This window comes from Dendrobates tinctorius, unplaced genomic scaffold, assembly GCF_039654945.1.
Source record: "Dendrobates tinctorius isolate UK_male_01 unplaced genomic scaffold, ASM3965494v1 ptg000017l, whole genome shotgun sequence".
NCBI lineage: Eukaryota > Metazoa > Chordata > Amphibia > Anura > Dendrobatidae > Dendrobates > Dendrobates tinctorius.
Window position 1 is genome coordinate 3,327,928 of NW_027361685.1, and position 124,979 is coordinate 3,452,906.

Below are 124,979 nucleotides of genomic sequence, written 5' to 3' on the forward strand. Positions count from 1 at the left end.
CTATCCATACATGTTATCCGGGGATACGTTACCCTTTCTAACCTTTGTGCAATCACGTGCAATCCATACTGGGCCTGACACCGTCTGAGCCTGCCTCATGCTGTATAGACATATATTTTGAATGTGTACGCTATCCATACATGTTATCCAGGGATACGGTACCCTTTCTAACCTTTGTGCAATCACGTGCAATCCATACTGGGCCTAACACCGTCTGAGCCTGCCTCATGCTGTATAGACATATATTTTGAATGTGTACGCTATCCATACATGTTATCCAGGGATACGGTACCCTTTCTAACCTTTGTGCAATCACGTGCAATCCATACAGGGCCTAACACCGTCTGAGCCTGCCTCATGCTGTATAGACATATATTTTGAATGTGTACGCTATCCACACATGTTATCCAGGGATATGGTACCCTTTCTAACCTTTGTGCAATCACGTGCAATCCATACTGGGCCTAACACCGTCTGAGCCTGCCTCCTGAGACATATATTTTGAATGTGTACGCTATCCATACATGTTATCCAGGGATACGGTACCCTTTCTAACCTTTGTGCAATCACGTGCAATCCATACTGGGCCTAACACCGTCTGAGCCTGCCTCCTGAGACATATATTTTGAATGTGTATGCTATCCATACATGTTATCCAGGGATACGGTACCCTTTCTAACCTTTGTGCAATCACGTGCAATCCATACTGGGCCTAACAACGTCTGAGCCTGCCTCCTGAGACATATATTTTGAATGTGTACGCTATCCATACATGTTATCCAGGGATACGGTACCCTTTCTAACCTTTGTGCAATCACGTGCAATCCATACTGGGCCTAACACCGTCTGAGCCTGCCTCATGCTGTATAGACATATATTTTGAATGTGTACGCTATCCATACATGTTATCCAGGGATACGGTACCCTTTCTAACCTTTGTGCAATCACGTGCAATCCATACTGGGCCTAACACCGTCTGAGCCTGCCTCATGCTGTATAGACATATATTTTGAATGTGTACGCTATCCACACATGTTATCCAGGGATACGGTACCCTTTCTAACCTTTGTGCAATCACGTGCAATCCATACTGGGCCTAACACCGTCTGAGCCTGCCTCCTGAGACATATATTTTGAATGTGTACGCTATCCATACATGTTATCCAGGGATACGGTACCCTTTCTAACCTTTGTGCAATCACGTGCAATCCATACTGGTCCTAACACCGTCTGAGCCTGCCTCCTGAGACATATATTTTGAATGTGTATGCTATCCATACATGTTATCCAGGGATACGGTACCCTTTCTAACCTTTGTGCAATCACGTGCAATCCATACTGGGCCTAACACCGTCTGAGCCTGCCTCCTGAGACATATATTTTGAATGTGTACGCTATCCATACATGTTATCCAGGGATACGGTACCCTTTCTAACCTTTGTGCAATCACGTGCAATACATACTGGGCGTGAGAATGGCTGGCGAGCTGTTAAGCAAGCTACAGCACCTGTCCAGACAAGTACAGGGATTCCCTAGCGAGGAGACTTATTTGATTGTTTTCAATGTTGGGACAGCAATTTTTGGGGAGCACTATACTCTGGAGAATGATAGATGGGGCCCACCATACACTGGAACATTCCAAAGGTGGACATCAGACACTGGAGCAGCATTTACAGGGCCCATTATACACTAGAGCATTAGAAATGGGGCCCATTATGTTTGGAGCATTATTTGGGCCCATAAGACAGTGGAGCTTCATCCATGGGGACCAACATTTACTGTAGCATTATGTGGAGCTCATCATATACTGTTTCAAACATTATATGGGACCAATGATTCTGTATGGAGAAATAGATGGGCCTCGTCATGAGATGTAAAAAGTGAAGTATTTTTCATTGTACTATACCACTATTTCTCTGCCGTATCGGAGCATGATGAGTTGTGGTATGTGTTAAAGGGGCGCTCTTTCGCCCAGAGCACATGAAAACCTGGAGACAGCCCTCCCCCCCCCAGTTTGTAGCCAAATAACCCCCATTTTTCAGTGCCTAACTTGTATTATGAAGTTAATTAAGGTTGACAAGCTTAAGTAAGAAGAATTGATGCTTTTGGCATTCAAATGGGCACTGTAGGTGTGTTTCCTGTCCTCCTCTCACTGCCGACTTTTATTCCCCATTGACTTACATTGGGTTTCGTGTTTCGGGACGACCCCGACTTTTCCCTATAATCGGACGATCTTGCTCGACCCGACTTTTGGAAAAGTCGGGTTTCACGAAACGAAACGCGACCCTAAAAAACCAAAAGTCGCTCAACTCTAGTAATCAATCATGTATACATACAAATAATTACAGAAATACACAGCTTCTAATGGTAAATAGTATAGAGTTACCACAAGAAAATATAATTTGTGTAAATCATGTGTAGAGATAAAAATTCAGGCAAATGTCAAATGTAGCTCCATCTAGTGGCCATGTGCAGAAGTGCCATCATAGAGTAACATGTATCCTAAGAGAGCGTCACTATCAAGGTGGAGATGAGATAAGTGCACCGTATTTACTGAGTGTAAGATAAATCCATACATAGATATATGGAACCGGATTGTAGATCTATCACTGGATATCAGTGTATAAGGGGAATAGATCCTGTGCACTTATAGATGAATAGCTTATATAATGAGAGGACACAGAGCAAAGGGTATAAATAGTGAGAGAATAAAGAGCTGACAGCGCATTACATCCCTGGAGTACAAATAGGAGATATAAAGTGCAGCCAGTGCTATATGGGATATCCCAGGAATACAGCACAGCCCATATAGTGTAAAGGAGGAACCATCCTAACAAGAGATGGGGATTACAGATCCTACAGACGACATGCCGGGAGTGTACAGAGAAAGATGGCAGATTCTCCACTATTCCCTCTTACGGGCGTTTCGCCCCGTCAGCTTCCTCAGAGGGTACGGATAAGTGTTTCCAACACACCAAGGTCCTGCACTAATCCAGGCAAGGGGAGTAACTCTGGGGTAAAGTGGGGGTGTTCCTAAAGGAATTGGGGCTGTTCCCTGGTCACATCTTCCCCAGTGAAGCAGGAGGATCAGGATGAAAACCTGTTGGTAAGACCAAGATGAATAATGCTGCATAGAGCCATCTGGTAGCGATCAGTCAGGTAAAGTGATAGTGAGGGGGGTCCGGAAACAAAACAATGCAGGTGAAAAGAGCCAAATGTGACCCCACCAAGTGACCAGTGAGAGTGCAACTGTGCAACGGGTAAGAAAAGAGAATAAACAGTGATATGGTAAAGATATAAAGAGAAAAGCAGCTTAATAACAGTGATGGATAATAAAATCTATGGGAAGTGTTTGTGGTGAAGTGTATACACTCCTAGAAATGTTTCCTCTACAGTATAGAGATATAAATGATCAGTATTAGGACGTGTAACAAAGAGGAATCTGTTATTATATAGAGAGAATGTAACGAGCAATAAATGACGGGAATAATCGGGAATGAAATTGTTATTAATAATATAATGAGATCCCAGCACCTGACACTTCCCGGGATATATGGGCTTATATTAGAATCCCAATTACCAACTGGAAAGATAAAAACAAAGGGAAAAGGGTGGAACAAAAAACAAGCCCCAAACACCTCATAACCCACAATGTAAGGGCAGAAAAATACCGGAAATATAAGTTTCTCTTCACACTGCAATATTAGTCACCTGTGATCTGTGTCTCTCCCAGAAGAGAAGTCATCACAGCGTCATTCCCCGTAATAACCGTATAGAGGAGGAAATGATCGCGGAGAGAGCGTCCATTGTTAGAATAGTGGGGAGACACAGATGGGGTCCAATGCTCCTGACTGTCCGGATGTCTAGAGGATCGTCACCATCGGAGAGTAACGTGCAGATCGGCGATCTTGTGACCGGTGTATTATGGGGAAATAAGAAACAAATAAGACACATTGAGATCAGAGAAAACTGTTCTATGTAATAAAGAGTGTAGAGAACGAATTCCACCAAACCCCCTATAGGAAAGGGGAGAAGCTGAGAACTTCATCTACACCATTGGGATGTCAGGGATTTAATCGCCGGATCCATTTAGTTTCTATTTGTGACCAGTAGTGATGGGCGAATCCCCCGATGATCAGGATCGGTGGGTTCACCCGAGTTTTTTTGTAAACTTTGAGCTTGGGGCCAGAGATGACGCGAACTTGCATCCGAACCCCGAGCTTGGACTTTACAGATATGGAATGGGGCGGGGGGCTGTGAAACAAAGCATAAAATTAATAATAAACATTATAATTATAGTTACTGGTCCAGTGACGCGTCCTCCCGTCCCGCTGTATCCCGGCCGCATCTACTACCGGGGCCGCTCATTAACTTCCGGGTTATTTACTCCACCGTTCGGCAATTTTCAGCCGGCGTTGGCAGTGTTCATGCGGTTACATCAGGGTTCACCCCAGGTCATGGCCCGACCCATGAACTGGGATGAACCCTGACATCACCACACGAACACTGCAGGAAAAAGCCAAAGACTGCCGAGTGCCGTGGATACCGCCGGAAGGTAATGCGCGGCCCCGGAAGCAGATGTGGCCGGGAGTCAGCGGGATGGGAGGACACATCGCCGGACAGGTAAGTATAATATTTATTATTAATTTTATGCTATTACAGGCTCTGGACCTGAACTGTAACACGGGTTTCCCATGGAAAACCATGTTCAGGACCTTATGACCGAGCAGTATATGTTTGGTACAGGGTCGGAACTTTACAGTTCGGGATCGCCCATCGCTAGTGACCAGATCTTTTTCCAGTCGCCCCCTATTGGTAACCAGGACCCTATTGATGGCAGAGACACGGAGTAAGCTGGAATCACAGGTATGTTTCTTTATAGTCAACTCCTCTAAATCAGAAGCCATGAACATAACGCTGACCTGACACAACTAATTTCTAACTTTCCCTTTAAGTGGCAGAAAGACGCAATTAACCCCTTCATGCTGCGGCCCATTTTTGTTTTTTTGTTTCCATTTTTCCTTCCCTTCTTCCCAGAGCCATAACCCTTTATCTCTCTGGCCACATAGACATATGAGGGCTTGATGTTTGCGGGGCGAGTTGTACTTTTCAATGACTCCCTTAGTTTTACCACATAGTGCACTCAAAAACGAGGGAAAAATTCCAAGTGTGGTGAAATTCTGAAAAAAGCAATTCTGACATTGTTTTTTGTGAATTGTTTTTACGGTGTACATTTTGTGGTAAAACTGACCATGCAATATGAATCATAGAATCATAGAATCGTAGAGTTGGAAGGGACCTCCTGGGCCATCTGGTCCAACCCCCTGCTCAAAGCAGGATTCACTAAATCATCCCAGTCAGATGTCTGTCCAGCCTCTGTTTGAAGACTTCCATTGAAGGAGAACTCACCACTTCTCGTGGCAGCTTGTTCCACTCATTGATCACTCTAACTGTCAAAAAGTTTTTTCTAATATCTAATCTGTGTCTCCTCCCATTCAGTTTCATCCCATTGCTTCTAGTCTTTCCTTGTGCAAATGAGAATAAAGTTGATCCTTCTACAATGTGACAGCCCTTTAGATATTTGTAGACAGCTATTAAGTCTCCTCTCAGACTTCTCTTTTGCAAACTAAACATTCCCAAATCCTGCAACCTTTCCTCATAAGACAGGGTTTGCAGACCGGTCACCATTCTCGTCGCTCTTTTCTGAACTTGCTCCAGTTTGTTGATGTCTTTTTTAAAATGTGGTGCCCAAAAGTGGACACAATATTCCAGAAGAGGTCTGACCAAAGAGGAGTAGAGGGAAATAATGACTTCACGTGATCTAGACTGTATGCTTCTGTTAATACATCCTAGAATTACATTTGCCTCTTTTGCTGCTGCATCACACTGTTGACTCATATTCAGTCTGTGATCTATTAGTATACCCAAGTCTTTTTCACATGTGCTGTTGCTTAGCCCTATTCCTCCCATTCTATATATGCTTTTTTCATTTTTATTGCCCAGATGTAGCACTTTGCATTTTTCCCTGATAAAAACCATTCTGTTAGTTGCTGCCCACTTCTCCAGTTTATTTATATCTTTTTGAATCCTCTCTCTCTCTTCTCTAGTATTATCTATCCCTCCTAGCTTTGTGTCATCAGCAAATTTAATCAGTTTACCCTCAATTCCTTCATCTAAATCGTTGATAAAGATGTTGAACAATACAGGGCCCAGGACAGAGCCCTGTGGGACCCCACTTGAGACATTCTTCCAACTGGATGTGCAGCCATTTACGACCACTCTTGGGTCCGATCACTAAGCCAGTTATGAATCCACCTAACAGTTGCCTTTTCCATTCCATACCAAGTCATTTTTTTCAATAAGGATTGTATGAGATACTTTGTCAAATGCTTTGCTGAAGTCAAGATATACTATATCTACAGCATTTCCCTGATCCACCCAATCAGTGATTCTGTCATAGAAGGAAATTAAGTTAGTCTGACATGACTTATTAGTTACAAACCCATGCTGACTCTGTTTAATCATTTCATTCTTATCCAGGTACTTACATACATGTTGTTTAATAATTTATTCAAAGATCTTTCCTGGTATAGAAGTCAGACTCACCGGCCTATAGTTGCCTGGGTCCACCTTCTTCCCTTTTTGAAGATAGGAACATTTGCTCTTCTCCAGTCTTCTGGGACTTCTCCTTTACTCCAAGAATTTTCAAATATTATGGAGAGGGGTTCAAAAATTTCTTCTGCTATCTCCTTCAGTACTCTGTGGTGTAGTTCATCTTGACCTGGAGACTTGAATTCATTTAGGTTAGCTGTTTCCTCACCATCTTCCTGTTTATAGGTATCCTGGATTCCTCTATTCCCTTAATAGGACAGTGAAAAACAGTTGATGTTACATTTCCTTTCTGAGAGAAAACGAATACAAAATAGGAATTTAAAAGTTCGGCCTTCTCAACATCCTTTCTTACCATTTCATCATTTTCATCCGGTAAAAATCCTATAGCATCTTTGACTTTTCTTTTACTTTTGAGATGTCCCCAAAATCCTTTATTATTGCTTTTGACATCTCTTGCAAGCCTCAATTCATTGTCAGCTTTAGATAATCTGATTTGTGCCCTGCAAGTTCTGCAGACAGCATTATATTCTTCTTTAGATATGACTCCCTCTTTCCATTTTATAAACATTTCATTCTTCCTTTATAGCATGTGCTTAAGTTCTGTGTATATCCATCCTGACTTCCTTAAATGCTTCCTATTCTTCCCTCTTTTTGGAATTGTTAACAATTGTGCTTTGAGAATTTCATTTTTCAAGATTTCCCATCCTTCCTGGACAGTTTTGTCCTTAAGGATATCCAGCCAATGGATTCCTCCAATTCTCTTTCTGAATCCTTTAAAATCTGCCTTTCTGAAATCTAACCTTGACATCTGAGTCTTCACAGGTCTTCCTCCTCTAGTTATCCAAAATTCTAAAATAGCATGGTCGCTACCTCCTAGGGTCCCAGCCACTTTTACCTCCTCAACCATTTCCTCCCTGTTTATAAGGATTAGATCCAAGGTAGCAGTTCCCCTTGTTTTCTCCTTTACCTTTTGGAAGATAAAGTTGTCAGCAAGAGAGGATAAGAATTTCCTTGACCTGTTAGTTTTGCCTGAGAGAGATTCCCAACAAATGTCTGGATAGTTGAAATCTCCCATGACAACTATGTCATATTTTTGGAGAACTTGGCCATTTGATGCATAAAGAGGTCATCCATATCTTCAGCTTGCACAGGCGGCCTGTAGTAAATGCCTACAATGATGCCCTTTCCATTGTTCTGTCCTTGTATTCTTACCCAAACAGTAAGTAAGTCCTTGTATTCTTACTCTCAACAGGGAATCCCCCATGACCACCACTCTCCGTTTCTTCTTCACAACATTTTTCTTTCTCCATCCAGGAGGACTCTGAAGGCGTACAAGGTTGCTGTTTGTGGGCAAAGTCTTATCCTGATGTATTTCTTCATCATTCTCCTGCGTAAGAGCCTGGTACTGGTTCCTGAGCAGTATGGGTGCTGACTGCCTCCCGATCCTCCTGCTTCTATGGGTCACATGTTTCCATTCCTCTGTTTCTTCAGGTGCACTTTGAATTTCTTCTCTTTCTGTAACATGAAGAGATAATTCTGCTCTGTCTAAGAACTCTTCACCTTCCTTAATGATATTCATTGTAGCTATCCTCTCCTCGAGATTTTGCAACTTTTCCTCCAACAGGGACACAAGCTTGCATTTGTGGCGTGTGAAGTTTGGGTTTTCTACTGGTAAGTCTGTGAACATGTAGCAAGAAATGCAGCTCACCAAATGGCTCCTGGCCTCTTCCATATTGTTATTGTTAGAGATTTCAAAGCGATGAAAAATGAGCCAAAATTTACCGATTTCCTCCTTTCAGCTGCAACGGCCAAAATCCAGTGATCGTTGAGCTCGCGGAGACTCTTCACTTATGCTAAAATTTTGCCCGCTTTGCTTCCCTGACAGTAATATTTGGCATTACTTTTCCGTAGATTGTGCTCGTATTTGTGTTGGAGCAGGTGGTATAGTTCATACCTTAGTTTCTGTAATGTTTGGAGGATTGTGTTTGTGGGGCTACGTTTGTGTGCCTCTTCTAGTGCGGCTATGTTTTGATTAATTTCCTCTATTTGGTGTAGTGTTGGTTTTTTATTCTGGGACGCTATTTTACCCTGGATGTTGGCCTTGTGGGCGCACCATACTGTAGATACGGACACATCGAGTTTGTTATTAATTGTGAACTATTCTGATAATGATTCCTGCAATTGGGGCCTAATTTTATGGGATGTGATTACGTAGTTATTTACTCTCCATGGGGAATATGTTGGATAGTTGTGTCCCTCTGTAATTTGACTGGAGACCGGGGCGTGGTCCGACCAGGTTATGTTCCCTATCATGGCCTGTAATAACCATTTATCTGTGACCATTAGATCAGTTCTGGAGTCGCCTCTATGGGAGTGTGAGTAGATGGTGTAATCCTGCTCGGAGGCATGTAGTGCCCGCCAGACATCGTAGAGTTCTTCCGCTAGGAAGGTCTGAGAGAGTGATTGGGTGTTTTCTTTCTTCTGAGGGGGTACCGATTTATCAATGTTAGGACAGGGGGTGATGGTAAAGTCCCCACAGACTAACAAGGCGCCTTTTTTAACCTTTGCTACTACCGCCAGGGTACCTTTAAGAAATGAAATCTGCTTGGAGTTAGGGGCATAAATAGAGACAATTGTGTAGGTCTTGTTATTTATGGTGCAGACTAGGATGACATATCTGCCCTCGTCGTCCACTACGCTGGTGATTAGCTGGAAGGCGACGGTGTTCTTTATCGCGATTACTAGTCCTCTTTTTTTGTCAATTGCATGTGAATGAAAGACATTTGGGAAATTTCTATTCTGCAGTCTGGGGGCGTCAGTGCTATATTGGTGGGTGTCCTGAATGCACAATACATCTGCTTTTAGGGATTTGGCCTCTTTCCATAGAAGGGATCTTCTGAATTGACTATTCAGTCCCTTTACATTAATGCTAGAAATGTGAAGAACCATGTACAGATTACAGATACAATCTATGTGTCACCACTAGACAATTAGGAAAAATGTGGGAATAACAAAAAACAAACTTTAATTTTGTGAAAAAACTGTAACAGCTTCAAAAATAGAGTTTGGTTCTAAGTGAACCTCCTGGATATGCTCCGCTATCCAGTATATAGTGGGGGGTATTGGGGGCTGATATACTCCTCTATCCAGTATATAGTGGGGGGTATTGGGGGCTGATATGCTCCTCTATCCAGTATATAGTGGGGGCATTGGGGGCTAATATGCTCCTCTATCCAGTATATAGTGGGGGGTGAAGAGAAAGAAAAAACTCTCCTCTCGTGCCTCCGCAGACCATGGTGAAAAGTAGTCTTGTATTCTCTTCTCTTGTTCATGTCCACACCTTCATCAGGGTGGGCGGCATCTTCTTCAGCGGGGAGCTGGTATCCTCGTCCACTGACGCCAGCGACCATTTCTGCAGAAGAGGAATGGCCTCTCGGGGGGAAGTCAGGAGCTGCGTGGCTCCATTCTTGGTGACGATCACCGGGTAGCCCCACTTGTATGTGATCCCGTTGTCCTGTAGGATCTTGGTGGTTGTGGAGAACTCCCGCCTTCTGTTCAGGGTCACGGCAGATAGGTCGGTGAACACCATGATGCTCTTGAACCTCTGGGAGCTCCGGTCCACTCGCTGCAGCTTTGCTAATGGCTTCTTTAAAATGATAAAAATAAAGCCTGGCAATTACATCCCTGGGCGCAGAGGCGGGGCACTTTTGGGTTTGGGGATCCTGTGCGCTCTATTATGAGGTCTCGCTGCTCCGCCTCAGGGACTAGTGCGGTAAAGAAATCTGTTAGGAACTCCTACAACGCACCCACAGCAACGCTTTCTGGTATCCCCTAAAGCGCAGATTGTTGCGCCTGGAGCGGTCCTCCAAATCCGCCAGCTTTAGTTTTAGGGTGGTGATCTGCTCATCTGCCTCATAATGAGAGTCCACTAAGTCGTTGTGGGCTGTGGTGAATTCCTCCAGCTTCTCCTCAGTACGGACTGTTCTGTCCCCTATGTGCCCGATGTCTTTCTGTAGTGCAGTGAGGGCTGAGGTAATGTCACTATGTATAGCCTGCTTTAGATCTCCTAGCAGGGACTTCAGTGTGGCCTCAGTGATGGGGTGGAGGGGTGCCGTGTCAGGTGCATATATTGCATATATTGCATATATTGTGCATATATTGCATATATTGTGCATATAGTGCATATATTGCAATTTGTTGCTCTGCTTCTCCAGGCTCCTGGATGAAGAGCTGCCCGATCTATCCTGTGTCTGCTCCACTGCACTCATGCCCCTTGTGACGAACGGGAGACCCGCTGCCACCAAAGCGTGACGGACAGCGGACCCTGTTTCACCAATATGTCACAATCCCACTGCTTCCACGAATATGTGACGAACGAGAGACCCGCTGCCACCAAAGCGTGACGGACAGCGGACCCTGTGTCACCGATATGTCACAATCTCACCACTGACACGGGTGTATCAGCGGACGGAGGGACGCGGCACACAGCTATCACAGGCACAGTGGGGGCTTATCTTAGTTATCCCACCACTGGCACCATGTGACAAAAATGCAGCAAGCTAACCTTGCTCTAACAATTTGCCGCAGGGGGGTTTATTTTGGGTGCCCCACCACTGCTAACAACCTTCCAAGAACTGCGGGGATTTATGTATGTCCCACTTTCTCAGTTCCACTTTGGAACTCGCAGCTCTCCGGCGTCACCTTACCCTCAGGACAGTCAGGGAACTGCACCTAGGATAATTAGTCACCGGACGGGCTGCTTGTTGTGCACGGGCAATTAGGCTACCGCAGTAAGGGAATTATCAATGCTGTGGCCGCAGGCCCCCTTTAGCAATATAAGACCCTTCTGTCCTGCCAACTAGCCTAATCAATCACACACACCACGCTGCCACCATCCACGGTTTATTTAATCAAAGAGTTCATTAAGAGGGTCCGCGGCAAACCCCTTGAATTAGTAGCGATTATCTAAACAAGGCGTATAGATCGTTTCTTAGAGCATGAAGACAGACTGAATTATTATATCATTTATTCCCCAAAATGAGGGCAGTGATTATATAGATAAAAGTTGTTATAAAATTGAGACATAAAATATGTACAATACAAGTATAAAACAAAAATGGATGAAAACAGAAAGTACACTCACAGTTGCTTATGACTCTTTAGGCATCCCATGTGGCTTGGGGGAGGGGCGGCAACCAAACATCCCAAGACATGGGGGTTAGGTCTGTTCAGCATCAAAACTCAGCTCCAACTGGCCTGGGATATGGTAGGGAATGCATATAGACTAGGGTTTGTGACCTCATGAAAGGGGCGGTCTGGAGAGGACCAACCTCCCTCTCTTCAAGTTATGATTTGGCTACAAAACTTATGAGGATCATATCTTAGCGAGGGGAGCCTGCACAAACACATATATGGTATCATTGGTTGTAGCTCATCGAATAGAGTGAAACAACTCCAAGCATGCAATAATTACAACATTCCATTTGGGAGCAATCCATATCTCGGTTTCTGGAGGTCCGAGAACTTCACCAGAGGCACCGTAGCGAAGCCGGGTCCACTCAGATAACAGAAATATCACTATTATATCTCTGTCATGAGCGGAGTACGAGCTAGGCTTCTTTTAATATTTCCTATACGTGTAACCAGCCTTTGGTTTTAAACAAAGGACCATCTTTTCACTTAGCTAATTAACATTCCTAGCTCACAGGAAATGGACGGTTTCAGGTTTCACAGAGCTGTGCACATGAAGACACTGGTGTGTGTGGGGGGGAAGAGAAGGGGGGTTTGCAGCTACACAGCAGGCTGCAATGTCCTGATAAGAAAAGGGGAGACTTCTAGAAGTTTCTAGAAACATCTTTACAGTACATTACACCCCTCTCCGGTGAGGTCTGACCCAGTGTCAGGAGATCAGACCCCTCAGAGTGCTCCACACAGCCGCTGGCCGCATGGTGACTGCTGCGGTGGCCATCTTGGATTTTCTTGGGCGCTGGCACAAAGACCGGTATCCTGACCAGCACTGCTCCCCTGCTCCTCATTGCATGCCCCATCAGTGCCCGGACCCCGTCTGAGGTCGTGGTGAGTGGAATTGCAGGTTTCCCTGACCGTTTGTTGCTACTGGGGCATGCAGCTAGTGTTGCCTGCGCCCGCTCAGCTCCTCATCCAGACACGCCCCCTGTGTCCTCATTATATAAGCTATTCATTTATAAGTGCACAGTATCTATTCACCTTTTAAACTGATACCAAGTGATATATCTACAATCCGTTTACATATATCTATGCATGGATTTATCTTATACTCAATAAATACGGTGCACTTAATCTCATTTCCACTTTGATAGTGACGCTCTCTTAGGATACATTTGACTCTATGGTGGCACTTTTGCACATAGCCACTAGATGGAGCTACAACATTTGACATTTAAAAACATATGTGACATGCACAAGTGTGAACAAGTCGGTCAGACAGTGTTCACGCCACCCACTGGCTGAAACATAAGAAAACACAAAATGACAAATTTGCAAAAATACTCTGCAGTAAAAAATATCACAGTAATCAGCAAGTGCTGGATAACAAATACAGGGTATTTAGTCGATACATGTCTTGCAAAAAGTGTATAGCAAGCTGCTCCACCATGTCACGGTAACCCTTCACGGAGTAGTCCCTATCTAATGTATTTAAAACCTGAACATGTAAACAGTGTCTAAATGAACAGGATACAGACAGGCGCCCCCCAGTATGGGCTCATGGTGCAAGGCAGCTCATTTATGTGCATGTTACACAAGAGAGGGGTGGGGTCTCCCAAACCATGCTAAGCAAGGAAAAAATCGGATTAAAAACATATGTGACATGCACAAGTGTGAACAAATCGGTCAGACAGTGTTCACGCCACCCACTGGCTGAAACACAACAAGAAAACACAAAATGACAAATTTTTTTGCAAAAAATGTATCGACTAAATACCCTGTATTTGTTATCCAGCACTTGCTGATTACGGTCATATTTTTTACTGCAGAGTATTTTTGCAAATTTGTCATTTTGTGTTTTCTTGTGTTTAAGCCAGTGGGTGGCGTGAACACTGTCTGACCGACTTGTTCACACTTGTGCATGTCACATATGTTTTCTATCCGTTTTTTCCTTGCTTAGCATGGTTTGGGAGACCCCACCCCTCTCTTGTGTGACATGCACATAAATGAGCTGCCTTGCACCACGAGCCCATACTGGGGGGCGCCTGTCTGTATCCTGTTCATTTAGACACTGTTAACATGTTCAGGTTTTAAATACATTAGATAGGGACTGCTCCATGAAGGGTTACCGTGACGTGGTGGAGCAGCTTGCTATACACTTTTTACAATAAATGTATCGACTAAATACCCTGTATTTGTTATCCAGCACTTGTTGATTACTGTCATATTTTTTACTGCAGAGTATTTTTGCAAATTTGTCATTTTGTATTTTCTTGTGTTTCAGCCAGTGAGTGGCGTGAACACTGTCTGACCGACTTGTTCACACTTGTGCATGTCACATATGTTTTTAATCCGTTTTCTCCTTGCTTAGCATGGTTTGGGAGACCCCACCCCTCTCTTGTGTGACATGTACATAAATGAGCTGCCTTGCACCATGAGCCCATACCGGGGGGTGCCTGTCTGTATCCTGTTCATTTAGACACTGTTAACATGTTCAGGTTTTAAATACATTAGATAGGTACTGCTCCATGAAGGGTTACCGTGACGTGGTGGAGCAGCTTGCTATACACTTTTTGCAAAAAATGTATTGACTGAATACCCTGTATTTGTTATCCAGCACTTGCTGATTACTGTCATATTTTTTACTGCAGAGTATTTTTGCAAATTTGTCTTTTTGTGTTTTCTTGTTGTGTTTCAACATTTGACATTTGGCTGAATTTTTATATCTACACATGGTTTACACAAATTATATTTTCTTGTCTTACCTCTATACTATTTAACATTATAAGTTGTATACATGATTGATTACCACTTCTTTCTCTGTAAAAACAATCCCCTTTAACCCCTTTCCGACATCAGGCGTAAATGTACTTCCTCTCTTTGATGTGGGCTCCGGCGGTGAGCTTACATCTTTTCCGGTACGTCAGCTGTCTTGAACAGTTGCCATTTGCCCCTAACAGCCTCTGACAGCAGCATTTAATGTGCACTTCCAGCAAGCGCGCCGGAAATCCACCCATCGGTGACCCCGTCACATTATCATAGGTCACGGATGGGTTGGCATGACAACCAGAGGTTTCCAGCAGACCTCTATGCTTGTCACTGCCGGAATGCTATGAGCACCGTCCGCTAGCCAAAAACACATGAACTAGGGATCATCCTGCCGAACTCCAGCTCTTCTATTAGCATGGGCAAAATGCTACTCACTCAGACAACACAGGGTGAGGGTAAAACAGTGTGGCAATGCTTTATTGTACCACAAAACAGGCAGATAACACATAGAACAGTTTCAGAAAAATACCCAAGATGGGGCACATTACAGAGTCTCACCCTTCCATTGACCCACCAGGAAAATAGCTTCTGTGACTTCAGATCTTCCAGGGTCACTACCCCATTTGTGGCACGCACACACAGAGAGGAGGTAACAACAAGTGTAGGAAGATGACAGTCCATACAAGGCCAGCTGAACCGAGGATCATAACTTGGCTTCATATTCCAGGGTCGGATACTCCACCTGTGGCATGCACACAGAGAGGAGGTAACAACAAGTGTAGGAAGATGACAGTCCATTGAGTCCATACAAGGTACAAGGCCGGTTGATCCAAAGATCACAATCTGGCATCTGCAAACGTATCCATGGTTCAGTGATAGTCAATGGAGCAGATCTGTATTCTTCCAACCGAGGCCGAAAACCCCTAGGTTGTTTCCTATAGAATGATAGATCCATGTCCCTTGTGATGATGTTGTGGCTGCTGTCCTGTCTCTTGTCCTTAGGATGAATAGATGTCTTGGCAGAATCTCTCTGGCTATTTCTCTCTCTCAGTCTCTTTATACAGAGGCATGTAACCTATTTTTAGACTTAACAAGTGTCCCTCATTCAGTATTTATATAAAGGGTAAGAATGGAGATGAGATTATTATAGCATTACTTGATTATTTAAACTATTTGCATAGTTTTTCCCTCTCTGCTTTAGAAGTAAACAAACTGGCTCCATAACACAATGTATAATTAGCATATCAGCAAACATCACCAGTGATCAAGGATAATCGCACAATAAAAGTCAATATTCCAGGCTCACACAAACAAAAGTCTATTTTCTTGACCAACTAGAAATCAACACTTAAATTTAAAGCCAACATACAGATAACATTCTATTATTCTTTGTTTGCTAAAAAATAGTCATCTGGTTAATTAAGATACAATGCTGTATGTCTTTACAATGCCAAAAGTAAAAAAAGAAATGTTTTTAAAAATATAAAAAAAAATAAAAGTTCAAATTACCCCCTTTCGCCCCTTTCAAAATAAAATAAAAAATCAAACATACACATATTTGTTATAGCGGCGTTCATAATCGCCTGATCTATCAATATAAAAAAGAATTAACCCGATCGCTAAATGGCGTAACGAGAAAAAAAGTAAAAACGCCAGAATTACTTTTTTTTGGTCACCACAACATTGCATTGAAATGCAATAAAGGATGACCAAAAGATCGTATCTGCACCAAAATGGTATTCATTAAAATCATCAGCTCGGCACACAAAAAATAAGTCTTCACTAGAGTTGAGCGATACCGTCCGATACGTCAAAGTATCGGATCGGAATGGATCGGCCGATCTTTAAAAAAAGTATCGGTATCGCCGATTCCGATACCGGAAGTCCCATTCAAGTCTATGGGACTTCCGGTATCGGAATAAGAAAAACCCTGTTTTTGCCTTGTACAGCCTCTCTGGGGTCTGTACGGGCCTTTCGGGGGGCTGTGCCGGCCTGCCAGGGGGTCTGTGCAGGCTCCGGTGGTCTGTGCCGGCCTGCCGGGGGGCTGTGCAGGCTCCGGTGGGCTGTGCCGGCCTGCCAGGGGGCTGTGCCGGCCTGCCGGGGGGCTGTGCAGGCTCCGGGGGGCTGTGCCGGCCTGCCGGGGGGATGTGCAGGCTCCGGGGGGCTGTGCCGGCCTGCCGGTGGTCTGTGCAGGCTTCGGGGGTCTGTGCAGGCATCGTCCGATGGGACTACAAGTCCCATCGGGCGATGCCTGCTACCATGACAGTGATTGACACATTAGCCAATGATGGGACAGTAGTAGTCCCATCATCCGGCTAATGTGTTGAATGTAAAAAAAAAATAAAAAAAAAAATAAAAAATAAAAAATTACATGCTACATACATACAACATGCATACTACATACATGCTACATTCATACTACATATATACTACATGCAACATACATACTACATATATACTACATACATACTACATATATACTACATGCATGCTACATACATACTGCATGCTACATACATACTACATGCTACATACATACCACATATATACTACATACATACTACATGCATGCTACATACATACCACATACATACTACATACATACTACATGCATGCTACATGCATGCTACATGCTACATACATAACACATATATACTACATGCATGCTACATACATACTACATGCTACATACATACCACATACATACTACATGCATGCTACATACATACTACATGCATGCTACATACATACTACATGCTACATACATACTACATATATACTACATGCATGCTACATACATACTACATGCTACATACATACTACATGCATGCTACATACATACTACATGCTACATACATACTACATATATACTACATGCATGCTACATACATACTATATGCTACATACATACTACATATATACTACATGCATGCTACATACATGCTACATACATACTACATATATACTACATGCATGCTACATACATACTACATGCTACATACATACTACATATATACTACATGCATGCTACATACATACTACATGCTACATACATACTACATATATACTACATGCATGCTACATACATACTACATACATACTACATGCATGCTACATACATACTACATGCTACATACATACCACATACATACTACATATATACTACATGCATGCTACATACATACTGCATGCTACATGCATGCTACATACATACTACATACATACTACATGCTACATACATACCACATATATACTACATACATACAATACATTCATACAATACATACATAGACATACAGTACATATAACATAGAGTAACATACTTACCAATACTTGTCACATTGTTCCCCGAAGCCATTGTCTTTTCCGGAATAAATATTAACATAACAAACCACAAAAATACTCACCCATGATCCGAAGCAGTCCACGAGTGTGTCCCACGACGATCTTGGGTAGAGAACTGCAGCATCAGCTGATGCTGCCGTTCTCTACGGGATGCAGGAATCCAATGACGGAAGGTAGGTATCCTTCCGCACTGTATTCCTCCGCCACTTAAAAAAAAAAAAAGTCCCTAGTCTCACTTTATGCCATTGCTGTGTGGGAATTTCCCACGCAGCAATGGCATAAAGTGAGACTAGGGACTTTTTTTTTAAGTGGCGGAGGAATACAGTGCGGAAGGATACCTACCTTCCGTCATTGGATTCCTGCAGCCCGTAGAGAACGGCAGCATCATCTGATGCTGCAGTTCTCTACCCAAGATCGTCGTGGGACACACTCGTGGACTGCTTCGGATCGTGGGTGAGTATTTTTGTGGTTTGTTACGTTAATATTTATTCCGGAAAAGACAATGGCTTCGGGGAACAATGTGACAAGTATTGGTAAGTATGTTACTCTATGTTATATGTACTGTATGTCTATGTATGTATTGTATGAATGTATTGTATGTATGTAGTATATATGTGGTATGTATGTAGCATGTAGTATGTATGTAGTATGTATGTAGCATGCATGTAGCATGCAATATGTATGTAGCATGCATGTAGTATATATGTAGTATGTATGTAGCATGCATGTAGTATATATGTAGTATGTATGTAGCATGTATGTAGTATGTATGTGGTATGTATGTAGCATGTAGTATGTATGTAGCATGCATGTAGTATATATGTAGTATGTATGTAGCATGTAGTATGTATGTAGTATGTATGTAGTATGTATGTGGTATGTATGTAGCATGTAGTATGTATGTAGCATGCATGTAGCATGCATGTAGTATGTATGTAGCATGCATGTAGTATGTATGTAGTATGTATGTAGTATGTATGTAGCATGCATGTATTATGTATGTAGTATGTATGTAGTATGTATGTAGTATGTATGTAGCATGCAGTATGTATGTAGCATGTATGTAGCATGTATGTAGTATATATGTAGTATGTATGTAGTATATATGTAGTATGTATGTAGCATGTAGTATGTATGTAGCATGCATGTAGTATATATGTAGTATGTATGTAGCATGTAGTATGTATGTAGCATGCATGTAGTATATATGTAGTATGTAGCATGTAGTATGTATGTAGCATGCATGTAGTATGTATGTAGTATGTATGTAGTATGTAGCATGCAGTATGTATGTAGCATGTATGTAGTATGTATGTAGTATATATGTAGTATGTATGTAGCATGTAGTATGTATGTAGCATGTAGTATGTATGTAGCATGCATGTAGTATATATGTAGTATGTATGTAGCATGTAGTATGTATGTAGCATGCATGTAGTATATATGTAGTATGTATGTAGCATGTAGTATGTATGTAGCATGTAGTATGTATGTAGCATGCATGTAGTATGTATGTAGTATGTATGTAGTATTTTTTTTTTTTTTTTAACATTTAACACATTAGCCGGATGATGGGACTACTACTGTCCCATCATTGGCTAATGTGTCAATCACTGTCATGGTAGCAGGCATCGCCAGATGGGACTTGTAGTCCCATCGGACGATGCTTGCACAGACCCCCGGACATCAGCACAGCCCCCCGGCAGGCCGGCACAGCCCCCCGGCAGGCCGGTACAGACCCCCACAGGGTGCACAGACCACCGGCAGGCCGGCACAGCCCCCCGGCAGGCCGGTACAGACCCCCACAGGGTGCACAGACCACCGGCAGGCCGGCACAGCCCCCCGGCAGGCCGGTACAGACCCCCACAGGGTGCACAGATTACCGGCAGGCCGGTACAGACCCCGGGCAGTCCACACAGCCCCCCGGCAGGCCGGCAGAGACCCCCGGAAGGCCCGAAATGACGGCGCATCATGATGCGCACACACCGCGCATCATGATGACGTCAGGCTGTCAATCAACTTTGAACTTCCGATTCCGATGCCGACTTCCGATATTGAAAAAATATTGGAAGTCGGTATCGGAATTCCGATACAGCAAGTATCGGCCGATACCCGATACTTGCGGTATCGGAATGCTCAACACTAGTCTTCACCCAACCCGAGATCACAAAAAATGGAGACGTGACGGGTATCAGAAAATGGTGCAATTCTTTTATACTTAACCTAATAAAGAGGAGTTATTTTTACTGATACAGTGGGATGGAAAGTATTCAGACCCCTTTAAATTTTTCACTCTTTGTTTCATTGCAGCCATTTGGTAAATTCAAATTCATACCATCTATTCCTGACACTGGAGGGGCTTATAAACTTCAGAAGTATATAGTTTGAGGTCTGCGATCTGCCAATATGTGGCTAGTTTTCTGACTGTTTCGAATAACATGATACATGATTTTAGTTTTTTCCTTTTTTCGTTTAGTCTTGCTTGAATATAGGTCAATGTTAAATAGTCTCCTGATGAGTCGCCTTTGGTGAGGACGATGAAACCCGTAGAAATGAGAGGCTTGGAGAGTGAGTGTGTAAACATCACCTCACCCTATATACTGAGATGTGGGGTACATGTTTTTTCTATTAGTCACTTTCCAACTAACCTTCAGGGGGCGAATTATGGGTATAGTTTTACATTTGCAATTAATAAGGTTTAGTTTTTTCCTTTCGTCAGCAAACATGAGGAATGACAAGAGACAACCCATTTAAGAAGGTGCAATTTTCGTTAAAACTATTCCAACACTATGAACATAAAAAAGGCTTCTCCCCTATGTGATATCTCTGATGTTTATTAAGAGTTGATTTCCAAGTAAAATATTTCCCATATTAAGAAAATGAAAATGGCTTCTCCTCTGTGTGACTACTCTGATGGCGTTCAAGATGCGCTTTATGGTTAAAATATTTCCCACATTCTGAACTGGAAGAAGGCTTCTCCCTTGTGTGAGTTCTCTGGTGGGTAAGAAAACATGATTTCTGTGCAAAATATTTCCCACATTTTAAACATGAAAAAGGCTTCTCTCCTGTGTGAGTTCTCTGGTGCTTAACACAATTTGATATAGTGCTAAAACATTTCCCACATTCTGAACATGAAAAAGGCTTCTCCCCTGTGTGAGTTCTCTTGTGGGAAAGAAAACTTGATTTCTGTCCAAAACATTTCCCACATTCTGAACATGAAAAAGGCTTCTCCCCTGTGTGAGTTCTCTTGTGGGAAAGAAAACTTGATTTCTGTCCAAAACATTTCCCACATTCTGAACATGAAAAAGGCTTCTCCCCTGTGTGAGTTCTCTTGTGGGAAAGAAAACTTGATTTCTGTCCAAAACATTTCCCACATTCTGAACATGAAAAAGGCTTCTCCCCTGTGTGAGTTCTCTTGTGGGAAAGAAAACTTGATTTCTGTCCAAAACATTTCCCACATTCTGAACATGAAAAAGGCTTCTCCCCTGTGTGAGTTCTCTTGTGGGAAAGAAAACTTGATTTCTGTCCAAAACATTTCCCACATTCTGAACATTAAAAAGGCTTCTCCCCTGTGTGAGTTCTCTTGTGGGAAAGAAAACTTGATTTCTGTCCAAAACATTTCCCACATTCTGAACATGAAAAAGGCTTCTCTCCTGTGTGGATTCTCTGGTGCTTAACACAATCTGATTTATTGTTAAAACATTTCCCACATTCTGAACAGGAAAAAGGCTTTTCCCCCGTGTGATTTCTCTGGTGTCTAACAAAATGTGATTTCTGTGCAAAATATTTCCCACATTCTGAACAGCAAAAAGGCTTCTCCCCTGTGTGAATTCTCTGGTGTCTAACAAAATGTGATTTCTGTGCAAAATTTTTCCCACATTCTGAACAGTAAAAAGGTTTCGCTCCTGTGTGAATTCTCTGGTGAGTAACAAAATGTGATTTCCATGTAAAACATTTCCCACATTCTGAACATGAAAATGACTTCTTTGCTTTAGGAGCAGTTTGGTTTTTATTGCCTCTTTTGTGACTTTGATTTTCCTTAGTAGTCAGTAATGAATCAGAAGATGGGACCTGTTTCATAGGATCAGATGACAGATCTTTGCTGTGAATGGATGATGGTATATCTGGAGTAATAGCAATCACTTCAGTTGTATCTTGTAGGATCTCAAGATCATCAGATTTAAAAATTGAAGATGTCAGCTGTCCCTCTGATCTCCTGATACAGTCATCTCCTAAGATAAAAACAATTATTTTTTAATAAAATATCCTTGAGTTTTATATTTTTGAGCATTTCTACTTAAACTGTCCATAAAAATGGCAAGCTATGTAAAAGCTTAAATTATTTACCAAGACAATGACAGTTCACAGTCTAATAGAAACCTTGTTGGATGAGCCAGTAGTGTGCGGTGTTCAACTGTTTGTTTATTCTGCCTCCCAAATATCAAATAAAAAGAAACCAATCAATGTTATGTAGGTGAAAATAATACCAATTCTCATCTCACAAAAAACAAGACCCCACTCAGGTCCATCATCTGTCAATGGAAAAACAGAGGTTCCCGCACTATTAGTGGCTCAAAGGCTGTTGAAAAGCAACAAGGTTTCCATAAACCAATCCAGCAAAATCCGCTCTCACTTCGGAGTCTTGCAGTGTGCGCAAACAACATTTAGGATCCCTGTATTTAGCAATATTATAATGAGAAGAATCCACGTAATTTGCGGTGTCTCCTGGAGCACAATGTGGGCACTATGTGCTGGGTAAGAAAATGGCAAATGTGTAATTTTCACTCTCCAACATCCACTGTGTGTTAATTTCCGGAAAGTGGCTGTGGAGTCAAAATATTCACTCCTCCTAAGGATTATAACCCTCAGTGAATTCATTTATAAAATGGGATCACTTTATGGGGATTTCTACTATTCTGGTTTTCTGTCATTTAGTTATATTAGGGCTTCTGCATATGGTGTGTCCAATCTCATCTGGGATCTGTTCCTGCTGTCCAGCTGGAGTAATCTGCTCCCTACTTCAGCCAATTGGAAAGTACCACACCCTAATAAAGCACAAAGCACATGGCCGGAATCTGCCAGATACAGCGTTGTTCTCCTCTGGTTCAGTCCTCTGTGCTCAGCTTGCGGCTTGTGTATTTGTGTCCTGTTGTGACCGTGGCCAGTTTACTGACTACTCTTGTGTCTTCTGATTCTGTCCTTCTGGTTCTGACCCAGCTACCTGACTATTCTTCTTGCCATCTAATACCACAGAATAGCAGGTAACACCATGGTCCAAGCCTAGGGGTCCCTGTGTAAGTCCAGATTCCATGTAATGGTGTTAAAGGGCGATGAGCAAGGCAATCCTTGGGATATGGAAAGCAGAGAAGATAGAGCCAAGCATGTTCATGGTGGACTTCATTTGAGCTGCCAGGTGACCATGAACAGTGCTCCCGATACATTGTGTCTGCAAACTATTCCACCTAGATCTGCATTCAAATAGCTAAATGGCGCTCCTTCCCTTCTGAACACTGCCATGTGCCCAGACAGTAGAGTACAAACGTATATAGGGTATAGTGCGAAGCTGGAAAATAATTTGTAAGATCCATTTGTTTCCTATTATCCTTTGTGAATAATTCCAAACTTACCACCACATAAAGTGACACACGTCAGATATTAATAATGGGGCCTGATTAGGAACTACTGAAATGATCAAACTCCACAGTCTCCATCAGTAATAAATGAGCAGCTAGTGGTGAAACCTCTCTGGTGTAATTAGAGTATGGGGCTCGGAGACTTCACAATCTATACTATCGTAAGGTCCAATATTTTCTGTCAGTTGAGTTTCAAGAAGAAATATTAGGCATTTAAAGAGAACTGTGTATAAGGCCGGTTTCACACGTCCTGATATTTCCGGTACCGGAGATGTCCGTGTGTGTAATACTTGTGGCACACGTGTGACAACTATGTCAGCATCCGTACCACATGGACGGCCGGCAGGGAAGAAGCGCTACATTAATCGCTGTTCCCCGGTGGCGGGTGCTGAAGACGCTCTCATCATTCTCCTCTGCTCTGCCGGCGTGGAGAATGATGAGAGTTATATTAAAGTGAGAATGATGATAGTAGGTGCGGGCGTTTGGGACTATTACTCCCATCAACCTACACCTGCTGCTGCCAAGAACAGTGACAGCAGGAGCGGATGATTGGAGTATTCCTCAGCCACTGCCTGCGTTATAACTAAATAAATGAATGAAAAAATGGTGTGGTTTCCCCTGCATTTTCTATAACCAGTCTGGCAAAACTCACAACTGGGGGCTGCAACCCTCATCTGTCAGCTTCAGCAAGGCTGGTTATCAAGAATACAGGGGTCCTCACACTGTTTTTTTTAATTATATAAAGATATAATTTAAAAACATGGCATGGAGTCCCCCCCATTTCTGACAACCAGCCTTGCTAAGGCTGACAGTTGGGGGCTGGTATTCTCAGGCTTGTAAAGGGCCATGGATATTGACCCCCCAGCCTAAAAACAGCAGCCTGCAGCTGCCCAGAAAAGGCACATCTATTAGATGCGCCAATTCTGGTGCTTTGCCCGGCTCTTCCCACTTGCCCTGTGTTTTGCTTTATTTCTAATAAAAGACTTTATTCTTGCTGCATCTTTATTTATCATATAACTATAGGATTAGTTATGGATAGGTGTCTTACTTTGATACCTGGTGATGAAATCTTTATTTGTAGCTTTCCGTTAATGAGATTCTCATGCTCTGGGGCGGGGCTGTGGTGGCATGTGGGCGGGGCTTTATGTGGTCTGATTACATATTCATCTGTACTGGCTTATGACAGGTTGCTGATCCCTCACTGACCTGCCCCCATTATTACATAATGCATATAATAGCATTGATATTATTGGTGATAATGCCTATAATATTGTGGCTATTGTGAGGCTTAGAAAAAAAATTACATCCAGTAAAATGTCACCAGCGGCGCCTGCACAGTAGCCTCTGTCTCTTACTTATAGATGCTACTGTGCAGGCGTCGCCATCACCGGTGACATTTTGCTGGATGTAATTTTTTTCTAAGCCTCACAATAGCCACAATATTATAGGCATTATCACCAATAATACCAACACTATTATATGCATTATGTAATAATGGGGGCAGGTCAGTGAGGGATCAGCGACCTGTCATAAGCCAATACAGAGGAATATGTAATCAGAGCACCACATAAAGCCCCGCCCAGAGCCCCGCCCCAGAGCACGAGAATCTCATTAACTGAAAACTACAAATACAGATTAAACAACAACCACAAGACGGATTTCATCACCAGGTATCATTGTAATCAGTATAACGGTGCTGACCTGACAGTGTCTGTAGGTTACTGAGCACAATCCTGCTGACAGGGGCACTTTAAATTTAGCTCTTAGGCATTTGGAAGAGGCAATGGAGAGATTTTTTGAAGATCATCAGGGAGATACTGACTCACATTAGGCAGGAAGGCCGATCCCACCACAATCAAACCATCATACAGAATGAACAGGTTAAAAAAAGACAGAATAAAAAAATATGTTACATCCCCAACAACAACGTATGTACGAGGGGAGAACGCTAAACTGGAGTTGCACTCATTTATGGTGGACCATTGGAGCTACTATGGATCCTGAGCAGAAGAGTAGAGAAAGTATTAGCGCCCCCATTTCAGGAGAGATTGTGCAGTAATCTGAATTCCTTAGGCTGGAAAACTGTCAGAGACACCGCACTGCACTCGCTCATAGAGCCAGTGCGCGTGTCCTGAGAACAGAAGCAGTGCTAAAAGATACCTGTGGAGTGTGCAGCAGAGGTGACCATGCGTGCTTCAGGATAATAGTGTCAGGGTCCAGTCAGCGCTGGAAGGTAAAGAGGCAAAAGACCTGCGGACACTAAAACTGAATAATGTGCACGGGACCTATGGTCATGTGACTGGAAGGGGGCGGGGCTTAGTGTCCTGTATTCAGAGAGGACAGGACACCACACAACAACTCAGAGTCAGGCAAAACAGAGGTCACACACAGTACGGGCAAACGAGGTACAGGAGAGACGAACAGACGGGTAGTCAGACAGAGCCAAGGGTCATACACAAGAGGGCGACGTGGTACCAAGGGGACGAGCAGAGAGAAGTCGGGTCACAAGCAGAGAGTCATACACGAGAGGTAGCGCAGTACAAGAGGGTCAGGCAGAACTCGTAACAGGGACAGAACCAGATCACAACCGAACAAACAAGCAAGATATCAGGCACAAGGCACACGTATACAAGAGGTCACTTAACTCAGCCGAGGGCAGGAGTATAACTGACACCAGACCCAGGTCCAGTGAACACTAAATAGCCTCCTGCTGCCAGAGAGAGGCAGCACAATTAACCCATAGTCTAACCAGGCGGGTCAAAGCGAAATCCCGTCCTGGATCATGACAGTACCCTCCTCTCAATGGGGGGCCACCGGACCCCCAGGTCTCTCAGGGTACTTGGCGTGAAAGGCTCGGATCAACCGATCCGCATGAACTGATCGAGCAGGAACCCACGAGCGTTCCTCAGGACCGTAGCCCTTCCAATGTATCAAATACTGAAGGGCGCGACGGACCAACCTGGAGTCGACAATTCGTTCCACCTCGTACTCAGCCTGCCCATCTACCAGAACCGGTGTCGGGGAAGATGATGATCCCTCCCCACTGGACCTCACAGGTTTCAAAAGGGCCTTATGGAAAACATTAGGGATCCTTAGAGATGGCGGAAGACTCAACCGAAAAGCCACCGGGTTAACTGCTTCGGTAATTACATAGGGACCTATAAACTTGGGTCCAAGCTTCGCAGAGGGGACCTTGAGCCTTATATTTTTGGTGGATAACCATACCTTATCTCCGACCTGAAACACTGGACCCACGGATCGTTTTTTGTCCGCAAAAAATTTAAATTTGTCCTGGGCCTTCGTAATGTTATTCTGGACCTCCCGCCATACCTCCCCCAACCGCTGGATCGACTCGTCCGCCCCAGGACACCCAGAATTCAAGCGGGAAAATTCTCCAAAATGAGGATAAAACCCATAATTGCAAAAAAAGGAGATGGACCCGTAGACTGGTTAGTGCGGTTGTTAAAAGCAAACTCAGCCAATGGTAACACAGAACACCAATCATCCTGTCGGGCTGAGGTCAAACAACGCAGAATTTGCTCCAGAGACTGATTGGTCCGCTCAGTCTGCCCATTAGTCTCTGGATGGTAGGCGGATGAAAAGGACAGACCAATACCCAACCTCCTACAAAAAGCTCTCCAAAATCTGGACACAAATTGCACTCCCCTATCAGACACCACATTCAGGGGTACCCCATGCAACCGCACCACATGCTCCACAAACAATCTGGACAATGTTTCCGCATTAGGTAGAGCTGCCAAAGGTACAAAATGTGCCTGCTTACTAAACCTGTCCACTACGACCCAGACCACGGTATTACCCTTGGAAGCAGGAAGGTTGGTGATGAAATCCATGGACAGATGAGTCCATGGTCTCTCAGGAATTGGCAATGGTACCAATTCCCCGGCCGGCCGGTTATGGGGAGTTTTCGCACGGGCACAAACCTCACACGCAGACACATACTCCCCAACATCAGAGGCTAAAGAAGACCACCAGAACATTCTAGCAATGGCCTTCCGGGTCGCTGAGATCCCTGGATGTCCACCCAGAACTGAGTCATGGAACTCCTGGAGGACCTTGAGACGAAACTGAGCTGGCACATAAAGTTTATCCACCGGCTTAGCTGGAGGTGCAAGAGCCTGGGCTTCTCTCGTTCCAACACATTAGAAACGTCTGCCACCACCACCCCAGGCTGAAGAATGGAGGATGGAGGTTCCGGGGGGGACACCGGATCTAGACTGCGTGACAACGCATCCGCTCTGATATTCTTGGATCCTGGTCGGAAAGTGATCGAGAAGTTAAATCGAGAAAAAAAAAAGTGACCATCTAGCCTGTCTGGGAGTCAACCTTTTAGCAGACTCAATGTAAGCTAGGTTTTTGTGGTCCGTGATTACCGTTATAGGATGGACAGCCCCCTCCAAAAAATGCCTCCATTCTGCAAAAGCCAATTTTACGGCCAGAAGTTCCCGATTCCCCACATCATAGTTTCTCTCTGCCGGAGAGAACTTCTTTGAGAAAAAGGCGCAAGGTCTTAAATTGGTCAAAGTGGCGGGTCCCTGGGACAATACCGCCCCCACCCTCACCTCTGAGGCGTCTACCTCAACAATAAATGGTTCAGAGGGGTCCGGTTGGATAAGAACCGGGGCCGACATGAAACATTTTTTCAAAAACTGAAATGCCGCTACCGCTGCGGTAGACCAATTCTTGATATCGGCCCCCTTTTGAGTCATGTCTGTGAGGGGTTTAACCACCTGTGAGAACCCCCTTATAAATTTCCGATAATAATTAGCGAACCCAAGGAAACGTTGCAGACCCTTCAAATCACACGGTTGAACCCACTCGAGAATGGCCTGCACCTTATTAGGATCCATGCGATACTCTTCAGCAGACACGATGAACCCCAGAAAGGACAGTTCCTGAACAAAAAATAAACATTTTTCAAGTTTAGCAAACAGACAGTTCTCCCTGAGCCTTTGGAGAACTGCCCGAACATGACCAATGTGAGTCTGTTTATCAGGTGAGTAGATTAAAATGTCATCCAAATACACCACCATAAAACGTCCAATCAAATCGGAGAACACATGATTTATGAAATTTTGGAAGACCGCTGGAGCGTTGGTCAGGCCGAAGGGCATGACCAAATTTTCAAACAACCCTTCAGTAGTGAGAAAGGCGGTCTTCCATTCATCTCCATCCCGGACTCGGATAAGGTTATACGCTCCCCGTAGGTCTAATTTCGAAAACCACTTAGCTCCGGACAGCTGATTGTATAAATCAGGAATAAGTGGAAGGGGATAAGTATTCCTCACAGTTATTTTATTTAACTCACGAAAATCGAGGCATGGGCGCAAACCACCGTCTTTTTTTTTTACAAAAAAGAACCCTTCCGCCACAGGAGAAACAGAAGGACGAATATGTCCCTTACGGAGGCTCTCAGAAATATATTCCTTCATCGCAGCCCGTTCCGGACCCGAGAGGTTATACAGGCGGGCTTTGGGCAATTTGGCACCTGGAACCAGGTCAATGGCACAATCAAATGGGCGGTGTGGTGGTAAAACCTCAGCCTCTTTTTCGGAGAAAACGTCAGTATAATCTATCAGGCACTCCGGAATGCCTTCTAGACCCATGGACGACACAGACACAGAAACAAGACATTTCTCAGAGCAATAGGGACCCCATTTAACAATGTCCCGAGATTCCCAATTAATCACAGGATTATGCAGCTGTAACCAGGGGAACCCCAACACCAGTCCCGCAGGCAGGTTGTTCATTACAAAACACGAAATACGTTCCTGGTGTAAGGAACTCACTTTAAGGAGAAACTCTTCAGTACAAAACACAATGTCATTCTTAACCAGTGGTGTTTTGTCAATAGCAACAAGGTGAATCGGAGTCTCCAACCTAACTGTCCCTAACTTACACCTGGCCACCAAGTCAGAGTCAATAAAGTTCAATGATGAACCGCAATCCACGAAGGCAGTTGTGGATGTGGAGACACCCCCACAACAAAGTTCCACTTGAAATGACATTTTAGAAAATGCAGAAAAGGGTAACTGAGAGCCTGGGTGACCTCCACGATAATCACCCGGGCTCAGTCGCTTGCTGGTTAGTGGCCGGGAGGGGCAATCCTTTTTCCAATGTCCAGACTCGCCACTGTGAACACAGCATTTTCTCACGTGCCGTTGCCTCCTTTCTTCCTCCTTATGGTTGATGGTTCCCATCGCCGTGATTTTCAGTGAAGAACTGGCTCCCCTTCCTTGGGAGAATAATGTTGTCTCGGTTTGTATCACTCCCCTTGCCCGTAACCTGCGATCCATTCGGACGGCCTGTGTCATAGCTTCCTCCAGGGCATCAGGTGGGGGGTGGAGAGCCAAGGCGTCTTTCAGATGCTCAGACAGGCCTCTACGGAACAACCCCCGGAGAGCAGCGTCGTTCCAGCAGACCTCAGCAGCCCAGCGTCTGAACTCTGAGCAAAACCACTCGGCTGAGTGTTTCCCCTGGCAAACATTCATCAGCCTGTCCTCAGCCATACGCACCCGATCAGGCTCATCATAAATATGCCCCAGGGCCTCAAAAAATGCATCCACAGTCATACGCTCAGGGGCCGTGGTAGGAAGGGAGAAAGCCCAAGCTTGGGGGGCTCCCCTTAACAGAGACATAATGACCCCACTCTCTGACTTTCATCCCCAGAAGAGTGTGGTCTTAAGGAAAAAAAAAGCTTACAGCCCTCCTTAAAAACTCTGAAGTCATTTTTATCTCCAGAAAAGGTATCTGGTAACTTCACTGGAGACTCAGGGGAAATTAATGTAACATCCCGAGCCCCCCATGAAAGAACCCCCTGCACAGTGTCAGCGATCAGCTGCTGAGACTGAGCCAGGACTCTTTGTTCTCCAAAGAGTTTCTGAGACATCTGCGTCAGATGCTTAAACTGCTCAGAAAGAGTGTGCACAGGATCCATCACACACACAGGTGAATGGGAGCAGAGAGAAAAAAAAAATGGTATGGGTCAGTTATAATGTCAGAGACACCGCACTGCACTTGCTCATAGAGCCAGTGCGCGTGTCCTGAGAACAGAAGCAGTGCTAAAAGATACCTGTGGAGTGTGCAGCAAAGGTGACCATGCGTGCTTCAGGATAATAGAGTCAGGGTCCAGTCAGCGCTGGAAGGTAAAGAGGCAAAAGACCTGCGGACACTAAAACTGAATAATGTGCATGGGACCTATGGTCATGTGACTGCAAGGGGGCGGGGCTTAGCGTCCTGTATTCAGAGAGGACAGGACACCACACAACAACTCAGAGTCAGGCAAAACAGAGGTCACAACAGTACGGGCAAACGAGGTATAGGAGGGACAAACAGACGGGTAGTCAGACAGAGCCAAAGGTCATACACAAGAGGACGACGTGGTACCAAGGGGACGAGCAGAGAGGAGTCGGGTCACAAGCAGAGAGTCATACACGAGAGGTAGCGCAGTACAAGAGGGTCAGGCAGAACTCGTAACAGGGACAGAACCAGATCACAACCGAACAAACAAGCAAGATATCAGGCACAAGGCACACATATACAAGAGGTCACTTAACTCAGCCGAGGGCAGGAGTATAACTGACACAAGACCCAGGTCCAGTGAACACTAAATAGCCTCCTGCTGCCAGAGAGAGGCAGCACAATTAACCCATAGTCTAACCAGGACGGGTCAAAGCGAAATCCCGTCCTGGATCATGACAAAAACATAATGGAATTCATGACGTTTAGTAAATCTATGAAACCAGGGCTGGAGCCAACACATCTCCTGCAGGCGGGAATAAATGTATATTACAGCCCTCAGCCACGCACAGCTTAGAGATCTATCATGGCACAGGCGTAATGTTTGTCCTGGAGATTATCACAATCCTCCTTGAAATTACTGTATTTTTTGGACTATAAGACGCACCTAGGTTTTAGAGAATGAAATTAGGAAAAAAATTGAAGCAAAAAATGTGGTCAATTCTGTACTTAATATCCCCTATCCTGGTATATATGGCCCCCTCATCCTCATTCTGAAACACATGGCCCCCTCATCCCTATCCTGGTATGCATGGCCTCATCCCTACCCTGGTATATATGGCCCCCTCCTCCCCATTCTGATACACATGGCCCCCTCATAATAATAATAATGATACATTTTATTTCTATAGCGCCGACATATTCAACAGCACTTTACATTTCAGAGGGGACCTGTACAGACGATAGACATTACAGCATAACAATAATCACATAGATCATAACAGATACCAAGAGGAATGAGGGCCCTGCTCGCAAGCTTACAATCTATGAGGAAAAAAAAGGGTAGACACGAAAGGTGGGTGGTAACAATTGCCCTGATTGTATGGACCAGCCATAATGTTAAGTGTGTAACAGTACAGACACAGAGGGCTAATGGATGCATAAAGCATGTGGGAACATGATGCGGGGAACCTGGTTATGGTAAAAAACTTTTGGCTGTGCCACACAGGGATTAGGTTAATGTGTTGAGGCGGTAGGCCAGTCTGAATAAATGCGTTTTCAGGGCACGCTTAAAATTGTGGCCTCATCCCCCCCCCTCATCCCTATCCTGGTATGCATGGCCACCTCATCCTTATCCTGGTATGCATGGCCCATCCCTACCCTGGTATGCAGGGTCCCTATCTCATCCTAGTATGGATGGTCTCATCTCTATCCTGGTATGCATGGTCCTATCCCTATCCTGGTATTCAGGGCCCCATCTCGTCCTGGTATGCATGGCCCCATCTCGTCCTGGTATGCAGGGCCCCATCTCATCCTGGTATGCAGGGCCCCATCCTTATAAGTGGCCCCCACCCACATTCCTATCCTGGTATGCATGGCCACAACAGAAAACATAAAAAAAACAAAAAACATTACACTTACCTACCCGGGGCTCCCTTGCAGCGTCCTGCTCCGGTGCCAGCAACTGCTTTATGCTTGTAAGTAGCACTGATAACAGTGAGTATTCACAAATATTCATTTCTCTTAAGTAGCGGCACACGTGACCGCAGGTAGCAGCAGGAAGCCGGTGGCTGACACTGCGCGCTACTGAAGGGCAAAGAATACTCACTGCCCTTTGCGTGCACAGTCCTGGCAGCTGTGCTCTGCTTGTGAGCAGCACATGACGTTCCTGCCATGCACTGCTTACAAGCATATAGCAGTGCTGGCACCAGAGCAGGACGCTGCGAGGGAGCGCGGGGTAGGTAAGTGTAATGGTTTGTTTTTAATGTTTTCTGAAGGGGCCATGCATACCAGGATAGGGATGGGGATGGTGGTGTGGGCCAATTATAAGGATGGGGCCATGCATACCAGGACCGGGGTTGGGGGCCAATCATATCAAGATACTATTATTAAAGAGAAATGAATATTCATTGCCCTCCAAGCCCATTGGCGTAGAATGCAGTGAATATTCATTTCTCTTTAGCAGCGGGAACAGGAGTTAGCCGCAGCCATCGGCTCCAGCCTCGTGTGACCCGCTGCTCCGCCGATGCCGTTCCCCCAACTCAGCCAGAGCCGGTACATCTGGACTATAAGACACCCCCCCATTTTCCTCCACATTTTTGAAGGAAAAAAGTGTGTCTTATAGTCCAAAAAATATGGTCGTTTTAACACAAATTGAAAAGTCAGGAAAAAGGGAAACTCTGCTGTTATTGTACAGAAATCCACACTTGGCCTCACTGCACATTTACTGTTGTCGCTCATAAAAGGGAAGTTTGGCCCGAAAGACTGGACCTGGTCTTGTAGGGACCATGAGACATTCAGCAGCACAGAAGGGAGAGAAGATTTATCCGATAAGATCTCAGGGATCTAGGAAGCCACCAGCATCATTACCCTCCGCTTTCTCTTACAGGCCCAGCATAATATTTTTCTTCAAGTGATTTTCTAACTTTTCAGCACATTCTGCGTACGCTGTCATTTGATTGTAGTTTACAGAACTGGGCAGGTAACGGTCAGCGTCTCCTAATCCCAGGGGGTAGGTGGATCCTCCAGGTCGTAAGGTCTATAGAAAAGGGCTTTCAATGCCCAAAGTCATTTGAACAGTTTTAGGTGGAGGAGAATGTTGTGGTCTAGAGGCAAAATGGTGATCATGGTAATACAGCCGGACTACACCACCGATAAAGCAGCCACAGCCGGTGACTGAGAGGAATCTGTGACTTCTCTGCATTCAGTGGTTACTACTCACCTGGGTAGTCATATGTGGGAATCTCCTCTTTACACCACTCATCACCCCTCACATATGTCTCTGTAGTATTAATATGGGTCAGATCTTCACCCTGAAACAAATATTGTAAAAGTCACAGACAGATGGAGAAGTCCCATCTATGATCAGCTCTAATCCTTCCATCTCCACCGTTCTCATTACACAAGTATAAAACATATAATACTGGTGGATAAAACAAGACTGAGCACAAGACCTTCACAGCCGTCTACACATCATCGGGGAGATCTCCTGACACCTTCTCTCCATCTACCTGATGATCCTGAGGAACACTGGGATCTTCTTGGTTACAGTCCTGTGGAAGAAGAGGACGGGGACATCTCTCTGGTGTTGTCCTCTTACTGGATAGATCTGGAGGAAACACATACAGGGCTGAATTCATTCTCTACATACAGATAATTATAGGCCGTGTGTATTTAGTCCTGTCTATTACCTGGAGATGTGAGGGGCTGGGGAACCTCCATTATGACGTCCTTGTACAGATCTCTGTGTCCTTCTAAATACTCCCACTCCTCCATGGAGAAATAGACAGCGACATCCTGACACCTTATAGGAACCTGACACATACAATGATACCGTCATCCCCCGATCCCTTCATAGTGTTACTGTATAATGTCCCAGCATTGTCACCTCTCCAGTCAGCAGCTCAATCATCTTGTAGATGAGTTCTAGGATCTTCTGGTCATTGATGTCCTCATGGATCAGGGGGTGAGGTGGAGGCCCCGTGATTGGGCTCAGGGGTCTTCCCCATCCCTCAGACACAGGGTCCTGACAGCGATCACTAGAGGTCTTCTTCACCACTGTGTAATCCTGGTTATGGAGAGACACATTAATAAATCTCACTACAGACATTTCCAGAGTCCTCACCTCTCCAGTTCTGTCCATCTGTTATTCCCATAGATAAGAATGATGTAATGTGACGTCATCAGAATCTCTCACCTCTCCAGTGAGACGGAAGAGGATCTCTAGGGTGAGGTGTAACATCCTCTCCGCCATCTTGTCTCTGTCCATATCCATCCTTGATGGGTAAATCAGGAAAATTCTCTTCTGTAGAAGATCTTCACTGAGAGGATCCGATATTGTAGAGACCTGAATGAGAAGAAGATGATGCGATGTAACACTGTGCTTGAGAGCGGGCCCACCTGGAGCTACTGTCAGGGCTGGCGTTTGTACTTCACATGTATCAGAGTGCAGGGAGTGAGTCATGTGACCGCTCTTCAGTCTGTGGAGGAGAGGGGGAAGGAAGGTCACTCACCCAATCCAGGATGAGCGCGCTCTCCTTCAAAGCTCCCTGATGCAGAGAAGTCATCAGCCCCAAACGCCTGGACGCAGCGGGGCTTGCTCTGCCTCTGACTGTGAGCTGAGCTCACTGTCTGCACTCTTCTGCCTGGAAGGAGCCTGACAGCCAAGGAGGCTAGGAGCAGCACTGAGGACCAGGGACACACTGGACACAGCATGAGGACTGATGAGTATCTTGGCACATGTCATTTACTATTTGATATGTCTAATCTGTTGGTCGAATATATACATACAGATATATAAAGCAATGAAGGTTCTTAAAGGGGTTGTTCACTACTTTAAATTAACCCCCCAATGTATCCCCCTGGCGCCCCTAATGAATTTTGTAAATACCTCATGTTGCCTATTCTGCCTGTGAGCGCCGCCATCGCTGGCCGCTCACAGGCAGCACATGACCCCTGGCTGCAGCCGGCTCTTGCTTCCACTGACGTCCCGACTAGTGCTGGCAGCAGCCGGGGGTCCATCTTCCTCCTTCCGTGCTGGCTGCCAGGCTGTGGGCGGGGATATCCCCCCGCGTCACACCCGGCATCCACCAAGCGCCCATTCATTGATAAAGCGTGCAGTGGATGCTGGGTGTGACCCCGGGGGTAACCCCGCCCACAACCCAGCAGCCACTGCGGGACCCAGCGCTGAGTCACGCCTCACTTGTGACGTCAGCGCTGGGTTACGTGCTGCCTGTGAGCGGCCAGCGATAACACCACTCACAGGCAGTATAGGCAACATGAGGTATTTACAAAATTCATTAGGGGCGCCAGGGGGATACATTGGGGGTTAATTTAAAGTAGTGCACACGTTGCTTATTCCATTGTGGATTTTTCTGCACGGACTCTGCAGAATCCGCAGGTAAAGAGACCTGTGTTTTACCTGCGGGTTTCCTGCGGATTTAGTGCGGATTTGCTCTGCGTTTTTAAACACCTGCGGATTCCTATAATGGAATAGGTGTAAAAACGCTGCGGAATCCGCACAAAGAATTGACATGCTGCAGAAAATAAACCGCTGTGCTTCCGCGCTGAATTTTCCGCAGCATGTGCACAGCGGTTTTTGTTGCTCACTATGGGCCTGATTCACCGTCTCTCCTGCCTTGATTGACATGGCTGACGTCTCCTGTGTCATCCACTGTCTGTCCAGCTCTCGCACCTGCACAGGAGGGAACAGGAGCTGCGCAGCGCAACAGACCGGATGACATAGGAGGCGTCAGCCACGTCAGTAAAGGCAGGAGGATGGCAATTGTGGGGTCAGAGGAGGCGCTGAGCAGGGACCATAGACACTCATCCGACTGGACGCTGCCGATTAGCTTACGAGAAGGAGAATGATTATTTTCTTAAGTTTGTGAGCGGCTGGAATCTTGCAGGATGGCTTTTTAAATGTGGCTAAAAGGCGGTGGCTACAGGTCTTACAGATTAAAGGGAGCCTTTCAGCATGCTGTCCCCATATAAGGTCCGGCCAGCATCGCCCTCACATACAGTGTTCTAGAATGCCCTCTATACGTCCCCAATCCTCTATGCAAGGCACAAAAAAGAGCTTTCATTATACTCACAGACGGCGCGGTCTGGGCGTCTCTAGTCTTGATCCGGTGCCTACCCTCTTCTTGTGATCGCTGTCCCGCTTCGTGTGGAAGATGCGTCCTACATCATGCATTCAGTGTCCTCTAGCGCACTCCTGTGCAGGCGCACTTATCTTTGCCCTACTGAAGTCAGAGCACAGTATTGTAGTGCGCATGCGCCGGCTTTACTTCCAAGTCATCAGCGCCCTTTAGCCTTTCCCAGCACATACGCACTACAGTACTTAGCTTTGCTTTCAGCAGCCCAGAGAAAAGTGCGCCTGCACAGGAGCACAATGGGTGACACTGTGTGGATGACTAAGGACGTGTCATCCAGATGATGCAGTTATGGAGAATGGCGATCATAAGTCAAGACCAGCTATGCCTTGGTGAGCGCCATTGGTGAGTATAATGAGAGGTCATTTTTATGCCATGCAGAGGCAATTGGGGACAGATTTACAGCTTTCCATATAGACTCTGCCTATGGGGGTGCATTACACTATATAGGCTGCCTATGGGGGTGCATTATACTATAGAGGCTGCCTATGGGGGTGCATTATACTATAGAGGCTGCCTATGGGGGTGCATTATACTATAGAGCCTGCCTATGGGGAAGCATTACACTATAGAGTCTGCCTATGGGGGTGCATTATACTATAGAGGCTGCCTATGGGGATGCATTACACTATAGAGTCTGCCTATGGGGATGCATTACATTATAGAGGCTGCCTATGAGGGTGCATTACACTATAGAGGCTGCCTATGGGGATGCATTACACTATAGAGGCTGCCTATGGGGATGCATTATACTATAGAGGCTGCCTATGGGGATGCATTACATTATAGAGGCTGCCTATGGGGATGCATTACACTATAGAGGCTGCCTATGGGGGTGCATTATACTATAGAGGCTGCCTATGGGGATGCATTATACTATAGAGGCTGCCTATGGGGATGCATTACAATATAGAGGCTGCCTATGAGGGTGCATTACACTATAGAGGCTGCCTATGAGGGTGCATTACACTATAGAGGCTGCCTATGGGGAGTGCATTACACTATAGACTCTGCCTATGGGGATACATTACACTATAGAGGCTGCCTATGGGGAAGCATTACACTATAGAGGCAGCCTATGGAGATGCATTACGCTATAGAGGCTGCCTATGGGGATGCATTATACTATAGAGGCTGCCTATGGGGATGCATTACACTATAGAGGCTGCGTATGGGGAAGCATTACGCTATAGAGGCTGCCTATGGGGATGCATTAAATTATAGAGGCTGCCTATGGGGATGCATTACGCTATACAGGCTGCCTATGGGAAGTATTACACTATAGACTCTGCCTATGGGGATGCATTACACTATAGAGGCTGCCTATGGGGAAGCATTACATTATAGAGGCTGCCTATGGGGAAGCATTACACTATAGAGGCTGCCTATGGGGATGCATTACACTATAGAGGCTGCCTATGGGGATGCATTACTCTATAGAGTCTGCCTATGGGGGTGCATTACACTATAGAGGCTGCCTATGGGGATGCATTATACTATAGAGGCTGCCTATGGGGATGCATTACTCTATAGAGTCTGCCTATGGGGGTGCATTACACTATAGAGGCTGCCTATGGGGATGCATTACACTATAGAGGCTGCCTATGGGGATGCATTACTCTATAGAGTCTGCCTATGGGGGTGCATTACATTATAGAGGCTGCCTATGGGGATGCATTACACTATAGAGGCTGCCTATGGGGAGTGCATTACATTATAGAGGCTGCCTATGGGGGTGCATTACACTATAGAGGCTGCCTATGGGGGTGCATTACACTATAGAGGCTGCCTATGGGGATGCATTACACTATAGAGGCTGCCTATGGGGGTGCATTACACTATAGACTCTGCCTATGGGGGTGCATTACACTATAGAGGCTGCCTATGGGGATGCATTACTCTATAGAGTCTGCCTATGGGGAGTGCATTACATTATAGAGGCTGCCTATGGGGGTGCATTACACTATAGAGTCTGCCTATGGGGATGCATTACACTATAGAGGCTGCCTATGGGGATGCATTATACTATAGAGTCTGCCTATGGGGATGCATTACACTATAGAGGCTGCCTATGGGGATGCATTACACTATAGAGTCTGCCTATGGGGGTGCATTACACTATAGAGGCTGCCTATGGGGATGCATTACACTATAGAGGCTGCCTATGGGGAAGCATTACATTATAGAGGCTGCCTATGGGGAAGCATTACACTATAGAGGCTGCCTATGGGGATGCATTACACTATAGAGGCTGCCTATGGGGATGCATTACTCTATAGAGTCTGCCTATGGGGGTGCATTACACTATAGAGGCTGCCTATGGGGATGCATTATACTATAGAGGCTGCCTATGGGGATGCATTACTCTATAGAGTCTGCCTATGGGGGTGCATTACACTATAGAGGCTGCCTATGGGGATGCATTACACTATAGAGGCTGCCTATGGGGATGCATTACTCTATAGAGTCTGCCTATGGGGGTGCATTACATTATAGAGGCTGCCTATGGGGATGCATTACACTATAGAGGCTGCCTATGGGGAGTGCATTACATTATAGAGGCTGCCTATGGGGGTGCATTACACTATAGAGGCTGCCTATGGGGGTGCATTACACTATAGAGGCTGCCTATGGGGATGCATTACACTATAGAGGCTGCCTATGGGGATGCATTACTCTATAGAGTCTGCCTATGGGGAGTGCATTACATTATAGAGGCTGCCTATGGGGGTGCATTACACTATAGAGTCTGCCTATGGGGATGCATTACACTATAGAGGCTGCCTATGGGGATGCATTATACTATAGAGTCTGCCTATGGGGATGCATTACACTATAGAGGCTGCCTATGGGGATGCATTACACTATAGAGTCTGCCTATGGGGGTGCATTACACTATAGAGGCTGCCTATGGGGATGCATTACACTATAGAGGCTGCCTATGGGGAAGCATTACATTATAGAGGCTGCCTATGGGGAAGCATTACACTATAGAGGCTGCCTATGGGGATGCATTACACTATAGAGGCTGCCTATGGGGATGCATTACTCTATAGAGTCTGCCTATGGGGGTGCATTACACTATAGAGGCTGCCTATGGGGATGCATTATACTATAGAGGCTGCCTATGGGGATGCATTACTCTATAGAGTCTGCCTATGGGGGTGCATTACACTATAGAGGCTGCCTATGGGGATGCATTACACTATAGAGGCTGCCTATGGGGATGCATTACTCTATAGAGTCTGCCTATGGGGGTGCATTACATTATAGAGGCTGCCTATGGGGATGCATTACACTATAGAGGCTGCCTATGGGGAGTGCATTACATTATAGAGGCTGCCTATGGGGGTGCATTACACTATAGAGGCTGCCTATGGGGGTGCATTACACTATAGAGGCTGCCTATGGGGATGCATTACACTATAGAGGCTGCCTATGGGGATGCATTACTCTATAGAGTCTGCCTATGGGGAGTGCATTACATTATAGAGGCTGCCTATGGGGGTGCATTACACTATAGAGTCTGCCTATGGGGATGCATTACACTATAGAGGCTGCCTATGGGGAGTGCATTATACTATAGAGTCTGCCTATGGGGATGCATTACGCTATAGAGGCTGCCTATGCGGGTGCATTACACTATAGAGGCTGCCTATGAGGAGTGCATTACACTATAGACTCTGCCTATGGGGAGTGTATTATACTATAAAGAGAGGTGTTACAGGGAGAGGCGGCAGCATGACACAGATTTGGTGCCAAGCAAAGAAAAGGGGTGCGGGGAGGAATCTGAGGTACCGGCCATGGTAAAGTGCCCGAGGCAGCTGGTTGTGGGGCAGAACTCTGCTTACAGGGGCATAATGGGGGCGGCATTACACTGTGTGGGGCCAAGAAAGGGGCCCTGTACTATGGGAACACTCCATCTCCTCACTGCCTGTCCTCCATAGTGGGGTCGTATGTATCTATTACAGGAAACAGAAATGTGATGATTCTTATAAAGAGTCTCAGTGCAGAAGGGGTTAATGTCCCCCGCGCTCAGTAATGGGGAATCTCCACATACCTCCACCTGCAGAGCCGCACTCCACATATATGACTGCTCTGTGCACAGGACCTGTGATGAGGTCACAGGAGGGGAGGAGTCAGGGGTCACATGATCTCCGGAGTGCAGACCTCCATGGAGCCTTCTCCTCAGTGACATTCCCGCCATTATTCGCCCCTCACTACAGGCACAATTACCCCGCGCCGCCTTCTCTACACAGTGTTATGTGTGGAATGTAACGTGTGATTTCTCTGGAGGAAAATAGACCCCACACATGAGGGGATTCTCACCAGTTACCGGCCGTCTACTATATGGCGGCATATGATTGTGCTATCGACTCCACACCAGGAGCTAAAATGCCCAAATCTCGGTTATTTCCTCCTTCCAGAGTCCGGCTGAGGCCGGGGTCACACATAATGTATACAACAATCGGTCGGTGTTTCAGGACCGAGAATCACAGAAATGTTCCCTGATCAGTGATCCGTGTGTCCTCCGTGTGCAGAGCGAGGATGCGATCTCCTCACATCAAAGTGTCCGTGTGGAGAGATTTTACTGCAGAATGGACATTTCACTGATCCATGGCCTGAAATATTATAGGTCTTTATAGTTCATACAGATATAGATGGCAGAATCGCCGATAATTCTGTAAAATCATGACAGAACCCGACAGGAGAGGAGACATAGTTCACATACAATAAACCATTGCAGAACCATTAGATTTATAGATGTCAGTGACTAATAGTGTCAGTACTATGTGTACTATGGCTAGAGGAGCGCTAGGGTGAGGGCAAAGGACACTGCTTCCGAGACACGAGGAGCCTGCCCCTCTAGACCCATTACCCCGGAACCGCTACTGCGGAGCCAGGGAAGGTTCCCCCTGGAACGCTGTGCCCTGTTAACCGTCACAGGGCGCAGCACACATTAGACTGCCGCTCTGAGCATGTACTGCCTCTGCACTTACAGTCGCCACTAACCAGCCTGAGCTTGGTGCTGGAAAGCACACTATCTATGCACGGCGCCGTACGGACGGACGCTGCTACACATGCGGTACTGTGATGCCTGTGCTGACTGGCGCTAACGGATGAGAGAGCTGAATGCACTGTGGCGCTAGGCAGTACCAGTACTAGGTGCTGACTCTAACTCTGTGACCCTAACTCATACACAACCGAGGGAGGGGAGTCATAATGAGTCATTCACCTGTCTCATACAGCCATCATCACACACACCACTATAACAATAAGAATTAATCTCTATCATAGCACATAGCGGGGCAGCCATGCGAGGCTTTTATAGCCACGACCTTCCGGGACCTTCCTGATGGTCGAATCAGAGCAGGAGCTGGACCTAAGCATGTGACCTCCTATCTCCAATGAGAGATCATCCAACGGGCATGCTCAGTGGACCGAAAGGAGGACTTAGTCCCTGGAGTAGCTCGCTGCTGACCAGCATACTAAGTCGCCAGGAGCAAAGGTCGGAGCAGGACGCCGGTGCATGTCGGCGGAGACCCTCATTCTCTCCTTGGAGGCCCGGATGGCATCCTGAGTGCAATCCCAAATGTCACGAGCCTCCACCACCCAGTCTGCCACCCTGGAATTGGTGGACAACATGGGCATAGGGGCAGGGATGCGCGGAAGCTGTCCATAATTAAGTAGGAATAGGGTCTAGCCGGTGGAATCGGCCACAGTATTGCTCAAAGCAAACTCTGCCCATGGTAGCAGGGATGCCCAGTCATCTTGCCTGACCGAGACAAAATTTCGTAGGTATGTGACCATGGTCTGGTTGGTTCTCTCTACCAACCCGTTCATCTCGGGATGACAGGCCGAGGAGAGATTTAGCTCAATGCTGAGCAGACTACAGAGCTCTCTCCAAAATCGAGACGCAAACTGGGGACCCCAGTCACTGACTATCTTGTCTGGCATTCCATGCAAGCGAAAGACAAGTTTAATGAACAATGCTGCCAGGCCTTGTGCAGAAGGTAGCCGCGAGAGTGGCACCAGGTGCACCATCTTGAAGAAATCATAGAATCGTAGAGTAGGAAGAGACCTCCTGGGCCATCTGGTCCAACCCCCTGCTCAAAGCAGGATTCGCTAAATCATGCCAGACAGATGTCTGTCCAGCCTCTGTTTGAAGACTTCTGTTGAAAGAGAACTCACCACCTCTCGTGGGAGCTTGTGCCACTCATTGATCACTCTGTCAAAAAGTTTTTTCTAATATCTAATCTGTGTCTCCTCCCATTCAGTTTCATCCCATTGCTTCTAGTCTTTCCTTGTACAAATGAGAATAAAGATGATCCTTCTACAATGTGACAGCCCTTGAGATATTTGTAGACAGCTATTAAGTCTCCTCTCAGTCTTCTCTTTTGCAAGCTAAACATTCCCAAATCCTGCAACCTTTCCTCATAAGACAGGTTTTGCAGACCGGTCATCATTCTGGTCGCTCTTTTCTGAACTTGCTCCAGTTTGTTGATGCCTTTTTTAAAATGTGGCACCCAAACCTGGACACAGTATTCCAGATGAGGTCTGACCAAAGAGGAGTAGAGGACAATAATGACTTTACGTGATCTAGACTGTATGCTTCTGTTAATACATCCTAGAATTGCGTTTGCCTTTTTTGCTGCTGCATCACACTGTTGACTCATATTCAGTCTGTGATCTATTAGTATACCCAAGTCTTTTTCACATGTGCTGTTGCTTAGCCCTATTCCTCCCATTCTGTATATGCTTTTTTCATTTTTATTGCCCAGATGTAGTACTTTGCATTTTTCCCTGTTAAAAACCATTCTGTTAGTTGCTGCCCACTTCTCCAGTTTATTTATATCATTTTGAATCCTTTCTCTCTCTTCTCTAGTATTAGCTATCCCTCCTAGCTTTGTGTCATCAGCAAATTTAATCAGTTTACCCTCAATTCTTTCATCTAAATCATTGATAAAGATGTTGAACAATACAGGGCCCAGGACAGAGCCCTGTGGTACCCCACTTGAGACATTCTTCCAACTGGATGTGCAGCCATTTACGACCACTCTTTGGGTCCAATCACTAAGCCAGTTTTAAATCCACCTTACAGTTGCCTTGTCCATTTCATACCAAGTCATTTTTGTTCGATAAGGATTGTGTGAGATACTTTGTCAAATGCTTTGCTGAAGTCAAGATATACTATATCTACAGCATTTCCCTGATTCACCCAATCAGTGATTCTGTCATAGACGGAAATTAAGTTAGTCTGGCATGATTTATTAGTTACAAACCCATGCTGACTCTGTTTAATCACTTCATTCTTATCCAGGTACTGACATACATGTTGTTTAATAATTTGTTCAAAGATCTTTCCTGGTATAGAAGTCAGACTCACCGGCCTATAGTTGCCTGGGTCCACCTTCTTCCCCTTTTTGAAGATTGGAACATTTGCTCTTCTCCAGTCTTCTGGGACTTCTCCTGTACTCCAAGAATTTTCAAATATTATGGAGAGGAGTTCAAAAATTTCTTCTGCTATCTCCTTCAGTACTCTGGGGTATAGTTCATCTAGACCTGGAGACTTGAATTCATTTAGGTTAGCTAAGTGTTTCCTCACTATCTTTCTGTTTATAGATATCCTGGATTCCTCTATTCCCTTTCTGAGAGAAAACAGATGCAAAATAGGAATTTAAAAGTTTGGCCTTCTCAACATCCTTTCTTACCATTTCATCATTTTCATCTGGTAAAAATCCTATAGCATCTTTGACTTTTCTTTTACTTTTGACATATCCCCAAAATCCTTTATTATTGCTTTTGACGTCTCTTGCAAGCCTCAGTTCATTGTCAGCTTTAGTTAATCTGATTTGTGCCCTGCAAGTTCTGCAAACAGCATTATATTATTCTTTAGCTGTGCCTCCCTCTTTCCATTTTATAAACATTTCATTCCTCCTTTTTAGCATGTGCTTAAGTTCTGTGTTCATCCATCCTGGTTTCCTTAAATGCTTCCTATTCTTCCCTCTTTTTGGAATTGTTAACAATTGTGCTTGAGAATTTCATTTTTAAAGATTTCCCATCCTTCCTGGACAGTTTTGTCCTTAAGGATATCCAGCCATTGGATCCCTCCAATTCTCTTTCTGAATCCCTTAAAATCTGCCTTTCTGAAATCTAACCTTGACATCTGAGTCTTCACAGGTCTTACTCCTCTAGTTATCCAAAATTCTAAAATAGCACGGTCGCTACCTCCTAGGGTACCAGACACTTTTACCTCCTCAACCATTTCCTCCCTGTTTATAAGGATTAGATCCAAGGTAGCAGATCCCCTTGTTTTCTCCCCTACCTTTTGGAAGATAAAGTTGTCAGCAAGAGAGGATAAGAATTTCCTTGACCTGTTAGTTTTGCCTGAGAGAGATTCCCAACAAATGTCAGGATAGTTGAAATCTCCCATGACAACTATGTCATATGTTTTGGAGAACTTGACCATTTGATGCATAAAGAGTTCATCCATATCTTCAGCTTGCACAGGCGGCCTGTAGTAAATGCCTACAATGGTGTCCTTTCCATTGTTCTGTCCTTGTATTCTTACCCAAACAGTAAGTAAGTCCTTGTATTCTTACTCTCAACAGGGAATCCCCCATGACCACCACTCTCCGTTTTTTCTTCACAACATTTTTCTTTCTCCATCCAGGAGGATTCTGAAGGCGTACAAGGTTGCTGTTTGTGGGCAGAGTCTTATCCTGATGTATTTCTTCATCATTCTCCTGCGTAAGAGCCTGGTACTGGTTCCTGAGCAGTATGGGCGCTGACTGCCTCCTGATCCTCCTGCTTCTCTGGGTCACATGTTTCCAATTCCTCTTGGTATAGTTCATACCTTAGTTTCTGTAATGTTTGGAGGATTGTGTTTGTGTGACTACGTTTGTGTGCCTCTTCTAGTGCGCTTTGTTTTGATTAATTTCCTCTATTTGGTGTAGTGTTGGTTTTTTATTCTGGGACACTATTTTACCCTGGATGTTGGCCTTGTGGGCGCACCATACTGTAGATACGGACACATCAGGTGTGATATTAATTGTGAAATATTCTGATAATGCTTCCTGCAATTGGGGCCTAATTTTATGGGATGTGATTCGGTGGTTATTTACTCTCCATGGGGAATATGTCGGATAGTTGTGTCCCTCTGTAATTTGACCGGAGACTGGGGCGTGGTCCGACCAGGTTATGTTCCCTATCATGGCCTTTTGGATGTCCTGTAATAACTAGAGTTGAGCGACTTTTGGTTTTTTAGGGTCGCGTTTCGTTTCGTGAAACCCGACTTTTCCAAAAGTCGGGTCAAGCAAGATCGTCCGATTATAGGGAAAAGTCGGGGTCGTCCCGAAAAACGAAACCCAATGTAAGTCAATGGGTAATAAAAGTCGGCAGTGAGAGGAGGACAGGAAACACACCTACAGTGCCCATTTGAATGCCAAAAGCATCAATTCTTCTTTCTTAAGCTTGTCAACCTTAATTAACTTCATAATACAAGTTACGCACTGAAAAATGGGGGTTATTTGGCTACAAACTGTGGGGGGGGAGGGCTGGCTCCAGGTTTTAATGTGCCCTGGGCAAAAGAGCGCCCCTTTAACACATACCACAACTCATCATGCTCCGATACGGCAGAGAAATAGCGGTATAGTACAATGAAAAATACCTCACTTTTTACATCTCATGACGAGGCCCATCTATTTCTCCATACAGAATCATTGGTCCCATATAATGTTTGAAACAGTATATGATGAGCTCCACATAATGCTACAGTAAATGTTGGTCCCCATGGATGAAGCTCCACTGTCTTATGGGCCCAAATAATGCTCCAAACATAATGGGCCCCATTTCTAATGCTCTAGTGTATAATGGGCCCTGTAAATGCTGCTCCAGTGTCTGATGTCCACCTTTGGAATGTTCCAGTGTATGGTGGGCCCCATCTATCATTCTCCAGAGTATAGTGCTCCCCAAAAATTGCTGTCCCAACATTGAAAACAATCAAATAAGTCTCCTTGCTAGGGAATCCCTGTACTTGTCTGGACAGGTGCTGTAGCTTGCTTAACAGCTCGCCAGCCGTTCTCACGCCCAGTATGGATTACACGTGATTGCACAAAGGTGAGAAAGGGTACCGTATCCCCAGATAACATGTATGGATAGCGTACACATTCAAAATATATGTCTCAGGAGGCAGGCTCAGACGGTGTTAGGCCCAGTATGGATTGCACGTGATTGCACAAAGGTTAGAAAGGGTACCGTATCCCCGGATAACATGTATGGATAGCGTACACATTCAAAATATATGTCTATACAGCATGAGGCAGGCTCAGACGGTGTTAGGCCCAGTATGGATTGCACGTGATTGCACAAAGGTTAGAAAGGGTACCGTATCCCTGGATAACATGTATGGATAGCGTACACATTCAAAATATATGTCTATACAGCATGAGGCAGGCTCAGACGGTGTTAGGCCCAGTATGGATTGCACGTGATTGCACAAAGGTTAGAAAGGGTACCGTATCCCCGGATAACATGTATGGATAGCGTACACATTCAAAATATATGTCTATACAGCATGTGGCAGGCTCAGACGGTGTTAGGCCCAGTATGGATTGCACGTGATTGCACAAAGGTTAGAAAGGGTACCGTATCCCTGGATAACATGTATGGATAGCGTACACATTCAAAATATATGTCTCAGGAGGCAGGCTCAGACGGTGTTAGGCCCAGTATGGATTGCACGTGATTGCACAAAGGTTAGAAAGGGTACCGTATCCCTGGATAACATGTATGGATAGCGTACACATTCAAAATATATGTCTATACAGCATGAGGCAGGCTCAGACGGTGTTAGGCCCAGTATGGATTGCACGTGATTGCACAAAGGTTAGAAAGGGTACCGTATCCCTGGATAACATGTATGGATAGCGTACACATTCAAAATATATGTCTCAGGAGGCAGGCTCAGATGGTGTTAGGCCCAGTATGGATTGCACGTGATTGCACAAAGGTTAGAAAGGGTACCGTATCCCTGGATAACATGTATGGATAGCGTACACATTCAAAATATATGTCTATACAGCATGAGGCAGGCTCAGACGGTGTTAGGCCCAGTATGGATTGCACGTGATTGCACAAAGGTTAGAAAGGGTACCGTATCCCTGGATAACATGTATGGATAGCGTACACATTCAAAATATATGTCTCAGGAGGCAGGCTCAGACGGTGTCAGGCACAGTATGGATTTGACAGCCCAGATTACACAGCGGAGGAGCAGGGAGAGGTAAAGATTGCAAATGCTGGGGCCCTGCCCAAGCAAGGGGGGCCCACTCGTGGGCGTCGGTACTGGCACTGGGCCCCTCATAGTACAGCGGTGTGTCTGACGGCGGGTGTGCACCACCACCGTCAGAGACACTTGATTGCAGTATGAGGGACCCTGTGCCAGTGCCCGCGCCCAAGAGTCGGCCTACCCACCTGTCCAGGGCAATGGCACTCGCACGGTGTCATGCAGTAGGTGGTGACCCCGGCCATGGGGGGGGGAGGCAGCACAGTTAGGGAGTTTTAGAAAGTGGCATATGTTGATGTTGGACATTCAGCTGATGCAAAAGGCGAAATAGGTGAAGTACCAGGAAGAGGTGGACCAAAGCAAGCCATTTTTCTGTCACCCTATGTGTCATCAGGGGAAGGTGGGACAAAATCCTTGGAAACCCATGCGTGGTTCATTTTAATGAAGGTTAGATCATCCACATTTTGGGTTGACAGACGGGTCCTTTTTTCTGTCAGGATTGATCCAGCTGCACTGAAGACTCTTTCCGATAGCACACTTGCAGCTGAGCAAGCGAGCTCCTGTAAGGCATATTGGGCCAATTCAGGCCAGGTGTCCAGTTTAGCGGCCCAATAGTCAAAGGGGAATGACCTGTGTGGGAGAACATCGATATGGGAGGAAAAGTAGTTTGTTACCATAGTTGACAACTGCTGTCTCCTGTCACTTTCCATCGATGCAGTATTACCAGTTGTGTGAGCGGTATTTGAAAAATCAGTCCACAACATTGTCATGAAACCCCTGTCTCCAACGCCACTTCTGCTGTGTGCACCACGAACACCTCTGCCAAGCTGCCCCCGGCCCGTACGGCTCGTGTGAGAACCATCACCGCTGCTGTGTGCTGGGAATGCCTCAAGCAACCGATTTACCAGAGTTGCTTGTTTATTAGCCAATATTAGGTCAAGGTTCTCCTGTGGCATGATGTTTTGTAATTTGCCTTTATAGCGTGGATCCAGGATGCTGGCCAACCAGTAGTCGTCATCGTTCATCATTTTGGCAATGCGGGGGTCCCTTTTTAGGATCTGCAAGGCATAATCTGACATGTGGGCCAATGTTCCCGGTGTCAATGATGCACTGCGAGTGCTGGGTGGAGGAGCACTTTCTGGCAAATCCACATCCCTCCAGTCACGCACAAACCCTGTACCAGACCTTGCCACGCCAACATTTTCACTTGCCCCATGAGATGCATCCTCCTCCCCTAAGTAATCATCCCCATCATCCTCCTCCTCCTCCTCTTCTTCCTCCACCTCGTCCAGGAGAGGTCCCTGAGCAGACAATGGCTGAATGTCATCAAGGATTCCCTCCTCCTCTTCCTCCTCATCAACATTGGCTGCAGATGCCTGCTCCTTAAGGTGCGTCAAAGTTTGCATGAGCAGACGCATAAGTGGGATGCTCATGCTTAGGATGGCGTCGTCTGCGCTTACCAGCCGTGTGCATTCCTCAAAACACTGAAGGACTTTACAAAGGTCTTTCAGCTTCGACCACTGCACACCTGTCAACTCCATTTCTGCTCTCAAAGTGCCTGGCCGTGTATCCTCCCACAAATGCATTATGGCCTGCCTCTGCTCGCACAGCCGCTCCACCATGTGCAGGGTGGAGTTCCACCTTGTTGCAATGTCGATAATGAGGCGGTGGTTGGGAAGGTGGAGCAATCGCTGCAGCTTCTGCATACGAACGGAGTGTACAGGCGACCGGCGGATGTGCGCGCACAGTCTTCGCACCTTTTGGAGCAGGGCTGTTAACTCCGGATAATTTTTGAGGAAGCACTGCACCACCAGGTTCAAGGTGTGAGCCAAGCAAGGTATGTGGCTGAGTTTTGAAAGGGCTATGGCTGCCACAAAATTACGGCCGTTATCACTAACTACCTTGCCTGCCTCAAGATGTACACTGCCCAGCCATGACTCAGTTTGTCGCTTCAAGTACTCGGCCAGCACCTCGGCGGTGTGTCTGTCGCCCAAACACATCATCTGCAACACAGCCTGCTGACGCTTTCCACTAGCTGCTCGATAGGGGGACACATCGTGTGCAACAGTGGCAGCTGCAGATGGAGTGCTCGTACGACTGCGCTCTGTGGACGAGCTTTCGCTTCTGGAGGAGGTGGAGGAGGAGGAGGAGGGTCGAACGCCTACAGCCAACTGTTTCCTATACCGTGGGCTAGGCAGCACTGTCCCACCACCGCTGTCCCCTGTGGACCCTGCATCCACCACATTAACCCAGTGCGCAGTGATGGACACGTAACGGCCCTGGCCATGCCGACTGGACCATGCATCAGTTGTGAGGTGCACCTTTCCGCTCACTGACTGCTTGAGTGCATGGACAATGCGGTCTTTCACATGATGGTGGAGGGCTGGGATGGCTTTGCTAGAGAAGAAGTGGCGACTGGGTAGGTCATAACGTGGTACTGCATAGGCCATGAGTTCGCGGAAAGCTGTGCTTTCCACCAACCGAAAGGGCATCATCTCAAACGAGATTAGTTTGGCAATGTGGGCGTTCAAACCCAGTGTACGCGGATGAGAGACTGAGTACTTTCTTGACCTACTCATAGTGTCTGGGAGGGTGAGCTGGACTTGAGAGCTGCATATGGTGGAAGTAGCGGTGGACAGGGCGGACTGAGAGAGGGTTGATGATGGTGATGGAGTTGGTGTTCTTTCTGATGGCCTAGAATCAGTCTTTCGTTGATATAACAGTGGGATTCCCTGACTGCTGTGGTCTTGCAACGACACCTCAACATTTGCTGCTGTGCTAACCGGTGGGCTTACAGTGGGGGAAACAATGTAGCGTTGCTGACTACCTTCGTTGTGATCAGTTGCACATGTGGTACTTGAGGTTTGGTGTTGTGTCCACGCTTGCAAGTGCATGCTGGTTAAATGTCTAAGCATGCAACTGGTATTCAAATTTTTCAGATTTTTCCCTCGGCTAAAGGTCTTTGCGCACTTCTTACAGATAACCTTGGCCTGATCATGAGGATTTTGTTCAAAAAAGTGCCACACTGCACTCTTCCTACTTTGGCAGACATTTTGCGGCCTAGCACGCTGTGATCTTTTGACCCTCTGGACAAGCTGTCCAGCAACTCTTTTGATGTTTGGAACCTGTCTTTGGAGTGCTCCGGGCCTGCCAGATAACAGCTGTTGCGATGTCGATGTCTGCTGTGGATGCTCCTCATCTGAGCTATTGGAAGCAGCACCCTCTTCCCCCAATGGATGCCAATCTGGGTCAACAACTGGGTCATCCATCACCTCCTCTTCTATGTCATGTGCACCTTCCTCTGTGTCACCGTGTATGGTGGTATAGTGTGCGGGAAGGGGCACCTGAGTCTCATCAGGGTCAGAATCTGGCTCTGTACACTGCGAGGACAATGTAGTGCTCTGAGTGAATGTACCAGCAGAATCATCCATCAGCGGCTGTGCATCAGTGCACTCCATGTCAGATTCATCTTGGCCTGGGTAATTCACCATTTCACTTGATAATCCAGGCATGGTATGTGAAAACAGCTCCATGGAGTAATCAGTAGTATGGCCTGCGTCATCCTTCAATCTTGGTTGGGGTGAAGGACACAAGGAAAGGTGTGGTTCATGAACATGAGCCTCCAATGACGACTCAGTGCTTTTACTTTTTACAACTGAAGAAGAGGAGGCGATAGAGCTGGAGGCTGAGTCAGCAATGTAAGACAAAACTTTTTCCTGATGCTCTGGCTTTAAAAGCGGTTTGCCAACTCCTAGAAAACTAAGCGTTCGAGGCCTTATGTAGCCAGACGATGACGCAGGGTCAGCACCTCCTGCATTCGGTCCTATTTTGCTCTTGCCACTACCATCAGATCCACCACCAACACCATCATTACCAGCTGCCAACCCCTGCCCAATTCCACGGCCTCTTCCACCAGCCTTCCTCATTTTTGGTAGAAATGTAGACAAAATCCAACAAACTATATAGTAATGTAAAACAAGGTACAAGGTGTCTATAGGACAGGGGAGATTTTGAATTTCTGCACACACTTGTGGACAGTGGACACTTTTGGATTGTGTGAGGCCCACTGATATCTGAGCGCTATGTGACAGGCTCGATGGCACTGCTGTGACAAAAGTGACTAGAGGATAAGGGAGATTTTGAATATCTGCACACACTTTTGGACACTGGACACTTTTGGATTGTGTGAGGCCCACTGGTATCTGAGCGCTATGTGACAGGCTCGATGGCACTGCTGTGACAAAAGTGACTAGAGGATAAGGGAGATTTTGAATATCTGCACACACTTTTGGACACTGGACACTTTTGGATTGTGTGAGGCCCACTGATATCTGAGCGCTATGTGACAGGCTCGATGGCACTGCTGTGACAAAAGTGACTAGAGGATAAGGGAGATTTTGAATTTCTGCACACACTTGTGGACAGTGGACACTTTTGGATTGTGTGAGGCCCACTGATATCTGAGCGCTATGTGACAGGCTCGATGACACTGCTGTGACAAAAGTGACTAGAGGATAAGGGAGATTTTGAATTTCTGCACACACTTGTGGACAGTGGACACTTTTGGATTGTGTGAGGCCCACTGGTATCTGAGCGCTATGTGACAGGCTCGATGGCACAGCTGTGACAAAAGTGACTAGAGGATAAGGGAGATTTTGAATTTCTGCACACACTTGTGGACAGTGGACACTTTTGGATTGTGTGAGGCCCACTGATATCTGAGCGCTATGTGACAGGCTCGATGGCACAGCTGTGACAAAAGTGACTAGAGGATAAGGGAGATTTTGAATTTCTGCACACACTTGTGGACAGTGGACACTTTTGGATTGTGTGAGGCCCACTGATATCTGAGCGCTATGTGACAGGCTCGATGGCACAGCTGTGACAAAAGTGACTAGAGGATAAGTGAGATTTTGAATTTCTGCACACACTTGTGGACAGTGGACACTTTTGGATTGTGTGAGGCCCACTGATATCTGAGCGCTATGTGACAGGCTCGATGGCACTGCTGTGACAAAAGTGACTAGAGGATAAGGGAGATTTTGAATATCTGCACACACTTTTGGACACTGGACACTTTTGGATTGTGTGAGGCCCACTGATATCTGAGCGCTATGTGACAGGCTCGATGGCACAGCTGTGACAAAAGTGACTAGAGGATAAGGGAGATTTTGAATTTCTGCACACACTTGTGGACAGTGGACACTTTTGGATTGTGTGAGGCCCACTGATATCTGAGCGCTATGTGACAGGCTCGATGGCACAGCTGTGACAAAAGTGACTAGAGGATAAGGGAGATTTTGAATCTCTGCACACACATTTGGACACTGGACACTTTTGGATTGTGTGAGGCCCAATGAATATCTGAGCGCTATGTGACAGGCTCGATGGCACAGCTGTGACAAAAGTGACTAGAGGATAAGGGAGATTGGATTGCTTTTAAAAAAGCAGTTTACGGAGCAGTGGGTAAACAGCAATGCCAGCCTGTCAGGAAGCCTTAGAAGGCAGCCCAACAACCAACACCACTGATACACCACTATATAGCCTCCCCTTGCACTGCACACACAGTGACTGGTGTGTTGTGCAGGCCAAATTGCTAGCAGCAGAAGCAGTTTTTTTTTCTTCTCAGCAGTACAAAAAAAAAAAAAATTGGGATTGCTTTTAAAAAAGCAGTTTGCGGAGCAGTGGGTAAACAGCAATGCCAGCCTGTCAGGAAGCCTTAAAAGGCAGCCCAACAACCAACACCACTGATACACCACTATATAGCCTCCCCTTGCACTGCACACACAGTGACTGGTGTGTTGTGCAGGCCAAATCGCTAGCAGCAGAAGCAGTTTTTTTGTCTTCTTCCCTGCCTAACGCTCTCCCTACAGAATCAGCAGCAACCTCTCCCTATACTAAGATCGGCAGAAGTAAGATGGCGGTCGGCGTGCACGCCCTTTTATACACCCTGTGACGCCCACCAAAGCAAGCCAATCACTTGCATGCCCTTCTGAAAGATGGTGGTGACCCGTGCCTATGTCATCACGTTGCCCACAGTGTCCGTGGATCCTGATTGGCTGAAAAAGAACGCAAAACAAACTTTTGAAACGCGACTTTGGCGTGTAAGTCGCCGACCTCGTGGCCGACCTCATCCTAGGGTCGGGTTTCGTTTCATGAAACCCGACTTTGCCAAAAGTCGGCAACTTTTGAATTTTTTCGACCCGTTTCGCTCAACTCTAGTAATAACCATTTATCTGTGATCATTAGATCAGTTCTGGAATAACTTCTATGGTAGTGTGAGTAGAAGGTGTAATCCCGCTTGGAGGCATGTAGAACCCACCAGACATCATAGAGTTGGGGTGGAGAGGTGCCCTGTGTCAGGTCAGGTGCATATGGGTCGCCCTCCCAGGGCTGTGGGGTACTCGGTACTGGGCCGGTATCAGCAGGATGTGTCACAGCAGCAGTGACCTGGTCCGTGGCCCTGGGCTCCCAAGTAATAGGGGAGATTGAATTGTGGAAATGCAGTGGATTAGATAAATATTTCGTGATGCCACCTGTGGTGTTCGGCAACTGAGTTGTTAGGCCGATGCTGCATGCAGATCCTCTGGGATTGGTGGTGTGGTGCAGCAAAGATGTTAAATCTCCCCACAGGTGGAGCTGTAGTCCCAGGGCACTGTAAAAAGGAGATAATAGTAGGGAGACGTGGATGGTGCAGAAATGTAGCAGTGTTGAGGATGTTGGCGCCGGAATGAGTGGAGGACACAAGGGCTTGTAGTTCCAAAGCTTTACTCACAGTCTGTAGTACGTACAGGTGCCCGCCTCCATGCTGTGTCCTCCAGGTCAGGGGCTCAGTCAACCTACAGGCAAGATGGAATGCTCCATTCCAACACTCCACCAACATGTACCTTTCTGAACGTCTCCTCTATAGCGCCTTTGAGTGAAGTACTCCCAGTACTGAGTTACGCTGGAGTTCCTCCTGTCAGATGTTCCCAAGAACTATACTTATATGGCAGACAGCTGTAGCCTGCTTCGGGGACTCCTTACTCCTAAGTCCCGGCTCACTATCCAAGTTGCTGTTGTGCCCTCAAGTCTTAGATGGGAGTAGTGCATTTACAGCCCACTACTCCTCCGGTGTCTGCTGTAGGACCCTTAGTATCCATACAACCTCAGGGACCGGGCCTCGGCCTTGCGCTTAGAACTTCTAGGCATCGTTCTCTCCTAACCCACGTCCTCTGTTCCCTTTTACTCCTACGTTCCGTACTAGTCTTTCCTTCTTATAGAAGATCAGGTTTCTCTTCAATGTCTGTCTATCTTTCTTTCCTTTCCCGTGCCAGCAGACCCAGATCACTGTCATCTGCTGAAGCACTTCCTTCCTCCATCCCTCTCTCAGGGATCTCCTGACTCACTCTCTCTCTAACTCACCGACTGACTGCTTGACTGCCCGAAATCCTAAACCTTGCCGCTCTTTTTATGTTAGGAGTGGCGGAAGGCACTAAAAAAAATAAATAATTAAAGTGCCTTCGCCACTCGGGGTCCACCGTGCGGTGGATGGCAAAACCGCTGCTGGGAGAGACAGAGCACTAATATGCACAGGGTTCTAACTCACCCAGATGCAATAAGGCAAGCCCTGTTAAAGTACACAGAGCTGCAGGGAAAAATAACACAAAATAGTGTCACTGAGCCTGTTTACAGCACAGGATCTCAGCAGCACACGTGCGGTAGCCGGAAATCGGAGTAGTTAAGGATAGTCACTACAACCGAGCGGACTTACCGTGTACACGTGTGCTCGGCGTCGCAACTGCGCACGCCTGGAAAGGCTGCAACCGCAAATATCGCAAGCGCGATGCAGGACGCTAAGCTGCTGGAAGATGGAGCTTGTGCGCGTTGGCGCAGGTGCTGACAGAATACCACTCACTCACACAGACGTAATAACCGAGGGAAGGGGTTTCATAATGAGTCAGTGACCAGTCCAAGCATCCGTCACCATACACACAGCAGCATTATAAAAATACTAGCGCATGGCATAGCGGCCATGCGCACTTTTTATAGCGTACGGGACCTGCTAGAAATCTCCAGAGCCCTGAGCTAAGCCAATGGAATCAGGAGCAGGACCTGAGCACCTGACTCCTGAACTCCAATGGGAGCTCGTCCCGTGGGCATGCTCAGAAGTTGGAAAAAAGGACTTAGCCTCTGGAGACAAATGTGAGAACCTGGATTCCCACATAGGCAGCATAGAACCCAGATTCTTAACATTCCCCTGATCGGAAGGTTCAGGGAGGAGGGGGCCCTAGGAGGGGGTAGACGAGATCGAAAGGCCTCAGGAGGGACAACCAGGAGACAATAGGAGAGGGAGTTTTAGGTGGAGGCCGCCGTGTAATGGCGGGCGTAGCCACACTCCACTTGGGAAGGCTATCCCGAGCACACAGGGTGCATGCTCGAATAAACTTTTTTACATCCCGAGCCCTGTGCGGCCACCAATACGAACCGGCCAGAGACTTCGTGGTCTGCATATAGCCACGATGGCCGTCCGCATTGGGCGCGTGTGCCCACGCGAGGACTTTAGACCACTGGCAAGGAGGGACAAAAGCCTCGCCTACCGACTCATCGTCAGACCACTGCGGGGCGGTCTTCCGGAGAAGCAGCGGGTGGATGAAAACAACCGCATATGGACTCATGAGCCGGACATGTCTCAGAAATGGCGCGAGACACTTCCATGGGCTCGGGTGGCAGAACTTCTGGCTCAGACGGATCCAGAGATTCAAAAAATTTTGGAGCCAGGGTACCTCTCTGTTTGGAATGAACTCGCTCCAAACCACGCTCCGAAAATCGGAGGTCAATCCGCGAGGAGATTGATATTAACTCCTCGAGACTGGTAGGAATTTCTCTCGTGGAGACAGCATCCTTTACATGCTCCGCTAATCCCTTCCAGAAGACAGGAATCAGAGCCTTGTCGGACCACTCCAACTCGGACGCCAGTGTCCGAAAATGGACGGCGTATTGACTGACCGAGAGTGATCCTTGAGACAAGGAGAGCAGTTGGAGAGAGGTATCGTGTGTAACCCGCGGACCAAGAAACACCTGCTTGATAGCAGTTAGCAGATTAGCTGCGGTCCGGATATCAGGGTCACCACGCTCCCATAGTGGCGTAGCCCATTCCAGCGCCTTACCCGACAGTAGGGATATAATAAAGGCCACCTTGGCCCGCTCTGTAGGGAATTGCGCAGCCAGCAGCTCCAGGTGGATCGAGCACTGGCTGATAAAACCTCTACAGGAGGCGCCATCCCCAGAATATTTTTCGGGTAACGGGAGGCGGGTAACTGTCGGCGTAAAGGCGGACATGGACATACGCCCTACCGCGTCCGTGAGTGCTTGGACAGCAGCCTCTGTGGCCTGCGAAGCTGCGAGAGCTCGCTCAAGGGTAGCCAAGCGAGTCTCGAGCTGTCACACGCACTGCAACAGTTGCTGCTGATCTGCCATCTCCAGCCAGACCCTGGTGCTATTATTATGTTAGGAGTGGCGGAAGGCACTAAAAAAATAAATAATTAAAGTACCTTCGCCACTGCTGGGAGAGACAGAGCACTAATATGCACAGGGTTCTAACTCACCCAGATGCAATAAGGCAAGCCCTGTTAAAGTACACAGAGCTGCAGGGAAAAATAACACAAAATAGTGTCGCTGAGCCTGTTAACAGCACAGGATCTCAGCAGCACACGTGCGGTAGCCGGAAACCGGAGTAGTTAAATACAGTCACTACAACCGAGCGGACTTACCGTGTACACATGTGCTCGGCGTCGCAACTGCGCACGCCTGGAAAGGCTGCAACCGCAAATATCGCAAGCGCAATGCAGGACGCTAAGCTGCTAGAAGATGGAGCTTGTGCGCGTTGGCGCAGGTGCTGACAGAATACCACTCACTCACACAGACGTAATAACCGAGGGAAGGGGTTTCATAATGAGTCAGTCACCAGTCCAAGCATCCGTCACCATACACACAGCAGCAGTATAAAAATACTAGCGCATGGCATAGCGGCCATGCGCACTTTTTATAGCGTACGGGACCTGCCGGAAATCTCCAGAGCCCTGAGCTAAGCCAATGGAATCAGGAGCAGGACCAGAGCACCTGACTCCTGAACTCCAATGGGAGCTCGTCCCGTGGGCATGCTCAGAAGTTGGAAAAAAGGACTTAGCCTCTGGAGACAAATGTGAGAACCTGGATTCCTGCATAGGCAGCATAGAACCCAGATTCTTAACATTTTATGTATTCTAACTCCACCCGCCTCCCAGCACGTTTCGTGTTCCAAGCAGGGAGCCACCAAAGGTGCTCTGCTACACTTCAAGCAGGGAGCCACAATGTGACTTTGCTACACTACTTTGTGGTGTGGGATGCAGGTGTTGGAGTGTGGTCAGGAGCCTCCAACTTACCTGGATAGTGGGGTACCACACCTCAGTAGGAGGTGCAGTACCTCTGTGGCAACTGAGCCCTCAGGGGCGCCACACTTATACTTGCGTTTTGTTGCTTTGCTTCTCCGGGCTCCTGGGTGAAGAGCTGCCTGATCTCTCCTGTGCCTGCTCCGCTGCACTCATGCTCCTATCCGGTGAGGTCTGACCTGGTGTCAGGAGATCAGACCCCCCACAGTTCTTCATATTGCCGCTGGCTGCATGGTGAGTGCTGCGGTGGCCATCTTGGATTTTCCCAGGCGCCGGCACAAAGAACGGTATCCTGCCCGGCGCTGCGCCCCATCAGTGCCCGGACCCCGTCTGAGGTCGTGGTGAGTGGAATTGCGGGTTTGTTCCCCGTGCCCCCTCAGCTCCTCATCCAGACACGACCCCGTGTCCTTATTATATAAGCTATTCATCTATAAGTGCACAGCATCTATTCCCCTTATAAACTGATATCCAGTGATACATCTACAATCCGTTTACATATATCTACAGTGGGGCAAAAAAGTATTTAGTCAGTCAGCAATAGTGCAAGTTCCACCACTTAAAAAGATGAGAGGCGTCTGTAATTTACATCATAGGTAGACCTCAACTATGGGAGACAAACTGAGAAAAAAAAATCCAGAAAATCACATTGTCTGTTTTTTTTTCATTTTATTTGCATATTATGGTGGAAAATAAGTATTTGGTCAGAAACAAAATTTCATCTCAATACTTTGTGATATATCCTTTGTTGGCAATGACAGAGGTCAAACGTTTTCTGTAAGTCTTCACAAGGTTGCCACACACTGTTGTTGGTATGTTGGCCCATTCCTCCATGCAGATCTCCTCTAGAGCAGTGATGTTTTTGGCTTTTCGCTTGGCAACACGGACTTTCAACTCCCTCCAAAGGTTTTCTATAGGGTTGAGATCTGGAGACTGGCTAGGCCACTCCAGGACCTTGAAATGCTTCTTACGAAGCCACTCCTTCATTGCCCTGGTGGTGTGCTTTGGATCATTGTCATGTTGAAAGACCCAGCCACGTTTCATCTTCAATGCCCTTGCTGATGGAAGGAGGTTTGCACTCAAAATCTCACGATACATGGCCCCATTCATTCTTTCATGTACCCGGATCAGTCGTCCTGGCCCCTTTGCAGAGAAACAGCCCCAAAGCATGATGTTTCCACCACCATGCTTTACAGTAGGTATGGTGTTTGATGGATGCAACTCACTATTCTTTTTCCTCCAAATACGACAAGTTGTGTTTCTACCAAACAGTTCCAGTTTGGTTTCATCAGACCATAGGACATTCTCCCAAAACTCCTCTGGATCATCCAAATGCTCTCTAGCAAACTTCAGACGGGCCCGGACATGTACAGGCTTAAGCAGTGGGACACGTCTGGCACTGCAGGATCTGAGTCCATGGTGGCGTAGTGTGTTACTTATGGTAGGCCTTGTTACATTGGTCCCAGCTCTCTGCAGTTCATTCACTAGGTCCCCCCGCGTGGTTCTGGGATTTTTGCTCACCGTTCTTGTGATCATTCTGACCCCACGGGGTGGGATTTTGCGTGGAGCACCAGATCGAGGGAGATTATCAGTGGTCTTGTATGTCTTCCATTTTCTAATTATTGCTCCCACAGTTGATTTCTTCACTCCAAGCTGGTTGGCTATTGCAGATTCAGTCTTCCCAGCCTGGTGCAGGGCTACAATTTTGTTTCTGGTGTCCTTTGACAGCTCTTTGGTCTTCACCATTGTGGAGTTTGGAGTCAGACTGTTTGAGGGTGTGCACAGGTGTCTTTTTATACTGATAACAAGTTTAAACAGGTGCCATTACTACAGGTAATGAGTGGAGGAAAGATGAGACTCTTAAAGAAGAAGTTACAGGTCTGTGAGAGCCAGAAATCTTGATTGCTTGTTTCTGACCAAATACTTATCTTCCACCATAATATGCAAATAAAATGAAAAAAAAACAGACAATGTGATTTTCTGGATTTTTTTTTCTCAGTTTGTCTCCCATAGTTGAGGTCTACCTATGATGTAAATTACAGACGCCTTTCATCTTTTTAAGTGGTGGAACTTGCACTATTGCTGACTGACTAAATACTTTTTTGCCCCACTGTATGTATGAAAACCAGGAGAAAGAATAAGAGCATGCGATAAATGGCATATGAAATAGTCACATTTTATTAGAATAAAGTACTACAGATAATACATATGTAACAATGTGCTAGTCAGACAGAATAGACGGTATCAACCCAAAATACCCTACTCCTCCACCAAGGTGGAAAGGTAGCCCCAGTGTGCTGCATCCCCATATGGGCCCATGTCCTGCAAGTAATAGTATCATAGAAGCCCCCAAACAGTAAGTCCAAGAGTAAATATCCAGAGGTGAAGGAGGAGTAGGGTATTCTGGGTTGATACCGTCTATTCTGTCAGACTAGCACATTGTTACATGTATATTATCTGTAGTACTTTATTCTAATAAAATGTGACTCTTTCATATGCCATTTATCGCATGCTCTTATTCTGTCTCCTGGTTTTCACAGTGTATTTTGAGCTTGTGCAATTGGCGCTGGTGTTTGGGTTGCTCTTCCCCATTTCCATTACGGCACATTATGTCCAAGAGATTTTTGTTGCCAATACATCTATGTATGGATTTATCTTACACTCAGTAAATACGGTGCACTTATCTCATCCCCACCTTGATAGTGACGCTCTCTTAGGATACATGTTACTCTATGATGGCACTTTTGCACATAGCCACGAGATGGCGCTACAACATTTGACATTTGCCTGAATTTTTATATCTACACATGATTTACAAAAATTATATTTTCTTGTGGTAACTCTATACTATTTACCATTAGAAGCTGTGTATTTTTGTAATTATCTGTATGTATACATGATTGATTACTTCTGTCTCTGTAAAAACAATCCCCTTTAATCCTTTCTGACATCGGGTGTAAATGTACTTCCTCCCTTTGATGTGGGCTCCGGCGGTGAGCTTACAACTTTTACGGCACATGTCAGCTGTACTGAACAGCTGCCATTTGCCCCTAACAGCGGCATTTAAAGCTCACTTCCAGCAAGCATGCCGGAAATCCCACCCATCGATGACCTCATCACATGATCATGGGTCACCGATGGGTTGGCATGAAAACCAGAGGTCTCCAGCAGATCTCTATGCTTCTGACTTCCGTAATGCTGTGAGCGCCGCCCGCTAGGCAAAACTGCATGAACCAGGGATCATCCCGCCGAACTCCCGCTCTCCTATTAACATGGGCAAAACGCTACTCAGACAACACAACACAGTGTGGCCATGCTTTATTGTACCACAGAACAGGCAGATAACACATAGAACATGAAGAAAAGATGAGGTGGCACTCACCAGTGTAAAAAGTCTGTTCTTTATTGATCAAGCCGTTCACAGCGTGTCCTCAGGGAGATGGAGTATGTGAGTGACGACGGCCATTTTGCGCTTCTACGGGTCCACACTTTCTTTACTTGGTGTGCACCCAAAGTGTCCAGTTACATGAGCAAGGATAAGCGCACAATAAAAATCACTATTACCGGCTGACACAAACAAAAGTCTGTTTTTTTGACCAACTAGAAATCAACACTTAAATTTAAAGCCAACATACAGGTAACATTCTATTATTCTTCATTTGCTAAAAAATAGTCATCTGGTTATTTAAGATACAATGCTGTATGGCTTCACAATGCCAAAAGTAAAAAAAAAAAATGTTTCTAAAAATATAAAAAAAAGATAAAAGTTCAAGTCACCCCCCTTTCGCCCCTTTCAAAATAAAACAATAACAAAAATCAAACATACACATATTTGTTATAGCCGCGTTCAGAATCGCCCGATCTAAAAATATAAAAAAGAATTAACCCGATCGCTAAATGGTGTAACGAGAAAAAATGTCAAAACGCCAGAATTACTTTTTTTTGGTCGCCACAACATTGCATTAAAATGCAATAAAGGACGACCAAAAGATCGTATCTGCACCAAAATGGTTTCCATTAATAACGTCAGCTCGGCACACAAAAAATAATCCCTCACCCAACCCGAGATCATGAAAAATGGAGACACGACGGGTATCGGAAAATGGCGCAATTCTTTTATACTTTACCTAATAAAGAGGAATTATTTTTACTGATACAGTGGGTATGGAAAGTATTCAGACCCCTTTAAATTTTTCACTCTTTGTTTCATTGCAGCCACTTGGTAAATGCAAATTCATACTATCTATTCCTGACACTGGAGGGGCTTATACACTTCAGAAGTATATAGTTTGAGGTCTGGGATCTGTCAATATGGGGCTAGTTTTCTGACAGTTTCGAATAACATGATACATGATTTTAGCTTTTTTTTTTCGTTTAGTCTCTTGAATATAGGTCAATATTAAATATTCTCTTGATGAGTCGTCTTTAGTGAGAATGATGAAACCCATAGAAATGAGAGTGAGTGTGTAAACTTCACCTCACCCTATATACTGAACTGTGGGGTACATGTTTTTTCTATTAGTCACCTACTGACTAACCTTCAGGGGGTGAATTATGGGTATAGCTTTACATTTGGAATTAATAAAGTTTAGTTTTATCCTTTTGTCAGCAAACATGAGGAATGACAAGAGACAACCCATTTATGAAGATTCAGTTGTGGTAAAAACTATTCCAACATTATGAACATAAAAAAGGCTTCTCCCCTATGTGACATCTCTGATGTTTATTAACAGTTGATTTCCAAGTAAATATATTTCCCACATTAAGAAAATGGCTTCTCCTCTGTGTGACTGCTCTGATGGCGATCAAGAAGCGCTTTCTGGTTAAAATATTTCCCACATTCTGAACATGAAAAAGGCTTCTCCCCTGTGTGAGTTCTCTGGTGCTTAACACAATTTGATTTCTTGCTAAAACATTTCCTACATTCTGAACATGAAAAAGGCTTCTCTCCTGTGTGAGTTCTCTGGTGCTGAACACAATTTGATTTATTGTTAAAACATTTCCCACATTCTGAACATGCAAAAGGCTTCTCCCCTGTGTGAGTTCTTAGGTGCATAACAAAATGTGATTTATGTGCAAAACATTTCCCACATTCTGAACATGAAAAAATATTCTCCCCTGTGTGGATTCTCTGGTGCTTAACACAATGTAAATCATTGTTAAAACATTTCCCACATTCTGAACATGAAAAAGGCTTCTCCCCTGTGTGAGTTCTCTTGTGGGTAATCAATTGTGATTTTTGTGCAAACGATTTCCCACATTCTGAACAGGAAAAAGGCTTCTCCCCTGTGTGAGTTCTTTGGTGGGTAACTAATTTTGATTTATGTGCAAAACACTTCCCACATTCTGAACATGAAAAAGGCTTCTCCCCTGTGTGAGTTCTCTGGTGCCTAACACAATCTGATTTATTGCTAAAATATTTCTCACATTCTGAACATGGAAAAGGCTTCTTCCCTGTGTGAGTTCTCTGGTGGGTAACAAAATTTGATTTCTGTGCAAAATATTTCCCACATTCTGAACAGAAAAATGGCTTCTCCCCTGTGTGAGTTCTCTGGTGGGTAACAAAATTTGATTTATGTGCAAAATATTTCCCACATTCCGAACATGAAAAAGGTTTCTCCCCTGTGTGAGTTCTCTGGTGGTTAACAAAATGTGATTTCCGTGTAAAATATTTCCCACATTCTGAACATGAAAATGACTTATTTGCTTTAGAAGCAGATTGTTTTTTAATGCCTCTTTTGTAACATTGATTTTCTTTTATAGTCGGTAATGAATCAGAAGATGGGACGTGTTTCATAGGATCAGATGACAGATCTTGGCTGTGAATGGATGATGGTATATCTGGAGTCACTTCAGTTGTATCTTGTAGGATCTCAAGATCATCTGATTTAAAAATTGAAGATGTCAGCTGTCCCTCTGATCTCCTGGTACAGTCATCTGCTAAGATAATAAACTATTACTTTTAAATAAAATATCCTTGAGTTTTATATTTTTGAACATTTCTACTTAAACTGTCCATAAAAATGGCAAGCTATGTAAAAAAACTTTTAATTATTTATCCAAGACAATGACAGTTCACAGTCTAATAGAAAACCTTGTTGGATGAACCAGTAGTGTGCGGTGTTCAACTGTTGGTTCATTCTGCCTCCCAAATATCGAATAGAAAAAAAACCAATCGATGTTATGTAGGCAAAAATAATACCAATTCTCATCTCAGAAAAAACAAGTCCCCACTCAGGTCCATCATCTGTCAATGGAAAAACAGAGGTTCCCGCACTATTAGTGGCTCAAAGGCTGCTGAAAAGCAACAAGGTTTCTATAAACCAAAAAAATAAGGAAAAAACAGCACACTCCATTTACCGTATCATAAAAAACCTCCTTTATTTCCGAAAAGCATACATGGACAAGGTTTGTGAGGGCAGGATAAGTGCAGGCATGCAGGCAAGAAACAGGACTACTGCCATTTCGCATTAAACACGCTTCCATGGGTCCAGATCACAACTGGGGACTGCAACCCTCAGCTGTCAGCTTCAGCAAGGCTGGTTATCAAGAATAGAGGGGTCCTCACACTGTTTTTTTTAATTATTTAAATAAATAATTTTAAAAAACCATGTGGGGTCCCCCCCATTGTTGACAACCAGCCTTGCTGAAGCTGACAACTGGGGGCTTTGCCCGGTTCTTCCTACTTGCCCTGTAGTGATGGCAAATGGGGTTCATATTTGTGGGGTTGATGTCACCCTTGTATTGTCAGGTGACATCAAGCCCATGGATTAGTAATGGAAAGGTGTCTATAAGACACCTTTCTATTACTAATCCTATAGTTATATGGTAAATAAAGTCACAGCCAGAATAAAGTCTTTTATTAGAAATGAAACAAAACACAGGGCAAGTGTGAAGAGCCGGGCAAAGCGTCAGAATTTCTGGGTTTTCTGGGCAGCTGCGGGCTGGTTATTGTTTAATCTGTATTTGTAGTTTTCAGTTAATGAGATTCTCGTGCTCTGGGGCGGGGCTGTGGGTTGGGCTGTGGGCGGGGCCTTATGTGGTGTTCTGCGTACATATTAATCTGTATTGGCTTATGACACTGATCCATCAGTGACCTGCCCCCTATTTTACATAAAAAAATTACATCCAGAAAAATGTCACCAGCGATGGCGGCGCCTGCATAGTACTATCTATAAGTAAGAGATAGATGCTACTGGACAGGCGCTGCCAGTGTCATTTGTAAATTTTTTTTCTCTAAGCCTCACAATAGCCACAATATTATAGGCATTATCACCAATAATATCAATGCTATTATATGCATTATGTAATAATGGGGGCAGGTCAGTGAGGGGTCAGCGACCTGTCATAAGCCAATACAGAGGAATATGTAATCGGAGCACCACAGAAAGCCCCGCCCACAGCCCCACCCACAGCCCCGCCCACAGGAGAGATTGTGCAGTAATCTGAATTCCTTAGGATCAAAAACAATGTAATGTATGATGTGGAGTGACTCCATGACACCAGGGCTGGAGCCAACACATCTCCTGCAGGCGGGAATAAATGTATATTACAGCCCTCAGCCACGCACAGCTTAGAGATATATCAGGGCACAGGTGGAATGTTTGTACTTTAGCAAAGGTGAAATCAATTGTATAAAAATAAATTGTCCAGCACAATCAGAAATGAAGTCCTAAAAAAAAAGTGCTAAAAAGACAGAGCAACAATGCTAATAATAGTAAAATAATTGTTATTGAATAATAAATAAAATCTGAATTAATATGCAGCTGAATCAAACTGGAGCACGTGTGGAAAATATATGAAAAATGTATTACAGTAAATAAAGCCACAATATTCACAATAGAATAGAAAAATCCTAATACACACTGTCAGTATAAAGCACATTATATAAACTGCCCCTATCATTGCTAATATGGAGGGAATCAAATATCAAAAATATATATGAAATCACAAAAACGGAAAGTGCTGCATTGTGCAAATGTGAAGAGTGTTATAACCAAAGTGCTCTAGTGCCAAAGGTGCTATACAGAAACCAGCGCCACAATCGCTGTGTGATAAAGTGCTAATAGTGCAGACACATCATGGGGCATATAACTACAATGTGCCTGTAATAAGGATCAGGTCCATGGGACCCTGGCAGCACACTGTGTATCTCGGTGATACAAGCACATGCACTTTATCCTCGGGTACTTTTGCTGCAGCACTTTGCACCGGATACTTATTACAGGCACATTGTAGTTATTTGCCCCATGATGTGTCTGCACTATTAGCACTTTATCACACAGCGATTGTGGCGCTGGTTTCTGTATAGCACCTTTGGCACTAGAGCACTTTGCTTATAACACTCTTCACACTTGCACAATGCAGCACTTTCCGTTTTTGTGATTATATATATATAGGGGCAGTTGATATAATCTGCTTTTATACTGACAGTGTGTATTAGGATTTTTCTATTCTATTGTGAATATTGTGGCTTTATTTACTGTAATACATTTTTCATATATTTTCCATACGTGCTCCAGTTTGATTCAGCTGCATATTAATTCAGTTTTTATAATTTAATAACAATTACTTTAATATTATCATTATGTTTTTCCTGTAGTTTATCACAATCCTCCTTGAAATTACCGTATTTTTTGGACCATAAGACGCACCTAGGTTTTAGAGGAAGAAATTAGGAAAAAAAATTGAAGCAAAAAAATGTGGTCAATTCTGTACTTAATATCCCCTACCCTGGTATATATGGCCCCCTCATCCCTATCCTGGTATGCATGGATCCCTCATCCCTATCCTGGTATATATGGCCCCCTCATCCCTACACTGGTATGCATGGATCCCTCATCCCTATCCTGGTATGCATGGATCCCTCATCCCTACCCTGGTATACATGGATCCCTCATCCCTACCCTGGTATACATGGATCCCTCATCCCTACCCTGGTATGCATGGATCCTTCATCCCTACCCTGGCATGCATGGATCCCTCATCCCTACCCTGGTATGCATGGATCCCTCATCCCTACCCTGGTATGCATGGATCCCTCATCCCTACCCTGACATGCATGGATCCCTCATCCCTACCCTGACATGCATGGATCCCTCATCCCTACCCTGGTATGCATGGATCCCTCATCCCTACCCTGACATGCATGGATCCCTCATCCCTACCCTGACATGCATGGATCCCTCATCCCTACCCTGGTATGCATGGATCCCTCATCCCTACCCTGACATGCATGGATCCCTCATCCCTACCCTGACATGCATGGATCCCTCATCCCTACCCTGGTATGCATGGATCCCTCATCCCTACACTGGTATACATGGATCCCTCATCCCTACACTGGTATACATGGATCCCTCATCCCTACCCTGGTATGCATGGATCCCTCATCCCTACCCTGGTATGCATGGATCCCTCATCCCTACCCTGGTATGCAAGGATCCCTCATCCCTACCCTGGTATGCATGGATCCCTCATCCCTACCCTGGTATGCATGGATCCCTCATCCCTATCCTGGTATGAATGGATCCCTCATCCCTATCCTAGTATACATTGATCCCTCATCCCTACCCTGGCATGCATAGATCCCTCATCCCTACCCTGGTATGCATGGATCCCTCATCCCTACCCTGGTATGCGTAGATCCCTCATCGCTATCCTGGTATGCATGGATCCCTCATCCCTATCCTAGTATACATGGATCCCTCATCCCTACCCTGGTATGCATGGATCCCTCATCCCTACCCTGGTATGCATAGATACCTCATCCCTATTCTGGTATGCATGGATCCCTCATCCCTATTATGGTATGCATGGATCCCTCATCCCTACGCTGGTATGCATGGATCCCTCATCCCTATCCTGGTATGCATGGATCCCTCATCCCTATCCAAGTATACATGGATCCCTCATCCATATCTTGATATACATAGATCCCTCATCCCTATCCTGGTATGCATGGATCCCTCATCCCTACCCTAGTATGCATGGATCTCTCATCCCTATCCTGGCATGCATGCCACCTCATCCCTGTCCTGGTATACTGGGTCCCCATCCTTATCCTGGTATGCAGGACCCCATCCATTAAAAAAAACAAACCATTACACTTACCTACCCGGTGCTCCCTCGCAGCATCCTGCTCCGGTGCCAGCAACTGCTATATGCTTGTAAGCAGCGCTGAGAACAGTGAGTATTCATGAATATTTATTTCTCTTAAGTAGCGGCACACGTGACCGCCGGTAGCAGCAGGAAGCTGGTGGCTGACACTGCACAATACTGAAGAGCAATGAATACTCACTGCCCTTTGCGTGCACAGTCCTGGCAGCTGTGCTCTGCTTGTGAGCAGTGCGTGACGTCCCTGCCATGTGCTGCTTACAAGCATATAGCAGTTGCTGGCACCGGAGCAGGACGCTGCGAGGGAGCACGGGGTAGGTAAGTGTAATGGTTTGTTTTTTTAATGTTTTCTGATGGGACCATGCATACCAGGATGTGGATGGGGGTGTGGGCCAATTATATGGATGGGGCCATGTATAGCAGGACCGGGGTTGGAGGCTAATCATATCAAGATACTATTATTAAAGAGAAATGAATATTCATTGCCCTCCAAGCCCATGGGCGTGTAATGCAGTGAATATTCATTTCTCTTTAGCAGCAGGAACAGAAGTTAGCCGCAGCCACCGGCTCCAGCCTCCTGTGACCTGCTGCTCCGCCGATGCCGTTCCCCCACCTCCCCACCACAGCCAGAGCCGGTACATCCGGACTATAAGACGCACCCTCCATTTTCCTCCACATTTTTGAAGGAAAACAGTGTGTCTTATAGTGCGAAAAATATGGTAGTTTTAACACAAATTGAAAAGTCAGGATAAAGGGAAACTCTGCTGTTATTGTAGAGAAATTCACACTCGGCCTCACTGCACATTTACTGTTGTCGCTCATAAAAGGGAAGTTTGGTCAGAAAGACTGGACCTGGTCTTGTAGGGACCATGAGACATTCAGCAGCACAGAAGGGAGAGAAGATTCATCCAATAAGATCTCAGGGATCTAGGAAGCCAACAGCATCATTACCCTCCGCTTTCTCTTACAGGCCCAGCATAAGATTTTTCTTCAAGTGATTTTCTAACCTGTCAGCACATTCTACATACGCTGTCATTTGGCTTTATAGTTACAGATCTGGGCAGGTAATGGTCAGTATCTTCTAATCCCAGGGGGTAGGTGGATCCTCCAGGTTGTAAGTTCTATAGAAAAGAGCTTTCAATACCCAAAGTCATTTGAACACTTTTGGGTGGAGGAGAATGTTGCGGTCTAGAGGCAAAATGGTGATCATGGTAATACGGCCGGACTACACCACCGATAAAGCAGCCACAGCCGGTGACAGAGGAATCTGTGACTTCTCTGCATTTAGTGGTTACTACTCACCTGGGTAGTCATAGGTGGGAATCTCCTCTTTACAACACTCATCACCCCTCACATATGTCTCTGTAGTGTTAATATGGGTCAGATCTTCACCCTGAAAACAAATATTGTGAAAGTCACTGACAGATGGGGAAGTCCCATCTATGATCAGCTCTAATCCTGCCATCTCCACCGTTCTCATCACACAAGTATAAAACATATAATACTGGTGGATAAAACAAGACTGAGCATAAGACCTTCACAGCCGTCTACACATCATAGGGGAGATCTCCTGACACCTTCTCTCCATCTACCTGATGATCCTGAGGAGCACTGGGATCTTCTTGTTTACAGTCCTGTGGAAGAAGAGGACGGGGACATCTCTCTGGTGTTGTCCTCTTACTGGATAGATCTGGAGGAAACACATACAGGGACTGAATTCATTCTCTACATACAGATAATTATAGGCCGTGTGTATTTAGTCCTGTCTATTACCTGGAGATGTGAGGGGCTGGGGAACCTCCATTATGACGTTCTTGTACAGTTCTCTGTGTCCTTCTAAATACTCCCACTCCTCCATGGAGAAATAGACAGCGACATCCTGACACCTTATAGGAACCTGACACATACAATGATACCGTCATCCCCCGATCCCTTCATAGTGTTACTGCATAATGTCCCAGCATTCCCAGCAGTGTCACCTCTCCAGTCAGCAGCTCAATCATCTTGTAGATGAGTTCTAAGATCTTCTGGTCATTGATGTCCTCATGGATCAGGGGGTGAGGTGGAGGCCCTGTGATTGGGCTCAGGGGTCTTCCCCATCCCTCAGACACAGGGTCCTGACAGTGATCACTAGAGGTCTTCTTCACCACTGTGTAATCCTGGTTATGGAGAGACACATTAATAAATCTCACTACAGGCATTTCCAGAGTCCTCACCTCTCCAGTTCTGTCCATCTGTTATTCCCATAGATAAGAATGATGTAATGTGACGTCATCAGAATCTCTCACCTCTCCAGTGAGACGGAAGAGGATCTCTAGGGTGAGGTGTAATATCCTCTCCGCCATCTTGTCTCTGTCCATATCCATCCTTGATGGGTAAACCAGGAAAATTCTCTTCTGTAGAAGATCTTCACTGAGAGGATCCGATATTGTAGAGACCTGAATGAGAAGAAGATGATCCGATGTAACATCATAAGAATCCGGTGTAATAATACAATTACTGGAGATAATAAGGGAAACATATGAGATTTATTATCTTACAGGGTTTAGTTTTCTTCCCTGACATCTACTAATAAAACCTATATATTTAGGCCACAGACAACAAGCAGTTTCCTCCTCGGAGTCGGCAGCTGAACACGTTCCTCATAGACTCATCTTCCATAACGCTAATTCTCGTCTCATTACCGACACGGGAATCGGCATTAGCAATACTGCAGGAGATATTCATTACACGCGACATGAGAAATAACTCCTTCATGATGAGGACGACATCTTCATCTTCTACTACGGCTCTAGAGACAGATGTGGCCAGAGTCGGTCACTGCCTCCATCCCCACCGGCCGTCTATATGAAGGTTTCCCGTCTTCCCCGCACTGGAATCTTCTCTCCCGTTAGATCTCAGCTCTGAGTCACACACAGAAGTTTGAGGCTTTTCTGGAAGAACAGGACAGGAGAGATCTGAGGCCGATGTCTCCATGTACAGGGTTTCCCCTCGGGATAAGAGGCTTTTCTATCCCTTTCCCCCAATTAGAGGGGACACCTGTGGATATCGGGGTCTTTACCGGCTGCAGTCCTGGGGGGATTTACTCAGTAACGTGGACGTTGGACAAACGTCACCATCAATTCCCATCAGAGTGAAGGAACATCGCTCCTCTATTCAGCTCTATGGATCCAGGATGAAATCCACTGCGGCCCCTGCAAGAAAAGAGCGAAGTCTGGTGAGACCCCCCGAGGCCGGAGATTTCTACAGCTGCTCTGTGCGCACAGGACCTGTGATGAGGTCACAGGAGGGGAGGGGTCAGGGGTCACATGATCAGGAGCCTCACTGTGGGCAGGACTCTGCTGTGCTGGTTGTCATGGTGCTGGATGAGGGGAAGTTTCTGTGTGGGGTCAGGAGGGGTTTACAGGGTGGATGTAGCGGAGCCGTGTGTGTACGAGGTGTACGGAGCGGAGCTGTGTGTACGAGGTGTACGGAGCGGAGCCGTGTGTGTACGAGGTGTACGGAGCGGAGCCGCGTGTGTACGAGGTGTACGGAGCGGAGCCGTGTGTGTACGAGGTGTACAGAGCGGAGCCGTGTGTGTACGAGGTGTACAGAGCGGAGCCGTGTGTGTACGAGGTGTACAGAGCGGAGCCGTGTGTGTACGAGGTGTACGGAGCGGAGCCGTGTGTGTACGAGGTGTACAGAGCGGAGCCGTGTGTGTACGAGGTGTACGGAGCGGAGCCGTGTGTGTACGAGGTGTACGGAGCGGAGCCGTGTGTGTACGAGGTGTGCGGAGCGGAGCCGTGTGTGTACGAGGTGTACGGAGCAGAGCCCTGTGTGTACGAGGTGTACGGAGCGGAGCCGCGTGTGTACGAGGTGTACGGAGCGGAGCCGCGTGTGTACGAGGTGTACGGAGCGGAGCCGTGTGTGTACGAGGTGTACGGAGCGGAGCCGTGTGTGTACGAGGTGTACGGAGCGGAGCCGTGTGTGTACGAGGTGGACGGAGCGGAGCCGCGTGTGTACGAGGTGTACGGGGCGGAGCCGCGTTTGTACGAGGTGTACGGAGCGGAGCCGTGTGTGTACGAGGTGTGCGGAGCAGAGCCGTGTGTGTACGAGGTGTACGGAGCGGAGCCGTGTGTGTACGAGGTGTACAGAGCGGAGCCCTGTGTGTGCGAGGTGTATGGAGCGGAGCCGTGTGTGTACGAGGTGGACGGAGTGGATCCGCGTGTATACGAGGTGTACTGAGCGGAGCAGAGTGTGTACAAGGTGTACAGAGCGGAGCCGTGTGTACGAGGTGTATGGAGCGGAGTCGTGTGTGTACGAGGTGTACGGAGCAGAGCCGCGTGTGTACGAGATGTACAGAGCGGACAGGAGTAAGAAGAGCCGGACAGCCCATCACTAACCTGCCAAGCCGCACTCCACATATATGGCTGCTCTGTGCGCACAGGACCTGTGATGAGGTCACAAGAGGGGAGGAGTCAGGGGTCACATGATCAGGGGCCTCAGTGTGTGCAGGACTCTGCTGTGCTGGTTGTCATGGTGCTAGATGAGGGGAAGTTTTTGTGTGGGTCAGGAGGGGTTTACAGGGTGGATGTAGCAGAGCCGTGTGTGTACGAGATGTACGGAGCGGAGCCGTGTGTGTACGAGGTGTACGGAGCGGAGCCGCGTGTGTACGAGGTGTACGGAGCGGAGCCGTGTGTGTACGGGGTGTAAGGAGCGGAGCCGTGTGTGTACGAGGTGTACGGAGCGGAGCCGTGTGTGTATGAGGTGTACGGAGCGGAGCCGTGTGTGTACGAGGTGTACGGAGCGGAGCCGTGTGTGTACGAGTTGTACGGCGTGGAGCCGCATGTGTACGAGGTGTGCGGAGCGGAGCCGCGTGTGTACGAGGTGTACGGAGCGGAGCCGTGTGTGTACGAGGTGTACGGCGTGGAGCCGCGTGCGTACGAGGTGTACGGCGTGGAGCCGTGTGTGTACGAGGTGTATGGAGCGGAGCCGTGTGTGTACGAGTTGTACGGCGTGGAGCCGCGTGTGTACGAGGTGTACGGCGTGGAGCCGTGTGTGTACGAGGTGTACGGAGCGGAGCCGTGTGTGTACGAGTTGTACGGCGTGGAGCCGCGTGTGTACGACATGTACGGAGCGGAGCCGCGTGTGTACGAGGTGTACGGAGCGGAGCCATGTGTGTACGAGGTGTACGGCGTGGAGCCGCGTGTGTACGAGGTGTGCGGAGCGGAGCCGCGTGTGTACGAGGTGTGCTCTGTATACACCCGTATACCCCCAGCTTCAGTCGCAGATCCCTCAGTGTACGCTGTATACACCTGTATACCCCAACTTCGGTCACAGGCGCCTCTGTGTACGCTGTATACACCCGTATACCCCCAGCTTTGGTCGCAGACCCCTGTGTACACGATTCAAGATTCAAGGAAGCTTTATTGGCAGGACTAAATACACATTAGTTTTGCCAAAGCAAGTGTACAAAAGGGAATAGGGATAGGGACTGTAGGGATGTTGGGTAGGGGTTGTAGGAAAGGTGGATGGGGGCAGATCCAGGATGGGGATATAGAAGTCCATGGCATAGGGAAGGTGAATGGGGGGGCATGGGGCATATCCAGGGTGGGTGCCATAGAAGTCCATGGCATATCACAGTTCTCTTTCTCGCAGTCTATGACATTCGCTCACATATTGCCCTGCTATCTCCACTTCTTTCTCTTCTCCCCCAACAGGATATATGTTTTCTCTTCCTCCTTCATGGTGATGAAATGCGGGAAGAGATGTGAGAGTCTCCTGAAGTGAGTGTCCCTCACTGCTGAGTACTTGGAGCAGTGTAGCAGGAAGTGGGTCTCATCCTCCAGGGCCTCCTGGTCACAGTTTTGGCACAGTCTTTCCTCCCTGGGCTTGTAGCTCTGCCTGTGTCGGCTGGATTCGATGGCCAGACTGTTGGCACTGAGTCTATACCGGCTCAGGATCTTGCAGTCTCTGGGGTCCGGGAGTTTCTCCAGATATGGGGCCAGTCTGTAGTCTCTCTGTAGACTCTGGTGCATGGTCAGTTTCTGTGAGCTGATGATGTCGTTCTTCCAGTCACTTACGTACCTCTCCTGGCCTTCGTCTACCATCTTCCTGATTCCGGCTTTTGTTAGGTTGCTGTGATTGGTGTTCTGGTCAGGTTGGGTTTGGGTGAGCTGTTCCGAGGGTCCTGGTTTTTCTGTTTCACCTACATGTGTCAGGGCTTTATGGTGATGGGAGCTTGGATTGCTCCTTTGTAGGTGAGCCCGGAATGACAGTGCCTTCTTTAGAACCGTTAGGTGTAGAGGGAATCTGCCCAGCTCGGCCCGGCAAGTACTGTTGGAGGTGCTCCGATGGACTTGGAGAAGGTGATTGCAGAATACCAGGTGGAATATTTCTGTTGGGCTGGAATCCCACCTTGACCAGTCTGGGTAGGTGTGAGGGCCCCAGACTTCGCTGCCATACAGGAGGATTGGGGCGATGATAGAGTCGAAGATTTTTAACCAGAGCCTCACTGGTGGCTTCAGACGGTAGAGTTTCCTTCGGATGGCATAGAAGGTTTTGCAGGCCTTATCTTTCAGGGTCTCTATGGCTTGTTTGAAGCTCCTTGACCGGTGAATCTCTAGGCCCAGGTAGGTATATTTGTCCATTCCTGTAAGGGCGCAGTTGTTGAGGAAAGATAAAGGGTGCTGGTCTGATTTTCTCTTCTGGAACACCATGATGTTGGTTTTCTTTGCGTTGACCAGTAGTGCTCAGGTGGAGCTGAATTTCTCTAAGATTTTCAGGTTTTCTTGGAGACCTTTCTTGGTTGGTGACAGAAGCAGCAGGTCATCTGCATACAGCAGGAATTTCACCTGCACGTCGTGGAGGGTTAGATCTGGTGCTGTGGAAGATTCCAGAGCGGTAGCCAGCTCGTTGATGTAAATGTTGGAGAGCGTTGGGCTTAGGCTACAGCCTTGTCTGACTCCACGGCTCTGCTGGAAATAGGCGGTTCTTCTACCGTTCACACTCACACTGCAGAGGTTCTTGGTGTAGGAGCTTTTGATAACATCGTAGGTCTTTCCTCCTATTCCGCTCTCCAACAGTTTCAGGAATAAGCCTGGGTGCCACACCGAATCAAAGGCCTTTTTAAAGTCTACAAAACAGGCGTATATCTTCCCGTTCTTTGTATTGTGGAAGTGTCTCTGAATGAGGCTGTGCAGGGTATAGATGTGGTCGTTAGTGCGGTGGTTTGGCATGAATCCTGCTTGGCTCTTGATGAGGACGTTGTGCTCGGTGAGGAAACTGAGGATCCTCTTGTTCAGGATGCTGTTGAACAGTTTTCCCAGGTTGCTGCTGACTCATATTCCTCTGTAGTTGGCAGGGTCATACCTGTCCCCATTCTTGTGGATGGGTGTGATGAGGCCTTGATTCCAGGTACGAGGGAAGTAGCCGGCACTTAGCACAATATTGAAGAGTTTAACCATTGCGACCTGTATTTCTGGTGGGCTGTACTTCAGCATTTCTGGTAGGATTCCATCCAGGCCACCGGCTTTTCTACATCTTATGGAAGAGATTCTCTCTGCTACTCCCTGTAATGTAATAGGTGTATCCACGGGGTTTTGGAAATTTTTTACTTTTTCCTCCATTGCTTTTAGTTTTGCCATTATGCTTTCCTGTTCTTGGCTTAGTTCTTCCTTTGGGATGTCTTTATAGAGGTCTCTGAAGTACTGGAGCCAGATGTTGCCATTTTGGATATGGATGTTGCTTTTTCTTGTCTTTTGTGCCCATGTGTTCCATAGTTCCCAGAAGGAGTTGTCTTGGAGGGCATCTTGGAGTTGGTTGAGCTTGGTAGAGATGTAACTCTGCTTCTTCCTCCTGAGGATGGTTTTGTACTACCTTTGTATGGTTTCATAGGCTTCCGTCAGACCCGGGTGGTTGGGGTCTCTGTGTTTCTTGTTTGAGGCTGTTCTCAGGGTCTTCCGTACAGCTTTACATTCTCTGTAAACCATCCATTGATCTGTTTTTATTTTGGTCTCTTGTAGTTGACTTTTTTAATGTCGGACAGTCTGGCCATTGCATAGAATATATTGTTGAGGTCTTTGGCAGCTTGACTCACTCCCTTTGGGTTAGGCTGGTACTCGTAGTTGTAGAAGTGGTGGAGCATCCGCTGTATTTCAGGTCTGCTGGGAGCCTCTTTATACTTTAATGCTGACATTTTGTGCCATTTTTTAGGATGGAGGCCGGGTGAAGAGGCCACTCTGCTGTGGCTTTTGAGTGGATAGTTTCTCTGTAGATTTCAGGTACAGAAGAAGCTGGCTGTGGTCTGACAGGTGCGTTTGTGGGGAGACTATGAAGGCATTGATATTTGCCAGGTTCTCTACTACACTTCTCCCTACATGGGAGTTTAGTGTACACCTCCCTAAGGAGTCCCCTTTGGTTCGTCCATTAAGAATATGAAGTCCTAAACTTCTACATACGTTCAGGAGCTTTTTACCACTTTTGTTGACTGTACTGTCATAGATGTTTCTCTCTGTGACTACTGAGTCTTGGTCATCATTCTCTGCTCCAAATATGTAGATGTTCCCATCCGTGGTCAGGAAGTCGTTTTCTCTCCCTGTTCTTGCATTGAGGTCTCCAAAGATGAGAACTTTGCCCAGGCCCTGGTAGTGGGCGGCTTCTCTTTGTTGGATCTCGAAGCAGTCTGGATTGAAGTAGGGTGACTCTGGTGGTGGTATATAGGTGGCGCAGAGGTGGACATCAGACTAGGAGGTGAGGATGGAGCTGCTGATCCTGATCCATATGTGGCTGCCTCCTCTCTTCACCGGTTTGATGCACTGGTGGAGCTCCTCTTTATGCCAGATCAGTATTCCTGCTGAGCTCTGGCCCTGTTTGATGTTTTTAATTTTCAGGACAGGGACAGAGATTTCCCTGTATCCGATGGGCACCAGAGATTCGTTTTCGGCTCTGGTCCATGTTTCCAGGAGGATCTGAATGTCTTAATTTCACAGTCTTTGTATAAAGTCAGGGTCATTTGTTTTACATCCAAAGGTCGAGGTGTTGTGACCCTGAATATTCCAGCTGCTGATTGTAAGTGAAGTCATGTTTCTATATATCTTGGGTGTATATACCTTGTAATGAGTATGGCTGTGTAGATCAAACTGGATTTCTGACTGTTCTGTAGATGTGGTTGGTTGCATCCACTCACATTAGTTTCCTGCATAGTGCGCTGAGCAGAGTCTTTATCTCATCCATATCTCTGCTCTGCATGTATCTGTGTGGGGTCGGTGGACCCCTCTGTGGAGGTCTCCTCCTCTGATGGTCTGATTTTGGGTGAAGAGCTTTGTTTCCAGCTTCTGGAAATAGGACTGGGGTTTTCTGCCTTTTTATTGTTGGGGGTCTTTCAGTGTGATTATGGTCACTGTTGAGTCCAGACCTCGGTCCTCTGTTTAGTACAATGTCTTTCAGCTCTTTGGCCAGGAGGCTGACCCCTTGTTTGTTGAGGTGTTTATTATCATACAGGTGATGGTGGTTTATGGAAAGGTGTTGTGCCAGGGTCACATTTGGGACAGTCTTGACCCTTTCTGTCAGTTCCATATTGATACTTTGGGTGGTTTGCCTGGATATATCCTTTGTTGGGAGCAGAGATGACAGAATGATTTTGCTGTCTGGGAATTTTAGTTTTGCCGTCTTTGCTAATTGGATAAGTTGTCCTGTGATCTGCTGGTGCTGGTCTGGCAGATTGTTTGTATGATAATATGGTTTGGGTTGGTAAACCGTGGATTACTGATGACCTCTGTCACCTGTTCAATAGTTGCAAAGTGAACTTTTCTGACCCATTTTCCTGGGAATAGCCATCGTGTATTTAGGTACTTCCCATTTGAGTCCATTATTAGGACAATGTCAGGACTTTGTGATGTCTGGGGTGGGTTAAGTGGCCGCTGATGGGGGTCTGTGATGCTGGCTTTGCTGGTGGTTGGTTCTCTTCTCTTTTCTATCTCTCTAGTTTCTGGTTCACTTTTATTGGTTTCAGGATTGGTCGTATTGGTTATTGTTGTGCTGTTTTTTGGCATCTTCACATTCTGGTCAGTGGAGGCCATGTTGTCTGCTCTCTGGCTTGCTTCCTTTGCCCCCTGCTGGGTCAGATGGTGAGGGGTCTGTGTTTTTAGTTCTGCGATCTCCTTTATGAGTCTCTCATTGTCATTTTGTAATTCACGCATTTCTTCTCCTATCTTCTGTAGAGCTGACTTGTACACACATTTCAGTTTATTGATCTCACTTGTTACTTGGTCATTTGCATTTCTATGCGAGTTTCTTTGAAGCTCTTCCCTAATTTGGACCAGTTCTCTTTCTAATTGGGATAGGCAGTCTCTGATGGCCTCAGGGGAGAGGTGTGAAGAGTTGGGGGTTGAGGAGCTGAACCTAGAGGTCTCTGTAGAGATATGAGCATTAGAAGTGGCCTCTAGGGGTTGTTTTTTTAAAGATTTGTGCCTGTTCTCTGATATGAGTAAAATGGTTTTCAAACTGCTGCAGATTGTCCTCGTCCCTTGCACCATGACGGTGCCATCGTTGTATAGGCTTATGGTAAGTGAGTTGGTGTCATCATCTGCTTGGCTTCTGATTTTAATCTGCCGGCTATTATTAGTGTTGCACTTAGACATATATTTATAATATTTGCACAGGGTGGTGTGCCAGGCTGAGAGTTGATCTGTGTAGAATAGCAGGTTGGTTTTTCATAGAATCATAGAATCGTAGAGTTGGAAGGGACCTCCTGGGCCATCTGGTCCAACCCCCTGCTCAAAGCAGGATTCGCTAAATCATCCCAGTCAGATGTCTGTCCAGTCTCTGTTTGAAGACTTCCATTGAAGGAGAACTCACCACTTCTCGTGGCAGCCTGTTCCACTCATTGATCACTCTAACTGTCAAAAAGTTTTTTTCTAATATCTAATCTGTGTCTCCTCCCATTCAGTTTCATCCCATTGCTTCTAGTCTTTCCTTGTGCAAATGAGAATAAAGTTGATCCTTCTACAATGTGACAGCCCTTTAGATATTTGTAGACAGCTATTAAGTCTCCTCTCAGTCTTCTCTTTTGCAAACTAAACATTCCCAAATCCTGCAACCTTTCCTCATAAGACAGGGTTTGCAGACCGGTCACCATTCTGGTCGCTCTTTTCTGAACTTGCTCCAGTTTGTTGATGTCTTTTTTAAAATGTGGTGCCCAAAACTGGACACAATATTCCAGATGAGGTCTGACCAAAGAGGAGTAGAGGGAAATAATGACTTCACGTGATCTAGACTGTATGCTTCTTTTAATACATCCTAGAATTGCTTTTGCCTTTTTTGCTGCTGCATCACACTGTTGACTCATATTCAGTCTGTGATCTATTAGTATACCCAAGTCTTTTTCACATGTGCTGTCACTTAGCCCTATTCCTCCCATTCTATATATGCTTTTTTCATTTTTATTGCCCAGATGTAGTACTTTGCATTTCTCCCTGTTAAAAACCATTCTGTTAGTTGCTGCCCACTTCTCCAGTTTATTTAAATCTTTTTGAATCCTCTCTCTCTCTTCTCTAGTATTAGCTATCCCTCCTAGCTTTGTGTCATCAGCAAATTTAATCAGTTTACCCTCAATTCCTTCATCTAAATCATTGATAAAGATGTTGAACAATACAGGGCCCAGGACAGAGCCCTGTGGTACCCCACTTGAGACATTCTTCCAACTGGATGTGCAGCCATTTATGACCACTCTTTGTGTCCGATCACTAAGCCAGTTATGAATCCACCTAACAGTTGCCTTGTCCATTTCATACTTAGTCATTTTTTCAATAAAGATTGTATGAGTGACTTTGTCAAATGCTTTGCTGAAGTCAAGATATACTATATCTACAGCATTTCCTTGATCCACCCAATCAGTGATACCGTCATAGAAGGAAATTAAGTTAGTCTGACATGACTTATTAGTTACAAACCCATGCTGACTCTGTTTAATCACTTCATTCTTATCCAGGTATTGACATACATGTTGTTTAATAATTTGTTGAAAGATCTTTCCTGGTATAGAAGTCAGACTCACCGGCCTATAGTTGCCTGGGTCCACCTTCTTCCCCTTTTTGAAGATAGGAACAACATTTGCTCTTCTCCAGTGTTCTGGGACTTCTCCTGTTCTCCAAGAATTTTCAAAGATTATGGAGAGGGGTTCAAAAATTTCTTCTGCTATCTCCTTCAGTACTCTGGGGTGTAATTCATCTGGACCTGGAGACTTGAATTCATTTAGGTTAGCTAAGTGTTTCCTCACTATCTTTCTGTTTATAGATATCCTGGATTCTTCTATTCCCTTAATAGGACAGTGAATAACAGTTGATGTTACATTTCCTTTCTGAGAGAATACAGATGCAAAATAGGAATTTAAAAGTTCAGCCTTCTCAACATCCTGTCTTACCATTTCATCATTTTCATCCTGTAAAAATCCTATAGCATCTTTGACTTTTCTTTTACTTTTGACATATCCCCAAAATCCTTTATTATTACTTTTGACATTTCTTGCAAGCCTCAATTCATTTTCAGCTTTAGCTAATCTGATTTGTGCCCTGCAGGTTCTGCAGACAGCATTATATTCTTCTTTCGATATGCCTCCCTCTTTCCATTTTATAAACATTTTTTTCTTCCTTTTTAGCAAGTGCTTAAGTTTTGTGTTCATCCATCCTGGTTTCCTTAAATGCTTCCTATTCTTCCCTCTTTTCGGAATTGTTAACAACTGTGCTTTGAGAATTTCATTTTTCATGATTTCCCATCCTTCCTGGACATTTTTGTCTTTAAGGATATCCAGCCATTGGATCCCTCCAATTCTCTTTCTGAATCCCTTAAAATCTGCCTTTCTGAAATCTAACCTTGACGTCTGAGTCTTCACAGGTCTTCCGCCTCTAGTTATCCAAAATTCTAAAATAGCATGGTCGCTACCTCCTAGGGTCCCAGCCACTTTTACCTCCTCAACCATTTCCTCCCTGTTTATAAGGATTAGATCCAAGGTAGCAGTTCCCCTTGTTTTCTCCCTTACCTTTTGGAAGATAAAGTTGTCAGCAAGAGAGGATAAGAATTTCCTTGACCTGTTAGTTTTGCCTGCGTGAGATTCCCAACAAATGTCTGGATAGTTGAAATCTCCCATGACAACTATGTCATATTTTTTGGAGAACTTGGCCATTTGATGCATAAAGAGTTCATCCATATCTTCAGCTTGCACAGGCGGCCTGTAGTAAATGCCTACAATGGTGTCCTTTCCATTGTTCTGTCCTTGTATTCTTACCCAAACAGTTTCCACAGAACTCCCAGTCTCTGAAGCTTCAATCTCTGTGCAGATATACGCGTTTCTAACAAACAATGCGACACCCCCTCCTCGTTTATCAAGTCTGTTTCTTGCAAATAAGTTGTATCCTTCTAGTCTTGTATTCCAATCATGTGTATTGTCCCACCAAGTTTCAGTGATTCCAATGACATCATATTTCTTTTCCTGTGTTATTAGTTCCAATTCTCCTTGTTTGTTGCCCATGCTTTGTGCATTAGTATAGAAACATTTTATTTTGTGATTGGTTTCTCTTTCTCCAATATTTTTATTAATTAGGTTCTTTCGTCTTTGTTCTTCCTTTCCACTTCTAATAGCAGAGTTCTCAATAGCATTTGTCAGGTGTATGGCTTTTTCTGGTCTTTTGCTTCCCTTCCCATGTTGTTCTAGTTTAAAGCTCTCCTTACAAGTGTAGCAAGGCGACTTCCAAATACCTGCTTTCCAGTCTTCGTAAGGTGCACCCCATCTCTAGCAAGTAGTCCATCGTATAAGTAGTTCTCTCCATGATCCAGAAATCCAAATCGTTGCTGACTGCACCATCGACGTAGCCAGTTGTTCACCTGCAGTATCTTATTCCACCTCCTTGTTCCATGGCCATCCACTGGGAGGATGGAAGAGAAGACCACCTGCGCTCCCAGTTCTTTCACTTTCTTGCCTAAGTCTTCAAAGTCTCTGCAGATGGTTTCCAGGTCGTTTCTTTCGGTGTCATTTGTCCCCACATGTAGTAGCAGGAATGGGTAGTCATCTGTAGGTCTGAAGAGTCCTGATATCCTGTCAGACACATCTTTAATTTTTGCACCTGGAAGACAGCACATTTCTCTTGAAGTTATATCCGGTCTGCAGATAGCGGCCTCTGTTCCTCTCAACAGGGAATCCCCCATGACCACCACTCTCCGTTTCTTCTTCACAACATTTTTCTTTCTCCATCCAGGAGGACTCTGAAGGCGTACAAGGTTGCTGTTTGTTGGCAAAGTCTTATCCTGATGTATTTCTTCATCGTTTTCCTGCGTGAGAGCCTGGTACTGGTTTCTGAGCAGTATGGGTGCTGACTGCCTCCTGATCCTCCTGCTTCTCTGGGTCACATGTCTCCATTCCTCTGTTTCTTCAGGTGCACTTCGAATTTCTTCTCTTTCTGTAACATGAAGAGATAATTCTGCTCTGTCCAAGAACTCTTCACCTTCCTTAATGATCTTCAACGTAGCTAACCTCTCTTCGAGATTTTGCAACTTTTCCTCCAACAGGGACACAAGCTTGCATTTGTGGCATGTGAAGTTTGGCTTTTCCACTGGTAAATCTGTGTAAATCTTCCTCTTTGGTGTAATCAGCAATAAGAGTTTCTGGTTTCTCTCTGATTGTGATTCCTTTCCTGGCTTTACTGCTCCTCTGCCCATGTGTTGTCTCCATGTCTGACCCCCTGGTGTCCTGTGTCTCCAGCTCTGTGCTTTGCTCATTTACTCCTTCTAAATTTTGGTTTTCCATTTTTGTGGTTATATAGTAATTACAATCCTTATTTCTAAGAGGGTTAATTTGTAAGAAGTCTATAGGTTGTTTGGGGTTGCAGGATGGTACTACCTTTGGATGCTCAGGTCTCTGGATGTCCAATGAATGCTGCCTGTTGTTTGCAGTCTGTCCTCGAAGAGATTCTTGCTTGGTCCTTTAAATCCTCAATGTCTTCCTCTTTCATAAATAACCTAAAGTCCAGCTCAGACCAGATCCCTTTTCTGTTCCACGGAGTTGATTTTTTCCAGGTTTTGTCTTACAGTTGGCTCATTACAAGGTATAACAAAAAAACACAGAATGACAAATTTGCAAAAATACTCTGCAATAAAAAATGGCAGTAATCAGCAAGTGCTGGATAACAAATACAGGGTATTCAGTTGATACTTTTTTTGCGCGAAAAAAATGAACATCAAGCTGCTCCACCACGTCAAGGTAACCCCTATCGAAGCAGTCCCTATCTAATGTATTAAAAACCTGAACATGTGAACAGTGTCTAATATGAACAGGATTCAGACAGGCCGCTCCCTAGTATGGGCTTGTGGTCTGAGACAGCTCTTATGTGCACGTCACACAAGAGAGGGGTGGGGTCTCCCAAACCATGCAAAGCGAGGAAAAAAACGGATTAAAAACACAAATGTGACATGCACAATTGTGAACACGTCGATCAGACAATGTTCACACCACCCACTAACTGAGATACAACAAGAAAACACAGAATGACAGATTTGCAAAAATACTCTGCAATAAAAAATGGCAGTAATCAGCAAGTGCTGGATAACAAATACAGGGTATTTAGTTGATACTTAAATGTACATCAAGCTGCTCCACCACGTCAAGGTAACCCCTATCAAAGCAGTCCCTATCTAATGTATTAAAAACCTGAACATGTGAACAGTGTCTAATATGAACAGGATTCAGACAGGCCCCTCCCTAGTATGGGCTTGTGGTCAGAGACAGCTCTTATGTGCACGTCACACAAGAGAGGGGTGGAGTCTCCCAAACAATGCAATGCATGCACAATTGTGAACACGACGAACATATGCGGCTCCGCTCCGTACACCTCGTACTGTACTCATGCGGCTCCGCTCCGTATACCTCGTACACACGTGGCTCCGGCCTGTACACCTCGTACACATAGGGCTCCGCTCCGTACACCTCGTACACACACGGCTCCGCTCCGTACACCTCGTACACACACGGCTCCGCTCCGTACACCTCGTACACACGCGGCTCCGCTCCGTACACCTCATACACACACGGCTCCGCTCCGTACACCTCGTACACACACGGCTCTGCTCCATACACCTCATACACACACACACGCGGCTCCGCTCCGTACACCTCGTACACGCGGCTCTGCTCCGTACACCTCGTACACACATGGCTCGGCTCCGTACACCTCGTACACATGCGGCTCCGCTCCTTACACCTCGTACACATGCGGCTCCGCTCCTTACACCTCGTACACACGCGGCTCCGCTCCGTACACCTCGTACACACACGGCTCCGCTCCATACACCTCGTACAGACACGGCTCCGCTCCGTACACCTCGTACAGACACAGCTCCGCTCCACACACCTCGTACACACACGGCTCCGCTCCGCACACCTCGTACACACACGGCTCCGCTCCGCACACCTCATACACACACGGCTCCGCTCCGTACACCTCGTACAGACACAGCTCCGCTCCGTACACCTCGTACACACGGCTCCGCTCCGTACACCTCGTACACACACGGCTCCGCTCCGTACACCTCGTACACACGCGGCTCCACTCCATACACTTCGTACACACACGGCTCTGCTGCGTACACCTCGTACACACACGGCTCTGCTACATCCACCCTGTAAACCCCTCCTGACCCCACACAGAAACTTCCCCTCAACCAGCACAGCAGAGTCCTGCACACACTGAGGCCCCTGATCATGTGACCCCTGACTCCTCCCCTCCTGTGACCTCATCACAGGTCCTGTGCGCACAGAGCAGCCATATATGTGGAGTGCGGCTCTGCAGGTTAGTGATGGGCAGTCCGGCTCTTCTGGCTCCTTTCCCCACTTTTCTCCCTCCTGTCCCTTCACTATAAAGCCTGGGCCTCATTATACAGCTGTACAGGGGTCTAGTGAAGGCTTTTTAGCCCTTTCCTCAGACTGTAGCTCCTGGGAACAGGCCCTCACTCCTGTCCCTTCACTATAAAGCCTGGGCCTCATTATACAGCTGTACAGGGGTCTAGTGAAGGCTTTTTAGCCCATTCCTCAGACTGTAGCTCCTGGTCACAGGCCCTCACTCCTGTCACTTCACTATAAAGCCTGGGCCTCATTATACAGCTGTACAGGGGTCTAGTGAAGGCTTTTTAGCCCTTTCCTCAGTCTGTAGCTCATGGGAACAGGCCCTCACTCCAGTCCCATCACTATAAAGCCTGGGCCTCATTATACAGCTGTACAGGGGTCTAGTGAAGGCTTTTTAGCCCTTTCCTCAGACTGTAGCTCCTGGGAACAGGCCCTCACTCCTGTCCCATCACTATAAAGCCTGGACCTCATTATACAGCTGTAAAGGGGTCTAGTGAAGGCTTTTTAGCCCTTTCCTCAGACTGTAGCTCCTGGTAACAGGCCCTCACTCCTGTCCCATCACTATAAAGCCTGGACCTCATTATACAGCTGTAAAGGGGTCTAGTGAAGGCTTTTTAGCCCTTTCCTCAGACTGTAGCTCATGGGAACAGGCCCTGACTCCTGTCCCTTCACTATAAAGCCTGGGCCTCATTATACAGCTGCACAGGGGTCTAGTGAAGGCTTTTTAGCCCTTTCCTCAGACTGTAGCTCATGGGAACAGGCCCTCACTCCTGTCCCTTCACTATAAAGCCTGGGCCTGATTATACAGCTGTACAGGGGTCTAGTGAAGGCTTTTTAGCCCTTTCCTCAGACTGTAGCTCCTGGGCACAGGCCCTCACTCCTGTCCCTTCACTATAAAGCCTGGGCCTCATTATACAGCTGTACAGGGGTCTAGTGAAGGTTTTTTAGCCCTTTCCTCAGACTGTAGCTCCTGGGCACAGGCCCTCACTCCAGTCCCTTCACTATAAAGCCTGGGCCTCATTATACAGATGTACAGGGGTCTAGTGAAGGCTTTTTAGCCCTTTCCTCAGACTGTAGCTGCTGGGATCAGGCCCTCACTCCAGTCCCTTCACTATAAAGCCTGGGCCTCATTATACAGCTGTACAGGGGTCTAGTGAAGGCTTTTTAGCCCTTTCCTCAGACTGTAGCTCCTGGTAACAGGCCCTCACTCCTGTCCCATCACTATAAAGCCTGGACCTCATTATACAGCTGTACAGGGGTCTAGTGAAGGCTTTTTAGCCCTTTCCTCAGACTGTAGCTCCTGGGATCAGGCCCTCACTCCTGTCCCTTCACTATAAAGCCTGGGCCTCATTATACAGCTGTACAGGGGTCTAGTGAAGGCTTTTTAGCCCTTTCCTCAGACTGTAGCTCCTGGTAACAGGCCCTCACTCCTGTCCCATCACTATAAAGCCTGGACCTCATTATACAGCTGTACAGTGGTCTAGTGAAGGCTTTTTAGCCCTTTCCTCAGACTGTAGCTCATGGGAACAGGCCCTCACTCCTGTCCCATCACTATAAAGCCTGGGCCTCATTATACAGCTGTACAGGGGTCTAGTGAAGGCTTTTTAGCCCTTTCCTCAGACTGTAGCTCATGGGAACAGGCCCTCACTCCTGTCCCTTCACTATAAAGCCTGGGCCTCATCATACAGCTGTACAGGGGTCTAGTGAAGGCTTTTTAGCCCTTTCCTCAGACTGTAGCTCCTGGGCACAGGCCCTCACTCCTGTCCCTTCACTATAAAGCCTGGGCCTGATTATACAGCTGTACAGGGGTCTAGTGAAGGCTTTTTAGCCCTTTCCTCAGACTGTAGCTCCTGGGCACAGGCCCTCACTCCAGTCCCTTCACTATAAAGCCTGGGCCTCATTATACAGCTGTACAGGGGTCTAGTGAAGGCTTTTTAGCCCTTTCCTCAGACTGTAGCTCCTGGGCACAGGCCCTCACTCTTGTCCCTTCACTATAAAGCCTGGGCCTCATTATACAGCTGTACAGGGGTCTAGTGAAGGCTTTTTAGCCCTTTCCTCAGACTGTAGCTCCTGGTAACAGGCCCTCACTCCTGTCCCTTCACTATAAAGCCTGGGCCTCATTATACAGCTGTACAGGGGTCTAGTGAAGGCTTTTTAGCCCTTTCCTCAGACTGTAGCTCCTGGGAACAGGCCCTCTCTCCTGTCCCTTCACTATAAAGCCTGGGCCTCATTATACAGCTGTACAGGGGTCTAGTGAAGGCTTTTTAGCCCTTTCCTCAGACTGTGGCTCCTGGTAAAAGGCCCTCACTCCTGTCCCATCACTACAAAGCCTGGACCTCATTATACAGCTGTACAGGGGTCTAGTGAAGGCTTTTTAGCCCTTTCCTCAGACTGTAGCTCATGGGAACAGGCCCTGACTCCTGTCCCTTCACTATAAAGCCTGGGACTCATTATACAGCTGTACAGGGGTCTAGTGAAGGCTTTTTAGCCCTTTCCTCAGACTGTAGCTCATGGGAACAGGCCCTCACTCCTGTCCCTTCACTATAAAGCCTGGGCCTCATTATACAGATGTACAGGGGTCTAGTGAAGGCTTTTTAGCCCTTTCCTCAGACTGTAGCTGCTGATATCAGGCCTTCACTCCTGTCCCTTCACTATAAAGCCTGGGCCTCATTATACAGCTGTACAGCGGTCTAGTGAAGGCTTTTAGCCCTTTCCTCCGACTGTAGCTCCTGGGCACAGGCCCTCACTCCAGTCCCTTCACTATAAAGCCTGTGCCTCATTATACAGCTGTACAGGGGTCTAGTGAAGGCTTTTTAGCCCTTTTCCTCAGTCTGTAGCTCCTGGGAACAGGCCCTCACTCCTGTCCCATCACTATAAAGCCTGGGCCTCATTATACAGCTGTACAGGGGTCTAGTGAAGGCTTTTTAGCCCTTTCCTCAGACTGTAGCTCCTGGTAATAGGCGCTCACTCCTGTCCCATCACTATAAAGCCTGGACCCCATTATACAGCTGTACAGGGGTCTAGTGAAGGCTTTTTAGCCCTTTCCTCAGACTGTAGCTCCTGGGATCAGGCCCTCACTCCTGTCCCTTCACTATAAAGCCTGGGCCTCATTATACAGCTGTACAGGGGTCTAGTGAAGGCTTTTTAGCCCTTTCCTCAGACTGTAGCTCCTGGTAACAGGCCCTCACTCCTGTCCCATCACTATAAAGCCTGGACCTCATTATACAGCTGTACAGGGGTCTAGTGAAGGCTTTTTAGCCCTTTCCTCAGACTTTAGCTCATGGGAACAGGCCCTGACTCCTGTCCCTTCACTATAAAGCCTGGGCCTCATTATACAGCTGTACAGGGGTCTAGTGAAGGCTTTTTAGCCCTTTCCTCAGACTGTAGCTGCTGGGATCAGGCCTTCACTATAAAGCCTGGGCCTCATTATACAGCTGTACAGGGGTCTAGTGAAGGCTTTTTAGCCCTTTCCTCAGACTGTAGCTCCTGGGCACAGGCCCTCACTCCTGTACCTTCAGTATAAAGCCTGGGCCTGATTATACAGCTCTACAGGGGTCTAGTGAAGGCTTTTTAGCCCTTTCCTCAGACTGTAGCTCCTGGGCACAGGCCCTCACTCCAGTCCCTTCACTATAAAGCCTGGGCCTCATTATACAGCTGTACAGGGGTCTAGTGAAGGCTTTTTAGCCCTTTCCTCAGACTGTCGCTGCTGGGATCAGGCCTTCACTCCTGTCCCTTCACTATAAAGCCTGGGCCTCATTATACAGCTGTACAGGGGTCTAGTGAAGGCTTTTTAGCCCTTTCCTCAGACTGTAGCTCCTGGGAACAGGCCCTCTCTCCTGTCCCTTCACTATAAAGCCTGGGCCTCATTATACAGCTGTACAGGGGTCTAGTGAAGGCTTTTTAGCCCTTTCCTCAGACTGTAGCTCCTGGTAACAGGCCCTCACTCCTGTCCCATCACTACAAAGCCTGGACCTCATTATACAGCTGTACAGGGGTCTAGTGAAGGCTTTTTAGCCCTTTCCTCAGACTGTAGCTCATGGGAACAGGCCCTGACTCCTGTCCCTTCACTATAAAGCCTGGGCCTCATTATACAGCTGTACAGGGGTCTAGTGAAGGCTTTTTAGCCCTTTCCTCAGACTGTAGCTCCTGGTAACAGGCCCTCACTCCTGTCCCATCACTATAAAGCCTGGGCCTCATTATACAGCTGTACAGGGGTCTAGTGAAGGCTTTTTAGCCCTTTCCTCAGACTGTAGCTCCTGGTAACAGGCCCTCACTCCAGTCCCATCACTATAAAGCCTGGGCCTCATTATACAGCTGTACAGGGGTCTAGTGAAGTCTTTTTAGCCCTTTCCTCAGACTGTAGCTCATTGGAATAGGCCCTCACTCCTGTCCCTTCACTATAAAGCCTGGGCCTGATTATACAGCTGTACAGGGGTCTAGTGAAGGCTTTTTAGCCCTTTCCTCAGACTGTAGCTCCTGGGCACAGGCCCTCACTCCTGTCCCTTCACTATAAAGCCTGGGCCTCATTATACAGCTGTACAGGGGTCTAGTGAAGGCTTTTTAGCTTTTTCCTCAGACTGTAGCTCCTGGGCACAGGCCCTCACTCCAGTCCCTTCACTATAAAGCGTGGGCCTCATTATACAGCTGTACAGGGGTCTAGTGAAGGCTTTTTAGCCCTTTCCTCAGACTGTAGCTCATGGGAACAGGCCCTGACTCCTGTCCCTTCACTATAAAGCCTGGGACTCATTATACAGCTGTACAGGGGTCTAGTGAAGGCTTTTTAGCCCTTTCCTCAGACTGTAGCTCCTGGGCACAAGCCCTCACTCCTGTCCCTTCACTATAAAGCCTGGGCCTCATTATACAGCTGTACAGGGTTCTAGTGAAGGCTTTTTAGCCCTTTCCTCAGACTGTAGCTCCTGGGCACAGGCCCTCACTCTTGTCCCTTCACTATAAAGCCTGGGCCTCATTATACAGCTGTACAGGGGTCTAGTGAAGGCTTTTTAGCCCTTTCCTCAGACTGTAGCTCCTGGTAACAGGCCCTCACTCCTGTCCCATCACTTTAAAGCCTTGACCTCATTATACAGCTGTTCAGGGGTCTAGTGAAGGCTTTTTAGCCCTTTCCTCAGACTGTAGCTCCTGGGCACAGGCCCTCACTCCTGTCCCTTCACTATAAAGCCTGGGCCTCATTATACAGCTGTACAGGGGTCTAGTGAAGGCTTTTTAGCCCTTTCCTCAGACTGTAGCTCATGGGAACAGGCCCTGACTCCTGTCCCTTCACTATAAAGCCTGGGCCTCATTATACAGCTGTACAGGGGTCTAGTGAAGGCTTTTTAGCCCTTTCCTCAGACTGTAGCTCCTGGGAACAGGCCCTCACTCCTGTCCCTTCACTATAAAGCCTGGGCCTCATTATACAGCTGTACAGGGGTCTAGTGAAGGCTTTTTAGCCCTTTCCTCAGACTGTAGCTCCTGGGCACAGGCCCGCACTCCTGTCCCTTCACTATAAAGCCTGGACCTCATTATACAGCTGTACAGGGGTCTAATGAAGGCTTTTTAGCCCTTTCCTCAGACTGTAGCTGCTGGGATCAGGCCCTCACTCCTGTCCCTTCTCTATAAAGCCTGGGCCTCATTATACAGCTGTACAGGCGTCTTGTGAAGGCTTTTTAGCCCTTTCCTCAGACTGTAGCTCCTGGGCACAGGCCCTCACTCCAGTCCCTTCACTATAAAGCCTGGGCCTCATTATACAGCTGTACAGGGGTCTAGTGAAGGCTTTTTAGCCCTTTCCTCAGACTGTAGCTCATGGGCACAGGCCCTCACTCTTGTCCCTTCACTATAAAGCCTGGGCCTCATTATACAGCTGTACAGGGGTCTAGTGAAGGCTTTTTAGCCCTTTCCTCAGACTGTAGCTCCTGGTAACAGGCCCTCACTCCTGTCCCTTCACTATAAAGCCTGGGCCTCATTATACAGCTGTACAGGGGTCTAGTGAAGGCTTTTTAGCCCTTTCCTCAGACTGTAGCTCATGGGAACAGGCCCTCACTCCTGTCCCTTCACTATAAAGCCTGGGCCTCATTATACAGCTGTTCAGGGGTCTAGTGAAGGCTTTTTAGCCCTTTCCTCAGACTGTAGCTCCTGGGCACAGGCCCTCACTCCAGTCCCTTCACTATAAAGCGTGGGCCTCATTATACAGCTGTACAGGGGTCTAGTGAAGGCTTTTTAGCCCTTTCCTCAGACTGTAGCTGCTGGGATCAGGCCTTCACTCCTGTCCCTTCACTATAAAGCCTGGGCCTCATTATACAGCTGTACAGGGGTCTAGTGAAGCCTTTTTAGCCCTTTCCTCAGACTGTAGCTCCTGGGCACAGGCCCTCACTCCTGTCCCTTCACTATAAAGCCTGGGCCTCATTATACATCTGTACAGGGGTCTAGTGAAGGCTTTTTAGCCCTTTCCTCAGACTGTAGCTCCTGGGCACAGGCCCTCACTCCAGTCCCTTCACTATAAAGCCTGGGCCTCATTATACAGCTGTACAGGGGTCTAGTGAAGGCTTTTTAGCCCTTTCCTCAGACTGTAGCTCCTGGTAACAGGCCCTCACTCCTGTCCCATCACTATAAAGCCTGGGCCTCATTATACAGCTGTACAGGGGTCTAGTGAAGGCTTTTTAGCCCTTTCCTCAGACTGTAGCTCATGGGAACAGGCCCTGACTACTGTCCCTTCACTATAAAGCCTGGGCCTCATTATACAGCTGTACAGTGGTCTAGTGAAGGCTTTTTAGCCCTTTCCTCAGACTGTAGCTCCTGGGCACAGGCCCTCACTCCAGTCCCTTCACTATAAAGCCTGGGCCTCATTATACAGCTGTACAGGGGTCTAGTGAAGGCTTTTTAGCCCTTTCCTCAGACTGTAGCTCATGGGCACAGGCCCTCACTCTTGTCCCTTCACTATAAAGCCTGGGCCTCATTATACAGCTGTACAGGGGTCTAGTGAAGGCTTTTTAGCCCTTTCCTCAGACTGTAGCTCCTGGTAACAGGCCCTCACTCCTGTCCCTTCACTATAAAGCCTGGGCCTCATTATACAGCTGTACAGGGGTCTAGTGAAGGCTTTTTAGCCCTTTCCTCAGACTGTAGCTCATGGGAACAGGCCCTCACTCCTGTCCCTTCACTATAAAGCCTGGGCCTCATTATACAGCTGTTCAGGGGTCTAGTGAAGGCTTTTTAGCCCTTTCCTCAGACTGTAGCTCCTGGGCACAGGCCCTCACTCCAGTCCCTTCACTATAAAGCGTGGGCCTCATTATACAGCTGTACAGGGGTCTAGTGAAGGCTTTTTAGCCCTTTCCTCAGACTGTAGCTGCTGGGATCAGGCCTTCACTCCTGTCCCTTCACTATAAAGCCTGGGCCTCATTATACAGCTGTACAGGGGTCTAGTGAAGCCTTTTTAGCCCTTTCCTCAGACTGTAGCTCCTGGGCACAGGCCCTCACTCCTGTCCCTTCACTATAAAGCCTGGGCCTCATTATACATCTGTACAGGGGTCTAGTGAAGGCTTTTTAGCCCTTTCCTCAGACTGTAGCTCCTGGGCACAGGCCCTCACTCCAGTCCCTTCACTATAAAGCCTGGGCCTCATTATACAGCTGTACAGGGGTCTAGTGAAGGCTTTTTAGCCCTTTCCTCAGACTGTAGCTCCTGGTAACAGGCCCTCACTCCTGTCCCATCACTATAAAGCCTGGGCCTCATTATACAGCTGTACAGGGGTCTAGTGAAGGCTTTTTAGCCCTTTCCTCAGACTGTAGCTCATGGGAACAGGCCCTGACTACTGTCCCTTCACTATAAAGCCTGGGCCTCATTATACAGCTGTACAGTGGTCTAGTGAAGGCTTTTTAGCCCTTTCCTCAGACTGTAGCTCCTGGGCACAGGCCCTCACTCCAGTCCCTTCACTATAAAGCCTGGGCCTCATTATACAGCTGTACAGGGGTCTAGTGAAGGCTTTTTAGCCCTTTCCTCAGACTGTAGCTCCTGGTCACCATGTGATCTCACCATAACCCTAACAAGCTAATTAAGGTGTGAAATCTTGGTCAAAATTATCTCAGTACACAAATCTCCAAGGGTGCCCAAAGTTTTGCATCGCCCCTTTTTCCTTTATGCAATTATGAAATTGTAAAAATGTCTATATATATATATATATATATATATATAATTTTTTATTATTATTTTTGCCTAAAATACAAAGGCCATGTGTCATCTTAGAGGTTCGGCCTTTTAGAGATCTTTTCATCTTCATCTTACTACTGCTCACAATAACGGTCATTTTGACCAGGGGCGCCCACACTTTTACACGCCGCTGTCAATGCTTCGTCCCGCTGGTGCTCAATATTTAATAGGGTCTTACTATTAAACTTAATGAAAAGTTTGGTGAATTTCTTTGAGCTGTTATTACTAGAGATGAGCGAATATCGTCGGAGAAGTTGTTATTGGCTAATATCACTTACCGAATAGCTGCATCGGGACCCCGGATCCCTGGAGTGCTCCCGATAATCAGCTGCATGTGTCGCCCTCCATGCAGGTGCTGTGACTATCACACAGCGCGACACACGCAGCTGATTATCGGGAGTGCTCCAGCACACTGAGTCCTGCACACACTGAGGCCCCTGATCATGTGACCCCTGACTCCTCCCCTCCTGTGACCTCATCACAGGTCCTGTGCACAGAGCAGTCATATATGTGGCAGACACTCCTGGATCTTCTGCTTTCTGGGCCGGTTCCTCCTGTGAGTCCTATTAACCCTTTCGCTCCCTGTATTCTCCTTTCTGACAGGACAATATCTGAATTCGGATAGTGTAACAGGGATTTCAGCAATGTGGAAGGAAAAAATGACAATTTTACTTTATTTCCTCACAAAAATGTGACTTTACCCCAAAATTGTCAGCGTAACAAATCCTTATTTCCCCCACTGTAGTTTGTAGACTCCATATACAGATCCCTTAAGTGTGAAAAGAGCTGAATTCCCCACTTAAGTTATTGCATTTTGGAAATTGCCCCCCACTGGGAATTTATCTCCAGGTAAAGGCACAATTGTGTCTCCATGGGGGTTGTGCTCACAGCCCAACATCGTGCGGCCTCCAAAGAAATGCCACCCCGCACCATTACTGACCACTGCCAAACCGGTCATGCTGAAGGATGTTGCAGGCAGCAGATCGCTCTCCACGGCGTCTCCAGACTCTGTCACGTCTGTCACATGTGCTCAGTGTGAACCTGCTTCCATCTGTGAAGAGCACAGGGCGCCAGTGGTGAATTTGCCAATCCTGGTGTTCTGTGGCAAATGCCAAGTGTCCTGTACGGTGTTGGGCTGTGAGCACAACCCCCATATGTTGACGTCGGGCCCTCAGACCATCCTCATGGAGTCAGTTTCTAACTGTTTGTGCAGACACATGCACATTTGTGGCCTGCTGAAGATCATTTTACAGGGCTCTGGCAGTGTTTCTCCTGTTCCTCCTTGCTTAAAGGTGGAGGTAGCGGTCCTGCTGCTGGGTTGTTGCCCTCATACGGCCCCCTCCACATCTCCTGGTGTACTGGCCTGTCTCCTGGTAGTGCCTCCAGCCTCTGGACACTACGCTGACAGACACAGCAAACTTTCTTGCCACAGCTCGCATTGATGTGCCATCCTGTATGAGCTGCACTACCTGAGCCACTTGTGTGGGTTGTAGAGTCCGTCTCATGTTACCATGAGTGTGAAAGCACAGCCAACATTCAAAAGTGACCAAAACATCAGCCAGACGCATTGGTACTGAGATGTGGGCTGTGGTCCCCACCTGCAGAACCACTCCTTTATTGAGGGTGTCTTGACAATTGCCAATAATTTCCATCTGTTCTCTATTCCATTTGCACAACAGCATGTGAAATTGATTGTCAGTCAGTGTTGCTTCCTAAGTGGACAGTTTGATTTCACAGAAGTTTGATTTACTTTGAGTTATATTCTGTTGTTTAAGTGTTCCCTTTATTTTTTTGAACCGTGTATATAGATAGAGAGATAGATAAATAGATTTTTTTTCCATTATGTTGGAGGGCCCAATTCCAGCTATTGCTGTGTGATCTGTGATTTCTATCTACTCCACTGTGTACAGGATAATAGAGTATAATAAAGTAGTTATGGACGTGACGTAACTAACATTGTGCAGTGACTCTGCTTTCCATATAGTGACAGATATTTCTTGTTGGCGAAACTGTGATATTTTTTCCACTTTAAACCTTTTTTAAACCCCTCTGATCAGTGCGATCACACAACATACAAGCCTCTGATGGCTCCGGTGATGCCCTGTACTACTGTAGTGCCGTGTATCATCACTGCCTGTCAGTGTAATACTAACGGCCCCATACACATGAGATCAGAGTTGGCTGAACGGTCATTTGGCAGACGGCGATCTCTCCCGACTCCCCCATACACACAAATATTCCAGCTTTCCTGTGGTCTGTATGAGAGAGTCGCCTCCAGACTCCTCTAGAGGAGGATTATCTACAGGAAGAACAGACGGATTATCCTCTGAAATACAGGATGTCAGATCCTTCTCTGCCCTGACATCATCTGTCGGGAGGCCCCCAAATACATTATATGGTCGGCCAAACCCCCCGAAATCAGTGCTTTCATGGAACTTTAGTGTAATGTGTATGGGGGCGTTATAAGGTAACTTATTGGACGCTGCCTCTGGCCCGGCCTAATAGACCTTCATACATTGCAGCCCACGCACCATTATTAGGCATGTAAGTATCGGGTTAACTAGGCCGCCCCATACTATCGAGTACTTGGAGGCGGGAGGCATTCAGCCAAACTCTGCCACACCTTCTTAGATGCCATGTTTGCTTTTCACAGCAGCAAGTGGTAAAACTGTCAGGGTTTTTGTTGCAGCCTCATCTTTGCTGTCCCTGCGGTGTACATCTATGTTCTGGGACACAAAAAGATTAATTTATTTTTAATAAATGTTTAACATGTTAAAATTTATAAAATGTGTCTTCTGCTTTTTGCATATTTTTTTTCTTCTTACAAGAATTGTTGGAGCCAATTTTTCTTTAGAATCATTTTAATATCGGCTTTTTCTGGAGTTTTTCCTGTAATATGGGAAAGCCTAAGGCCAGAAATAATCCCCATAAATCACTGTAGATGGAGACTTTGGCATCAGATCATTTCTGTCCGTTGTGATTGTGGAAACTAAAAATCTTTTCTAAAAGCCTCAAACTTCTGTGTGTGACTCAGAGCTGAGATCTAACGTCGATAGAAGATTCCAGTGCGGGGAAGACGGGAAACCAGGGCTGTGGAGTCGGTAAGCCACAGTTGCGACTCCGACTCCTGGATTTTATCAGGCTCCGACTCCGACTCCTGGATTTTATCAGGCTCCGGCTCCGACTCCGACTCCGACTCCTTCATAAATGGCCAATTCATAACAACAAATTTACTGTTGTAAAATATTAAACATCGTGCTTATTCAGTTTCTCACCATCATATAAGTAATCAGACCACTTAGAGCAAAAACTACATTTATTAGAATACAATTAGAATATAGCAAATAACTTTTATAAACTTTTCTAAACTGTAAGTAAATATGCAATAAACACTTTTATGCAGTTAATAAGAAGAAATCTATAAATTTGTCCTCAGAAAAAGTATTGCCTCTGTCAGATCCTCCTTCATGGATGCCCTCAAATCTGATCTAATTATTTTGAGAGCAGAGAACAACCTCTCTACACTAACTTGTGTTGGTGGCAAAGCAGTAACCACTCGGGCAACATCTCTGACAATGTCAGGATACAGAGGAATCGCTTGTTGCACTGTTATTTTTGATGAACCGTCAAATTTCGCAATTTCTTTTAGTGCACATGAAAAATTCTGCTGACATGTACTGGCTGTGTTCCTTGATGGGGATGACTCTTCTATGCGGGAACGCTTTGCACGGTCCTTGTGATCCAAATATTTTTCGAAATTAAATTCTTCATCAGTTGATGATGAGGGTGAAGATGTGGCAGGACGACCAAATTCTTCTTGTTCCTCCTGACTGTTCTGCAACCCTTTCATCCTTACTGCTATTTCAAACAGAGCTTCTTTTCCTTTACTTAGCTGTTGATCATCTAGAAGAATCCGATGCATTGGGTCTACATAAACAGCTGCCAAAAGAATGTTATTTTGTAATAGTAGCTCCTCTCTCCGTTTCATTGATGTAGCAATGCCACTTGCAATTAACCCTCCTCTTTGGGACAGGCGAAACATCAGGTTCTTCCACTCCTTTAAGAAAATACCTGGAGTTAAGTCCTCTGCTTGTAATTTTTTAGTCACTGTAAATGGGTGCTCCAGCAATTTTTCCAGCTCAGTCACCTGATTCCACTGACTTTCATTTAGCGTCAGTTGAGGGTTAGCCATGTCTACAAGAAAGGTTTTCAGTTCAACCAAGCGCTGAATCATTAAGTAAGTAATGCCCCATCGTGTGGCTTGATCAATAATTGCCCCTTTTCCAGCACGTCTCTTCAAAATTGAGTCAACTTTAGGGGTTCTGGCAACAATAGCCAATTTTCTCACCTTGCCAATCAGTGCAGCAGCATGTCCTTCTTGCAGACTGTCTCTTATAGCCAGCTGTAGCGTATGCACAACACAGCGCATGTGATGAATGAAAGAACATATTGACACAGTTTCAACAAGATCATCTAAACTATCATGTTGCTGTTCATCTGAAGCAACTTCAGTTTGCTCCTCAGTTACAATACTGTGTTCCTCTATTTCAAACATTTCTGTGTCTGTGGACCCAGAATGTTCTTCTAGCTGCTGGTCACCATCATTACTCTCATTCATTAGCTTAATAGTACTTATCATATTTGAAGCATTGTCAGTTACGACAGAAAGAACTTGCTCTTTTTTAAGTTCATAGTCTTGCAGAACCTTTTCCACCAAGACCTGGAGAAACTCACTGGTGTGATGAGCTTTGGTGTCTTTTACTGCCAATGTCTTGGTAACTATTTCATTTTTGTCACAAACAAATCGGACATTGATGGCAAAATAGTTCACTCTGTGACGTGGGCAGGCATCCATTTTAAGAAACAGAAAGCGTCCCTTGAGAGTTTTTTTAAGTTCTTCCTTTTGTTTAAAAGCTTCTTCGATTACTAATTTTCTAATACTCTCTCTCTCCAGAGAAACACCAAGCTTGCGGGCCATTTCCCCATTCAGACACATAAAAGCTGGTCGTGAAAATAATGAAATAGGCACACTATCCTTTACAACAAGCTCTCTGATCTGTTTTTTAAATGTATCTACTGTCATTGTCACAGTAACTTTGTCACTGACAAAATATCTTGCAACTGATGGCTGCAAAGTTCTCTGCTCCTTTGTTTGGCTGGAAGAGCTGGGCACTGGTTCATTGGTTTGGATGCAGTCTTTCTCATCCACTGCTTTCAGTACTTCTGGATGAAAGTGCTGTAAATGTCTCTTTAGATTAGAAGCTCTGGTAGGAGCATTTTTATCTTTGCCTGAATATGAAAGTTCAATTATGAAATATATATACTTTTTTTTTAAAGCTGGAGTCGGTACATTTCTACCGACTCCAACCAAAACTAACTCCGACTCCGACTCCACGACTCCGACTCCGACTCCACAGCCCTGCGGGAAACCTTCATATAGACGGCCGGTGGGGATGGAGGCAGTGACCGACTCTGGCCAAATCTGTCTCTAGAGCCGTAGTAGAAGATGAAGATGTCGTCCTCATCATGAAGGAGTTAATTCTCATGTCGCGTGTAATGAATATCTCCTGCAGTATTGCTAATGCCGATTCCAGTGTCGGTAATGAGACGAGAATTAGCGTTATGGAAGATGAGTCTATGAGGAACGTGTTCAGCTGCCGACTCCGAGGAGGAAACTGCTTGTTGTCTGTGGCCTAAATATATAGGTTTTAATAGTAGATGTCAGGGAAGAAAACTAAACCCTGTAAGATAATAAATCTCATATGTTTCCCTTATTATCTCCAGTAATTGTGTTATTACACAGGATTCTTATGATGTTACATCAGATCATCTTCTTCTCATTCAGATCTCTACAATATCGGATCCTCTCAGTGAAGATCTTCTACAAAAGAAAATTTTCCTGATTTACCTATCAAGGATGGATATGGACAGAGACAAGATGGCGGAGAGGATGTTACACCTCACCCTAGAGATCCTCTTCCGTCTCACTGGAGAGGTGAGAGATTCTGATGACGTCACATTACATCATTCTTATCTATGGGAATAACAGATGGACAGAACTGGAGAGGTGAGGACTCTGGAAATGTCTGTAGTGACATTTATTAATGTGTCTCTCCATAACCAGGATTACACAGTGGTGAAGAAGACCTCTAGTGATCGCTGTCAGGGCCCTGTATCTGAGGGATGTGGCAGACCCCTGAGCCCAATCACGGGGCCTCCACCTCACCCCCTGATCCATGAGGACATCAATGACCAGAAGATCCTAGAACTCATCTACAAGATGATGGAGCTGCTGACTGGAGAGGTGACACTGCTGGGAATGCTGGGACATTATACAGTAACACTATGAAGGGATCAGGGGATGACGGTATCATTGTATGTGTCAGGTTCCTATAAGGTGTCAGGATGTCGCTGTCTATTTCTCCATGGAGGAGTGGGAGCATTTAGAAGGACACAGAGATCTGTACAAGAACGTCATAATGGAGGTTCCCCAGCCCCTCACATCACCAGGTAATAGACAAGACTAAATACACACGGCCTATAATTATCTGTATGTAGAGAATGAATTCAGTCCCTGTATGTGTTTCCTCCAGATCTATCCAGTAAGAGGACAACACCAGAGAGATGTCCCCGTCCTCTTCTTCCACAGGACGGTAACCAAGAAGATCCCAGTGTTCCTCAGGATCATCAGGTAGATGAGAGAAGGTGTCAGGAGATCTCCCCTATGATGTGTAGACGGCTGTGAAGGTCTTGTGCTCAGTCTTGTTTTATCCACCAGTATTATATGTTTTGACTTGTGTAATGAGAACGGTGGAGATGGCAGGATTAGAGCTGATCATAGATGGGACTTCTCCATCTGTCTGTGACTTTCACAATATTTGTTTCAGGGTGAAGATCTGACCCATATTAATCCTACAGAGACATATGTGAGAGATGATGAGCGGTGTAAAGAGGAGATTCCCACATATGACTACCCAGGTGAGTAGTGACCACTGAATGCAGAGAAGTCACAGATTCCTCTCAGTCACCGGCTGTGGCTGCTTTATCGGTGGTGTAGTCCGGCCATATTACCATGATCACCATTTTGCCTCTAGACCACAACATTCTCCTCCAACCAAAAATGTTCAAATGACTTTGGGCATTGAAAGCCCTTTTCTGTAGGACTTACAACCTGGAGGATCCACCTACTCCCTGGGATTAGTGTGAGGGTGATCCCTTAAAGCAAGATCTATATGATTGCTTGTACCTGACCCAATATAGGCCGAGTGTGCACTTAAAGAGTCATACCGGACACAGAGTTAATGATAGGTCCATTCACCTTCACTTCCATATATGGTATCCAGTATCTCAGCTTCTGCATTCCAAGGATTCCTTCCAGGGTGTTGTCTGAAGACACAGACGCCATCTTGGTACAACATATCTGAACTGACTTATATAAGGTTTAATAATTGATTTCAGTAGCCATTCTCTCCTTCACATTAGGAGACACTGACCGTTACCTGCCCAGATCTGTGACTATAAAGCCAAATGACAGCGTACGTAGAATGTGCTGACAAGATAGAAAATCACTTGAAGAAAGGTATTATGTGCTTTATGTGGTGCTCTGATTACATATTAATCTGTATTACATCCAGCAAAATGTCACCGGCGATGGCGGCGCCTGCGCAGTAGTATCTATAAGTAAGAGATAGAGGCTACTGCGCTGGCGCCGCTGATGACATTTTGCTGGATGTAATTTTTTTCTAAGCCTCACAATAGCCACAATATTATAGGCATTATCAACAATAATATCAATGCTATTATATGCATTATGTAATAATGGGGGGCGGGTCAGTGAGGGATCAACAACATGTCATAAGTCAATACAGAGGAATATGTAATCAGAGCACAACATAAAGCCCCGCTTACAGCCCCGCCCCAGAGCACGAGAATCTCATTAACTGAAAACAACAAATACAGATTACACAACAACCACAAGACGGATTTCATCACCAGGTATCATTGTAATCAGTATAACGGCGGTGACCTGACAGTGTCTGTAGGTTACTGAGCACAATCCTGCTGACAGGTTCCCTTTAAGACATCTCAGCTCTGCACTATTATACACAGTTCTCTATAAATGTGTAATATTTCTCCATGAAACACATCTGACAGAAAATATTGGACCTTACGATAGTTTAGATTGTGACGTCACCGAGCCCCATACTCTAATTACCCAGAGAGGTTTCACCACTAGCTGCTCATTTATTACTGATGGAGACTGTGGAGCTTGATCATTTCAGTAGATGTTATTGTCTATAGTCACAGTGTTTGATTACAGTAGTGTCCAAAATCCTCTGATTTAACCTCTTCCGCAGCCAGTTTTGTGTTCTTAATCAGGCCCCATTATTAATATCTGACGTGTGTCACTTTATGTGGTGGTAAGTTTGGAATTATTCACAAAGGATAATAGGAAACAGATGGATCTTACAGATTATTTTCCAGCTTCGCACTATACCCTACATACGGTTGTACACTACTGTCTGGGCACATGGCAGTGTTCAGAAGGGAAGGAGCGCCATTTAGCTATTTGAATGCAGATCTAGCTGGAATAGTTTGCAGACACAATGTATTGGGAGCACTGTTCATGGTCACCTGGCAGCTCAAAAGATGTCCACCATGACCATGCTTGGCTCTATCTTCTCTGCTTTCCATATCCCAAGGATTGCCTTGCTCATTGTCCTTTAACACCATTACATGGAATCTGGACTTACACAGGGACCCCTAGGCTTGGACCATGGTGTTACCTGCTATTCTGTGGTGTTAGATGGCAAGAAGAATAGTCAGGTAGCTGGGTCAGAACTAGAAGGACAGAATCAGAAGACACAAAAGTAGTCAGTAAACGGGCCACAGTCACAGCAGGAAACAAACACACAAGCCGCAAGCTGAAAACAAAAAGCAAAAAACACAAATATCCTAAACTAAAAAGTAAAACATGCATTATTTGCAGTTTATTTTTTACTTTTTAGTTTAGGATAATTGTGTTTTTTGCTTTTTTTTTTCTCTGGTTAATGGCCATGTGTTAATATGCACTTACATTGTGCATACACATTAACTTACTTTCTCAGTTCAGACTCCAGTTTTTTTAATCCGCAAGCTGAGCACAGAGGACTGAACCAGAGGAGAACAGCGCTGTATCTGGCAGATTCCGACCATGTGCTTTGCGCTTTAGTAGGGTGAGGTACTTTCCAATTGGCTGAAGTAGGGAGCAGATTACTCCAGCTGGACAGCAGGAACAGATCCCAGATGAGATTGGACACACCATATGCAGAAGCCCTAATATAACTAAATGACAGAAAACCAGAATAGTAGAAATCCCCATAAAGTGATTCCATGTTATAAATTAATTCACTGATGGTTATAATCTATACACACGGGGTCAAAATTGTTGGTACCCCTCGTTTAATGACAGAAAAACCCACAATGGTCACAGAAATAACTTGAATCTGACAAAAGTAATAATAAATAAAAAAATCTATGAAAATGAACAAATGAAAGTCAGACATTGCTTTTCAACCAAGCTTCCACAGAATGTGTAAATCGCAGTGTGTCCACTAATTATCATCACAGGTGTCTACAATCCTGGAATCAGTGAGTGGCCTGTATAGAGGCTACAGATACTCACTGTGCTGTGTGGTGACATGGTGTGTATCACACTCAACATGGACAAGAGGAAGCGAAGGAAAGAGATGTCTCAGGAGATTAGAAAGAAAATTATAGACAAACATGTTACAGGTAAAAGTTATAAGACCATCTCCAAGCAGCTTCATGTTTCTGTGACTAAAGTTGCAGATATTATTCAGAAATTTAATATCCATAGGACTGTACCCAACCTCCCTGGACGTGGCTGCAGGAGGAAAATTGATGACATATCAAAGAGACGGATAATATGAATGGTAACAAAAGAGCCCAGAAAAACTTGTAAACAGATTAAAGGTGAACTTGAAGCTCAAGGAACATCAGTGTCAGATCACACCATCCGTCGTTGTATGAGCCAAAGTGGACTTCATGGGAGACGACCAAGGAGGACACCATTGTTGAAAAAAAATGAGACTGGAATTTGCTAAACTACATGTTGACAAGCTACAAAGCCTCTGGGAGAATGTCCTATGGACAGATGAGACAAAAATGGAACTTTCTGGCAAGGCACGTCAGCTCTATGTTCTCAGATGGAAAAATGAAGCATATCACAAAAAGAACACTGTCCCTACTGTGAAACATAGAGGAGGCTCTGTTATGTTATGGGGCTGCTTTGCTGCATCTGGCACAGGGTGTCTAGAATCTCCATCGTACAATGAAATCTCAAGACTATCAAGGGATTCTAGAGAGAAATGTGCTGCCCAATGTCGCTTGGTCTCAGTCGCATGTCATACAGGATAATGACACACAATACACAGCTAAAAACATGCAAGAGTGGCTAAGAGGAAAATATTGGACTATTCTGAAGTGGCCTTCTATGAGCCCTAACCTAAATCCTAATGAGCATCTTTGGAAAGAGCTGGAACATGCCGTCTGGAAAAGGCAACCTTCAAACACGAGACAACTGAAGTAGTTGCTCTTGAAGAGTGGGCCAAAATACCTGTCGAGAGGTGCAGAAGTCTCATTGACAGCTACAGGAATCAGTTTATTTCAACAATTGCCTCCAAGGGTTGTGCAATAAAATATTTTAGTTAAGGGAACCATCATTTCTGTCCAGGCCTATTTCATGAGTTTTATTTATTTTAAATTTTGTGGAAGCATGGCTGAAAAGCAATGTCTGACTTTCAGTTGTTCATTTTCATAGATTTTTTAATTATTACTTTTATCAGATTAAAGTTATTTCTGTGACCATTGTGGGTTTCATTAAACAACGGGTACCAACAATTTTGACCACGTGTGTAGGAGGAGTGAATATTTTGACTCTACAGCAACTTTCCGGAAATTAACATGCAGTGGATGTTGGAGTGAAAATTACACATTTGCCATTTTCTTACCCAGAACATAGTGCCCAGATTGTGCTCCAGGAGACACACACCAAAAATTAAGTGGATTCTTCTCACTATAATATTGCTAATTACAGGGATCCTAGATGTTGTTTGCGCACACTGCAAGACTCCGAAGTGAGAGTGGATTTTGCTGGATTGGTTTATAGAAACCTTGTTGCTTTTCAACAGCCTTTGAGCCACTAATAGTGTGGGAACCTCTGTTTTTCCATTGACAGATGATGGACCTGAGTGGGGACTTGTTTTTTGTGAGATGAGAATTGGTATTATTTTCGTCTACATAACATTGATTCGTTTCTTTGTTCATTCTGCCTCCCAATTATCGAATACAAACAGTTGAACACCACACACTACTGGTTCATCCAACAAGGTTTTCTATTAGACTGTGAACAGTCAATGTCTTGGTAAATAATTAAAGTTTTTTACATAGCTTGCCATTTTTATGGACAGTTTAAGTAGAAATGTTCAAAAATATGAAACTAAAGGATATTTTATTAATAAATAATTGTTTTTTATCTTAGCAGATGACTGTACCAGGAGATCAGAGGGACAGTTGACATCTTCAATTTTTAAATCTGATGATCTTGAGCTCCTACAAGATACAACTGAAGTGAATGCCATTACTCCAGATATATCATCATCCATTCACAGCAAAGATCTGTCATCTGATCCTATGAAACAGGTCCCATATTCTGATTCATTACTGAGTAATAAGGGAAAGCAATGTCACAAAAGAGGCATTAAAAAACAAACCGCTCCTAAAGCAAAAAAGTCATTCTCATGTTCAGAATGTGGGAAATGTTTTACATGGAAATCAGATTTGGTTAATCACCATAGAACTCACACAGGGGAGAAGCCTTTTTCCTGTTCAGAATGTAGGAAATGTTTTACACTGAAATCAAATTTGGTTAATCACCATAGAACTCACGCAGGGGAGAAGCCTTTTTCCTGTTCAGAATGTGGGAAATGTTTTACACTGAAATCAGATTTGGTTATTCACCATAGAACTCACACAGGGGAGAAGCCTTTTTCCTGTTCAGAATGTGGGAAATGTTTTATACAGAAATCACATTTTGTTACTCATCAGAGAACTCACACAGGGGAGAAGCCTTTTTCCTGTTCAGAATGTGGAAAATGTTTTAACCGGAAATCAGATCTGATTAATCACCATAGAACTCACACAGGGGAGAAGCCTTTTTCCTGTTCAGAATGTGGGAAATGTTTTATCCAGAAATCAGATTTGGTTAATCACCATAGAACTCACACAGGGGAGAAGCTTTTTTCCTGTTCAGAATGTGGGAAATGTTTTGCACTTAAATCACATTTTGTTAGACACCAGAGAACTCACACAGGGGAGAAGCCTTTTTCCTGTTCAGAATGTGGGAAATGTTTTAACCAGAAATCAGATCTGATTACTCACTATAGAACTCACACAGGGGAGAAGCCTTTTTCCTGTTCAGAATGTGGGAAATGTTTTATCCAGAAATCAGATTTGGTTAATCACCATAGAACTCACACAGGGGAGAAGCCTTTTTCCTGTTCAGAATGTGGGAAATGTTTTGCACTTAAATCACATTTTGTTAGACACCAGAGAACTCACACAGGGGAGAAGCCTTTTTCCTGTTCAGAATGTGGGAAATGTTTTAACTGGAAATCACAATTGGTTAATCACCATAAAACTCACACAAGGGAGAAGCCTTTTTCCTGTTCAGAATGTGGGAAATGTTTTAACCAGAAATCAGATTTGGTTAATCACCATAAAACTCACACAGGGGAGAAGCCTTTTTCATGTTCAGAATGTGGGAAATGTTTTTGCACTAAATCAGATTGTGTTAGGCACCAGAGAACTCACCAGGTGAGAAGCCTTTTTCATGTTCAGAATGTTGAACAATTTTTAACCAGAAAGGGAGTCTTGTTCCACACCAAATAACTCACAGAGGGGAGAAACTTCCTTTATGTTTAATGGAAAATAAATCTTGATCACATCAGAGAAGCCATTTTTCCTGTTCATAATGTGGGAAATGTATTAACAGAAATGGAATCTTACTACTAATAATAATCTTTCTTTTTATATAGCGCTAACCTATTCCGCAGCCCTTTACAGTTTGCACACATTATCATCACTGTCCCCAATGGGGCTCACAAATTAAATTCCCTAACAGTATGTCTTTGGAATGTGGGACGAAACCCACGCAAACATGGGGAGAACATACAAACTCCTTGCAGATGTTGTCCTTGATGGGAGTTGAACCCAGGGACTAACACTGAGCCACCTCAACAGAGAACTTACACAGGGGAGAAGCCTTTTTCCTGTTCAGAATGTGGGAAATATTTTGAATGGAAAGCGCTTCTTGTTAGACATCAGAGCAGTTACACAGGGGAGAAGCCTTTTTCATTTTCTTAATGTAGTCAATATTTTACTTGGAAATCAGCTGTTAATAAACATCAGAAATGTCACATAGGGGAGAAGCCTTTTTTATGTTCATAATGTTGGAATAGTTTTAACCAAAATTAAATTTTCTTAAATGGGTTGTCTCTTGTCATTCCTCATGTATGCTGAAAAAAGGATAAAACTAAACTTTATTAATTCCAAATGGAAAACTATACCCTTAATTCACCCCCTGAATGTTAGTCAGAAGGTGACTAATAGAAAAAAAACATATACCCCACAATTCAGTATATAGGATGAGGTGATGTAAACACATTCACTCTCCAAGCCTCTTATTTCTACTGCTTTCATTGTCCTCACCAAAGGCGTCATCAGGTGACTATTTAATATTGACATATATTCAAGCGAGACCAGACAAAAAAAAAATTAAAATCATGTTATCTGAAACAGAAAACTAGCCACATATCGGCAGACCCCAGACTTAAAACTATATACTTCGTATAGTTTTTACATCACGAGGGACTCAGATCTATCATTCGGTAGGAAACAACCTAGGGGTTTTCATCCTCGGTTGGAAGAATACAGATCTGCTCCATTGACTATCGTTGAACCATGGATACGTTTGGAGAAGCCAGGTTGTGATCCTCGGATCAACTGGCCTTTTACCTTGGTGGTCGTAAGTGGCTGCACATCCAGTTGGAAGAATGTCTCAAGCGGGGTACCACAGGGCTCTGCCTGGGCCCTGTATTGTTTAACATCTTTATCAATGATTTAGATGAAGGAATTGAGGGTAAACTGATTAAATTTGCTGATGACACAAAGCTAGGAGGGATAGCTAATACTAGAGAAGAGAGAGAGAGGATTCAAAAAGATATAAATAAACTGGAGAAGTGGGCAGCAACTAACAGAATGGTTTTTAACAGGGAGAAATGCAAAGTACTACATCTGGGCAATAAAAATGAAAAAAACATATACAGAATGGGAGGAATAGGGCTAAGCAACAGCACATGTGAAAAAGACTTGGGTATACTAATAGATCACAGACTGAATATGAGTCAACAGTGTGATGCAGCAGCAAAAAAGGCAAATGCAATTCTAGGATGTATTAACTGAAGCATACAGTCTAGATCACGTGAAGTCATTATTGCCCTCTACTCCTCTTTGGTCAGACCTCATCTGGAATATTGTGTCCAGTTTTGGGCACCACATTTTAAAACAGACATCAACAAACTGGAGCAAGTTCAGAAAAGAGCGACCAGAATGGTGACCGGTCTGCAAACCCTGTCTTATGAGGAAAGGTTGCAGGATTTGGGAATGTTTAGTTTGCAAAAGAGAAGACAGAGGAGACTTAATAGCTGTCTACAAATATCTAAAGGGCTGTCACATTGTAGAAGGATCAACTTTATTCTCATTTGCACAAGGAAAGACTAGAAGCAATGGGATGAAACTGAATGGGAGGAGACACAGATTAGATATTAGAAAAAACTTTATGACAGAGTGATCAATGAGTGGAACAGGCTGCCACGAGAAGTGGTGAGTTCTCCTTCAATGGAAGTCTTCAAACAGAGGCTGAACAGACATCTGACTGGGACGATATAGCGAATCCTGCTTTGAGCAGGGGGTTGGACCAGATGGCCCAGGAGGTCCCTTCCAACTCTATGATTCTATGATTCTATGACTGAATGGATTGTCATCTTCCTACGCTTGTCGTTACCTCATCTCTGTGCGTGCCACAGGTGGGGTAGCGACCCTGAGAGCGAATCAGTGGAAGTGTGAGACTAAGTAATGTGCACTCTGCTGGGTATTTTGCTGGGACTGTTCTATGTGTTTTCTGCCTGTTTTGTGGTTCAATAAAGCATTGCCACACTGCATTACCCTCACTGTGTGTTGTCTGAGTAGCGTTATGCCCATGTTAAAGGGAGAGCCTGCGTTCGGTGGGAGGATCTCTGATCCATGTCGTTTCGGCCAGCAGACCGGGGTGCGCGCTGACCACCCCATGTCTTCACAGGCATGCTTCAATAGTCTCAATGGGAGGTTAGAAGCTGCTATAACCCGATCAGCTCTGCTACATACAAGCAATGATCAGATCACCTGTATGTAGCAGAGTTGCTCACTTGCTATGAGCGCCAACCACTGGGCAGCGCTCATAGGATCCGGCAGTGACAACCATAGAGGTCTGCTGGAGACCTCTGGTTGTCATACCAACCCATCGGTGACCCGCGATCACGTGACAGGGTCACTGAAGTGCGGGGTTTCTGGCCCATCATGTGCGAGAAAAGATGTGGGCTCAGCGCCGGAGCCCACATCAAAAGGAGGGAGTCTGACATCAGCGTACATTTACACCCGATGTCAGAAAGGGGTTAAAGGGGATTGTTTTTACAGAGACAGAAGTGGTAATCAATCATGTATACATACAAATAAATACAAAAATACACAGCTTCTAATGTGAAATAGTATAGAGTTAAGACAAGAAAATATAATTTGTGTAAATCATGTGTAGATATAAAAATTCAGTCAAATGTTCAAAACCACATCTAAAAGCAGAGATGCTGACCTGCCCAGACCTCCAAACAAATGCACTATCAGGGTGAGTGGGCCCATATAGTTAGGATGGCGGCAACACAGGTGCAAGAATACCGATGAGACAACCGCTCACAACCCACCAATGTATGGAGGGGCGGATGCTTGGTATATTAATGCACAATGAAGACTTGTATGCTCTGCTGTTCACACAATGGTAATGCACAGCATCCAGGCCAACAGCCTATTAGTTACACCCATACTATTAGATCAGGCGGGCTGCCCAGTGCTATCCAAATGCATCCCATGTGAACAGACACCACAGTTTACAAGACCGAATGGGCCCAACTGCACCCTGAAAAATAAAGTGCAAGAAACACATAAAAAATATGAGAGGTCTTAGTTAATATTTTGGGTAAAATACATAAGCAAGTAACCCACGTTATGCGTTGGCCTAAAAAAGTGTCAAAGGACTCACAGAAATTGCTTCTTCTACTTCCACCGCTGCTGCTAATGTTTTGGCGTTGAAGAATTGACGGTCCGGAGGTTGGAAGTCTACAGCTGCGATGTGAACGGTGTGCTTCACTGCTGTCTTGGGGAAAAGCTCTCCTAAGGTTGTGTAAAAGCGTGTTTCAATACTCCAGCATTCGCTGTTCCCTTTCTAGGGTGCGAACCATCTGGCAAAATTTGGTTTTATAACGTGTATCTAATAAAGTGGCAACCCAACAGTCAGCATTATTCCTAATCATAACTATACGGGGATCATGTTGCATATAGTGCAGCAAGAAGGCGCTCATATGTCAGTCTCTACCATGAGGTCCAAGCCCATGCTGTGTTGGTGGCTGGGTAACAATGAGGCTCATTTCCTCCATCCCATCCCTCCAACCACGAACAACAGACAGTTACTCGCCCATCACCTCTTTCTCCTCCATTTGTTCCTTGGATCTTGCCCCTTCAATAACAGCTTGTCTGTTATCACCAGCCTTCATCGATCACAGTAATCCACCCTCCCTTGGCACCCACCTGTGTGGTGACAGTCTTGAACTTAAAGACAATATTATCCCTTCTGCATCCTCCTCTGCTTCCTCCTCTTCTTCTGGGACCACCATCTCTTCCCGCTGGCTATTCAGTCTACTCCAGCATATAGATGACCAGAATAGTGATGCTGATGATGGTGGCATCAGTGATAACCATCTTAGTAGCCATTTCAAAACTGTGCAGAAGGGTGCAGAGGTCCTTAATCTGTGTGCACTCTGTAAATGTGACATGCGCCATCTGCATACTGTGTTGGCCCAGGCTATACGACATGACATACTGCATCAGGGCTTGTTGCTGCTGCCACAGTCGCCGCAACATGTGCAGGGTGGAATTCCACCGTGTATCAATGCAAGTCGATGAGAGGGGTGCGAATGGCAGAAATGAGCACACAACTTGCGTGACTGGAGCAGGCAAAGTATACAAAGAAAGGTTGCACTCTATCATGCTAAAGCATGTCAATGTGGAATATGTCAAATTTCACATATTCCACATTGACATGCTTTAGCATGCTAGAGTGCAACCTTTCTTTGTATATTGTATAAGTGGGGTAGCTCCTCTTGGTATACACCTATTCACACTAGTCTGGATGTGCCAGTCAGTTTTTTTTGTCTCGTATATTAGCTTACTGACCGAGCACTCCGCCCTCCACCAGGTGGTGATTTTAATTACAGCAGGTCACTACTTACCCATAAATGCAGGCATTGCTGACAGAGGTGTCCACATTCACCCAGGAATGCAGACATCAACCTTAGAGAGGTATTCACACAGGTCAGTGATAGGGATTAGTGAGTAGCTCCTGATACTCGGGTACTCGTAGCGAGTCCAATGTAAGTCTAATGGGCAGAGAATGTGTGTGACGGAGGTGGTCTGTGGGGCTGTATCTGTGTGCAGTGGTCTGTGGGGCTGTATCTGTGTGCAGTGGTCTGTGGGGCTGTATCTGTGTGCAGTGGTCTGTGGGGCTGTATCTGTGCAGTGGTCTGTGGGGCTGTATCTGTGTGCGGCGGTCTGTGGGGCTGTATCTGTGTGCAGTGGTCTGTGGGGCTGTATCTGTGTGCAGTGATCTGTGGGGCTGTATCTGTGTGCAGTGGTCTGTGGGGCTGTATCTGTGTGCAGTGGTCTGTGGGGCTGTATCTGTGTGCAGTGGTCTGTGGGGCTGTATCTGTGTACAGTGGTCTGTGGGGCTGTGTGTATGTGTGCAGTGGTCTGTGGGGCTGTATCTGTGTGCAGTGGTCTGTGGGGATGTATCTGTGTGCAGTGTTCTGTGGGGCTGTATCTGTGTGCAGTGGTCTGTGGGGCTGTATCTGTGTGCAGTGGTCTGTGGGACTGTATCTGTGTGCAGTGGTCTGTGGGGCTGTATCTGTGTGCAGTGGTCTGTGGGGCTGTATCTGTGTGCAGTGGTCTGTGGGGCTGTATCTGTGTGCAGTGGTCTGTGGGGCTGTATCTGTGTACAGTGGTCTGTGGGGCTGTGTGTATGTGTGCAGTGGTCTGTGGGGCTGTATCTGTGTGCAGTGGTCTGTGGGGATGTATCTGTGTGCAGTGTTCTGTGGGGCTGTATCTGTGTGCAGTGGTCTGTGGGGCTGTATCTGTGTGCAGTGGTCTGTGGGGCTGTATCTGTGTGCAGTGGTCTGTGGGGCTGTATCTGTGTGCAGTGGTCTGTGGGGCTGTATCTGTGTGCAGTGATCTGTGGGGCTGTATCTGTGTGCAGTGGTCTGTGGGGCTGTATCTGTGTGCAGTGGTCTGTTGGGCTGTATCTGTGTGCAGTGGTCTGTGGGACTGTATCTGTGTGCAGTGATCTGTGGGGCTGTATCTGTGTGCAGTGGTCTGTGGGGCTGTATCTGTGTGCAGTGGTCTGTGGGGCTGTATCTGTGTGCAGTGATCTGTGGGGCTGTATCTGTGTGCAGTGGTCTGTGGGGCTGTATCTGTGTGCAGTGGTCTGTGGGGCTGTATCTGTGTGCAGTGGTCTGTGGGGCTGTATCTGTGTGCAGTGGTCTGTGGGGCTGTGTGTATGTGTGCGGGGCTGTCAAACTTTTTGCAATTAAAAATCTTTTTTTATATGTGCCTTAGGTTTTTTTATCACCACAGCACTGAATGACAAGGTGGGATACAGCAGGCTGTTTAATACTTTATCACTAGCTACATGTGAATTAGAATGCAATACTCGTGCATGGATGACAATAGAAGCCGTGAACGGCTGGATTTGTCTGTGGACCTCAGTAATGTCCAAAAAAGAAATGCGGGAAGGTAAATGTAACAGCCGCACTGGACACTATCTAGCTACACGATCTGTCTGATATACAACGGCCTAACTAAATAGCTGAAATCTTGCTGTAAACAGTGGCAGCGTCAGGAGCAGCCTCTCTGCGCTGTTACAATGTACAAATGGCGCTAAAACAAGATGTCCGCTATTTATATGGAGAGCGACATGTGATTTCAGCAGCCAATGAAACAAGCCGTAGTGTCAGGACATTGTGTTTCCTGCACCCTGATTGGCTGACTGTTGTGCTTACAAGCACGCCGCGCCTCTGAGCTCTGCACACTATTTTTGTGGCATCACAAATATTTTCCTGCACTTTGCACCGAATGTTACCGATTTTTCTTGATTTTTTTAAAATTTTGCTCGGGTTTCTAATCACAGATCCGAATGCACCATATTTGTGTCGAATTTCTGTTTGACAATCATTTTTCAGACAAATTTGCTCATCACTAGCTGTTACCCACAGATTTTTAGACCGGCTTCACATCTATGTTGCATAGAGTAAACCAACTTCTGGCCCCTGTCAGCTGTTATTCCAGCCCAGGATGCTCGGACTACATCCCACACAATTTTTTGGCATTTGTTGGCTTTGCCTCAGAAACGGCATTTTTGATGTCGCCCCACAAGTGTTCTATCGGATTGAGGTCCGGGGTTAGGGCTGGCCTCTCCATAACCTCAATTTTGTTGGATGGGATCCAAGATTTTGCTCGTTTACTGGTGTGTTTAGGGTCGTTGTCTTGGTGAAACCCTCATTTCAAGGACATATCCTCTTCAGCGTTAGGCAGCGTGACCTCTTCAAGTATTGTAATATATACAAACTGGTCCATGATCCCTGGTGTGCGGTAAATAGGTCCGGCACCATAGTAAGAGACACATGCCCATATCATGATGCCGGCACCACCATGCGTCACTGTCTTCAGAGTGTCCCGAGGCTAGAATACAGAGTTTGGAGATGTCTGACGACCTGTCTGCGGCCCTTGGATCCAAAAAGAACAATTCCACTTTCATCAGTCCATGAAATGTTTCTCCATTTCTCTTTAGGCCAGTTGATGTTTTCTTTGGCAAATTGTGTCCGCTTCCGTACATGTCTTTCATTAACAGTGGGACTTTGCGGGGACTTCTTGCTAAGAGATTAGCTTCACACAGGCGTCTTCTGTCACAGTCCTCACAGGTAGCGTGAGACTGTCTGTGATCATCCTGGAGCTGATCATTGGCTGAGCCTTTGCCATTCTGGCTATTCTTCCATCCATTTGAATGGTCGTCTTCCGTTTTCTTCCATGTCTCTCTGGTTTGGCTTTCCATGGTAAAGCATTGGAGATCATTTTAGCTGAACAGCCGATCATTGTCTGCACTTCTTTATAAGTTTTACCATCTCCAATCAACTTTTTAATCAAAGTACTCTGTTCTTCTGAACAATGTCTCGAACGACCCATATTTCTCAGGGTTTCAAGGAGAAATGCATGTACAACATGTCCTGGCCTCACCCTTAGATAAGGGTCATCGGATTCCCACCTGTCTCTTCACAGAATGATTGCCCTCACTGATTGATCTCCACACAGCTATTATTGTGATCACCGCCTTTCAATTATTCTAATACACAGACTCAAAAACCCGCAGATCACAAATGCAAAGTCTGGTGGTTTTCTTAGAATCTACTGCACCAACTGGTAAATTGTGTGACATGTGATAATATAGTTTATGCCAAAAACAGGGATTAATCGGGTTAGTCATACTGGACTGCTGTTATACTGAACCCTACTGTAGCTAGTGTAACACAAGAGAAGGTCGCCAGCGTCTGAGCAAACTGAACATTGGCAAATCCCCCGGCCCAGATGGCATTCACCCATGGATATTGAGGGAATTGAGCTCAGTAACTGACAGATCTACTGTATCTCATCTTCATACACTCACTTGTACTTGTATTTTCACTTTTTACTTTATTCTTATTTTTTATTCATTTTCGTTTTTTCACATATTTTATTTTTTTCTGCTCATTATTTCTCCCTTTGTCCTGACACCCTTTCACACAGTGTCAGTATTCGTTCATTTACATATTATTTGCTAATATTTCCACAAGTCCTTACCATAATGTATGTGCACATTAATAACTTTTATTCACCGACTCTGGCACTCAGCACTTTGTACAATTTTATTTACATATAATCCTATTGTTGGCGCCTGGTAGCAGCTTTCGTTCTGTTCCCTCCCCATTCCTTCAAGTCTGGTTTTTCTTACGATGCGATTCCATGCCTTTTATGCCAGAACATTGTCCTTATACATGGCTGTTTCCAGCTGAATTCTTAAATATGGCCGCCAATGTGCGCCTGCACGCTGCGCTCCTGTGCCTTTCTGCACTGTCAGGTCATCTGTTATGTGACTCATGCGTGTCTATGGTGTCACTGGGTTTGATTTACCCGACACGCACGCTGCTATGATGTTGGTGGGTAGAAGCAAATCATAATGACGCGGGCAACAGTAACCATGCTCCACTGTAATTGGCAGATGAGATTATCATATAAATAGCTAATGGGACAGGACTCCAATGGCAATTCCTCTTGAGAAAGCTGATACGCTAAACGTGCGTCGGGGAGCGTGGTAGGTTCATTTTATCCTCCATTACTATGGGTAAGCATTGCAACATTATTGAACTGGACATGTCCACATTGGTTATGGCTAGTGATGGGCGAGCACTAAAATGCTCGGGTGCTTGTTGTTCGGGTCAAGCAAATTGGAATACTCGGGTACTCGGACAGAACAACGAGCCCAATGTAAGTCTATGGGAGACACGAGCATTTTTACCGCGATCCCCCGGGGGTCTTTTTAAGGTCTAAAAACATCTGAAAATGATGGAAACACTGCTCAAATGACATGGGAATATCATGGGGATCACCCCTGGAAGCATTTGTCACTCCTAGGTCACAGCTGTAAACAATGTTGTCAGAGTTTCTTGCCATTTTTACCGGTGCAACAAAAAACATACAAAAACGAATTCAAAGTGGATTTTGCTGGGAAATATGTTAAGGTACATCCTTTCCAGGTTAATGACTTTTATATAAGGCAAAATAATTAACCCCAAAATCTTCCTCCGCCACTTGGGCTATGTTCAGACGCAGCGTTTTTGATGCGTTTTTCAACTTTAACATTGCTTTCCCCCAATACAAATGCATTCACTGGGAAATGTCATTGTAACATTTACCAACCCTAGCTGGCCATGGGGGGGTAGTACCGGATGTATTATTAGGAATGTTACTGGCCCGGTCCATCTCCCTACAATGGCATACAGAAGATTCCAACGCCCTGGAGACGTCACAGTGGGATGATTTATGAAACCTGCTCTATATGTTATTTCTCACTCTAGGAGGACTGTTGTTTCTGCTGTAGAGTGTTCTCATTGGTGGTGGCACGGCTCTCCTGGTATATTCCCGGCGAGCTCCCACCACCGATTTGTAAAGTTAACTATGTTTATTTTTTTATTGTTCTCTGTTACCTCCTTTAATACCTGTTCATACCTGCGGCTTCCTGGGACCGAAAGGGATGGACACACCGTACTACTACACACCGCGCTGACCTCACCCTAGGACCCAGGATAAGTATACCCCACACATCAGATTCTGACACCATTTACACCTCACCACACTTATGATTCTTGCCGTGGAACGTTGCAGGCCTTAACACCACCCTTAAATGCAGTTCTAATACATATAAAATGATTCCGACCAGATGTGATTTTTCTTCAGGAGACGCACTATTGCCACAATCTTATCGCCAACTCTCACTCCTCAACCACGACTATAAACTCTTGGTGAGGATCCTGGTGAACTGACTGCAGATGCTGCTACCTGGCCTCCTATGTGAGGCTCAAACAGGATTTAGCCAGGGACAGAGCAGTGTGGCAAATATTCGCATGGCGGTCGCAGCCACGGTCCTGGCTCAAGATGAATTGAGGCCACCTGCAATGCTGATGAGTCTCGATGCCAAAAAGGCCTTTGACAAAGTGTCATGGCCTCTTCTATACAGAGTCCTGGATAGGGAAAATCTCAGCCCGATGTTCTTACAATATAATCTTTAATAAATAATCTTTATTTTTATATAGCGCTAACATATTCCGCAGCACTTTACAGTTTGCACACATTTTCATCACTGTCCCCGATGAGGCTCACAATCTAAATTCCCTATCAGTATGTCTTTAGAGTGTGGGAGGAAACCGGAGTACCCGGAGGAAACCCACGCAAACACGGGGAGAACATACAAACTCCTTGCAGATGTTGTCCTTGGTGGGATTCGAACCCAGGACCCCAGCTAACCACTGAGCCACCGTGCTGCCCTATGCCACAATATGTTCACTACCTCCATGCAAACCTTATACTCAGGTGTCAGTCAATGGATACGATGCGCCATCAATTGATCTTTTTTGGGGAGTTAAATAAGGATAAAATTTTGGAAAATTGATGTCATATCTTGGAATATTTTGAAGTATGCGCTCGTTAGACCGTCGGGGCCAGGGGACTTATTATTTTTCATTCCTCTAATTGTTTGCTGTATTTCTGTTTGGGATATTGGTTGATTCAACATGTGTAATAAGTCTTCCGGTATTTAATAAGTTTTACGCTCTTTAAGAACTCATTTATTAGTTGGGGGGTGGGTTGTGGTATTGCGGTATTTTCCTGCAGATTACAGAGGGAGGAATAGTATTCTGAGAAGATTTTAGCAATTTAGGGTTATATATTTTTTTGGTCGCCCTGTACGTGGGACAATCTTTGGTCATTTTGGCTGTGATTTTGTTGGCTAAAATTTTGCCCGTTTGTTCCCCTGCCAGTAATATTTGGCTTTACTTTTCCGTAGATTGTGCTCGTATTTGGGTTGGAGCAGTTGGTATAGTTCATACCTTAGTTTCTGTAATGTTTGGAGGATTGTGTTTGTGGGGCTACGTTTGTGTGCCTCTTCTAGCGCGCTATGTTTTGATTAATTTCCTCTATTTGGCGTAGTGTTGGTTTTTTATTCTGGGATGCTATTTTACCCCGGATGTTGGCCTTGTGGGCACACCATACTGTAGATACGGACACATCAGGTGTGATATTAATTGTGAAATATTCTGATAATGCTTCCTGAAATTGGGGCCTAATTTTATGGGATGTGATTAGGTAGTTATTTACTCTCCATGGGGAATATGTCGGATAGTTGTGTCCCTCTGTAATTTGACCGGGGCGTGGTCCGACCAGGTTATGTTCCCTATCGTGGCCTTTTGGATGTCCTGTAATAACCATTTATCTGTCACCATTAGGTCAATTCTGGAGTCGCCTCTATGGGAGTGTGAGTAGATGGTGTAATCCTGCTCGGAGGCGTGTAGAACCCACCAGACATCATAGAGTTCTTCCGCTAGGAGGGTCTGAGAGAGTGATCGGGTATTTTCTTTCTTTTGAGGGGGTAGCGATTTATCAATGTTAGGACATCGGGTGATGGTAAAGTCCCCGCAGACTAACAGGGCGCCTTTTTTAACCTTTGCTACTACCGCCAGGGTGTCTTTAAGAAATGAAATCTGCTTGGCGTTAGGGGCGTAAATAGAGACAATTGTGTAGGTCTTGTTATTTATGGTGCAGACTAGGATGACGTATCTGCCCTCGTCGTCCACTACGCTGGTGATTAGCAGGAAGGTGATGGTGTTCTTTATCGCGATTACTACTCCTCTTTTTAGTCAATTGCATGGGAATGAAAGACATTTGGAAAATTTCTATTCTGCAGTCTGGGGGCGTCAGTGCTATATAGGTGGGTGTCCTGAACGCACAATACATCTGCTTTTAGGGATTTGGCCTCTTTCCATAGAAGGGATCTTCTCAATGGACTATTCAGTCCCTCTACATTAATGCTAGAAATGTGAAGAACCATGTACAGATTACAAATACAATCTATATGTCACCACTAGACAATTAGGAAAAAATGGGGGAATAACAAACATATTTTTTTAATTTTGTGAAAAAACTGTAACAGTTTCAAAAATAGAGTTTGGTTCTAAGTGAATCTCCTGGATATGCTCCTCTATCCAGTATATAGTGGGGGTATTGGGGGCTGATATGCTCCTCTATCCAGTATATAGTGGGGGCATTGGGGGCTGATATGCTCCTCTATCCAGTATATAGTGGGGGTATTGGGGGCTGATATGCTCCTCTATCCAGTATATAGTGGGAGCATTGGGGGCTGATATGCTCCTCTATCCAGTATATAGTGGGGGGTATTGGGGGCTGATATGCTCCTCTATCCAGTATATAGTGGGGGTATTGGGGGCTGATATGCTCCTCTATCCAGTATATAGTGGGGGCTTTGGGGGCTGATATGCTCCTCTATCCAGTATATAGTGGGGGTATTGGGGGCTGATATGCTCCGCTATCCAGTATATAGTGGGGGCATTGGGGGCTGATATGCTCCTCTGTCCAGTATATAGTGGGGGCATTGGGGGCTGATATGCTCCTCTATCCAGTATATAGTGGGGGCATTGGGGGCTGATATGTTCCTCTATCCGGTATATAGTGGGGGGTATTGGGGGCTGATATGCTCCTCTATCCAGTATATAGTGGGGGCATTGGGGGCTGATATGCTCCTCTATCCAGTATATAGTGGGGGGGTATTGGGGGCTGATATGTTCCTCTATCCGGTATATAGTGGGGGGTATTGGGGCTGATATGCTCCTCTATCCAGTATATAGTGGGGGCATTGGGGGCTGATATGCTCCTCTGTCCAGTATATAGAGGGGGCATTGGGGGCTGATATACTCCTCTATCCAGTATATAGTGGGGGGTATTGGGGGCTGATATGCTCCGCTATCCAGTATTTAGTGGGGGGCATTGGGGGCTGATATGCTCCGCTATCCAGTATATAGTGGAGGTATTGGGGGCTGATATGCTCCTCTATCCAGTATATAGTGGGGGGTATTGGGGGCTGATATTCTCCTCTATCCAGTATATAGTGGGGGGCATTGGGGACTGATATGCTCCTCTATCCAGTATATAGTGGGGGCATTGGGGGCTGATATGTTCCTCTATCCGGTATATAGTGGGGGGTATTGGGGGCTGATATGCTCCTCTATCCAGTATATAGTGGGGGCATTGGGGGCTGATATGCTCCTCTATCCAGTATATAGAGGGGGTATTGGGGGCTGATATGCTCCACTATCCAGTATATAGTGGGGGCATTGGGGGCTGATATGCTCCGCTATCCAGTATATAGTGGGGGCATTGGGAGCTGATATGCTCCGCTATCCAGTATATAGTGGAGGTATTGGGGGCTGATATGCTCCTCTATCCAGTATATAGTGGAGGTATTGGGGGCTGATATGCTCCTCTATCCAGTATATAGTGGGGGGTATTGGGGGCTGATATGCTCCTCTATCCAGTATATAGTGGGGGCATTGGGGGCTGATATGCTCCTCTATCCAGTATATAGTGGGGGCATTGGGGGCTGATATGCTCCTCTGTCCAGTATATAGAGGGGGCATTGGGGGCTGATATACTCCTCTATCCAGTATATAGTGGGGGTATTGGGGGCTGATATGCTCCGCTATCCAGTATATAGTGGGGGGTATTGGGGGCTGATATTCTCCTCTATCCAGTATATAGTGGGGGGTATTGGGGCTGATATGCTCCTCTATCCAGTATATAGTGGGGGGTATTGGGGCTGATATGCTCCTCTATCCAGTATATAGTGGGGGTATTGGGGGCTGATATTCTCCTCTATCCAGTATATAGTGGGGGGTATTGGGGGCTGATATGCTCCGCTATCCAGTATATAGTGGGGGGTATTGGGGCTGATATTCTCCTCTATCCAGTATATAGTGGGGGCATTGGGGGCTGATATGCTCCTCTATCCAGTATATAGAGGGGGGTATTGGGGGCTGATATGCTCCGCTATCCAGTATATAGTGGGGGCATTGGGGGCTGATATGCTCCTCTATCCAGTATATAGTGGGGGTATTGGGGGCTGATATATTCCTCTATCCAGTATATAGTGGGGGGTATTGGGGGCTGATATGCTCCTCTATCCAGTATATAGTGGGGGCATTGGGGGCTGATATACTCCGCTATCCAGTATATAGTGGGGGTATTGGGGGCTGATATGCTCCGCTATCCAGTATATAGTGGGGGGTATTGGGGGCTGATATTCTCCTCTATCCAGTATATAGTGGGGGGTATTGGGGCTGATATGCTCCTCTATCCAGTATATAGTGGGGGGTATTGGGGGCTGATATGCTCCGCTATCCAGTATATAGTGGGGGGTGTTGGGGCTGATATTCTCCTCTATCCAGTATATAGAGGGGGCATTGGGGGCTGATATACTCCTCTATCCAGTATATAGTGGGGGTATTGGGGGCTGATATGCTCCGCTATCCAGTATATAGTGGGGGGTATTGGGGCTGATATTCTCCTCTATCCAGTATATAGAGGGGGTATTGGGGGCTGATATGCTCTGCTATCCAGTATATAGTGGGGGGTATTGGGGGCTGATATTCTCCTCTATCCAGTATATAGTGGGGGGTATTGGGGCTGATATGCTCCTCTATCTAGTATATAGTGGGGGCATTGGGGGCTGATATGCTCCTCTGTCCAGTATATAGTGGGGGGTATTGGGGCTGATATGCTTCTCTATCCAGTATATAGTGGGGGGTATTGGGGGCTGATATGCTTCTCTATCCAGTATATAGTGGGGGGTATTGGCGGCCGATATGCTCTGCTATCCAGTATATAGTGGGGGCATTGGCGGCCGATATGCTCTGCTATCCAGTATATAGTGGGGGCATTGGGGGCTGATATGCTCCTCTGTCCAGTATATAGTGGGGGGGGGGTGAAGAGAAACAAAAAAACCTCTCCTCTCGTGCCTCCACAGACCATGGTGAAAAATAGTCTTGTATTCTCTTCTCTTGTTCATGTCCACTCCTTCATCAGGGTGGGCGGCATCTTCTTCAGCGGGGAGCTGGTATCCCCGTCCACCGTCGTCAGCAACCACTTCTGCAGCAGAGACATGGCCTCTCAGGGGGAAGTCAGGACCTGTGTGACCCCATTCTTGGTGACGATCACTGGGTAGCCCCACTTGTACGTGATCCTGTTGTCCCGTAGGATCTTCGTGGCTGTGGAGATCTCCCGCCTTCTGTTCAGGATGACGGCGGATAGGTCGGTGAACACCATGATGCTCTTGAACCTCTGGGAGCTCCGGTCCGCCCGCTGCAGCTTTTATAATGGTTTCTTTAAAATGATAAAAATGAAGCCTGGCAATTACATCCCTGAGCACAGAATGGGGGAATTTTTGGGTTTGGGGAACCTGTACGCTCTGTCTATTATGAGGTCTCGCTGTTCCGCCTCGGAGACTAGTGTGGTAAAGAAATATTAGGAACTTCTTCAACGCGTCTGCAGTAACGCTTTCTGGTATCCATCTGAAGCGCAGATTGTTGCACATGGAGGGGTCCTCCAAATCCGCCAGCTTTAGTTTTAGGGCGGTGATCTCCTCATCTGCCTCATAATGAGAGTCCAATAAGTGGTTGTGGGCTGTGGTGACTCCTCCAGCTTCTCCTCAGGCTGTTCTGTCCCCTATGTGCCCAATGTCTTTCTGTAGTGCAGTGAAGGCTGAGGTAATGTCACTATGTACAGCCTGCTTTATATCTCCCAGCAGGGACTTCAGTGTGGCCTCAGTGACGGGGTGGAGGGGTGCCCTGTGTCAGGTGCATATGCTTGTGTTTTGTGCTTCTCCGGCTCCTGGGTGAAGATCTGCCCGATCTCTCCTGTGCCTGCTCCGCTGCACTCATGCCCCTCTCCTGTGAGGTCTGACCCGGTGTCAGGAGATCAGACCCCCCCAGAGTGCTACACACCGCCGCTGGCCGCATGGTGAGTGCTGCGGCGGCCATCTTGGATTTTCCCAGGCTCCGGCAAAATGACCGGTATCCTGCCTGGCGCTGCTCCAATGCTCCTCGTGACGCGCCCCATCAGTGCCCGGACCCCGTCTGAGGTCGTGGTGAGTGGAATTGCGGGTTTCCCCCACCGTTAGTTGCCCGGAGCTAGCGTTCTCTGCGCCCACTCAGCTCCTCATCCAGACACAACCCCGTGTCCTCTCATTATATAAGCTATTCATCTATAAGTGCACAGGATCTATTCCCCTTATACACCGATATCCAGTGATAGATCTACAATCCGGTTACATATATCTATGTATGGATTTATCTTACACTCAGTAAATACGGTGCACTTATCTCATCTCCACCTTGATAGTGACACTCTCTTAGGAGACATGTTACTCTATGATGGCACTTCTGCACATGGCCACTAGATGGAGCTACAACATTTGACATTTGCCTGAATTTTTATAGCTACACATGGTTTACAAAAACTATATTTTCTTGTGGTAACTCTATACTATTTAACATTAGAAGCTGTGTATTTTTGTAATTTTTTGTATGTTTACATGATTGATTACCACTTCTGTCTCTGTAAAAACAATCCCCTTTAACACCTTTCAGACATCGGGCGTAACTGTACTTCCTCCCTTTGATGTGGGCTCCGGCAGTGAGCTCACATCTTTCCCAGCACATGTCAGCTGTTTTGAACAGCTGCCATTGGCCCCTAACAGCCTCTGACAGCGGCATTTAATGCACACTTCCAGCAAGCAACGGAAATCCCGCCCATCGGTGACCTCATCATGTGATCATGGGTGACCGATGGGTTGACATGACAACCAGAGGTCTCCAGCAGACCTCTATGCTTGTCACTGCCGGAATTGATCCACCGGGATAATAGCTGCTGTGACTTCAGATCTTCCAGGGTCGCTACTCCACCTGTGGCATGCACACAGAGAGGAGGTAACAATAAGTGTAGGAAGATGACAGTCCATTGAGTCCACACAAGGTACAAGGCCAGTTGGTCCAAAGATCACAATCTGGATTCTGCAAACGTATCCATGGTTCAGTGATGGTCAATGGAGCAGATCTGTATTCTTCCAACCGACGCTGAAAACCCCTAGATTGTTTCCTATAGAATGATAGATCCGTGTCCCTTGTGATGATGTTGTGGCTGCTGTCCTGTCTCTTTTCCTTTGGATGTATAGATGTCTTGGCAGAATCTCTCTGGCTGTTTCTCTCTCTCAGTCTCTTTATATAGAGGCATGTAACCTATTTTTAGACTTAACAAGTGTCCCTCATTCAGTATTTACATAAAGGGTAAGAATGGAGATGAGATTATTATAGCATTACTTGATTATTTAAACTATTTGCATAGTTTTTCCCTCTCTGCTTTAGAAGTCAACAAACTGGCTCCATAACACAAGGCATAATTAGCATATCAGCAAACATCACCAGTGATCAAGGATAAGTGCACAATAAAAGTCACTATTACCGGCTTACACAAACAAAAGTCTGTTTTCTTGGCCAACTAGAAATCAACACTTAAATTAAAAGCCAACATACAGATAACATTCTATTATTCTTCGTTTGTTAAAAAATAGTCGTCTTGTTAATTACGATACAATGCTGTATGTCTTCACAATGCCAAAAGTAAAAAAAAAGTTTTTAAAAATATTTTAAAAAACATAAAAGTTCAAATCACCCCCCTTTCGCCCCTTTCAAAATAAAACAATAAAAAATCAAACATACACATACTTGTTATAGCCGCTTTCAGAATCGCCTGATCTATCACTATAAAAAAGAATTAACCCAATCGGTAAATTGCATAACGAGAAAAAATGTCAAAACGTCAGAATTACTTTTTTTTTGTCGCCGCAGCATTGTATTAAAATGCAAAAATGGACGACCAAAAGATCGTATCTGCACCAAAATGGTCTCCATTAATAACGTCAGCTCGGCACACAAAAAATAGTCTTTCACCCAACCCGAGATCATGAAAAATGGAGACGCGACGGGTATCAGAAAATGGAGCAATTCTTTTATACTTTACCTAATAAAGATGAGTTATTTTTACTGATACAGTGGGTACGGAAAGTATTCAGACCCCTTTAAATGTTTAAATTGTTTCATTGCAGCCATTTGGTAAATTCAAATTCATACTATCTATTCCTGACACTGGAGTGGCTTATAAGCTTCCGAAGTATATATTTTAAGTTTGGGATCTGCTAATATGTGGCTAGATTTCTGACTGTTTAGAATAACATGATTCATGATTTTAGTTTTTTTTTTGTCTAGTCTCGCTTGAATATAGGTCAATATTAAATAGTCGCTTGATGAGTCGTC

The 124,979-nt window shown here is 45.8% G+C and overlaps 2 protein-coding genes across 2 annotated transcripts; one reads left to right on the forward strand and one right to left on the reverse strand.

Annotated features, from left to right (window-relative positions):
- Positions 1 to 63,077: 63,077 nt before the first annotated feature.
- Positions 63,078 to 79,104, reverse strand: LOC141082386 (uncharacterized). Its single transcript, XM_073566325.1, has 4 exons — positions 78,462 to 79,104; positions 70,078 to 70,175; positions 69,788 to 69,878; positions 63,078 to 64,306 (listed from the first exon to the last, which is right to left on the reverse strand). The coding sequence occupies exons 1-4, from the start codon at positions 79,102 to 79,104 to the stop codon at positions 63,132 to 63,134; spliced, it is 2,007 nt and encodes a 668-aa protein (XP_073422426.1). The 3' UTR covers positions 63,078 to 63,131.
- A 20,287-nt stretch (positions 79,105 to 99,391) lies between these two features.
- LOC141082248 (uncharacterized) lies at positions 99,392 to 107,641 on the forward strand. The gene is made up of 6 exons (XM_073566186.1): positions 99,392 to 99,538; positions 99,668 to 99,847; positions 99,930 to 100,053; positions 100,137 to 100,234; positions 100,431 to 100,521; positions 105,089 to 107,641. The coding sequence occupies exons 1-6, from the start codon at positions 99,461 to 99,463 to the stop codon at positions 106,492 to 106,494; spliced, it is 1,977 nt and encodes a 658-aa protein (XP_073422287.1). The 5' UTR covers positions 99,392 to 99,460; the 3' UTR covers positions 106,495 to 107,641.
- The last annotated feature ends 17,338 nt before the right edge of the window (positions 107,642 to 124,979 follow it).

What these genes read in the sequence shown, in the direction of transcription:
- LOC141082386 (XM_073566325.1), bottom strand. Translation starts at nt 79,104, where the DNA reads ATGTCTAAGTGCAACACTAATAATAGCCGGCAGATTAAAATCAGAAGC. An exon ending in CAATCCTGAAACCAATAAAA is followed by an intron (nt 70,176 to 78,461) that starts GTGAACCAGAAA and finishes TGTTTCCTCCAG; the next exon opens with ATCTATCCAGTAAGAGGACA. An exon ending in GTGCTCCTCAGGATCATCAG is followed by an intron (nt 69,879 to 70,077) that starts GTAGATGGAGAG and finishes ATTTGTTTTCAG; the next exon opens with GGTGAAGATCTGACCCATAT.
- LOC141082248 (XM_073566186.1), top strand. Translation starts at nt 99,461, where the DNA reads ATGGATATGGACAGAGACAAGATGGCGGAGAGGATGTTACACCTCACC. An exon ending in GTGTTCCTCAGGATCATCAG is followed by an intron (nt 100,235 to 100,430) that starts GTAGATGAGAGA and finishes TATTTGTTTCAG; the next exon opens with GGTGAAGATCTGACCCATAT. An exon ending in TCCCACATATGACTACCCAG is followed by an intron (nt 100,522 to 105,088) that starts GTGAGTAGTGAC and finishes TTATCTTAGCAG; the next exon opens with ATGACTGTACCAGGAGATCA.